At 51.8% G+C, this 142,308-nt stretch overlaps 2 protein-coding genes and 1 long non-coding RNA gene across 3 annotated transcripts; 1 reads left to right on the plus strand and 2 right to left on the minus strand.

The window, feature by feature from the left end:
• Nucleotides 1-55,574: 55,574 nt before the first annotated feature.
• On the minus strand, nt 55,575-65,671 carry LOC146764269 (uncharacterized). Its single transcript, XM_085565326.1, has 2 exons — nt 65,497-65,671; nt 55,575-56,964 (listed from the first exon to the last, which is right to left on the minus strand). The coding sequence occupies exon 2, from the start codon at nt 56,935-56,937 to the stop codon at nt 56,029-56,031; it is 909 nt and encodes a 302-aa protein (XP_085421452.1). The 5' UTR covers nt 56,938-56,964; nt 65,497-65,671; the 3' UTR covers nt 55,575-56,028.
• Nucleotides 65,672-81,285: 15,614 nt separating this feature from the next.
• Nucleotides 81,286-83,300, plus strand: LOC146764270 (uncharacterized). Its single transcript, XM_085565286.1, has one exon. It carries the CDS (start codon nt 81,630-81,632, stop codon nt 82,686-82,688), a length of 1,059 nt encoding a protein of 352 aa, XP_085421412.1. The 5' UTR covers nt 81,286-81,629; the 3' UTR covers nt 82,689-83,300.
• A 22,632-nt stretch (nt 83,301-105,932) lies between these two features.
• Nucleotides 105,933-110,405, minus strand: LOC146764271 (uncharacterized). The gene is made up of 3 exons (XR_014950935.1): nt 109,324-110,405; nt 108,522-108,687; nt 105,933-107,994 (listed from the first exon to the last, which is right to left on the minus strand). It is a non-coding gene; the product is annotated as an uncharacterized LOC146764271 (long non-coding RNA).
• Nucleotides 110,406-142,308: the final 31,903 nt, after the last annotated feature.

The following is a 142,308-nucleotide window of genomic DNA, read 5'->3' on the forward strand; positions in this document are numbered from 1 at the left end:
CCCACACAAACAAACTTCTCCGCGCCTCCCGCCACGGCTTTCCCGGCCCTGCGCCTCCCGTGCCTCCGCCTCTGCGGGAAGCCCAGGAGCCTCACTTCTCCTGCCCCTCGTTAGCGCATCAGTGCTTCGCTTTGATTTCCCCCAAAAAGGGAAACCTGCCCGAAGCCCTGTGGGTGGGTGGGGCAGGGGAGAGATTTCTGTCAGAAAACTCCAAAGACTCGGAGCAGGAGAAGGAGAAGTCAGTGCAGAGCCTTAAATGCCGCTTTCCCCACGCCTCCCTGCTCCCAGCTGCACCTCCTCCCCCGGCAGGGCAGGAGACAGGGAATGGGGCCATGCTCAGCTCATCCCCCGGGGCTTCTCCCTCTGCTCAGGGACAGGAGTCGTTCCCTGCTGCACCCTGCGCTCTCTCCCGGCCGAGACTTCTCCAGGAACTTCTCGGAGCGGAGTCCATCCCCTGGGCACAGCCCCCTCCGAGTGCTGCAGCGTGGGTCACTGTGCCACGGGCTCAGTCCTGCCAGGACAGGCTGCTCCAGCGGGGCCCCTCTGCCCGCGGGCTCACAGCTCCTCTCGGGCATCGCCGAGCTCCAGCCCGGCTCCTGCAGGGGCTGCAGGGGATCTCTGCATCCCCATGGACCTGCAGGGGATCTCTGCATCCCCATGGACCTGCATGGGGATCTCTGCATCCCCATGGACCTGCAGGGGATCTCTGCACCCCCACGGACCTGCAGGGGGATCTCTGCATCCCCATTGTAATATATGTTGTGGAATAATTCGTGCTTATGAAAAATATACATCAAGTCAGTTGTGCCTCTAGAAAAAGAATCTTCAAGTTTTAAATGACCAGTGGCTGCAGCCGGGGCTGGAGACACCACAGTTGGCAGAGAAAGAAAGACCTAATTTACAAATGAAAAAAGGTAGCTTGGTGCAGAGATGGGCCCTTTCCGGGGAAAATCCAGGAGAGTCCCAACGTTTAACCTCTGGTCTGCTGGGGAGCCACGAGAGTGTGTTCCATTCCCATCCTTTACATGCTTGGACCAATACATAAACTGCTTTCCTATTTCCTTTTTTATCTTTTTCAACACTTTCCCCTTGTCATCTCTTTGCCAACATCAGTTTGAGTAATTTAGTTTTCCACAAACTCCTCCTTTTTCTGCTAACAGATAACCTGATCCCATCTCCTGGTGAAATGTGTTCCTCATTTCAGTGGCTTGGTCGGCAGGAAGGTCAGGAGCTGGAGCTGTCTGGTTGGTTCTTATTCCGAGGACAGCTTGTAATCTAATGATGCCATTGAAATGATAAATGGTTTCTCTGTCTCCTGATAGGAATTTGTGAAAAATGCCGTTCATTTGGTTTTTAGAATTTTAAAAGTTTACTAATAATAAAATGGTGAAAAAAATAGGAATAGAATTAGACTGATAAAAATTTAGAGTTAGGACAATTACAAGACAATAAAAAGGAAAGAATATCTGAGGTCCAGATGCTCTCAGGCACTTAAGCCAAGAGGAATGTACCTTGTGAATGAAGGAATCACCCCTAAAACAATACACTGTTGCATATTCATATATCCTTTATGGTTATACATACATTCTATTTGAAACAAAAAACTCTGTCTCTTGTATGTCAACTGCTTTCTTTAATTCCCACGGGGTCTTCAAGTCTGAGCCAGGCATGAAGAAATCAGCTTCTTCTAATAAGAAAACCATAAATTGCTCTTCTCTGGATGATTTGCGTGTTCCTTGAAACGAGTATCTCATTCCTTAAACACCCCCCCCACACACACATACATAGTTTCTTTTTTAACTACTAAAGCTTCATTTTATCTACAAAGCTACATTTACCATACTGTTATATGCAGCAGATATAATTGGCTCCATTTCTAATATGATATATGTGATATTGAATATTTGTTAGATTTGTTAGAACACTCTAACACTCTACACGTTTGTATTAGGATTCCCCCCCTCCCTCGCAGGTGAGACCGGGTGTGTATTGGAAACTGATTTACAAGTAAGAAGGTGCGGCTCCCCAGGAGATGGGCCATGGCTGGGGAGATGCAGGAACCCCCGGTGCTGATCCTTGCCTGAAGGACCCGAGATGGATATCATGGAAATCCTTGGGCAGACACAGGTGAATGCAGCGTTCCCTCCCGTAAATTTCATCAAGGGATTCAACAAACTCCAGACACTGAATTGTTCTCCCTCATCACCAAAAAAGAAAATCTTATTAACATGTGGACTCTGAAGAGAAGACTGACTGCCGAAATCTTGGCCTCAGGCAGAATTTTCCCTATAAAAACTGCATGTGCCAGGATGGAGGTGTGTGGGCTTAGAGGAAAACCTCTGCTGAGGCTGACCTCTTTGTTGCACACCCAGGGCCGACCCCGGGCTCCACTCTGTTCTTTCCTTGTGGCTGGCCAGGTACAATTTGATTGCAAAATAAATATTTTATTTTTTCATATTAATTTGGCTGGACAAATTTTCATTTATAACAGTTGTAACACATAAAAGGAAGAATCCCCATTTATTCCACCATCCCATCCTCAATACATTACCCCACCAGTTAGTTTTTAACACTGTTTTCCCATTTTTGGATTGGTATCTGGGTTGTTTTTTTCTAGGATGACCTCCCCATTGTCATCTATTTTCAACAGTCTGATACATTAACCTTTCCACAGAAACCCCCTTCATTAGCCAATAAACAGTCTCAAGCCAGCCTATCCTGGTACACTGCAGTTTTTCCCCTTTTTGCCTGCAGGTACTCAATTTGGGTGGGTCTGTGGCTGTTGACATGGGTGTGTGTACCAAAAAGGAACTTTGGTTTCTTTCCATGTAATACTTTCTGTAGCATTTGTGACATGATCTTGCTGCTATCTCAGAAGGGAAAAGACAACAAATGGGAGACAGAAACAGGAATGACAGAGGTCTGGCATGGCTTATACCCCCACCTCCCCTGCCTGTGGGGTTGCTGCCCACAGCAGGTACGTGTGATCTTCTCACTGGTGAGTACAGTGCTCAATCCAGGCTTGCCCTCTGTTTCCCTTGTCACTCCTTTTTGCTGATTTTTCTATGCAAGTCCTTTTCAACACTCCTTTGGTGTGTTTTGGTGTTGTCCATTTTAGATGTGATAGTCCATTCCTCACGTTTCTTCACAAGTCCTCTGCCTCTGTTTCCCACTTTCTCTAACAACCTGAATACCACGTTCTTTCAACTACTCAAAAAGTCCTTTCTCTCAATATACCATTCAACACAATCCACCTGCCTCCAAGGAGATAAAGTAAAGCTCAGAATAAACAATCTACATTATATATACTTCCATTCATCTACATTTACTCACTTTTATTTTTCACTCACTTTCACATACAAGGTACCTTTTACTTTCAAACAGTCTACATTACATATCTACACCCTGAGTGCTCATGGAATGTTAATCCATCAACCCAGCAGGTTTAATCCTGGATGTCTCTCAACCCAGCAGAATTTTAGGTGTTACTGTTTTCCAACCCCAGATCCCCTTGGACATTTTTAACCTTCAGTCCAGCTGTGTTGTCCAACCCCAGATCCCCTTGGGCATAACCTCAACACGCAACCCTGAGTGCTCTTGGAATGCAAATCCCCCAAATCCTCCTCTGGAAGGAGCCCCCAGAAAACAAACCCCCACGGCTCCTCCCCACCCACCTGATTCGGGAAGAACTTTCTCTGAGAGAAGTGGAAAAGAACCTGTTTATTTAACTAACAAAACAATCCCCAGCACTAAAAAAAAATGAACAACACCAGATGACAAGAAAACTCTTTCACCACTCTGAAGAGATGACAAATCCAGGAAGTCTCTCCTGGGGGTGGTCGCCCGGGTCTGGGCGCTGGGGATTGCTCTGGGCACTGGGGATGGCTGCTGCAGATCACAGAGCGCAGGCTCCCAGTGCTCCTCAGGGTTCCCAGGTCCCAGTCCGGAGCAGGTTGGATGGTATTCAGAAGAAGGAAAGGGAAAGAAACAGTCCAGGGAAAAAATTGGACTGCCTAGTTAAACTAACTAACAGGAAAAAGCAAAGGCAAGAGCGGAAGCAAGAGCAAGCAAACAAAGCCAGCAAAAGCAAGCCAAGCCAGCCCACACAAGCCTCTTGTGGAGAACAGACCATGGGGGGAGGTGAGCCAGCTGATAACAAGACAAAACAAACCTTCACTTTCAGAGTCAGTTCTGAGAGCACAGAACAGAATATCAAACATGAACAGAACCTACAACTGGGGATACAAACACCAGAACCTCACCCTGGGACACCTGGGTTTCCACATCAGCAGGAGACAGTTCCTGACAGTCGAAGGGTCAGCGGCAGGGTCCTCATCACACCCGTTCCTTAAATGTTATCTGGCCATGCAGACGGTTTTAGCTACTTCCACAAGTACTTTAAATCAACATTGGCTGTTTCACAAATACCTCTGAGTTATTACTGTCAGTTAGTTACAAAAATAAAAGCATTAGTTATTATTTCACAACTACAGCTACTTCTGCAAAAGTTAACATTCTAATGCACAAACCATGGCATCCAGTTCAATATTTTGCAAAAGCCAAAAGTAGTATGTATGTTTTTCACACTGTGCACAAACTAAACTATCATCCAAGAATGATATTCTGAGGATATGAGCTACACAGGGGCCAGGGCATTGGCCACAAAAAGCTGACAAATTATATTACAGCAAAAGCAGTTAAAAGTGATTACAAACTATACTGCATCAAAATCGTTGTGACTAAGAATAAGTTGCAGAAGTCAAGACATAAGAGCAAAAGCCACCAACTACATAGTTCTCTATAACAAACCCAGGGCAGGTGTTTCCCTTGCAGGGAGCACTGGGGCCTTCCCCGGGCCCCTTCTGCCCTCTGGCAGAGCCGGTGGCATTTTCCAGCACACGCAGTTTGTAACCAAGAGTCGGGTGCAGCCCAGAAGGCTCCGAGCGCCTCCTCCCAGGCTGACTCTGCAGATCCGAGGCTGCTCTGGGCTCTGCCAGGGCTCTGCTGGGGCTCAGCTCTGGGCCAGGCTGGGCCCGCTCTCCCCTGACATTGCTCCGGGCAGCCGAGCCACAGAGGGAGGAGGAAGGGACACCTCAAGGGAGTTGAGGCTTAAGAGAGTTTTTATTCAAAAAACTGCCATACCAAACAGGCTGTCATAAGAACCATAACAAACAGGCTGTCCTAACTACCATAACCAACTAGCACTGCTAACTACCATCACTAACTAGTTGTCCTCACTAACTACTGTAACTAAAAGCTGTCCTCAAGTGCTTCATCTCCTCTGTTGCTGCCTCAGTTGCTTTGCTGCGGTGATCAGAGGGGTCAGGCTGGAGAGAGGCTTGGCTGATGATAAAAATGGGTGCTGCCCAAACGATAAAAAAGAAATGAACTGTTACTTTCCAGAGCAACTTCCTCACAGGCTCTGTTGCAACAGGACAAAGGGAAATGGTCTGAAACTCAGGAGAGGGAAGCAGTCTCAGGTTAGATCGCAGGCAGAATCTTTTTGCCAGGAGTGGGGAAACACTGACAGAAGGTGCCCAGAGATGTGGGAGGTGCCTCCTCCCTGGGAACATCCAAGCTCAGGCCAGGCAGGGCTCTGAGCACCTGAGCTGCCTGAAGATGGCCCTGCTCCTTGTGGGGCACCAGGGGCAGATGCCCTCGAAAGGACCCTGCCAAGCCAAACCCGGCGAGGATTCTGCTTGCTTTGCGTGTGGAACGCAGCGAGGCTGGAGACTATCGGAGGGGCCCCAGCAGAAAACCCCTCCCTGGCGCTGCTGCTTCCCCTCGGCCGCTCGGCATTCACCTGCAGCAGCTCCTAGGCAGACCAGCGCTGCTCCTCGTCCGGCTCCAGGCTGCACTCGAGGAAGTCCCGCAGCAGAGCCGACAGGCGCCGGGGCTCCTGCAGCTGCGGGCTCCCGTTGTGCCGGATCAGAGCGCGAGCCTGCAGGAAAAGCAAACTCAGCGCTCTGCCAGCTTCCTTCCCACCCACAGGTGCTCAAAGCGACCCCGGGTTCTCAGCCCCAGCTCCAGGGGCACTTTCCTCCCTGGCAGAGATGCTGCTCACAGCTCATTGTCCTGTGCTAACCAAAAAACCCAAACCCTGGTGCTGCCACAGCCATTGGAAAGAGCTGATGCGCTTGCTTCACATTTTCAGGTCTCCCTCAGAGCCAGAAGAGCTGGAACAGCATAAATCCCAAAGCAAATTGTTGCTGGAGACTGCAAAATATTTGTCTGTGTTGAGGCTCAAGTGCTCTGGGAATTCCCTTCCCCAGGTGCAGAAACCTCCAGCTGCTGCTCCCAGTGCAGGGTCACCCTGTGCTCACAGGGCTCTGCAGCCCCTGGAGAATTTGCCTCTTACCATGGCCCTCATTTCCTTGAAGTAAGGAGGTTCTCCTTCCACCATCTCGATGGTCACAATGCCAAAGGACCAGATGTCCACCTTGGGGCCATAAGGAGAACTGGTCACAACTTCTGGGGCCATCCAGTGAGCAGTGCCCACCATGGAGCTGCGCCGGTCCTGCTCAGAGCTGAGCTGAGCACAGAGGCCAAAATCAGCTGAGGACAGAAACAAACACTGTCAAAGGCAGCTGGAATGAGGAAACCAAGCACCAAGACTCCCCACTCTCAGTCTGAGAATGCAGTAGTGAAGTCAGCTGGAAAAGTGCTCAGGGCTGTAGCCAAGGGAAGGTGGAACTGGACCCTTAAAGAAACCCTCAGCTTTTGTACAGTGGCTTTTACTGATTCCCTTGAAGCTTTAGATTCCAACTCCTGCCCCTCTGGCAGGGCCATACCCAGAGCAAAGCCACCCCTGGCACCCTGCTGCTCTCCGGAGCTCTCTGCAGGGGCAGCCGCTCTCAGCTGGCAGCAGGGGCCGGGCAGTGCCCCCAGCAGCCCTTGTGGGGCTCTGGCTGGCACTGGGAAGCAGCCCCACAGCCGCACCCGGGAGCGCCGTGCCTGGCCAGGAACACCCACCCAGCTTGACAGAGCCGGCCATGCCCAGGAGGATGTTGGAGCTCTTCAGATCTCTGTGCATCACCCGGTTCGCATGGAGGAAATCCAGACCGTGCAGGCACTGAGAGAGAACAAGAAACACCAGGACAAAAACCAATGGCCAGAATCTATCACGCAAGAAAGGACAGGTCGGAATTTTGCCAGCAGCAGCTTTGCTGTGACAGGCCAGGAGTGCAGAGCAGACAGGCTCCAGGCAAACGGTTCAGGGCAAAGCTGAGAACAGCACATCAAATCCAGAACAGACAGAGAGTGCCACAACAGCAGGAAAGAGAGCAAGAACAGAGCAGAAGTGCAGCGATGCTGGCAGGCCGTTCACTGCAGAGGCTCTTTCTTCTCCAGCTCATAAAAACAACAGAGAAACAGAGCCCTGAGCATGGAGCCACTCCTGTTCTCACGCCTCTGTGGAAGGACCATCGTGTCCAAGCCGTGGCAGGCACAGGCAGGATCCCTCACCTCCCGACTGACAGCTGCCATCTCTCCTTCAGCCATGCGTGTCTGTCTGACAACGTCCTGCAAAGTTCCTCCATCCATGTATTCCATCACCAGCCAGAGATCTCCGTCAACAAGGAAGCTGGAAGAAAAAAGCAGTGACATGGAGACGAATGTGCAGTGCTCAATTCCCCCATGGAAAAGCCTGGAGTGTAGTTTTGTTTCCAGGTCACTTGTCCATGAGGACAGAATCTGATGGAGAGACATTCCTGCCAGGCTGCCGAGTCCTTGGAATCTGCACAGTCTAAAGGAGGAGACCCCTGTGAGAAAGGAGAGGCCTTAGATGGCAAGCAGGTGAAAAATGCAGTTTAGCAACAGCCCAGATCAGTGTGGAACCACAACACTGGCCCCCCAGCTGGTTCAGCTTCTGAGCTCATCAGTTCCACCATTCCCTGCAGAACAAGGCAACACAACTCCCAGGGTTATCCAGGGGAGGAGGCCATGCAGCACTTGGGACAAAAGCAATCAGAAACCTTTCAGAAAGTCCCTTCAGAAACAGGCAAGGCCAGTGAAAAATGGGCAAATGAGGCATTTCTGGAAACAAGGCCCTGGTTTTCCTGGCATCTGCAGCAATGGAAAAGGGCTGGGAAGAAGAAGCCAAGGGAAATAATTTCTGCTGTGGTTTATCAGCACTTGCTGTAAGACACAGAAAACGGGGTCAGCTTGAAGGAAAAACCAAACCAAAGCAACCAAAGCACACGGAGGGAGCGAACTGCCAGGCTGCTGTTTTGGGAAGATACGGCTGGGTCAGGCATTTTCAAAACAGGCTACAGACTATGGGTGCCAGGAAAGGTTAAGGCAGGGCCCGTGCACGGGGTGAGGCCTGGAGCACTCACCTGTCCAAAGAGTTGACAATGTTGGGGTTCTTCTTGTCCTTCAGGAGCAGGAGCTCATTCACAGCGCGTTCCCCGTTCTGCCCTCTGAGACTCATTTTCTTTATGGCCACCTGAGGGGACATTGCAGACCTTTAACTGGAGGAGTCTGTGGCAGGAGGCCACAGCCAACACGGGGCGAGGCTTTTTGGAGCGACGGAGCCGGGCTGTGCCAAACTGCCCTGGGATGGGCACCAGAGCTCAGCAAGGGCCACTCCCACAGCCCATTGCTCTGCTCGCTGGGGCTGCTTACAGGACACACGGCCAGAGACATTTGGCCTTGCAAGCTCTGCAGAAATGGCCCCTCAGCTGTCAGCCTCCCAGCTCTAACCACATTCTCTGCACCTACAGTCTTCTCAAATGGCCTCAACACTCTCATTATTATTCAAACACATTTTGCAAGCGGGAGGTAATTCTGGTTCTGTGAAAACAGAGCAAGACAGCCAGGAACCCTTTAGCAATTCCATGGGATTTGGTCATGATTTCAGATGCAGCTGCTTTGTTTGGGATTGCACAACAAAGCAAACACACACATCCATTGCTCAGGTGATCCCTGTCACAGGCTGTCACTGACCCCAGACCCAAACACAACTGCAGGGTTTAAGAGAGAGTTTTGCCCTGGACATCCATCTTCTCATTTCTCTCCCTCTCTCTCTGTGGACAGCTGAAGTGGAACTACAGCCCCAAATTGAGCCAAAGCAGGATCTCCCCCTAATTAATCCTTGAGGTACCCTTTGAAGATGAAAGGTAGGATAGAAAAACTGCTAAATAGTGTTCCTGTCTGCGGCTGGGGTGAAGATAAATTGGGCCTCAGTCTCCAGCCCTGATCCATTCACACTTTTAGATATGAAGAGCAAGCCAGCGTGTCCTGCTCTGACAGACACCGCTGCCCTCCTTGCATCCCTTTGGGCACTCCAAAAGGACCAAGTGTGTCCCAGCTGTGCTCTGCAGGCTGACACTGCTCTGCCTTCAGAGGAGCAGCCTGTGCAGGAAAGCTCTGTTGGCCCCCAGAACTGCAGCCACAGCTCCCAGCAGAGGGGAGAGCCCTGAAGAGCTGCCAGACGTGCTGGGCATGTTGGCACTGACCTCTCCTCCAGTGGCCCTGTCGAGTCCTTTGGAAACGGTTCCGAAAGCCCTGGAGACAAAACAGCAGAGAAGAAAGAAGCAGCGCTTGAGGCCCTGGGAGTGAAAGCCAGCCCAGACAGGAGATCTCTGCTGCCTGCAGCGCTCACAAACACCTGGGTGCATCGACCCTTGCAACAACAGCGCAGCAGCCACCAGCCCTCTGCCATGCCAGGTGTCCAAGGGAAAACTAAGACCCAACACGAAGGAATTGGGCTGGAGCAAATCCCAAATGTCCACACAGAATTGCTTTAGTTCAAAACCTGAAGTGAGCAATGGGTGTCTAAAGAACTGGAAAAGAATGCATTTCATCCTTTTCCATTTCCTGCCTAAGACCTGCAGGATCCACAAGGGCCCTGCCATCAGGCAGGTGATGCATTTTCCCCCAAAGTGCATCAGCTCTGTGTCTGTTGCTGAATGTATGGGGTCTACGAGCTGTGCTAGAATAGAGCACTCATTAGTTCATCTCTGGTTCCTGTTTCCAAACCATTAGGTTGTTAATGCTGACTGGAGGATATTTTTTGAAGCAAAATATTTGAAAGAAATCTCCTTGAGAACTGTTTTCTGACAGTCACCAGATGGTGAGTGGCTCTTTTAGGCAATCCAGTTCCAGACACAGAAGATCTCCCAGGTCCTGCTCCTTGCTGCAGGCAGGACACTGCCAGCCTCAGGGGCCTGTGACGGCTCCTTCTGACCACAGTTCTCAATTCTGATCAGGACTGAGAGACAGCAGGATGACACTCCAGTGTCTGAAGTTGTTTGGAGCTCTCCTGACTTCTCCCTTGATCCTGCACCAGCACAACCCCTGGGCTGCTTGTGCAGAAGTAGCTGCCGTGCACTTACCCTTGGCCAATCTGCTCCACTTCCAGGTATTTCTCGGCAGGATCCTCCACGCTCACGATGTTCCCTGAAAGAAACCACGTGGAAGAGGCTCCCTCCCAGAGCCAGACCCTGCCAGAGCAGAGCCAGAATGCAGCCCCACTCCCTGGGGCCGTGAGCCCCTTGGTCTCAGCTGGGGAAGGACAATAAATGCCCCTGTGACATTCAGCTGCAGAGCAACGCTGGCTGCAGCTGATGCCGAGACACACACACAGCCCCTGCTCTGAACACAGGAACAGAGCAGACGTACTCAGCTGCACCAGGCACCACTCCCCTCTCCCCTCTGGCTGCAGGGCTGTGCTGCTGTCAGAACCTTCAGCCCAGGATCCCACAGGGGAGGGAGATTCAGTGTCCTCTTCCCAAGCACAGGGAGGTTCAATGTCCTCTTCCCAAGCACAGGGAGAATCAGTGTCCTCTTTCCAACCACTGGGAGGTTCTCCATCCTCTTCCCAAGCACAGGGAGATTCTCCATCCTCTTCCCAAGCACAGGGAGGTTCTCCATCCTCTTCCCAAGCACAGGGAGATTCTCCATCCTCTTCCCAAAACGCTGCAGGTTTGCCATCATCTTTCCAAGCCACAGGACGTTCACTGTCCTCTTCCCATGCTGGGAGAAGTTCAGCCTCCTCTTCCCAAGGCACAGGATGTCCTCTGTCCTCATCCCACACCATGGGGGCTTGGCCATCCTCGTCCCGCACCAGGGGACATCCACCGCCCTCGTCCCACGCCGGGAGATGTCCACTGTCCTTGTCCCACGCCGCGGGAGCCTCGCCGCTGTATTCCCACAGCGCGGGATGTTCGCCCTCGTCTCCCAGAGCAGCGGGAAGTTCACTGTCTTCCCCCGGCACTGAGGGAAGTTCACCAGCGTCCCCCAGAACAGCGGGGAGCTCACTGCTGTCTTCCTCCTCTTTGGCCTCCTCTTTGGGAGCAGAGGGAGCCAGAGGAGGGGCTGGTGCTGCTTTTGTGCCCTGTGGACAGACGGCAGCGTGAGGGACAGGAAGTTCTATCTCAGTGATCACCTTATTTATCCTCAGCTGCACATCCAGCCGCACGAAGCAGAAATTGGGTTTGGAGCCCTTCAAACTAACAATGGGCTAAAGTCGACATTGCCACTTATTGTTGGGAATTCCATATTCCACCGTGGCTAAAGCCAGCAAGCAATCCTCTGCCTGCAAAACCAGACCTGCAGCCCTTCAAAAGCTCTGCAGCAGAAAAGGAGAAATCTGCTGGGGATCCCTTTGCTGCTGCTGCTGCTGCTGCAAAGACTCTGACAGGAACTTTCCTTCAGCCTCCCAGGCTGGCACTCGGCTGCCACATGCCGAGCTCACAGCTTGCTGCACAATTCCAAACACCAAAGGTTCCTTTCCCACTCACCGGAGGAGGAGCTGCTCGGAATCCACACATGAGGTGCCCTGCAACGGGAGAGGGAACATGAACCAGATGCTGTCAGGGAAAAACTGCCTGTGGTGGGAAATGCCACGGAGCAAGGCAACCCCGAGAGAGCATTTTGCTTTCCCAGCGTCCCTCCAGGAGCCACAGTCCCTTCCCACAGCAAGAGAACAGCACAAAATGCTGGGCTGGGTCAGTTCTTGGCTGGGCAGGGAGTTCCCGGCTCTGCTGCCACAGACTCCCCGCTGGAGGGAACAGAACCCCCCAGGGCTCATTGCAAATGCTGTGCACGCCCCGCTGGCTGCAGACACCCCCTTTTTCAGCTGCAGCTGCTGCCAGGAGCTCTCCCAAAGCAATGGTGCCTTCATGGCCATTTGGTTACAAAGTCAGCTCGGGTCCAGAGGAAGAACAGAAAGCACACAGCAAGCCCAAAGCCACAGCACCGAGGGAAAACCTCGACTTACGTGCCAAGTGGGTTAAAAAATAGCCCGAATAAGCCACAGAGTACAGCGTGCAAACTGCAGCAGCCACGTGCTGCATCATTTTGGCTGCGCTGCACACGCCTGCAGACTGCAGCCCTGCAAGCACACAAGGACACCCGTCAGGGCTGGGCTGGTGCTGAGAATGCCTCGGGCAGGAGGATCCTCCGGCAAGGAGCAGTGCCCAGAGCCACTGGGGACACTGAGGCCTCCGTGTCCCACAGCCACGGGAGCACCTCGGGGATGTGGCAGTGCTCCTGTGACATCACAGCAGCAGCTCACGCAGAAACCGCCCGGAAGGTTCTCCTGGGTCACAAAGGAGCACAAAGAACCCTCCCAGGGCACAGCCTATTGCCCAAAGGCTCCAGGAGGAGCTCTGAAAATGCAGCAAACAGGGACACCCCATAGCCCAGCCTGAACACTGAGGAGGAACAAGGACGGGAGCACAGCAGAGGAAACAGGACCTTTAGTCACTGCTACTTCTGACTGAAGCCAGCAAGCCGTGTTCCCGCGGGGATCTTTGTTCTCGCTCTAAAAACAAGCAAGGTGCTCCACTCTAAATATACAGAAGGCAGGAACTGGGCAGGAGGTGGGATTAGGAAGGAGGAGGAGGAGGGAGAGAGGAAAAGGAGGAGGAAGAGGAGGATCAGGAGCAGGAAAAGGAGGAAAAACAGGAGGTTCCAGTGCCCCCTGAGGCCGCAGCACCCTTGGCCCCGGGACCATCGCCCCCAGCTCATCCTGCAGGTGAGAGGGGAGGGGGAGCTCGCCCCAAATATATCGGGGGGTCCCTGAGAGGGTTTTTTATTGGGGTGTGTTGGGAGCTTGCAGACTGTGGAATTGAGCCTCAGATGTCGTCTGGGAGGCCCAAATAAACCCTGGGAGGATTTTTCTGTGTGTGTGTAGGTTTGGATCTTTCAGGACCCCAAAGCTGAGCCCCTTGCGGGATCTTTGGGAGTCCACGTGGCCATTGCCCAGTGTCACCAGGGGGAGGACATTGGTCCTGGGGACCCCCGGGGGAGGAGAGGAGGGGAACCCCTGGGACCCCCGGAGTGGGGAGAGCAGAGAGGGGCGATCCTGGATCTGAGGGTCCCCCGGCTGGCTGGAAAGGGGGGGAGTCTGGAGAGGAGGAACCCCTGGGACCCCTGGGATCTCAAAGTAGAGCATCAGGGGAAAAGGGACCCCCTGGAGCCCCAACAGCCCCTGGATCATCCCTAAGCAGGACACCTGAGAAGGGGGAACCCCTGGAGACATTGGACCTCCATCATCCCAAGGAAAGGAAACCTCTGGAACCCCAAAAGTGGAGAGATCAGAGATAGGGAACTCCTGGGAGAGTTGTTTTGGGCTGAACCTTGATACTGTGGAGATTTTCATGGACACAAGAGTCCTGCTGAGTTCTAGGGATGGACTTGGGTAGGAGGAGCCTCCAGTCCAAGGCGCTCCCACCTTGGTTTTCCCCAAACCAGGATTTTTCATTCCCAGGGCATGGCTGGATGGCAGAGGAGGAAAAGCCCCGGAGATGCTGCAGGAGGAGGAGCTGCAAACCCAGCCCAGGGAGCCAAGTGATTGGGATTTTTCACAATTCTGGTAGCACAGGATGGTTTCTAACACCTCTCTGCCGGGGCCTGAGGAGAGTCAGGGTGAGGAAGACGGGTCCTGCCCTATTTAGGCAGCCTCGCTCTGTTCCCCTGGGGTGTGACCACAGACACAGGTTATTATCCATGGGCAAAAGGAGACAATAAAACAAAGAACAGGGAAAGGATTCCCTAAAACCGCGGTAATTAGCCCCTGAGACTAAAGTGTACACGAAGAACCAAGACCCAAGGACAAAGGACAGGTGAGTATTTGTTGGGATGGGGCGGATAAGGGGGGAATGAATGTTTGTGACAGAGGCTGCTGGGTACCCCAGACTTGCCAAGTGATTGCTGCAGTCTCTCACGCTGCTTTTCGTCTTTTTCGTGGGAAAAGCGGCCAGTAAAGAGACCAAGGGAGTGATAAAAAAGAGAGAATCCCCCCCGGGGATACTGGGACTGGGTCTTAGGAAGAAGAGGAACCCCGTGGAGAGAAGAAGCCGAGGGTTTCCTGGCCACTGTTATAACCCATCCAAATTAAGTACCTGCAGGAAAAAGGGGGAAAATTATTAGATTGCAAAGAACTTCAGAAAAAATAGTAATACATAAAACATAGAATATCCAAAAGGAGAGAGATGCATTTGTTTTACATTTAATCTTAAAAACATAGTCCAAAATTCAGTAAAAAACAATTAGTAAACAAAAAAAAAGTAAAACCAACACAACGGTCTAACTCTGTATTAACCCCCAATTTTATACTAAATCATATTATAAAACTCCAAACAGTTATAAGGAAGATAACAAACAAAGATACTCAAACATTAGAATTAATATTAAGTCAGGAAATCCAAACAAAAACTACAGTGTATTAAAATATGTTAGCTTTAAACTATTTATTAGCTAAAAAAAAGAGTATACAAATTATTAAAAATAGATAGCAATAGGGAAGTCATCCTAGAAAAGAAAAAAAACCCCAAAACCAAAAGATATATTAAAAAAATTATGACCCAGGTATCAGTCCAAAAATGAGAAAATAATGTTAAAAACTAAGAAGTGGGTTACTGTATTGAGAATTAAATAGTAGAAAAAATTAAAATTCTTCCTTTTATGTGTTACAAGTGTTTTAATGTTTCTTCTTTGTTTAATCCCATGTTTTATTAGATTACCAATGGAGTCCAAAGAATACAAGTAAATAAAAAATATTGTTCAAGCCAAATGATTTATAAAATATAAGAAGAAAGATTGTGAAAAATGCATATTTTATGACTGGCTTTTCGTAAATATTATAATGAATATTATATGTGTAATGTTAGAAAGTTATTCTGTATTCATTCTCTTAAGTAGTGTGTTAAATAAACTAGTGGTGTAAGTTTTAGGTTCCAAAATAATATTAAAATAGAGACTATGTATGTGGTGGGAGTTTGTTTTTTTTTTTTAGAATGAGATACTCACTTTGAAGAACACCTAAATCTTTAAAAAAAAAAAAAAGAATTTATAGTTTTGTTATCAAAAGAAGCTAATTTCTTCAAGCTTTACTCAGAGTCGAAGACGCCTTAATAATTAAAAGAAAGTTGACATACAACAGACAGAGATCTTGTTTTAAATAGAATGTATGCATAACCATGGAAGATATATGAATATGCAACCAGCTATTGCTTTTAAAGCTATTCCTTTGCCCACAAAGAATGCTTTTGGTAACTTAGTGTGCAAGAGCATCCAGACGTCCGTAATTCTTTGCTTTTTATTGTCTTATAATTATCTTAACTCTAAACTTTATTAATCTAATTGTATTATTATTTTTATAACAATTTTATTATTAGGAAAGATTTAAAATTTTAATTCACAACGGGGATACCTGAGAGGAGCTGTGAGCCCGCGGGCAGAGGGGCCCCGCTGGAGCAGCCTGTCCTGGCAGGACTGAGCCCGTGGCACAGTGACCCACGCTGCAGCACTCGGAGGGGGCTGTGCCCAGGGGATGGACTCCGCTCCGAGAAGTTCCTGGAGAAGTCTCGGCCGGGAGAGAGCGCAGGGTGCAGCAGGGAACGACTCCTGTCCCTGAGCAGAGGGAGAAGCCCCGGGGGATGAGCTGAGCATGGCCCCATTCCCTGTCTCCTGCCCTGCCGGGGGAGGAGGTGCAGCTGGGAGCAGGGAGGCGTGGGGAAAGCGGCATTTAAGGCTCTGCACTGACTTCTCCTTCTCCTGCTCCGAGTCTTTGGAGTTTTCCGCCAGAAATCTCTCCCCTGCCCCACCCACCCACAGGGCTTCGGGCGGGTTTCCCTTTTTGGGGGAAATCAAAGTGAAGCACTGATGCGCTAACGAGGGGCAGGAGAAGTGAGGCTCCTGGGCTTCCCGCAGAGGCGGAGGCACGGAATGCGCAGGGCCGGGTGAAGAGAGCTTAACAGAGGAATGGTTGTACAACAGGGGACATGATACTGTAAAATTAATCTAAATAGGGAGGGCTACGTGACTGCTGCAAAGTTCGCATGACCATGAAGAGCAGATGGTGTGCAGAAAGCAGGATATTGAAACTGCTTGGTATGTAGAAATAGATAGAGAAGAACAAAGAAGTGCTAAGCTGTTCTAACTGCAAGGCCAGCTGGACAGGCGAGTATTATTCACAAAGATAGTTTTAAGATTATAGTATAAGTCACATAGCAACCAATCATGAGCTTGGCTTTTGCAATATGTATGAGCTAATTAACGAACATATATAAACTGTGTAAGCTGTCACAATAAACTGAGACTTGATGATCATGATATCATGAGTCTTGTCTCCCGTGGCATTCCCTCTAACAACTGGCGCCCGAAAGCAGGGACCTGATCCGAGCCTAAGGCGAGAGAGGTGCTGCGTTGGGGTTCAGGTCCTGCGGCTGGAAGGATGGCGAAAGAGCCGAAACGCTCTGCTCCGCGCCCTGAGTGACCGTAGAAGCGGGCTCAGCCGATACGTGCTGCCGAAGCCTGAAGGAGCCAGCAACGGTACCGACGTAATCATGGAAAGGCAAGCAGCATATGATTTATTTAGTGCTTCTCTTGGAAAAAGGCAGATTAGGGGGATTGACTTAGATAAGGATCTCCCCTCGCTATTGCATCATGCTGAATCTTACGGCTTTTTCATTAACCCGCACAGTGTTCATGAACTTTCAAAATGGAGAAGATTTGGGAATAAGTTGTGGGAATTAGTGTTAGATGATGACAAACCGGGCAAAAAAATGAGTAAACTTTGGAGAGTGGTTCATAATGAATTGTTAATGTGTCAGGCAGAAAAGAGGGCGGTGGAAGGGATACGGACAGCTCGGGAGAAAAATAAAGAATGTGAACCCTCGCTTCTCTCCAGTGAGCCAAACCCTCCGGTTCTCACAAATTTTCCCGTTCCCATCTCTGCTCCTGAAATGCCTATACCTCCCATAGATACTAGTAGCATTGAGGTGCTGGAAATTGAGGTCCAAATTGCTTTATGGCAACCGGACTGGGATCCCAAATTCACTTTTTGTGAACGGGAATCAGGTAGAACAGAGCAAAAGTCTCCAGACTCCAAATTGGGCCGTTCCCAACGGGAGGAAAAATACTTTTCGCGTTGTTGTTTGTTTGTGAGAGTCCGCTGGAGCATGAAGACCTCGGCGTTCACGAGGAACCCAAACGGCGGGTGTGGACGTGGCCGGGGCCGGGAGCTGGAGCGGGAGTGCTGCCTTGCCGAAGAAAAGTGAGCGCAGCAACCTGCGGAGGTTGGAGGTTGGCAGAACTAAGGCAGCGGGCTGCGGCGGTGAGCACCGGCCAGCCGCCCGGGCGGAGCGCAGGAGCGGCAGCGCGGAGCGGCGGGCGCGGGGCCAGACAGAGCGGGGCCGGCCAGCACCGAGCCGGAGGCGAGCCCGGGGCGGAGCGGACATCAGCCGAGAGACGGAAGGCTCCTTGTTGCCGAGCAGCAGCGCAAGGGGGGAGAGGGGCGTTCCTGGGGCTCAGCCGCGCTGGAGCCGGAGCAGGCGGGGCGCGGCCGTGGCGGGGGTGTCTCTTCTCCCATCCACAAGGTGACACAACAAGGACGGGAGCGAGGTGGCACCGCCCCTCATCGCCCCGCAGCGCCCAGCAATGGCGGCGGAGATGGCGGCACAGTCCTGGTTGCCATGGCAGCGACAACGCCGAGAGCAGCAGCGCCACCGGTGGCGGGATCGCAACACTACAGCAAAAATTTCAACAGCATCTTCCCAATTTCTTACAAGAGTCAGAGACGTAATGAAAAAGTACAGCAGTACCGAGTGTTTTCCAAGATACCAAGAAGGATGAACATTATGTGAATCAATGTTATTTCAAATATGATATGGATAAAAATCACTGTATAAAGATAGAAATGTTAGTAATGATTTAATTACCAAAAATGTCTCTGAAAACAAAGAGTTGATAAAATGTCATCTGATGGAATTTTAGTATTGAGTTTGTAATCTCTGTCTTTGGGTTTTTATAGATAATAATATAAGTAATAATGATTTTTAAGTTTTATAGATAATACAATAAATAGTGATTAAGTTTTTGTAGGTAATGATAAGTAGTGATTGTTACTAATGTTATATGAGTGCTTTAAAAGGATTGTCTTAAACTATTTTAAACATTTCTTGTTAATAGGTTGATCATAAAATGTGAGTTGTCTGATTTTTGTGATAAGAATTATTATTAAGGTATTAAGGTATTAAGGTGTTGTTATAGTATTTACAGTTAGTTTTCATATGTTTTATTGTCTCTTTAGGTGATTGATTACAAGATGTTTTTTCAGGATCCTGTGTTTTTGATTTTTTAACTACTCATGTGTTTTCTTTATCCAATCTTTTATGCAGCTGCAATTCATCTTCCTTTAAAAATTCATTGTCCAAATTTTAGTTCAAGATTTCAGACTTCAAATTTTCAGATTTCTAAAGAAAGGGTTTGTTATATTTAGAGAATTTTTATCTTAAAAGAGATTTTAGACAGGTTCAATTATTTGATAGTTTGATAAATTTTTAATAATAAGGTTTTTTACTTATAACTGTTATTTCTAGGACTTTTGTTTTATAATGTGTTAAAACATATCCTCCAATTAGAGTTTGAGCTCTGGCCAAGCTCTGGCTCTACGTGGATGGTGTGATTGACCCAAGTGTTTTCTGCATCAAAAAGTATTCAAGCCCTTTTGGCTTGACAATTTGACCATGTAGGGGAGCTGAGCCTCAAAAGGAGTTTTGGAGAAACATGATCCGGACATGTTTTATCCAAATCTCTGTTGTTTTAAGGTTTATCAGCTGCTGCAGACTCTGGGATGACAATTTGATAGTGTAGCACTTGGTAACTGTGATTTTATATGTAATATTAATTGTGTATTATCTGATTGATTTTTATTTGTTGTTAGTTTCTTTACTATATGCATTGTTTTGTTCTTGATGTTTTTTCATGTTTATAACAAAGATGTTTATATTTCCATTTCTTCATGCAAATTTTAAGAAACAGAATTGAGAGAGGACCCTCCAGTCCCTGTGGGGAGTGTTGAGTTTGTTTGTGTTTTAGCAGGTGCAGAATCTGGATAGATTTCAGTGAAGACTGTTAAACTTATCAATTTCAAGAGAACACTAATCTCTCCACAAGTAAATCAGAGGATGCACAGCAAAAGTGGATTGTACAAAGATTTGTGTTTCACCCACAGAAGATTGTAGGCTTTTAAGTTTTTTCATAAGTGTGTTTTTAATTATGTTATAGACTTTTTTGCTAAGTTTTAATGAGTTTTAGTAATGCCTGTGATTTTTCTGTTCATTTTGCCATTGCTTTTCAATGGCAAAAGAAAAAGAGGGACAATCAATTAGATAATCAAAAGCATAACATTAAGTTTATCATAAATATAGTTTGTATTTAGAATTAAGTTTGTTCCTTTCATGTTAAACAGAACAATCAAAAACATGAGAAATATGAAGTGGGGTGCACTTCTGTAATACTAACCTCATTTTTCACCCCACGAGTTACTTCAGTGCAAGCTCTCACACAATTGAAAATCCTAGCCTACTGGACAAAAAAATAAATTAGTATTCCATCTAAAATGTTGAGTGAGCTTGCCACAAATATAAGTAGTATCTGTCATGCAGTTCTGCAAAACAGAGCAGCTGCCACTAATTTACTTCTTCTAGCCCAAGGTCATGGTTGTGAAGAATTTGAAGGAATGTGCTGTATGAACTTATCTGATCACTCTACATCTATCCATAAGCAAATACGAAAATTGACCGAGCTAACTCAACAGTTAAAGGTAGAGGATAGATTAGGTTTAAAAAGATAGCTAAAAGGATTGGGGATCGGACCATAGTTAAGAGACATTATCAAATACGGCATAATAGTTCTAAGCATAATTGTGATACTTTTGCTTGTTTTGCCCTGTGTGTTTACTTGCTTGCAAGGCTTGATGCAGCAGCTTTTGCAGAAAATGCTGAATGCACACCTTCTTGTACAAAAAGAAAACGGGGGAGATGAAGAGAGCCTGACAGAGGAATGGTTGAACGACAAGGGACATGATACTGTAAAATTAATCCAAATAGGGAGGGCTACGTGACTGCTGCAAAGTTCGCATGGCCCTGAAGAGTAGATGGTGTGCAGAAAGCAGGATATTGAAACTGCTTGGTATGTAGAAGTAGATAGAGAAGAACAAAGGGGTACTAAGCTGTTCTAACTGCAAGGCCAGCCGGACAGGCATGTATCGATCATAAAGATACTTTTAAGATAATAGTACAAATCACATAGCAACCAATCATGAGCTTGGCTTTTGCAATATGTATGAGCTAATTAACGAACATACATAAACTGTGTAATCTGTCACAATAAACTGAGACTTGATGATCATGATATCATGAGTCTTGTCTCCCGCGGCATCCCTCCAACACCCGGATGTCCAAAATTCTTCATTTTTTATCATCTTGTGGTGTCCTGACCCTCATTGTCCACGTTTTTATTGCTCCGATTTTATTGTTATTATAATTATTATTTCATTACTAATTAACTTGTTTAGTTATTAATTTATTACTAACTTGTGTAATAATTAATTTATTACTAATTAACTTGTGTAATTAGTGATTAGTTTGTGATTTTACAGACCCGCAATCGGCGCTTTCATAGCTCGCGGCAAGCGGGAAACGTTACACGGGAACGAGCTTTGGATCGATTCCTGTGTGATACTGATCAATAATCAATAATCAATAACTAATGGTGGATCGATTCCTGTGTGACATTGATCAATAATCAATAACTAATGGTGGATCGATTCCTGTGTGACATTGATCAATAATCAATAATACTGGATCGATTCCTGTGTGACATTGATAAGTATTCAATAAACATAACTAATACTGGATCGATTCCTGTGTGATATTGATCAGTAATAAATAATCAATAACTAATGCTGGATCGATTCCTGTGTGATATTGATCAGTAATCAATAATCAATAACTAATGCTTGATCGATTTCTGTGTGATACTGATCAATAATCAATAATCAATAACTAATGCTGGATCGATTCCTGTGTGATGCCGATCAATAATCAATAACTAATTCTGGATCGATTCCTGTGTGATACTGATCAATAATCAATAATCAATAAGTAATTCTAGACTAATTCCTCTGTGATACTGATCAATAATCAATAATAACTAATACTGGATCGATTCCTGTGTGACATTGATCAATAATTAATAAGTAATACTGGAATGATTCATTTGTGATATTAATTAATAATAAATAATTGACATTGGATTGATTTCTCTGTAGTACATATTAATAATTAATAATGAAGAGTGGATAAAAATTTCTGTAATATCGAGTGATTAATAATAATTACTAATATCTGATAACATAGATTGATTCCTTTGGGATATTGATTAATAATTAATTAATAATTTATATTGTCTTATTTTTATTTGTAGCATTGATTAACAATATTGGATTGGTTACTTTGTAATGTCAATAATAAATAATTAATAATATAGGATTGATTTCCTTGTAATATTTGATTAATAATCAATAACTAATAACATAGTATTAATTTATTTGTAATATTGATTATTAATAACCAGTAATTAATAATTAAGATTTTATATATTTCTTTGTAATATTGATTAATTAATCCTTAATAATTAATAATAGATCAATTTCGGTTTAGTGTTGATTAATTAATAATCAATAATTGATATTGGGTCTATTTCTTTGCAATGCTGGCAATAATAAAGAATTAATAATTACTATTGGATTTATTTATCTGTTATATTGATTAATTAATAATCAATAATTGATGTCGGGTAAATTTCTTGGTAATGGTTATTAATTATCAATCAATTATCAATAATCAATAATCAATAATTAATATTGGATTTATTTAATTGTAATATTGTGAAAACTGCCAATTGAATTATGCTGGCTATTGATTATTGATAACTCCCTGCTATTGATCATTGATAACTTGCTATTGATTATTGATAATCTTCTATTGATTATTGATATCTCCCTGCTATTGATTATTGATAATCTGCTATTGATCATTGATAAAACACTGCTAGTGATTATTGATTATTCCCTGATACTGATTATTGACAATTCACTGCTATTGATTATTGACAATTCCCTGCTATTGCTCTTTGATAACTCCCTGCTATTGATTATTGATAACTCCCTGCTATTGATTGCTGATAACTCACTGATACTGATTATTGATAACTCCCTGCTATTAATTATTGATAACTCCCTGCTATTGATTATTGATAACTCACTGCTATTGAATTGGATGTGGAGAGATGAAGGAACAATGTGTGGGGAAATCTCCTTTTTTTTTCTCCTTTTTTCCCCCATTTTTTTCCTTTTTTCCCCCCTTTTTTGTCGCTTTTCCCCCCCTTTTTAATCTCCTTTTTTTGCCCCTCTCTCTCCCGTGACAAAAGCAAAGATTTGATGAAAAATTGATAAAATGGGAAACGGAACTTTTCTAAAATTGCTTTTTAAAAAAAATCCAATGAACAATTGGAGCTGGGTAATTGGTTCTTTAATGACTTTAAATTCGTGCTTTGGGTTTTTTAATCAATGCTTTAAAAAAGAACCTTAAAATCCAAACCGGAACAAACTCCCCAAGTGTCACCAACACCACCGGTGTCCTCAATGTCCCCAAATGTCCCCAAACCTCCCCAAATGTCCCCAAACTCCTCAAATGTCCCCAAGCCTCCCCAGATGTCCCCAAATGTCCCCAGTCCCCACTCAGGACACATCAGTTTTGGGGGGGTTATCACCCCCCCCCCCCATTTATTTTGGAAATAATTGGGGACATTTGGGACATTTGGTGACACTGGGGACATTTGGGGACATTGGGGAAGTTTGGGGAGCTTGGGGACATTTGTGGTTGGGGACATTTTGGGGGGGGTGGTTGGGACATTTTTGGGGGTTTGGGGACATTGGAGCTGTCACATGAAGAGCCCCCCTGGAGTGAGAGAGAACAGGAGGGGACACCTGGGGACACTGGGGACACCTGGGGACATTGGGGACACCTGGGACATGGGGACAGAGATGAAATGGGTCACTGGGGACATCGGGGACACCGGTGTCACCTCCCCGCCGAGGGCCACAGGCGCAGGCTGAGCCCCCCGATGACGAAGGCCACCAGGGCCATCCCCACCATGTCCTCCACGCTGGGCCCAGTGGCACCTGTGGGGACATTGGGGACGCGTCACCGACACCCCTGGGTGGCACCGACACCCCCCGGGTGGCACTGAGCCCGTCCTGGTGGCACCGGCCACCCCCCGATGTCCCCAGCTCTGCTCCTGATGTCCCTTAGGAGATCCCAGTCCTGTCCCCAGTGTCCCCAACCCCATCCCAGCTGTCCCCAACCCTGTCCCCAGTATCCCCAACCCCATCCCAGGTGCCCCCAACCCAGTCCCAAATATCCCCAACCTCTTCCCAGGTGTCCCCAACCCTGTCCTCAGTGTCCCCAACTCCATCCCAGGCGTCCCCAGCCCCATCCCAGGTGTCCCCAACCCTGTCCCCAGTATCCCCAACCCCATCCCAGGTGCCCCCAACCCAGTCCCAAATATCCCCAACCCCTTCCCAGGTGTCCCCAACCCTGTCCTCAGTGTCCCCAACTCCATCCCAGGCGTCCCCAGCCCCATCCCAGGTGTCCCCAACTCCATCCCTGTGTCCCCAGCCCTCTCCCCAGTGTCCCCAGGCATCCCTCGTGTCCCAAGACCCTCCAAACCCTGTTCTCAATGTCCCCAAGTGTCCCCAACCCCACTCCTGATGTCCCCAACCCCATCCCAGGTGTCCCCAGCCCCAGTCCTGGTGTCCAAGACCCTCCAAGCCCTGGTCCTGGTGTCCCCAGCCTTGCTCCTGTGTCCCCAACTCCATCCCAGGTGTCCCCAGCCCTATTCTTGGTGCCCCCAAGCTCATTCCTGATGTCCCTAAGCCCTTGCTCCATGTCCCCAGTGTCCCCAACCCCGTTCCTGGTGTCCCAAACTCCATCCCAGGTGTCCCCAGCCATGATGGCAGCAGGGACACCCGGGAGGGGCTGGGACACGGGACAGTGAGCTGAGGATACTGGGAGTGACTGGGGGGCACTGGGAGGAACTGGGAGAGACTGGGAGGGGACTGGGACATACTGGGAGGGAACTGGGAGGGACTGGGACATATTGGGATGAACTGGGACATACTGGGAGGGACTGGAAATGGATTGGGAGGGACTGGAGAGGAACTGGCACGGACTGGGAGGGAACTGGGAGAGAATGGGGAGAACTGGGAGGGACTGGGAGGAACTGGGAAGGACTGGGACATACTGGGAGGGACTGGGACATACTGGGAGCCCCTGGGAGCCCCGGCCCCGCCCATTCCCGGCGCTGACCAATCAGGCGCAGCCGCAGCACCTGCTGCACCTGCCCTGGGGCGCGCTCATGGAGCAGACGAAGGCGCCGTCGTCCGACCCCGAGAGCGGCGGCAGCTGCAGCGACACCTCCCTGGCGCCCCCCGGCGGCTGGGAGGACCGAGGAAACGTTCGGCCTCAGTGGCGCCCCCCAGCGGCTGGGAGGACCGTGGCTGTTCCGTGCCCAAGAACCCCCCCAAAAAAACCCCAAAAATGCTCCCCGAACCCACAAAAATCACCTGCTAAACCCTCCCAGAAACACTCCAAAAAAGTCCACAGAAATCACCCCGAAAACTCCCCCAAAACCACCCCCAGAACCCAAAAAATGCTTCCAACCCCCCCCCCCAAAACCCCCAAAAATCACCCACTGAACCCCCCCCAGGACCTCCCAAAAAGCCACAAAAAATGCTCCCAAAACCTTCCAAAAAACCATTCAATGCCCACAGCGCCCCCTAGTGGCCAGGAGGACCAAGGCTGTCCATTGGCGCACCCTAGTGGCCAGGAGGACTGAGGCCGCCCACTCCCAGCAGCGCCCCCTGGTGGCCGGGAGGACCTGACCCCCCCCCCCTCCCCGCTCGGTGGCGCCCCCCGCTGTCCCTGCAGGGCTCTGCAGCCCCTCCCCTCCCCTCCCCTGCGCGGTGCCGGGGGGGCTCCCGTGGCCCCCCAGGAACAGCAGCACCCCCGGCGCAGCCTCGGTGCGGCGGGCGGTGGCCGAGTCAAAGGCCAGCAGGCGCCGCGTGGCGCCGTGGCGGTGCCGCAGCTGCTGCAGCGTGAAGGGCCCGGCCGGGGGTGCGAAGGGGCAGTGCAGCCGCCCCGGCGCCCCCAGCAGCGCCCGCGTCTGCGGCATCCGTGTGGACACCAACAGGGACACTGCGGGGTGGGACAGGGCGTCATGGGGTGTGGGGATATCAGGGACCCTGGGGACATCGGGGATGTGGGGGGATATCAGGGACACTGCACGGCAGGACAGGGCGGTCATGGGGCGGGGGGGCATCGGTGACACTGGGGGGACATTGGGGATTTGGGGACCTCAGGGATGTGGGGGGACATTGGGGACACCAGAAACATTGGGAACAATGGGGATGTGGGGGGACATCAGGGATGTGGGGACATCAGGGACAATGGGGATGTGGAGGGACATTGGGGACATCGGGGATGTGGGGGATGTGGGGATAATGGGGACATCGGGGACAATGGGGGAACATCAGGGACATCAGGGACATGGGCACATCAGGGACATTGGGGATGTGAGGACAATGGGGACATCAGGAATGTGGGGACAACGGAGGGACATTGGGGACATGGGAACAGTGCGGGGGCATAGGAGACATTGGGGGACATGGGGACAATGTGGGACACTGGGGACAATGTGGGGACATTGGAGACATTGAGATATTTGGGCCAATGGGGGACATTGGGGACATCAGAGACATCGGGGACAATGGGCGAACACTGAGGACATGGGGACAATGCTGAAGCATCGGGGACAGTGGGGGGACATTGTGAGGACATTGGGGACATCAGAGACATCGGGGACATTGGGGACATTGGGACAGTGGGGGGACACTGGGCACAATGGGGATGTGGGGTGTCCTGGCTTGTAAGATAAGCATGTATTCTATTGCCATCTGTTGGAGGTTGGGCAGTATTCTTATCTCTTCCAAGAACAATGTCTCCCTCCGGGGAGATATCTTCAGTTCATGGACCATTGAATGACTCACTGCATGACCTGTAAAGTTACATCATCCCATTGTGAGATGCTCCACCCAAAGGGAGGAGCCAAGCATTCCTACCTGCATAAAATCAGCACTTTTTGAGACACTGGCAGCCACTTTGCTGGATTCCCAGAGAAGCAGCTTCTTCTCTCCTGGATCCCCAGAGGAAGACCAAGCCCAACTACTACCAGGCCTTCAGAAAAAACTCCACCCTTCTAGAGATCACCACTTCAGCAGCATTTCATCAGCCACCCCAGGAGGAGCATCCACCATTTTAACTGGACTACTACCAACACCCTGACTCCTCAGGGTGTCAGGTTTCTGTCTCCATTACTAGTTTTGTTTGTACTAAATACATTTTTGTAATTATTATTATTTTTATTTAGTTTTTTTCCTGGTAAAGAACTGTTATTCTCATTCCCATATCTTTGCTTGAAAGCCTTTTGTTAAATTGTGGTAATTCGGAGGGAGGGGGTTTACCTTTTCCAATTCACAGGAGGCTTTTGCCTTCCTTCACAGACTCCTGTCTTTTCAAACCTAGACATGGGCCTTGTTCATTTTTTGTCCCTTGTGTGTGTGTTGTGGGCTCGGGTCTGTCTCTAGATTTTCTTGTGGGCAGGGCCGGCCCTGTTGGCCGTGCGGAGCCCCTGTGGTTTTCTGGGCTTGTGCCAGTGGGAGTTGGGGTGTGTTGAAGGGCGCTGCTGAGGCCTGCCAGGTGTCCACGGCCATACCACTCTGATCTGATCGGTCTCGTCTGATCTCGGAAGCTGAGCAGGGTCAGGCCCTGCTGCTGCTGGGGACAGCGAGGACGACATCAAGGATGACAACCTCTTGCTCCACCTGACCACCGGCAGGCTGAAGATGGTGGACTTTGATTCTGACACCTCCTTCAAAGCCAGGTTCCACAGGGAGTTTGCAGATAAGTCCACACGCAGGGGGATGCTCCCAGATTTGGGCATTGCACAGCCTGGCTGGGAACCAAAGGTTCCCCCTTTGCTGGGGCGGATGCAGTTGATCCTTCAGTCGGCTGCCAGGCTGCTTTTGGCAGGGCTGGGGCATGGGCTGGGGTGGGTACGAAATGGGAGTGGGCTCCCGGCCCTGCCAACAGCCCCCAGCACCCACCGTGCCCCGGGCTGGGGCTGGGCTGGGGCAGCCAGCCCGACACAAACAAACCCCCATGGTGGGAGCAGAGGTGGGACTCCAGACCCTGTGCAGGGGCTGCTTTGCTTTGCAGGCAAGGAAGGGCTTGGGCTGCTCCACTGCCCTTGTTTGCTTTGGGATCATCATGGGGGCCGTGCAGGGGAAGGGAGAAAGCCTGGGATTCCCTCACCCATGGTGGGTTTTTCCCTGGCATGCAGGGGTTGGGCCTTCCTTAAGGCTCTGACAGAGATAAGATCTTTGACCTTTTTTCTTGTTCCCCTTTTTGACTGTAACCTATTTTCAATAATTTGATGTTTGTTTTTCTAGAGGAAGCGTTCCAGGTGGGGTCCAGTCTGGATCAGGATGTGCTTGGGAGCAGCTGTGGCGTGGATGGGCCGTGCCCTTGGAGAAGGCTGAGGGCATCATTTGGGAGCAGCTTTTCTTCCAGTGGGGGATGGTGTGAGGTGGGTCCTGTATGCTGGGGATGGTGGGATCGGAGCTCTGGGGAGATGGCAGCGAGCACAGGAGTGTCCTGCTCTGGGCAGCTGCTGAGGGCTGGAGGTGCCGTGGCTGGCTGCAGGCTGGGCACATGTCCTGCCCTCCTGCTCTGCTCCCAAAGGCAGCAGTGATGGGCAGCTCTGGGCACAGCTCTGGCATGGCCAGCATGGCCTGGGCACCGCGGGCGGCTGGGACAAGGGGACAGGAGCCTTCAGCTGACGGGGCTTTCTGGTTTCTCTCCTTGCAGCCGGGCTCTGCGGGTGCTGAGGCTGCTCTGGGCTCTGCCAGGGCCCTGCTGGAGCTCAGCACCGGGCTGCAATCAGCCAAAGGAGAAATGGGGTGACCTGCAGTACGGACTGGCTTGAGCATTTCAGCAACACAGCTCAAGTTTTCACAGTGTACACCTCCAAGGAAAAACACGCAGCCACCCAAATAAAAAAATTGTTCAATAACTTCTGAAATGAAATCAATCTGGGATGACCTCAAATCACATTTTGCAGCTTGCTCAAGCAGCAGCTCAGCCCTTCTCTGAACTGTTCTCTCCCCCACCCAACTTTTACTCCCCAACTGCTCCCTGTTTTCCCCCAGTGAGTTCCCAGCCCATTCCAGTCTCCAGCACACTGTTGCCTTCCCTGGTGCCCCTCACCATGAGGAAGGCCGAGCCCAAGGCTTAGGGACTCATCCTGTCACTGGCAGAGAAACACCAATGTCTCAGAGGTCCGGTGGGATTTTAGTGTCATTAAGAGCTGCTCTCCAGCCCCCAGCTCTCCTCACTGCTGAGTTCCCGCTCCCTTTTCCTCGACCTTGCAGCAGGATGAGATCTGTGAATCACCTGGAGCCTCCCCACTCTTCCCAGCCCACACACCCACCTCAGTTATGCTGAAGCTGCAGCTTCTGTGTCTCCTCTGGCACACCAGTGCAGTCCCCTGTGCGGGGAGCCCCAGCCCCAGAGCACAGCACTCAGCAGTGCAGTCGGGGCTGGAGCAGCTGCCCTGCAGCCCTGCCTTGGCTCTGTGAGGCAGGGAATGCTCCCTGTTTGCAGCTGTCCCTGCAGGATGGCCCCAGGGCAGAGCCCAGCCGGGCTCCCACTGCAGCCCCTGAAGCTTGGGGCAGACAGTGGTCCCAGAGCTGAGGTTCACGGGGAGCCCCCGGAGCTGTGCCTCGCACTCTGTTGCCGTGTCCCCGTGCAGGCTGGCTTGTACGGGGTGAATGTACCAGCCCTGCTTTGACTGACAGGGGCCGGGCCCATCACATCTCTCCCAAGGCTGCAGGCATTGCCCAGGCCAGAATCTGAAGGGGCACAGAGATCAGAGCAGTGAAATCATCCAGACTGGGTTTTCAAAGGCCCTTTAGAAGGAAGGGCTTGAGAATAAACATGCTCTGTTTGCCTCACGAACATCGGGGTGAGTGGTCTCTTTGGCTCCAACCCACTTTCCTCCCCGAGCCAACGTTACCCACTCCCTCACACATCCCCCCCGTGCCTTCCCACTGCCTTGTCCTGTCAGGGCTTCCGCAGCCCCTCATCCCTTCGTGGCCCCGTCCCCTCAGGGTCTCCCCAGCCCGGCCAACCTGCCCGGCAGCAGCGCCGCAGCCCCACAGGAGCTCCAGAGGAGCCCCACCAAGAGGCACCTGGGAGCCCTCAGCAATCCAGCCAGCAGCACACGGGCAGGAGGACACGGATGGCGCTTCCTGCCTGGGACAGGGCTTGTGGCCATCTACAGGCACCGCTCTCATAGAGATCCCCACAGCTCCAGCCCCTGCCCATCTGCTCTGTGGGCAGCACAAAGGCTTCCGCAGAGCCACCAAAGGCCAAGGGGCTTCTGGCCATTTTCCCTGCAACCCTGCATGCCTGGGCATCTTGCTGAGCCCAGGAACCCTTTTCTCCCTCTTCCCCTCGGCCCTGCAGAGCCTGGGCAGCCAAAGAAAGATCCTGGGAGTCTGTCTATAGCAACACATCCTATATTTATAAGCTAAAGAAAAAAAAAGAAAGAAAATAACAATCTTAAAGAAACTAAACATTCCTGCTGGCTCAGGTGGCCCAAGCAGACAGAGCCTCTGGGATCAGCTCTCTGCAGAGCTCCAGCAGCGCAGCCAGCCAAGCCCCGACAGATGAGGCCTTCTCCTCCATGCCCTGCAGAGCCAATCCTGCAGGTTGTCAAAGATGGAATATGGAGCTCTCTCTGCTTCCTGGAGGATGCACAATGTTTGTACTGCCAGGCTTGCGACGGCAACGCTGGTGTCATTTTCCATGGCTTCAAGGGCTGAAAGAGAGATGAACAGAGCCATGGTCAGTTCCTGCATCAGAGGGGACCCGAGGGGACTCTGTGCCAGGGCCATCCCAGCCGGCTCTGGCCATGGCCAGCAGGGAGCAGGGACCAGCTGGATCAGCCCGAAGCTGCTGGCCACGAATCCCCCAGGTGCCCTGAAAGCTCTGTGTGCTCTGCCCATGCCGGCCCTGGTCCGCACAGGGAGCAGAACCCTCCGCAGCCGGGGCAGGGCTCGCAGCTCCCCCGGCAGCCCCCGCTGGCAGCCCGCTGCCCTCACTCACCCTCAGAGAGGAGCTGGAGCTCTTCCTTCCTCCCCCTCAGGTGCCGCCCGGCCGTCCCTGGGAACACAGAGCCTGTCAGGCCCAGGGCACAGCTCCCTGCCAGCGGCGCCGCCAGCCCTGTGCCCACACGCCCTCCTGGCCCGGCTCGTGGCTCACCCATGAACCTGACGGCCGCCTCTCGCAGGGGCTCCTGTGGGCTCTGCAGGTAGGGCAGGGCCCGGCGCAGGTGCTCGGCCACGCTGCTGCTGTCCTCTGCCAGCTGCAGAGAGCGGCAGGAGGGAAGGGTTGGCCCCGCAGCCCCCCGGGCCGGGGCTCCATGAGCACCCGGCTGGGGCCGCAGGAGCCTGGAGCAGAGCCCGCGCGGCCTCGGGCTGCAGCAGCGGGCAGGGGCACAGCTGCCAGCCCGCACACCGAGCACCGCGCTCAGGGGCTGCTCCAGGCTGGGGCTGCGGCTTCCCGGCCCTCCTTACCAGGCACTCGGTGAACTTCCACAGCTTCTGGTTCTGCACCAGCTCTCCAAGATCCCTCCTCTTGAGGAACTCGGCTGCACAGAGCAGCGTTTCCTGAGAAGCCTGGAGAGCAGCAGAGACGCGGAGATGGCCCCACAGCCCAGGGCGCAGGACCCCGTCCCTGTGCCAAGGCCAGCAGGAGCTGCAGCCTGCGAGGCGCCAGGGCAGGGCCAGCCCAGCCCCCGCCAGGGGCCAGCGGCAGCTGCCGAGTCCTCACCTCTGCCACTCGCTGGTTCTCATCGTGGCAGTGCAAGGAGAGGGGCAGCAGGCTCTGGCGCACGTGTGCCTTCAGGACCTTTCTCTCCTCTTCCGGAAAAAAATCCAGCATCTCCCGGAAGATAAACATGGAGCACAACTGCACCTGGCTGTCCTCCTTTATGAAAGGAAGGAAGAAAGGCCTCAGCGTCAGCTGCTTCAGGCCCACCTGGGCACAGCCTGTGAGTGCACAGGGCACAAAGTGTGCGGGCAGCACCCGCTGGCCGTGGCTGGAGGCGCAGAGCCTTACGTTGTCAAAGAGTGGCAGGAGCGCCTCAGCCAGCTGCAGGGCGAGGGCGCTGGTTATTGGGGCACCATTGCACAGGAACAAACCCCTGAGGAGAACCGTGGTCATCCTGAGCATGGTGCTGTCATCTTCCTGCAGGAGCTCCACGAGCCTTTCATGCAGGCTCCACATCCTTATGGCCATCTACTTGTGGAACACAAGTGTGTGAAACACCATCCTGCTGCCACAGGGCCCAGGGACCCAAGGCCTGTGCCAAAGCCCTGGGGCAGCTGCAGCAGGAGGCAGGAGAGCTGGCAGCAGCTGCCCCAGTGCCCCAAGGCCAGCCAAGCCCCAGGGACTGCCTTCCCCAGCCCCACGCTGGCAGCACGGCTTCAGCCCCTGCGCTCTTCTCACCGAGACACTGGTGGTGCCGAGCGCCATGAGGCCTCGGAGTGCCAAGCGACGCCTCCCCCTGCACTCGCTCTGCAGGTGCTTGGACAGGAACTGCAGGACGCTGTCCCGGCACTCACTCAAGTTCAGGTGCTCCAGGACCTGAAAGGTACAGGCCGGTGACGGGGGAGCGGCCGGCGGGAGCCCAGAACCGCCCAGGGCCGGGCCCAGGCAGCAGCACAGGGCGCGGGCTCCGTCCCAGGCACTGCGGCCAAGAGAGTGCAGAGAGCCGGGAGGCAGCTCAGCGAGGCAGCGCCGGCCTTCAGGCTCACCTCCACCAGGAACACCAGGGCGGCCAAATCCCGGCACGGCGTGTCCTTGCTGAGCAGCCCGAGCAGGTGGAACGCAATCCTGGAACACGCAGCTTCGGATGCACGGTGCATTTCTCTGACAGGAGGAAACAGGAGCCAAAGCCCTGAGCCAGCGGGGCAAACCTCTCCCAGGACTGCCTCACAGAGCTCTGGCCTTTCTCCACCACCCTGCAAGGGGCAGCTGAGCCCTCTGGGTGGTTGCTGCTCTTGGGCACGCTCCTCTCCCAGCCTTTTGCAGCCTCCTTGGCCATCCCTTGGTGACAAGGCCTTCTGGCCCACGGCCACGGGGACTGTGTGGGGCCCCTCGGGCACAGGGCACACATGCCGGGGACAGCTGGGGAGCAGGGGGTCTCACCTGGCCAGCACGCCCACAGCACAGTGGTGGGTGTCAGCACACAGCAGTGTGTCCCAGCCACGCTTGTCTTCCACGGCCACCACCACATCCTCATAGTGCAGTCGGCAGAGCAGGGCCTTCAGGGTCTGCTCTGCAAAGCTGTGCACAGAGCAAAGCCCAGGTCACGCTGGGAGCACTGGCCCCTGCCCTGGGCACATGGCAGGGACAGGAGGACTGGCATGGAGCACCTGCTGGGGCTGGTGGCAAGGCCGTGTTGCTGCTGGCATCCCTTCCAGAAGGTATTGACCTCCTCTGGCACATCCAGAGTGCTGAAGAGCACTTGGAAGAGCAGATGCACAAAGAGGCCGGGGAAACACACGGTGACTACGTGTGGCACACAGGGCAGCTGGAGGATCTTCCACATCGCCATGGTTGCCTGCAAAGGACAGAGCAGCCTGAGACAGCGCTCAGTGCCGAGGTGTCCGTGTGGCAGGGCCCGAGCACGGGAGGGAGAGGCCCGGAGAGACGCAGGGGGAGCACCGGGCCTGGTGGCCCTGGAGCTGCCCCGAGGCCAGGTTTCAGCCCAGCGCCTGAGGCAGGGAGACGCCGTGGGGGAGGGAGGATGGAGAGCTGCTGGAGAGGTGGCCTTGGGGCCAGCAGAGTCAGAAACTCACAGCCAGGGCAAGGACAGCCGTGTGGTCCCCATCGGAGGTGCACGTGCTGTGCTCTGGCCAGCTCCCCAGCACATCCAGGAGTACGAGCATGGCCGGCTCTGCAGTCCTGGGCGAGCACATGATGTTCTTCCACATGGCCAGAGCAGCTCTGTGGGGTCAGAGCTCTGTCTCAGAGGAGTCTGGGACACAGCAGCGTGGCCTGGGCGGCAGCGGGGAGCTGAGCTGCTCTGCCAGCCCTGCCTCTGCCCACTGCCCCTCACCAGCAGCAGGCAGGCAGCCCAGCCCTGTGGGGACTGGCCCCTGAGGGGCAGGGGGGAAGCATGGCAGCACGCTGGGGGGCTGGCAGGGGCCAGGGCTGGCAAAGGGAGCAGCCAGAGGGCCCTGGAATTCTCTGTGTCAGACACCTGGGACAGGCTGCCCAGGGGGAAGGGCTGCTGAGCCCTGAGCCCTCCGGGCAGGTGGGCCCCGTACCTGTCACACAATGGGGCCACACGCAGAAGAGCCATCACCACGTCAGAGGGCTGTGCCTCTGTCAGATCCAGAAGGGGCCTGTACAGATTGTACTCAGGAAACTCATTGGCCACGAGCCACTGGTGGATGAACCTCACCATGGCGGGCACCTGGAGAAGGAAGGGGAGACTTGGAAAGCTGCCGGAGGAAGGAATGTGCCCAGCTGCCCCAGAGAAGTGCTTCCCTTGCCACCACACTGCCATGGCCTCAAAGGCTCCCAGGGAGCAGGCGTGGCTTGGGAGGCCAAGCAATTGCTGGGAGGAGAAAAGCCAGGCCACAGGCTGCTCACTTGCTCTGGGCTGGAAGGACCCTCCTCCACAAGCATATCCAGCAGGGCAGCGCTGGTCTTGGTTTTGAAGATGGGAGAGTACGCTCTGAGCACGGTGCCCATGGCGCTGCTCTCTTCCTCCCGAATCCTCTTCATGAATTTGCAAACCATCTGCAGCAGAAGGGCAAGAAGGCCGGGATGCTGCATGGAGTGCTCCGAGCACAGTGCTGGGCTGAGCAGTGCCAGCAGGCCCAGCCCAGGTGGGGATGGCTGCAGGTACCTGCGCTGTTCTGCGGAAGCGGCCACGGCTGCGTTCCTGCTCTCGTGTGCGCTGCACGGCTGCACCTGGCAAAGAGCGAGCGCAGCCCGAGCTGAGGGGCTGCGGGAGAGTCCGGAGAACACAGCCCAGCCCTGCGCTGCCCAGGCAGGGACAGCCCCGCGACGGCCCAGGGCACGGAGCACGGCTGTGGGGTGTCTGCCCGGCCCCTATTCCATCCTGTCCATGGGCATGGCCCCAGGGGATGGGATAGGATGGGATGGGATGGGATGGGATGGGATGGGATGGGATGGGATGGGATGGGATGGGATGGGGCCAAGCTGGCTGCAGGCACCATCCCTGTGGCCCAGCTCTGCCACTCACCCTTCTGCCGTGGCTGGAACTGCTCCACCTCTTCAGGCTGCTGTGCTGGGGCAGCTCCAGGGCCTTCTTTCTCCTCCTTGCCCCAGGCCAGCTTGGGCACGCTCGCAGGTCTGTGCTCTGCGTCACTGCCTGGATTCATGGCTACTTGCAGAAGGTGAAAAGGAAAAGGTCCGAGTCAGCAAGTGCTGCAGTCGTGCCTTGAGGGCACCTGCAAGAATGAAGTCTTGGCAAGGCTACAGGACAGCAAGTCCTGCACTCTGGTCCTGGGGGCTCCAGCCACAAGGACAGGAGACTCCTGTCAAGGATGGTGCAAAGCAAATGCCACGGTCTGCCCTCGAGGGTAGCTGCAGAAGAGATGTCTCGGGAAGGCCAGGGGTCACCAAGTGCTCTGGTCTGGCCACGAGCTCACCTGCAGGAGTAATACCTTGGGAAAGCTCTGGGTCAGCAAGGAACGAGTGGCTGTGCGAGGGCTCCTCACAGCACCGCTCTCTCCCGTCCCGTCTCGTCGTGTGCACTGAGCACTCTGGCGTGGCCTCGTCACTGCCAACACCTCTGCCAGAGCGTGTCACAAAGGGCCCTTGGAATCCCTGTCCCATTCCATTCCACGGTGACCATGCTGCACCGTGTCACCAAGGGCCCTTGGATCCCCTGTCCCGTTCCATTCCACGGTGACCATGCCTGCACCGTGTCACCAAGGGCCCTTGGATCCCCTGTCCCGTTCCATTCCACGGTGACCATGCTGCACCGTGTCACCAAGGGCCCTTGCACGCACTGCCACCTGCCCTGGGGCCACCCCCAGTCCCCCAGAGTGGCCCAGGTTGGAAGGAATGCCTTGCCCCAGGTGTGTCAGACAGCCCAACAGGATCTTTGGGAAGGGCTCAGCCCATCAGCAAACGCTGCCCTGCTCTGCGGGCTCAGAGCAGCAGGAGCCCCCGCAGCTGCCGACGCAGCCGCGGCGGGAAGGGCACGGGGCCTCCACAGAAGCTGGCACGGCCTCCTCGGGACACGTCCCACATGGTGGCCGTCCTAAGCACGGCCGTGGGACACAGACCAGGAACGTGTGGGCCAGGGCAGGAATGCTGCTCTGAGCCCTGGGGCCCGGGCAGCGCTGACAGCAGCAGGTGAGGCACAGTCCCCGCCCAAGCAGAGTTCCCCTGAGCCCTGGCAGCACCGGTGCCCGTCTCCTGCCCAGAAACCTGTGCCCCAAAAGGGCTTCTCTGCCCGAGGGCAGCCAAAGCTGGTGTGCACTGGGGGCTGTGCTCTGTCCTACAGGGGCTGTTGGGAGCAGCACCTGGAGCAACTGGGGGCAACACTTGGTGTGTGTCAGATGTTGTTGCTCCTTCCCAGAATGATTTTTTTCATGGAAGGGATTAGCAGCAGCACAGAAACACCAACAGCTACTGAACTTCACAGGACAAAGAGACTCCACCGAAACACTGCCATGTTTCCTTGTGCTTTTGCGTCTTTCTTGCACTCTGAAAGAAAAAGAATTGGCCCAAGCCCTGCTATTCAAATCTCCAGCTGCTGTGTGTCTTCCTGTGGCAGCTCTCTGCAAACAAAACTGGCTGCCTGCTCAGCTGGGCAATGGACGGCCACAAACAGGGAGGGCCCTGGTGAACATCTCTTTGGTCTCGTGGGGCAGCGAGGGCACAGGAGACAAAGACTGCTCCTCCCGAGTTCATGGGGCAACAGAGAGATTTTATTTCCCAAGCCCCCCCTTACACAGGGCATTTGAAAGACCAGGCCTGGAAGCTCTCATTGGTTTGAGCTCCACGCCCCTTCAGGTTCTGGCCCGTGAGGTGCCTGCAGTTTTGGGAGATATTTGATTGGTCAAGACCCCTGACAATCATGGGAACACCTCACCCTTCTTTTCTTTATAAAATTCTGTGTATTGTTCTCTGACACCCATCTGCAAGGGCCCTTTGCAAACATGGGGACAGAGGACAGCGTGCATCTAATTTACACTGGAGCTGCAGCATTCCCCTCCAGGAACTGTTAGGGGAGAACTCAGGCCACAGGCATAATGCTTCTTGGTTACAAATTGAACTTATCTCTAAGAGCAGAAAGCTATTTAACCCTGAGCCCATTTAGCCCTTAGAGAAAAACCCAATTTTAAAAAACAACCTTTAAGCAATTGATCCATTGGAGAAAAACTGAACTCCCAGAAAACAGTCTGTAAACAGAAAAACTGTTTGTAAACATGAGAAATAATTTGTAAACAAATCAAGTCCTTATATGAACTGTCCATGAGGCAGGTGGTCATTTGTAATGCTGTCTGTGGTTTCCAGTGTCCATATTTTAGGCAGCTGTATTGCTCTGTTGTAGGATTTATTGTAAAACATGAGAACAGACTCAGAGGGGAGGAGGGTGTACCCTCAATCCAACCCCTTTCCCATTTTTTCTTTGTATAAGAAATAATAATAGGAACAGAACATGGATTTTGAATAATATTAACTTATGCAGAGTTTCATCCAGGTTTACTGATAATATTTTTCTTTACCAGCCAGGTTCAGGGTGAAGAACTTGTTTGGGAGATGTTTTGATCAGGGCAAGGAACTCAGTTGGGAGACATTTTCTGTATTTATATTTTATCTAGTGCAAACCATATACTTTTTTCCCTTTGTTAGAAGTTAGAAATTTTGTCATTGACTTTAATAAAAGCTGAATTTTAACTTTTAAAATTATGACAAGTGGCAGAATTCAGTGAAAAAACTTTGCAATTGCAATTTGCTTATGATAAATCCATGTTCTATGTGTACCTCAGTGGATATTCTTTGAATCATACCAGTTTATCTTGAAGCAATGCAAGAATAATTACTTGAATATTAAGAAAAGACATGTTAATTCACATACTAGGACTTCTTTAAGACAATGATTTACTAAAATATGAATATCGATCTAATATCGATCTCCAACTGAGACAGACAAAAACTCTCTAAGAGTTTAAAGTCAGAAAGTGTATGTTTATTGAGAGAGCCGGGCATTACGTGGGATAATTCCCTAATGCACACTGAAAAATCACAGGTATTACAAAGCTTTTTTATTTACAGAAGTTTCGAATACACAAAATATGAATGCATATTCATATCCCTGTCACTTCCCCTGCTCCACTTCATATGCTAATTGGCAAAAAGGCAATTAAGCATGTGTAGTTCTGTTCCCTGAAATGAGTCGGGGGTCCATTTTGGGGAGGGGTCTCCAAAATGAAGAAGTAAAATAAGTCTTCCTTGTTCTGACCTTTCTGCCTTTCCCATGCACACGTGACAAATGAATCCTTGCTGTTTTCCCATGCTTAATGGATTCCTAAAGAATGGGAAGTCTGCAACTGTTTTTGTGTCCCTGAAATCTGTTGATCACATTCTGTTTCTCATGATAAGCACAGCTATCCAAACATAAAGCTGGCAAGCAATGAGTTAATAGATCCTGGATATCTTATCTAAGATCCAGCTACTGTTAACTATGAACAAAGCCGATTTATCTACTTCTGCTAAGTCAGCAACATCCAATTTAACTATCATCTTAACTTTCCTAAAATTCTTAATTCTTCAAAATTAATGTCTCATGTGAATGTGGACAGGGAATGGGAACAGGGACAGGGAATGGGGAATGGGAATGGAGACACGGACTGGGAGTGGTGACAGAGACAGGGAATGGGGACAGGGACCAGGAATGGGGACAGGGAATGGGAATGGGGACAGGGAATGGGAATAGGAATGGGAATGGAGACAGGGAATGGGGACAGGGACCAGGAATGGGGACAGGGAATGGGAATGGGGACAGGGAATGGGAATGGGAATGGAGACAGGGACTGGGAGTGGTGACAGAGACAGGGAATGGGGACAGGGACCAGGAATGGGGACAGGGCATAGGACTGGGAATGGGGACAGGGACAGGGAATACGGTGCAGGGATCAAGAATGGGGTCCGGATTGGGATGGGAGCAGGATGGGAACGGGACAGGGGGGACACGGGAACAGGCAGGGCCAGGGGAGTATGGAAGGGGAGTAAGGAATGGGGCAGCCGCTGCAGGGAACGAGGCGTTGGGATGGGGCACATGGGGACAGTTCCAGGGCAGGGGGTGCTTGACCAGCTGCCCAGAACCTCCACCAGGGTCTCCCAGGGCAACTGGAGCCGCTCAGCCTGGGGTGCCCAAAGCCCTGAGCAACCCCCAGGTCCCTCCCAGGGACCCTCAAGTCCCTCAAACCCAGCATCCCCCACATCCCCTGCAAGACCCCCCCCTCCATGTCCCCATCCTTGTCTTAGCTCAACATCTTTATTTTTACCTGCTTTTAAGAGTTTTGAAAGGGCAAAGAGAAATGAAAAGAAAATCCAGGCCACGGGGAGCCAGGAGGATGTGGAGCCCCCCAGCCAGGTGTCTTCCCAACATGGATCAGCAGCACCACGGGTCACCAGGGCTCTGCCCACCGGGGCTCACTGGGGATCATCCAGCACGGATCCTCCCGTGGGGGATGGAGCTGGAGTAGGGCACAGAGCTCTTCCCACACAGGGGCACTTGCAGGGCTGCCCTTCGTGGTGCCTCTGCTGGTTTTGGGTCAAGGCTGAGCTGTGTGATGAGCTCTTCCCACACCTGGGACACTCGTAGGGCCTGGGACATCACCAGGAACAGGGCTGGGATGTGTCCTGGTGCTTGGGACATCACCAGGAACAGGGCTGGGATGTGCCCTGGTACCTGGGACATCACCAGGAGCGGGGCTGGCTCTGATGCTCTCCGGTGCCTGGGACATGACAAGGGGCGGTGCTGGCTGGGGTTTGTTTGGTGCCTGTGCAATCCCAAGGGCAGTGTCACAGCGGGGCAGCTCTCAGTGTCCCCAGCAGGTCACAGTGTCCAGGGCAGCCCGTGCCAGCGGTCACTGCGCACACGGGGCAGGCTGGGCTGGACAGGGGACGGGGCAGAAACGCTGCCCCGGGACTGGGGTCTGCCCCTGCCTCTGGGGCCCAGCCCCTGCTGGGAGCACCTTGGGCAGGGCACGGGGCTGCTGCTGGGCCAGGGGGACAGGCCGTGCCCCCTGTCCCCTGCTGCTGGGCCAGGGGGACAGGCCGTGCCCCCTGTCCCCTGCTGCTGGGCCAGGGGTTATAGACAAATTCAATTGGGGAGGCTAATTATAGATAAATCAACAAGAATTTATTAAGAAAGCGGTATTAAGCAAAAGAACAGTGCTGGGTGGCCGGGGAGCCTCTGCTCTGCCACAGAGCACCTTCCCCCTTTGACCTTTTTGTTTTTATAATCCCTTTTTTTTTTTGGTTGACGTATTTTCTCTCAATGCACTCTGCGCCGGTGCAATTGGTTCCTGGGGGTATTTTGTTCTGCCCTTGGTGGTCATAGGAATGAAGGCTCCTCATCTTACTTGCAGATTGTCCTTGGCCTAAAACTAAACTTGTATATAATTAGTTACACAGTTTTCTATGCTACTCGCATTCCCTACTCAGTTCAAATTCTTAACTATTTTAACGCTCATTTTGATTAACAAAGACCTTTTTATTTATTACAACACCCCCTTTTTCTCTTTACCAATTTGTTCATTAAAACACTTTAACTCTTGGTAGCTTAAGACCAGGGTTTCATCTATTTCTAAGTCCCTGGGCAATGTTTCCTACCTATCTCTAATACATGTTAGATGAGCTGCCTCCAGTCTTCCTTTTACAATGTCTATGATTTTATTAAAAATGTAAGGTCTGAAAGTTAAACTTAGTAACAACAATACTATGGGACCTGCAATCCCCCTTATACAGAATTTCTCCTTGGGTGCCATACCCCGGAGTTTTGCACCCCTCAGGGTACCATGAGACCTTTAAAAATTTATCTGGATGGGTGACAGCCAAGGCAGTTGCTATGGTTTCACAGCCCCAATACCCACACAGATATTCCCCAGGATAATGACAATATCCCCTCCCAGGATTGGAACTAGGACACCAATAGGTAGCCTGGAGTTCAGGTTTACTCCATCCCCACATAGAGTTTACCAAGTCTTTGTTTGTAACAAAAAAAATGGGAGCTACAGTGGTGGCATTATGCTTAACAACTTTCCCTTGGTCTGTTTTGGTTAGAGTCCAATTAAATGGCTGGTGTGCATAGTCCCCTTGTACAGGCCAGGTACAACATATAACTAATATGCACAGGATTTGCCAGCAAGGGTGGAGTCCAAACCGCCCCAGGGTTTGATTATCATTATCTCCCCATTCCCAGTGTTTGTTTTGACATGTTATTGCTGGGCTCACCTTTACCCTTGGGAGATCAGTATCCTTGAGGCAGTTCTTGAAATACTTTGAATTGTCCCATTTGAGGGCTCTTTCCTCCACCGCTTCTCATCCCTCTGCCTCGCTCGCCGACTCGGTTGCTCCGGGCTGTGAGGCGCACCATCTTCTCGGAGCAAGGATATTCTTCAGGAGGACCCAAACTCTGTTTTTGTTGCCTCTTTTTGAATGATTCCCAGCTTTTATCCTTCACTTGTGGTGAGTCACACTGAATCCCAGGTAAAGTTTTCCGGCAATTCCCTTTGATAATTTGAACAATTAGGGGAATTGGTTCATTGGAGTGGAAACAATAATTTTCAGGCCTGGCCCCCTTAGTAAACACCTCTGTCTTGGTTTGACAAGACAGGAGTCTGTAAAAGAGGGCAAAGCCTCCTGTGCAATGGAGAACGGCAAACCCCCCTCCCTCTGAATTACCAGGATCTTTAAATTAAAAGGCTCTCAGGTAAAGATACGGGAGTGGGAGTAACAATTCTTTACTAGGAGAAAACTAGACAACAATTTAAAGAAAGGCAAATGCAATCGGTACAAACAAAACCAGTGAAAGAAAAAGTCCAGAACCTGAGGGATGCCAGTATCAGTTCTGCTGGGACAATTGCTTCCCTCGCAATAGTTGATGAGTTGCAGCTGCAGTGGTGATCTTTAGAAGGGTATAGTTTTCCTCTGAAGATCTGGTGGCAGTGGGGCCGGTCTTCCTCTGCGCCGGGGTTGCCTCTGAGCTCCGCCGCCGTCGGCTCAGCGCGCGCCGGCTGCTTCGCTGCGAGTGCCGCCGAAGAGAGAGCGAGAGAGAGCTGCTTCTCTGGGAATCCCGCGAAGAGAGAAGAGAGAGCTGCTTCTCTCGGAGTCCCGCCCAGAGAGCTGCCTCCTCTCCCCAAAAAGCTACCCCTTTAAACAACAATAGAGTGCTTGGCTTCCCCCCTATGGGTGGGACCCCTCACGGTGTTACATTTACCAGCCCTTCATTGAATCAGTCAATGGTGTATAAACAAACTATTGCCTCTACAGGGCAAAACCATTGTCTCTGAGAGAGATAACAAAAACCTGTCTAACCGGTTTTTCCTTCAACAGATGGCAAATGGAATACAAGCTTATCTTACAACCCAGGACATTATCCACCCGTTATTCTATTTCCATCTGCACACCATGAAATCTTACACCCAGTTCTCTCTTAAGACCAAGTTTCCCTGTGGTACACAGCGGGTCTCTCCATCTTCCTGCATTACCTACTGTTAGGAAAATAAGGCCTTTTTGTTCATATAGAGTCTCTCATATTCACAGAATAGAGTTTTAATTAGAGTTTTTACTTGTCTGAACATGTTCTCATCTTGTCAGGCATTCCAGTGTCTATCTCATGCATTCCAGTGACTATCTCTCAAGGACGACTTCGTTACAAACTTTTTAGGGAGTTAAAACTGTTTTGAAAAAGCTGCTGCTAGGCACCCAAACACCTAAGCAAATAGATATGTTTCAAGGATAGTTCCGTTACAGACTTGGCAAAACATGTAAACGTGCCTAGAGATAACATTTCTTGTTTTTGAGGGAATTTCCAGGTCGCAGAGACAACCTTAAAGAAGACCACTGGCGCCACCAAGAGGCAGAGAACGACCACCTAACAACAGGGTGCGCCTGCGCAGAAGAGACACCGGAGCGTCACCAGAGCGTCACACATCCGGAAGAGACAACCCAATAAGTGGGGGGGAAACGGAGAGCTAGGCGCGGTAGTTGAAACGACTGCCGCCCAGCGCGCGCTGGTTTGCTTTCGCTTTCTGCTATTAATAAATCCTTTTAATTGGATTTGACAGCCTATTGTGCTCGTTTATAACACCTACCAAGTGTAACTAGGTCCTTGAGCAAAGACAATCCCACGAATGGGTTGGTCTTTGCCTGAGGTGGGATTAATCCAAACAGTTTTCCCTAAAATACCTTTTATATGTACTACAGGGACCTTATCTTTATCTACTGCGTGTAAGGGTTCTGACTGAGCAGGGCCAGCTCGATTGACAGACCCCCGGGTGTTGACCATCCAGGTTGCTTTTGCCAGGTTAATTTCCCAGTTTCTAAATGTTCCCCCACTAAGTGCCTTCAGGGTAGTTTTAAGGAGTCCGTTGCACCGTTCAACTTTGCCGGCAGCTGGAGCATGATAGGGAATATGATATATCTATTCGATACCATGTTCTCTGGCCCAGGTGTTGATAAGGCTGTTCTTGAAATGGGTGCCGTTGTCAGACTCAATTCTCTCAGGGGTGCCGTGTCTCCACAGGACTTGCTTTTTCAAGCCTAAGATGGTGTTCCGGGCAGTGGCATGAGGTATAGGGAAAGTCTCTAGCCATCCAGTGGTGGCTTCCACCATGGTCAACACGTAGCGCTTGCCTTGGCGTGTCTGGGGCAGTGTGATGTAGTCAATCTGCCAGGCCTCCCCATACTTGTACTTGGACCACCGCCCACCATACCACAGGGGCTTCACTCTCTTGGCCTGTTTGATGGCAGCACACGTCTCACAGTCATGGATAACCTGGGAAACACTGTCCATGGTTAGATCCACCCCTCGGTCTCGTGCCCACTTGTAGGTGGCATCTCTGCCCTGATGACCTGAGGCATCATGAGCCCATCGAGCCAGGAACAACTCCCCCTTATGGTGCCAATCTAAGTCTATCTTTGACACCTCTATTTTTGCTGCCTGATCTACTTGCTCGTTGTTTTGGTGCTCTTCATTAGCCCGACTTTTGGGGACATGGGCATCTACATGACGGACTTTCACCGTCAGCCTTTCCACCCGAGAGGCAATGTCTTTCCATATATCAGCAGCCCAGATTGGCTTTCCTCTACGTTGCCAGTTGGCCTTCTTCTACCTTCCCAGCCAGCCCCACAGAGCATTGGCTACTATCCATGAATCAGTATAAAGGTAGAGCTTTGGCCACTTCTCCCTTTCAGCAATGTCTAGAGCCAGCTGGACGGCCTTGAGTTCGGCGAGTTGGCTCGATCCACCTTCTCCTTCGGTAGCTTGTGCAACTTGGCGTGTGGGGCTCCATACGGCTGCTTTCTACTTCCAGTTCATCCCTACGATGCGACAGGAACCGTCAGTGAAAAGAGCGTAGCAGGTCTCTTCTGCTGGTAGTTGGTTGTATGGTGGAGCTTCTTCAGCCCTTGCCACTTGTACCTGCTCCTCATCATCAGTGAGACTAAAGTTTTCACCTTCTGGCTAGTTCGTAATTATCTCCAAAATCCCAGGGCGATTCAGGTTTCCAATATGGGCGCGTTGAGTGATGAGGGCAATCCATTTGCTCTATGTGGCGTCAGTGGCATGGTGGGTAGTAGGAACCTTTCCTTTAAACATTCACCCCAGCACCGGTAGTCGGGGTGCCAGGAGGAGTTGTGTTTCTGTGCCAATTACCTCCGAGGCGGCTTGAACTCCTTCAAAGGCAGCCAAGATTTCCTTCTCTGTGGGAGTGTAGTTGGCTTCAGACTCTCTGTAACTTCGGCTCCAGAATCCCAGTGGTCGGCCTCGAGTCTCCCCAGGCACTTTCTGCCAAAGGTTCCAAGACAACCCATGGTTCCCGGCTGCAGAGTAGAGCACATTCTTGACCTCTGGTCCCGTTCTGACTGGGCCAAGGGCTACAGCATGAGCTATCTCTTGCTTGATCTGGGTGAAGGCTTGTTGCTGCTCAGGGCCCCAGTGGAAATCATTCTTCTTTCGGGTAACCAGATAAAGAGGGCTCACAATCTGGCTATATTCAGGAATGTGCATTCTCCAGAAACCTATGGCACCCAGGAAAGCTTGTGTTTCCTTTTTGCTGGTTGGTGGGGACATAGCTGTGATCTTGTTGATGACCTCAGTGGGAATCTGGCGCCGTCCATCTTGCCATTTCACTCCCAGGAACTGGATCTCTCGGGCAGGTCCCTTGACTTTGCTCTTTTTGATGGCAAAGCCAGCTTCTAGTAGTATCTGGATGATCTTCTCACCTTTCTCAAACACTTCTGCCGCTGTGCTCCCCCACACAATGATGTCATCAATGTATTGCAGGTGTTCTGGAGCCTCACCCTTTTTTAGTGCAGCCTGGATCAGTCCATGGCAGATGGTGGGGCTGTGTTTCCACCCCTGGGGCAGTCGGTTCCAGGTGTACTGCACGCCCCTCCAGGTGAAAGCGAACTGAGGCCTGCATTCTGCTGCCAGAGGAATGGAGAAAAACGCATTAGCAATATCAATGGTGGCATACCACTTTGCTGCCTTGGACTCCAGCTCGTACTGGAGTTCCAGCATGTCCAGCACAGTAGCGCTCAGCGGTGGAGTCACTTCATTTAAGCCACGATAGTCCACAGTCAATCTCCATTCTTTGTCAGATTTGTGCACAGGCCAGATGGGGCTGTTGAAGGGTGAGTGGGTTTTGCTGACCACCCCTTGGCTCTCCAGCTCCCGAATCATTTTGTGGATGGGGATCACGGCATCTCGATCCGTCCGATACTGCCGGCGGTGCACTGTCGAGGTCGCAATTGGCACGCGTTGTTCTTCCACCCTTAGGAGTCCTACTGTAGAGGGGTTTTCTGACAGTCCAGGCAAGGTGTTCAATTGCTTAATGTCTTCTGCCTCTACAGCGGCTATTCCAAAAGCCCACCTGAGTCCCTTTGGGTCTTTGTAATATCCGTTCTGGAGGAAGTCTATGCCTAGGATACACGGAGCATCTGGGTCAGTCACTATAGGGTGTTTCTTCCACTCCTTCCCAGTCAGGCTCACCTCAGCTTCTACCAGAGTCAATTGTTGTGATCCCCCTGTCACACCAGCAATGGAAACAGGCTCTGCCCCCACATGTCCCGATGGTATCAGAGTACACTGTGCACCAGTATTAACTAAAGCATCATATTTTTGTGGCTCTGATGTGCCAGGCCATCGGATCCACACTGTCCAGAAGATCCGGTTTTCCCGTGCCTCTCCCTGGCTAGAGACAGGGCCCCTCTAACACTGGTTATCATTCCTTCCCTGGGCATACATACTAGAGGTCCCTTCAAGGGGGTCTGACAGATCGTACCCACAAGCTTGGTCACGGGAGGTTGAGGCTACCTTCACTTTGGTGGAGCTCCCCCGGTTAGAGTTTCCCTCCTTGAGTTGACGGGCCCGTGCTGCCAGGACAGAAGTGGGTTTCCCATCCCACCTCCCCATGTCTTCCCCATGGTCACGCAGAAAGAACCACAGATTAGCCCTTGGGGTGTACCCTCTCTCTCTAGCTGGGGATTGTTGGGTGCTGATTCTGGGGCCTGTGACTCTCACGGGTGCTGTATTAACCTTCCTTATCTCCTCCCTCATCTCCTCTTTAAACTCCTTAATCACAGCTGAGATATGAGCCTGCATTGGGCCATTGATCATACTCTCATAATTCCTAAGTTTGTTGGCAACAGAACCTATTGTCTCCCGGTGGGTGTCAGCATTGATTGTTGCAATGAAGGTGGCGTATTGAGATGGCCCAAGATTTGCCAGACTCTACAGCATTTGTCCCGTACACCTGACCTTGTCAGGGTCATCATTGTGTCGTCTATCCCTCCCAAAGAGTACCTCCAATACTGCCACTTCCCTCAGCTGTTGGATCCTTTCCTCGAGGGTCTTCCAGCGCATTCTATGATGGTGCTCTTGCATTCTCTCTCTGTGGACAAACCTCTCCCTGACACTCATTAAGAGCCGCTCCCAGAGAGAAAGGGACCCTGGTTCCCTTACAAAAACCTGATTTATACCCGAGTCCTGGGTTAAGGGTCCCAAGTTCCTTGCCTCACTACCGTCCAGCTGCACGCCTGTACCCATAAGATCCTAAACCCGGAGTAGCCAGGTAGCATAAGCCTCACGCCCTCGTCGCACAATGTCTTTATGCAGATTGCGAAGACTTTCGTACGTCAGGGACTCGGTGATGATAGCAATCTCTGGCTCCCCTGTGGGTTGTGAGGTTCCTCCATTCCTGTCCCTATCTGCAGGGTGCTCTGCTTTCACCTTAGACTTCCTTGTTTCTACCGGGGCCACTGCTGCTGACCGTGACTGCCCTTGTGGTTCAGCTGGAACCTGGACAGTTGTAACATTAGTGGGTTCCACAGCTGTACTATTAGACTGTCCCTCCTCAAGGCAAAGGGCCGGTTTCTCACCAGCTGGGGAAATGTACTCCTTCAGCATCTCTCGTATCTCCTTAACCAGAACCCTTACCCAATCTGGGCGGTTCATTTCTGAGGTGGGCTGTGGGGCAGGGTCAGGCTCTGGAGCAGCAGCATCTCGAGTCCGTGGTGTAGGTGTGAGGGTAGTTATTCAGGTTAATCTTCCCTTATTTCTGAATGCTAAATATAACAGGACTATCAGCAACACCACCCATTGTATGGTATCATTAGCACTTATAAAGGATCTTAACCCTTTGAGAACTGGTGGAGCAGACCCAAAAAGATGGTTAAAAGGTTGAGAGAAAGTTTGCCCAGGTGCTATTTCCTCGCAGTAGGTACCGTTATTAAAGTAACCCCAAAAACATACACTTAACGTGTGGTAGCTATGAATCCATGTACCTGCCTTCGAGAGGAAATTAAAGATCCATGAATTCCTCACACAATTAACCCAGAAGCCAAACTTGATAACAGACACCGTAGCCTTAGTTATAGGACCCATTTTTAGATAAGGGTCTGCAAATGGGAAAAGTATAGCTACGATCACATGCCACCCAAACCAAGGTAAACTAGACCACATGGTGATGCTGAAGATGTTTTTACACACAACAAAAAACCAAATTACTTAAGAACTGTTAATCTTTTTTCCCTCTCAATGCCCTCGGGCCCCACGTTGGGCGCCAAATTCTGTCTTGGTTCGACAAGACAGGAGTCTGTAAAAGAGGGCAAAGCCTCCTGTGCAATGGAGAACGGCAAACCCCCCTCCCTCTGAATTACCAGGATCTTTAAATTAAAAGGCTCTCAGGTAAAGATATGGGAGTGGGAGTAACAATTCTTTACTAGGAGAAAACTAGACAACAATTTAAAGAAAGGCAAATGCAATCGGTACAAACAAAACCAGTGAAAGAAAAAGTCCAGAACCTGAGGGATGCCAGTATCAGTTCTGCTGGGACAATTGCTTCCCTTGCAATAGTTGATGAGTTGCAGCTGCAGTGGTGATCTTTAGAAGGGTATAGTTTTCCTCTGAAGATCTGGTGGCAGTGGGGCCGGTCTTCCTCTGCGCCGGGGTTGCCTCTGAGCTCCGCCGCCGTCGGCTCAGCGCGCGCCGGCTGCTTCGCTGCGAGTGCCGCCGAAGAGAGAGCGAGAGAGAGCTGCTTCTCTGGGAATCCCGCGAAGAGAGAAGAGAGAGCTGCTTCTCTCGGAGTCCCGCCCAGAGAGCTGCCTCCTCTCCCCAAAAAGCTACCCCTTTAAACAACAATAGAGTGCTTGGCTTCCCCCCTATGGGTGGGACCCCTCACGGTGTTACATTTACCAGCCCTTCATTGAATCAGTCAATGGTGTATAAACAAACCATTGCCTCTACAGGGCAAAACCATTGTCTCTGAGAGAGATAACAAAAACCTGTCCAACCGGTTTTTCCTTCAACAGATGGCAAATGGAATACAAGCTTATCTTACAACCCAGGACAACCTCCCACCACTCTTGGATTCCCTTGGTAGGGTCCCGTTCTCTTCTCCAATCCTTAGGACTGACTCTGTCAGTTCTCTTTCTAACTGATAACACCTTTACAAATACCCCTAGGAGGAGTGCCTCTGTAACTATGGACCCACCACCGTTCCTACAAATTTTACAAATATAGCATACAAAAGGGTAACAATCACAATCCTTATTTGTACAATATACTCTAAAATCATTAGTTATGGGATATCCATAGTCCAATATCTCACTCTACCAGCTGGTTCGTACAATTCTTACTGAGTCCATTCAGTCCATTTAAATGTGACCTTAAGGTCCCCGGGCTGGCTGGCTATTCTCCAGGGCTCTTGGGCAGCAGCAGGAATCGCTCCCTTTATTCGGCTCGCATGGGTCCACCCCTTCTCGGCGGTTCTGACTGCAGTTTCTGTAGTGAGTAAAACAACACAGGGGGCTTCCCAGTTTGGGGTTAGTGAGGTTTCTTTCTAGGTTTCTTATTAACACCTTATCACCTGGATTTATATTATGGATTGCTAGGTCTAAATGAGGTTGTTACACTAGTAACTCGGTTCTTCTAAGCCCTTCCCGAGCCTTCACAAGTTGCATGACAGATTGGCTAATTTGTTGATTACTTATTTCAGGGTGATCTATAGGAGAATCCATGTCATAAGGCATCCCATAAAGCATTTCAAATGGAGAAATTCCAATATCAGTTCTGGGCTGAGTTCTTATATTTAACAAAGCTAAAGGCAAACATTTTTACCCAAGATGATTCTGTTTTATACATCAATTTAGTTAGTTGTTTCTTAATTTTCCCATTTACCCTTTCCACTTTACCTGAGCTTTGTGGATGTCAGGGAGTATGATATTGCCACTTTGTTCCTAGAGCTGTAACTACTTCTTTAATTTATTTTGGAGGCAAAGAGTGGCCCTCTGTCTGAGTCTATTACTTCTGTTAGTCTGTAGCGGGGGATTATCTCTTCTAATAGTATTTTTAGTACTGTTTGTGTAGTTGCCCTGGAGGTAGGGAATGCCTCTACAAAGTGAGTCAAGTGATCTATTATCACCAATAAGTGTTTACACCTTCCTACTTTAGGCAAATCAGTAAAATTTATTTGAATGTGGGAAAACGGTCTATGTGCCAATTCCCGTCTCCCCCATTTCCCACACCACTCAGGATTTCTCACACCTGGGTCTACTCCTGGGTCTCTTCAGCCCCTCTAGAAATCTCATTCTAGAGAGACTGCAGACTGTATAGAGAAAATTACCAGATTAAACATCAGGAAGATGGTCTCTTTACCAATCAGGGGAAACGGAACATTCTCTAATAGGGAGCTTAGAGATTCAGAGGAGAAGAAGGAAAGCAACGGCTGAAAAGCCTCATCCCCTGCTTCCCCTCTAACAAACTGGCTGCACAACCATGACCATGAGCCATGCATTCCTGGAACAGACTTCAGCACCTTTATAAATCCCTGAAAGCCATTACACCCAAGCCCAACCCAATGGATATTCTGGTCAGTGCCCTTCTACTGCAAAAACTACGTATTAGGGACAATACCAGAGCTATTCCTGAATAAGAAAATAAACCTAGGGACCAGAGAGGGATTAAGATCTCAAAAAACCCTAGGGACCAGAAACACATACAGGCCTCCACTCTAAAAGACACTATGAATTCAAACAACATAGCCAGTAACTGCTCCATACTAACAGAAAGTAATTGGAACCAAAATATGATTAGAACGGGGTTTGTTTTTTCACTCTCTCCAGCCATGAGATGGGCAGCAAAATATTTGTCCTAGTTTAGGGCAAATTTGGGAGAAAAACCTCTGGAAGGAGCCCCCAGAAAACAAATCCCCACGGCCCCTCCCCACCCACCTGATTCAGGAAGAATTTTGTCTGAGAGAAGTGGAAAAGAACCTGTTTACTTAACAAACAAAACCCTTCCCAGCACTAAAAAAATGAACAACACCAGATGTCAACAAAACTCCTTTACCACTCTGAAGAGATGACAAATCCAGGAAGTCTCTCCTGGGGGTGGTCGCCCGGGTCTGGGCGCTGGGGATTGCTCTGGGCACTGGGGATGGCTGCTGCAGATCACAGAGCGCAGGCTCCCGGTGCTCCTTGGGGTTCCCAGGTCCCAGTCCAGAGCAGGTTGGATGGTATTCAGGAAAGGGAAAGGGAAAAGGAACAGTCCAGGGAAAGAACTGGACTGCTCAGCTAAACTAACTAGGAAGAAAAGGCAAAAGCAGAAGCAAGCCAAGCAAGCAAGCCAGCCAGCACTGGCCTCTTCTAGACAGCAGACCATGGGGGGAGGTGAACCGGCTGATAACAAGGCAAAACAAACCTTCACTTTCTGAATCAGTTCTGGGAGCACAGAACAGAATATCAAACATAAACAGAACACACGATTGGAGATACAAACACCATAATGTCACCCTTGGACATTCCACCCCTTATCTCTGTATCTTCAACATCATGTAAAAACTCCATCAAGTAAAAACTTCTTTCACTTACTCAAACCTTTGACACTTACACATTTCCTTCTATTTCACTTGCTCAAACCTTTGACACACATTTCCTTCTGTCTCATGTCTGTATGTTTTCATGTACAGACACTGGCAGCAACATCCAGCAAACAGTGATATTTGCCATGAGTCTCACCCCACAATCAGATCCCCCTGAGGTACACATCGTGTTGCTCCATCTCTCTGCATTATCCACCATGTACAACCTGGTCCCTGAGCAAAGACAATCCCACAAATGGGTTTGTCTGTACTTGAGGCAGAATTGCTCCACACTGATTTCCCTAACAAACCTCTGGCATGTGTCACTGGGACTTTATCTCCATCTACTATATTCAGGGGCTCAGACTGGGCAGGACCTGCTCAATTGGTGGAACCTCAGCTGTTAACTAACCAGGTGACCTTTGCTAAATGCTGCTCCCAATTTTTGAAAGATCCCCCACCCAATGCTTTTAAGGTGGTTTTTAACAGTCCATTGTGCCTCTCCACTCTGCCTGCAGCTGGGGCATGGTTTGGGATGTGGTACACTCACTCAATGCCATGTTCCCTAGCCCAGGTGTTGATAAGGCTGTTCTTGAAATGAGTCCCATGGTCTGACTCAATCCTCTCAGGGGTACCATGCCTCCAAAGGACCTGCTTCTCAAGGCCCAGGATGGTGTTACAGGCTGTAGCATGAGACACAGGGTAGCTTTCCAACCATCCAATGGTGGCTTTTACCATGGTGAGCACGTAGCGCTTGCCTTGGTGTGTCTGGGGCAGTGTGATGTGGTCAATCTGCCAGGCCTCCCCATACTTGTACTTGGACCACCGCCCACCATACCACAGGGGCTTCACCTGCTTGGCCTGTTTGATGGCAGCACAGGTCTCACAGTCATGGATCACCTGAGAAACACTGTCCATGGTTAGATCCACCCCTTGGTCTCGTGCCCACTTGTAGGTGGCATCTCTGCCCTGATGGCCTGAGGCATCACTGGCCCATTGTGCTCATAGCAACAGCCACTGGTTGAGGCTCACAGTCTGGTTTAGCTGCTGGCTCAGGCTCACAGTCTGGTTTAGCTGCTGGCTTAGGCTCCCTGTCTGGTTTAGCTGCTGGCTTAGGCTCACAGTCTGGTTTAGCTGCTGGCTCAGGCTCACAGTCTGGTTTAGCTGCTGGCTTAGGCTCACTGTCTGGTTTAGCTGCTGGCTTCCAGCCGGGGCTGTTGGCTGCAGCCTGAGTGACTGGGATCGCTGCTGATTTATCTCCCTGCCCCCCTTCCTCTGTCTGCTGCCCTACAGTATCTAGCAGGGTGTGATAAGCACATGCCAGGGCCCGGCTCACTGCAATGATCTTTTTCTCCTTAGACTTATCATGGCATTTATCTTTCAGGTACTTTGCCACCTCAGCTGGATTCTGAATTTGTTCACATGGGAAGTCCCAGGCTATAGGGTCAGAAAATTCCTTTAAGATTTGGCCCATATGCTCCCATTTCTTTCTTGAACTCCCTCACATCTCCTGAGTTGAGAGGTACCTCCACATAACCTATTCCCAGAATTTGGGTTGGTTGTCCCTGCTGACCAGCACTGGGGTTAGGGATCATTCCCAAAGCTACTTCCCTTCATGGATATAGAGCTTGCCCTTCCCTTTCTCTTTCCCCCCTTGTTAGACTACGAGTAACGCAGCGATTTTCCTCAGGGACCGGCTCTGGAATTTCTACCTCTTGGTTATCAAAATCTCTCCCTTGATCTAAATTGGGGTAGACTGTGGGTGGTGCTGGTGGGGGTGGAGGAGGAGGAGGTATGTATGGTAGAGGGGGTGCAGTTGGAACTTCCTCAGGCTTTTTATTTTTCTTTTTCCCTCCCTGGGTGCTTCAGGCAAAAAGTTTTGCTCTTGTTTCCCCCACTATCCAGACAGCAGCATACTTGCTCTCTTCCATATCAAAAGGTTCTCTAGAGTTTACATAAATGTTTAATGCCTGGAAAATCCAGTCCTTGAAGTTTCCAAACACTGGCCAAAATAAATTATCATTACAGATTTGTTTTCCTCCCCATACTTTTATACAATAATGTATCATTTTTGCTCTATCCTTTCCTTTCCTCGAAGGATATTCATCCCAAGATTTTATCATTAGACCTAACGGACTGTCAGGGGGGATCTGGGGAAGCGTTACCGGGTCCCCGTCCCCATGGAAGCAGAGGGCTTGCTTTTCCTCTGTCCCATCTCCCAGGACACCTTCAGGCACACACACACTCGCGGCCCCTGTTGGTGCCCAGCCCCTCACGGGCTCTGCAAACCGCACTACTCAGAGCTCTGCCCGTGCCTCGTCCTACAAGGACGTCTCACGCGTTATGTCCTGGGATCCCAGCCCAACCCAGCGGATCCCCACTTTTATACTCACGCTGTCCTGCGTCTTCGCCCGGCTTCGTGCACAAAGATTACGGGGTTACCGGTATCCCTTGTGCTCAATACCGAATTTGGGTTCGTCGGTAAGGGTCTGGGAAGGAAAAGCCTGCACCAGGGCCGCTGCAGAGGCAGCGGGGCGCCTCCCTGATTAGGAATTCCCACCCGGTCACCCTTATCCGAGTCACGGCACCAAATTTGTTATGGACAAATTCAACTGGGGAGGCTAATTATAGATAAATCAATTAACAAGAATTTATTAAGCAAGCAGTATTAAGCAAAAGAACAGCGCTGGGCGGCCGGGGAGCCTCTGCTCTGCCACGGAGCACCTTCCCCCTTTGACCTTTTTGTTTTTATAGTCCCTTTTTATTTCCAGTTGACGTATTTTCTCTCAATGCACTCTGCGCCGGTGCAATTGGTCGCTGGGGGTCTTTTTTTCTGCCCTTGGTGGTCATAGGAATGAACTCTCCTCATCTTCCTTGCAGATTGTACTTGGCCTAAAAGTTAACTTGTATATAATTAGTTACACAGTCTTCTATGCTAATTGCATTACCTACTCAGTTCAAATTATCTCCTTTAACACTCATTTTGATGAACAAAGACCATTTTATTTATTACACCCACACTCTCCCAGTGCCCCCCAGCGTTTCCATCTCTCTGCTGCCCTCGAGCTCCCGGCCCGGCCCCAGCCGCCTGCTCCCATCCAGCTGAGGTGGTTCCAGGGCCAGCAGGAGCTCTCTGTGGTGGCCACCGACGTGGTCCCCAACGGGGACTGGACCCACCAGCTCCTGGTCCTGCTGGAAACCCCAACCCGGGCCAGGGTCACCTCCACCTGCCAGGTGGAGCACGTCAGCCTGGAGCACCCCCTGAGCTGGCACTTGGGTACAGGGGAGGAATTGGGGGTGCTGTGACAGCCACTGGGATGTGCTGGGAGCAACTGGGAGGGAGTTGGAGAGAGTCTGGTTTCAACTGGGAGAGGAGGTTAGGGGTTTGGAAGGGCTAAGAAGGTGTTTGAAGGATACTGGAGAGGGTGGGAGTGGGTTCTGGGGGTCCTGGTGGGCACTGGCAGGGATTTTGGGGGCGCATGGTTTAAGTGGAAGGAAAAGAGTGAGCCTGAAGGAGTTGGATGGAGATTGGGGATGGAAAAGCAGAGATTGGGATGAGGTTGGTTGTGCCGGGAAGAGACTGGGAGGGGTCTGGGTGAATACTGGTGAGGCTGGGAAGGGACTGGGAGAGGTTTTCGGGGTCCTGGGGCAGAGGGGTCGGCTGGAAGGAGGCTGTGGGATCCTGAGAGGGACAGGAGGGGAGACTCCCAAGTTGGGCTTCGTCTTCCTGGCACTGGGAATCAGGTTCTACCTGTGCAAGAGAGTCTGGGGGGTCCCGGGGGGTCGTGTTCCCCCTCCCTCTGAATGTGAATGCTCCACCCAAGGCCCCCAGCCCGATGTCACCCCCCTTTCTCTGCCCACAGAGTTCCTGAACCGCCGGCGGCCGCAGCCGTTCCCCATGGCCCCTGGCCCGGCTGGGACCCCCGCTCCATCCCCACGCTGATTTTGGGGGGGTCCTGTGTCCCCCAGTCCTGCTGTCATTCTGTCCTTCCCCGCCTGCTCCCAGTGTTCCCAGTAAAGCTTCCCAGTTAAACCCAGCCCAGTTCATGGGGGCACTGGGGAGGGACTTGGGGGGACCCCACGGCGGGGCCGGCACTGGGCAGGGAGGGCGGGTCCAGGTGGGGAACACTGCCTGCTGCGGGTCTGCCCGGCAACTGGTGAGTCATCAGCCCCGCTCGCTCTCATTGGCTGACTCTTCTCCACCGCGTTCTCTCATTGGCTGAGGAGAGGCCCGGCAGTGCAGAGAAGGAACGGGAGAGATCCCGCCCCGAGCACCGGCACGGGGACAACAGACCCGGCCTGGGCACAGGGAGGGAATTTATTACCAACCAAACCACGGCAGCACCAGGAGAAGGGAAAGAAATCCCTCCAGCACCTTCCCCCACCCAACGGGGATCACCCACAACAGGGTTATCCAACATGGAGAGACGGGGACATCCGAGTTTAGAACAAAGCCAATTTTATTGAGTGTACCAGGTGTTTATACAGGGATTGACTTGTATGGTGCTTATAGAGGGCTCTGTTTTTGGTAACAATTTCCCATTGGTTACACATTCTTCGTGACATCCAGTAACCTGGGAACATTTATTTTATCACAAAGACTCACACCATGTTGCCTGGTCACTTCTTGCCCAGGGAGACTTCAAGTGTGTCTGTGTCTCCCACAGTTTCTGCTCAGTCAGGCCTCAGATATCGGGCCCCTTTATCAGCTCCATTGCTTTACTCTCTGTTTTATTCCCCATACAGGGGCACCAGGGCTCTGCCCAACGGGGGTCACTGGGGATCATCCAGCCCGGATCCTCCCATGGGGGATGGAGCTGCAGCAGCGCACCAAGCTCTTCCCTCACTCTCTTCCCTCACTTCAAGCTCTTCCCTCACTCAGGGCACTCATAGGGCTTCCTTTAGTGGTGCCTCCGTTGGTGTCGGGTCAAGGCTGAGCTCTGCATGAAGCCCTTCCCACACTCCCCACACTTGTAGGGCCTCTCCCCTGTGTGGAAGCGCCGGTGCACGGTGAGGTGGGAGTTTTCCTTGAAGCCCTTCCCACAGTCGGGGCAGCGGAAGGGCCTCTCCTCTGTGTGAATCCACTCATGACTTAGAACACTGGAGCTGGTCCGAAACCTCTTCCCACACTGGGGACACTCGTAGGGCCTCTCCCCAGTGTGGATGCGCTGGTGTTTTCTCAGGTATGAGCTCCACCCAAAGCTCTTCCCACATTCCAAGCACTCATAGGGCCGTTCCCCAGTGTGGATCACTTGGTGTTCGAGGAGGCTAGACCTGTCTTTGAAGTTCTTCCCACACTTCCCACACTCGTAGGGCCTCTCCCCAGTGTGGATTCGCCGGTGCATGGTGAGGGTGAAGTTGTGCTTGAAGGCCTTCCCACAGTCAGGGCAGCGGAAGGGCCTCTCCTCTGTGTGGATCATCTGGTGCTGGATCAGGTGGGATTTCTGTACGAAACCCTTCCCACACTCCCCACATTTGTAGGGCCTCTCCCCGGTGTGGATTCTCTGGTGCAGGATCATGGCTGAGCTGTTTCTGAAGCTTTTCCCACACTCCCCACACTCGTAGGGCCGTTCCCCAGTGTGGATCCTCTGGTGCTGGATCAGGCTGGATCTCCAGCTGAAACCCTTCCCACATTCCAAGCACTTGTGGGGCTTCTCCCTGCCATGAGGCTTCTCCACCAGCTCCGAGCTCCGCCTGGATCTCCGCCCGCCTTCCTGGCTCAGGGGGGCTCTTTCCTCCCTGCAGCTCCCTGGGCTGGGTTTGCAGCTCCTCCTCCTGCAGCATCTCCGGGGCTTTCCCTCCTCCTCCATCCAGCCATGCCCTGGCAATGATAAATCCTGATTTGAGGGAAAAACAAGAGGAGAGCACCTTAGACTGGAGGTTCCTCCTTGCCCAAATTCATCTCAGGAAGTCATTGGGAATCTTGTGTCTCTAACAACCTCCAAAACACCAAGATTTAGCCCAAAAATCCCACAAACTTCCAAGACACAGACCAAAATCTCCCCAAACATCACAGCTCAGCAAAAACCTCCTCCAAAACATAAAGATTTAGCTGCTACATAAAACCAAAGCACCAACATTTAGCCCAAGCAAGCTCAGAAACACCAAGATTCAACCCATGAAAATCGTGGATCACCCTCCACAGCCACCTGCTGCATGTGGGGGCAGCAGCGCTCCTGGGGCTGGGGGGAGGGTGGAACCTTCTGCTGCTTCCTCTTTCTGCTCCTCCTCCTCCTGAGTCTCTCCTCTTCCTCACACTCCTCTTGCTCCTGCTATTCCTCCTTCTCCTGCACAATCCCACCCTCTCCTGCCACCTTCATCGTCTGACTATTTTGTTCCTCAAGCCTCCTTTTCCTTCCCTTCTCCTCCTGCCCCCAGGCCCAGCACCCACTGCCGGCTCCCTCTTCCCCCCACACCCACAGCATCCCAGCGCAGGGGCAGGGATGGAGCTGGGGCAGGTCGGGCTGGGGCAGCGCTGGGCTCTCGGCCGCTCCCGCCCGCACTCGGTCCCCACTGCAGCCGCTCCCGCCAGGACAGCGCGGGGGGGCCCGGCCTTGGCGCTGCCCCACTCCCACCTCCCCAAATTCCCCTCGCGGGGCCATGGGGCCGAGGGGGGGCGCAGGTGGGTCCAGGTGGGGAACGCGGGGAGCTGCGAGTCTGCCTGGCAACTGGTGAGTCATCAGCGCCGCGGGCTCTGATTGGCTGAGCTCTGCCCGAGCCCTGGGGCTGCAGCACAGAGGGGACACCCTGCTCCAGGGGGGATGTCCCACAAACGGGGGACCCCATGGAAGGAACAACAGGAAAGTGTCTTTACAAACAGATGCTCTGAATATGCTCAGAGATAGGGCTAGAGAATTGTACATAAGGAAGTGACAGGAGAAGCCATCTGTTTCAGAAAATGTTATCAGTTGATGACACAAACTGCTATTCAGACAAGGTCCTGCTCAATTCATGAACCTCCAGAAGAACAAGACTTAACAGAGCCATGAATATCGTTTCAAATAAAAAAGTGGGGCGAATATGAAGGGGGTATATAGAAGGTGGATTGGGAAGTCTGTACCTCTCAAGTGCTTCAGCCAATGAGGAAAGCAGAGGGAGATGTGGCCAGGAGAATTAGGATGAAGAGGAGGCTGTGTCCTCCAACAGTTGGAGAGATCCCATGGGGAATGTCCCATGGCCTCTCCCATTTTTAGGAAAGAAATTACTTTTACAGTACTCCTGTCTGCTCTGTGGACAGAATCCTCTGGTGATGTCAATTTTCCTGCAAAACCTGGGGTTCATTCCGAATTCCTTCCACCCTCCGGGGCGGCGGGCAGGGAGTGCAGCTGAAGGTGCCTCACCCACTTTGGGTGATCGGCTCCCTTGGCTGGCAGCGGCACCGGGGATTGATTGGGGCCCGGGAATGACCAGGAGACAGACGAGTGACACATCAGGGGGTCTGTGAAGAGTCAGCAGGGAGAGAGCACTGAAAATCTCATCAGTGAGTGCCCGGGATCTTCGGGGAGTGAACATGGCAGGGCACCCATGGAGGGGAGAAAAGGGAAAGCCAGGGAGGGGTCCTGGCCAAAGGGATGATGATCCCAAAATGTCTCTGAAGGGTCCCTTGGGAGAATGCTGAGGTAGTTTGCATATTCTCCCAGAGGTAATTAAGGACATGGACACCCAGGGGGGCAAGAAGGGAAGTGGAGAAGGGATTTGGACAGTAGTCTATGGATGGCGTTGGTGTGCTGGGAAGGGATCGGGTGAAGGGGAGTGGGCAGCAATATGGTTCAGACAAGAAGCAGCAGGAAGAATCTATAAGGTAAGAAAAAGGAGGATGAAAAAGAGGAGGAAGAGAAATATATTTGGGATGTTATCCAGCAGGGTCTTTTCCAGAATTTGCCAGCTGATCCAGATGCTTTCCATCCCTGGTTTCCAGGAGAGTAAAAGCAGGAGGTCAGGATGCCAGGGGTTTCTCTGCGGTGGCAGCGGCAGCACCGGGCGCAGAGGTGCGGCACCGGGAGCACGGGCTGGGGCCTGTGGGGAGCTGCGGGGCCGGGCCGGGGCTGTGGGGCAGCCGGGGCTCAGCGCCGGGCGCTGCCTGACCCCACCAGCCCCGGGCAGGGCCGGCAGTGGCCCCCGGCCCCCAGGAGGCTGCGGGACGCCCCGGCCGCTGCCCGGCCCCGGGGAGCTGCCGGCCCTGCCCGCCGGGGGGGCCGCCTTTGGACACTGCGGCAGGACAGGCACCGGCTCTGCCACACGGGCTGGGCAGGGACCCTGAGCACAGGGGGGAAAACAAAGGAACAGCTGGGAAATGCAGAGTGCACATGGAAGGATCAGGATTTGCTGTTCAGGATTTGCTTTGGGTCCCTGCAGAAAGGAAAGGTTTTGCAGAAAGCTCAGCAGCTCTCAGAGGATGAGCACCCACAGGCAGTGACCGGGGCTGCAGGAGTGGCACAAGAAGGCCCTGCAGCACTTGGGCACAAAGGCACAGCAGCTGAAGGCAAGAAGGGATGAGCAAAAGGCCAAGCTGAAGGCAAAGGCCATGGCAGAGTTCCCACAGCCCCTGAGGGATCAACCCCAGGGCCCAAGGGGGCCCCAGCACCCAGGGCATGACGGGGTCGGCCACAAGCACCTGGCAGAGGCATTGCCCTCCTGGCCAGGGCAGAGCCCACCCAAACAGCCCCTGGGAAGGAGTCAGGGCTCCAGCTGCAGCCCACAAGGACACTGCAAGCACAGACAGCAGCACCCTCAGCAGGAGCAAGTCCACCCCTGCATGGACATGGATTGTCAGGGCTCTCTGAGCTCCCATCCCACCGGGGACCCACCACACTGGAGCCCTGCAGAACATTCAGGCTGGGTCTGCATCCAGAGGAGGCCTCTCCTGATGGACACAGGGGCCTCTCCATCCACTCGGAATCTTACACCTAAGGAGGGAAAATTGTAAAGGAATGTTTAATTATTAAGGGAATAAATGGGAAAGCCGAGCTGGTATCATTTGTTCAATTATTATTACAAGCTGTGGAGGATAGATTTGAAATAAACTAATTCATTTTTCTTCCTACTGTGATTGTAATTAACTAGGAAGGAATTTGATGGTGGCATTGGAATATTGTAAAAGGTGATACAGAGGCTATTGCTGCTGTACCTTTGTGTCAAATGTCTGGCAAGGCCTGTGCTGAAGGGAACCCAGAGGTGTGGGCAGCCCCATGGAAAGAGGGAAAATTTGATGTGGAGCCTCTCCAAATTACTTGGAAGCAACCAGGACAAGTGGTGTCTAAAAGCAACACCCTGTTCCAGGGGAGGGAAGGAAGGGCTCACAGCCTGGTATGGAGTCCCTGCTAAAGGCAGGGCCCTTGGAGCCAGGGATGTCTCCCTACAGCACTCCTATCCTGCCAGTCAGGGAATCCGATGGCTCCAATGAGGAGGACAAGAACAAGTGCTAGACAAAGCCCCTGTGAAATGGCTGAATTTCCTGGCAAAAAACATCTTTTGAGTATCTGGAAAAATAAAAAAGAAAAAGGCAAATTGAGAAGAAAATGGTTAAATATTTTGGAAATATTTGGACTGAAGATTCCTGGTGGATTTACCTAGAGAGGGTCTGGGCAATCTAAGAAGTAACATATCCCAGCACCAAAAAGGACCTGAAACAATTTTGAGGATTAATACAGAATTACACAGCCTGGATTGAGGATTCTCTGTTCCAGCCAGAACATTGTAGGACTTTTTGACCCCAGACAGCCTCCATGCTGTGGTATGGACAGGAGAAAGAGAGCAAAACTTCAGAAAATGAAAACCTAAAAATATTGATTCTGCAGCTGTGGCTCTTCCAGACTCAGAAAAGAAATTGGAATTGTAGGTGAATGTTCAACAGGGCCATGCCAAAGGAATTCTTGGGCCAAAATGTTTCGCCCAGTGGCCAAAGTGGCCTCATTGCCTGCAGAATTGTGCAGCCACAACTTCAACAGGAGCACAGGAGGATTCAGAACTGAGGACAGGGGAAGGGTTTAACCCAGCCTCCTGTTTGAACAGTCCACAGAGGGGCTGGGAAGAAACCCAGCACTGCATTCAAGTGACACAGCTCCAGACCCAGCCTGGGGGAGGTTCAGGAGACATTGCCTGGCCTCAGGCAGAAAATGTCTTTGTGGATGGCTCTTCAAGGGCAGCAGAAGGGAAAAGAGTTCCAAGACACGCTGTTATTGAGGAAAGGGAATCAGACAAAGTGCAGGTTACCCCCCATGGTCAGCTCAACTGGCACAGCTGTGTGTGCTTGTAAGAGCCTGGCACTGAAATGTCCTGAGCAGGAAGGCTTCAATATTTTCTGGTGACCCCATCTCACCTAACAGGGGGGCAAAAGCAATTCTGATTGCTCAGCAACCACTGGATCACTTACTAAGGCATTTCTAAAAGACATAATTCCAATAAAAGGGATTGTGGAAGCAACAGACTCAGGAAGCAGTACTCATTTTACAGGAAAGATCCTCCAGGGGGTTATGGCAGCTTTAGGAATACAATGGGACCTCCGTAACCTCTTGGCAACCCCAGAGCTCAGGCTGGGTACAAAGAATGAAAGGGGAAAGAAAGAAACACCTTTGGAAGCTGGGGATAGAGACCAAGATGCCATGGGTATGGTTTTTGCCATTGGCTTGGGCAAGAAGAAGAGCCAGACACAGGGCACATATTCAATTATTTCCCCTTGCAATTGATATCAGGAATTCCTTACCCTGGGAATTCTCCACCTAGTGCAGGGTGGAGATAAGGGATGCACATTTAAAGCAGTCTGTGGCCAGAATCCTGTCTCTGGTGCAATCTCTCCCCCAGGAAGCTGGGCTGGCACAGAGCCTGCCTTGGCACTTTGCTGCTGCCAACATCCAAGCAGGACATGGGCTCTGCCTAAGGAGTGCAAAGCAGCACCACTGGTGGCCAAGTGGCGTGGCCCATGCCAAGGGGCCCCGAGGCCAGAAACAGCCACCAGCACAGCTGAACACGGGGGGACCCCTCAGCCTGGGCTCCAGGTCTCTGCAGCCCCGGAGATTTGCACTTCCCGCCTGCAGCAGGAGGATGGGAGGCCCCCCTGAGCCTGCACTGAAGGCAGCGCAGCAGCAGCCAGGGCTCCACAGCGGGGCAAGGCCCTGGGCCTGCCCACACATCCTCTGCTGAAATCCTCGGCCTGGCCACCCTCCTTGGGCAGCTCCAGCCACCGGGGCCAGCCCTTGCTGCCACTGCTGCAGCTTCAGTGCTCTCTGGGCCTGCACTGCCACAGCTGCTGGGGAGACACCGGGACAATTCCACTCTGGCTCTCACTCACACTCACACACTGCCCTGCCTGCCAGTGCATCCATGGAAGATAGACCAGCTCATAGACTTGAGCATTGTTAACCTTTGATTTCTCTACTCAGGCTTGCTTTGCCTTGGCCTTGGGGAAAGAAATGTTAAAGGTTTTGTTAAGGGATGTTACACCACTCACTGGAGATGAGTTTAACATCTCAACACACTGGGAATGGCCCAAAAGACACCCACAAAGATAACGACCAGCAGCAAAACATCAACCCCAGCAGCAAACAGCAACCAACACCTACCCCAGACACTGCCCCCGGCAGGGCTGCAGACACCTGGTCTGCAAAAGGCTGAGAAGGAAATCCAGCACTTCCCACCTCATTAACAGCACAAGCAAAGAAATCTGGGTCCAAGAGGAAACCAAATACTAAAAACTGCACAACTTGAAACTACGGAACATTAAACCAGTGCATTTAGATTGCTTCAGCCTGCACAAGTTTGGGAAAAATCGAGTAAAAACCACATGTAATGGAACGATTTTCTCGGCACACCCAGGTTATGTGAGGATGGAATGATTTCTCTTACACATCCTGGCCAGAATCAAGGAATGCCTTGATTCTAACACTAAAAAGAATAGTGAAGTTTTTCTTTTTCCTAAAGTTTCAGTGCAAAGTTTATAGCATTAGAGTATTTTTTTAATACTCATCCTTCTACATAGCTGGTTATGTTTGGGTAAAGGAGGTAAGAATCAGTTTTTCTTCCGAGGGGAAGTAGAAAAAGCTGAATTACCTCGGGATTTTTTGTCTATGTTTGTGCGTAGCTGTAAAAGATACCAAAATTTTGATCTGGGTTTTTCGAAGTTCACCTTTAGGCTGCATCACTAGAAGAGATTTAAAGGTGACCCCTAAACTCTTAAGCAGGCAGCCAAGAGAGGAGCTTCAGAAATGCAAATTAACACTGCTGGGGCAAAGTGGGGACAATGTACCTGGCTCTTCTTGCCTGGGGCAGGAATTGGCTGATTCCCTCTGCCCCTCACCCCAAGCTCTGCCTGCTTGCACAGATGGAATCTGCACAGCTGAAGGCAGAGCCCATGCTGAGGGTCTCTGACTCTGAAACAGAAATGGCTGAAGCTGCAAAGGGAAACAGCAAATGGAGAATGTTGGGAAAACTGCACTAAAATAAGGGGGGGATCATCCCTCTGCCCACCCCAACATCTGCTGTCCCTGTCTGTGCTGTACAGGGTGTATCAGAGCACTGGGGGTTTTGCTATAACAAGTTCAGGGAAATCAGTTGGAATTCATGTATATGATGATGGAATAAGAAAAACGGGGTCAGTTGATGCAGCCCCAGCTTGAGGCAGAGCCCAAAAACTGGGAAAAGTTTAACAGCCACCAGAACAAATTCTACAACACCATGGACCAGCCACTGGGAACCCCAACAAATTTGTTAAAAATGCATATTATATGGCTCTACGCAGATAGTTACTATATGTCTTATGTCATATTGATTAGTTGTGCTGTATTAATATATTAATAGTATAATAAATGTAGCTTTGCAGATAAAATGAAGCTTTAGTAGTTAAAAGAGAAACTAAGTATGTGGAGGAGGGGTTTAAGGAATGAGATACTCATCTGCTGTCACTGTCTATTCTGTACAGGGTGTATCAGAGCACTGGGGGTTTTGCTAGAAGAAGTTCTGGGAAATCAGTTGGAATTCAAGTATTTCTGATGTAATTAGAAAAAAGCAGTCAATTGATGCAGCCCCGGCTGGAGGGAGCACCCAAAAATGGGCTAAAGAATTGAAGGGCCACCAGAACAAATCCTACAACACCATGGGCCAGGCCCTGGGACCCAAACCAATTCATATCAGGAGGCAGAGAACCCATTTATCATTTCTAAGGCATCATTAGATTACAAGCTGTCCTTGGAATAAGAACCAACCAGACAGCTCCAGCTCCTGACCTTCCTGCCGACCAAAACACTGAATTGAAAACCACAACATTTCACCACGGAATGGGATCAGATTATCTCTTAGGAGAAAAAACAGGAGTTTGTGGAAAACTCAGTGACTCAAACTGATGTTGGCAAAGAGATGACAAGAGAAAACTGCTAAAAAGCTAACAAAGCAAATAGGAGAGCAGTTTATGAATTGGTCCAAATATGGAAAGGATGGAAATGAAAGACGGTTCCCCGGCTCCCCAGCAGACCAGGGGTTAAACGAATGCTGCTTCTCCTCTTCTGTGCTGCAGCAACTCTCATCTTTTTACCATGCTCCCCACCTTGGCAGTGCAGTTCATCCAGCAGCTGAGCCAGGGCATGCAGGTGGCAGCCAGGCCTCCTGATCCACAAACGGCTACAAAAGGACAGGGAATGAGGGCACCGAGAATAATCCCAAAACCAAAGAGGACCCGGGAAGGACAAAACAGAGTCAAGGAGTGAATCTGCCTGGAGATAGGGCCGGGCACATGTAGATAAGGGGAGAAACCATCAGTCCCAATAAATGTTACAAATTGACCCAGACGGCTGTTCAAAGTCCAGCTCCATTCCTAAACTTCGAGGAGTAGAACAAAGACTTAACAGAGCCATGAATATCGGCTGTTCTACAAAAGGAGGGTGCACATTAACGAGGACAGGCTCCAGGCGCATCGGGAAGTCGGAACCTTCCAAGGAACTCAGCCGGTGGGCAAAGGCAGAGGGAGATGCGGCCGGGAAAATGAGGATAAAAAGGAGGCTGCGGGCTACAAGCACGGCAGAGAGCGCACGGCAAATGCCCCACGGCCTCTGCCCCTGCTCGGCAATAAAGTCACTTTGACAGGACTCCTCGCTCTCCCCCGGGCACACGAACCTCCGGCGACGGGAATTTCCCCGCCCGCTGCCGGCCGCGGGGCAGCCCCTCTGTCCTACCCACAGCAGCCGGGCCGAGCCAGCGCTGCTCCGGCAGTGGCTCCTGCCCGGCCCCGGCGGGAAGGAGACCGCGGGCAGCCGCTCCCGCAGCGCCCTCGGCCCGGGGCCGGCACGGGCCGGACACGGCACCGGCGAGCCGCCGGAGCCCCCTGCCGCCCCCTCCGCCCGCAGCCAGCCCCGAGCCCCCGCAGAGCCCAGCGCGGCTCCCACCTGCGCCGGGGCCGCCTCCGAGCTCCGCCGCCGCCGCCTCACCGCGCTCCGGCCGCTGCCGCCGCTGCCGGGCCCGCACAGCCGCTCGGCCAATGGCGGCGCTGCGCGGCCACGGCCGCCCTCAGCCCGCCGCCGGGGCCGCGCCGCGCCCCGCTCCCACCAATCAGCGCGCCGCAACCGCGACTGACGGCACCGGCGGCCAATGGCAGCGAGCTCGGGGCGGGCTCTGCGCACGGCCCCGCCTCGCCCCGCGCTCTCGGCGCCCCCGGGCTGCGTGAGGGGAAAGCCGGAGATGAGGAACAGCCCCGGCACGGGCCCGGGCCCGAGCCGGGATTGAGCTGCCCACACAAACAAACTTCTCCGCGCCTCCCGCCACGGCTTTCCCGGCCCTGCGCCTCCCGTGCCTCCGCCTCTGCGGGAAGCCCAGGAGCCTCACTTCTCCTGCCCCTCGTTAGCGCATCAGTGCTTCGCTTTGATTTCCCCCGAAAAGGGAAACCTGCCCCAAGCCCTGTGGGTGGGTGGGGCAGGGGAGAGATTTCTGTCAGAAAACTCCAAAGACTCGGAGCAGGAGGAGAAGTCAGTGCAGAGCCTTAAATGCAGCTTTCCCCACGCCTCCCTGCTCCCAGCTGCACCTCCTCCCCCGGCAGGGCAGGAGACAGGGAATGGGGCCATGCTCAGCTCATCCCCCGGGGCTTCTCCCTCTGCTCAGGGACAGGAGTCGTTCCCTGCTGCACCCTGCGCTCTCTCCCGGCCGAGACTTCTCCAGGAACTTCTCGGAGCGGAGTCCATCCCCTGGGCACAGCCCCCTCCGAGTGCTGCAGCGTGGGTCACTGTGCCACGGGCTCAGTCCTGCCAGGACAGGCTGCTCCAGCGGGGCCCCTCTGCCCGCGGGCTCACAGCCTCCTCTCAGGCATCGCCGAGCTCCAGCCCGGCTCCTGCAGGGGCTGCAGGGGATCTCTGCATCCCCATGGACCTGCAGGGGATCTCTGCATCCCCAGGGACCTGCAGGGGATCTCTGCATCCCCAGGGATCTGCAGGGGGATCTCTGCATCCCCATGGACCTGCAGGGGATCTCTGCATCCCCCTGGACCTGCAGGTGGGTCTCTGCATCCCCCCGGACCTGCAGGGGATCTCTGCATCCCCATGGACCTGCAGGGAGATTTCCGCAGCCCCATTGTAATATATGTTATGGAATAATTCGTGCTTATGTAAAATATGCATCAAGTCAGTTGTGCTTGTACAAAAAGATTCTTAAAGTTTTAAATGACCAGTGGCTGCAGCCGGGGCTGGAGAAACCACTGTTGGCAGAGAAAGAAAGACCTAATTTACAAATGAAAAAAGGTATCTCGGTGCAGAGATGGGCGCTTTCCGGGGACAATCCAGGAGACACCCAACGTTTAACCCCTGGTCTGCCGGGGAGCCAGAAAACCGTGTCTCATTCCCATCCTTTCCATGCTTGGACCCATACAGAAAGTGCTTTTCTATTTCCTTTATTATCTTTTTCAACACTTTCCCCTTGTCATCTCTTTGCCAGCAGCAGTTTGAGTCATTTAGTTTTCCTCAAACTGCTTTTTTTCCTGCTAACAGATAATCTGATCCCATCCCCTGGTGAAATGTTGTGTTCCTCATTTCAGTGGCTTGGTCGGCAGGAAGGTCAGGAGCTGGAGCTGTCTGGTTGGTTCTTATTCCGAGGACAGCTTTTAATCTAATGATGCCATTGAAATGATAAATGGGTTCTCTGTCTCCTGATAGGAATTTGTGAAAAATGCCAATCACTTGGTTTTTAGAATTTTAAAAGTTTAATAATAATAAAATGGTGAAAAAATAGGAATAGAATTAGACTGATAAAAATTTAGAGTTAAGACAATTACAAGACAATAAAAAAGAAAGAATATCTGAGGTCCAGATGCTCTCTGGTACTTAAGCCAAGAGGAATGTACCTTGTGAATAAAGGAATCACCCCTAAAACAATACACTGTTGCATATTCATATATCCTTCATGGTTATGCATACATTATATTTGAAACAAAAAACTCTGCCTGTTGTATGTCAACTGTTTTCTTTAATCCCCACGGGGTCTTCGAGTCTGAGCAAGGCGTGAAGAAATCAGCTTCTTCTAATAAGAAAACCATAAATTGCTCTTCTCTGGAGAATTTGCGTGTTCCTTGAAGCGAGTATCTCATTCCTTAAACCCCCCGCCCCCCACACACATACATAGTTTCTTTTTTAACTACTAAAGCTTCATTTTATCTACAAAGCTACATTTACCATACTGTTATATGTAGCAGATATAATTGGTGCCATTTCTAATATGATATATGTGATATTGAATATTTGTTAGATTTGTTAGAACACTCTAACACTCTACACGTTTGTATTAGGATTCCCCCTGACCCTCGCAGGTGAGACCGGGTGTATATTGGAAACTGATTTACAAGTAAGAAGGTGCGGCTCCCCAGGAGATGGGCCATGGCTGGGGAGATACAGGAACCCCCGGTGCTGATCCTTGCCTGAAGGACCCGAGATGGATATCATGGAAATCCTTGGGCAGACACAGGTGAATGCAGCGTTCCCTCCCGTAAATTTCATCAAGGGATTCAACAAACTCCAGACACTGAATTGTTCTCCCTCATCACCAAAGCAGAAAATCTTATTAACATGTGGACTCTGAAGAGAAGACTGACTGCCGAAATCTTGGCCTCAGGCAGAATTTTCCCTATAAAAACCGCTTGTGCCAGGATGGAGGTGTGTGGGCATAGAGGAAAACCTCTGATGAGGCTGACCTCTTTGTTGCACAACCAGGGCCGACCCCAGGCTCCACTCTGTTCTTTCCTTGTGGCTGGCTAGGTAGAATTTGATTGCAAAATAAATATTTTATTTTTTCATATTAATTTGTCTAGACAAACTTTCATTTATAACAGTTGTAATACATAAAAGGAAGAATCCCCATTTCTTCCACCATCCCATCCTCAATACATTACCCCACTAGTTAGTTTTTAACACTGTTTTCCCATTTTTGGATTGGTATCTGGGTTGTTTTTTTCTAGGATGACCTCCCCGTTGTCATCTATTTTCAACAATCTGATATATTAAACTTTCCACAAACACCCCTTCATTAGCCAATAAATGGTCTAAAGCCAACCTATTCTGGTACATTGCAGTTTTTGTTTGGCCTTTATGATTTGATATTAATTCCAGTGCCTGAGCAGCTTTGTTTGTTATCTCCTCTATAACAGCGTGGAGGCCTATAATATGATGCAGTATATAATTTGGAGTCAATACAGAGCTAGATTGCTGTGCTGGTTTCACCTTTTTGTTTATTAATTGTCTTTATACCAAATCTTGGACTATATCTCTAAGATCAAATGTAAAGCAAATCCATCTCTCTCCTTTCAGACATTCGATGCCCCATCTATTATCACATTTTCCTAATTTCCTTGTAATCCAATATTTTTCCCCATTTTGCCTGCAGGTACTCAATTTGGGTGAGTCTGTGGCTGTTGGCATGGGTGTGTGTAACAAAAAGGAACTTTGGTTTCTTTCCATGTAACACTTTCTGTAACATTTGTGACACGATCTTGCTGCTATCTCAGAAGGGAAAAGACAACAAATGAGAGACAGAAACAGGAATGACAGAGGTCTGGCATGGCTTATACCCCCACCTCCCCTGCCTGTGGGGTTGCTGCCCACAGCAGGTACGTGTGATCTTCTCGCTGGCGAGTACAGTGCTCAATCCAGGCTTACCCTCTGTTTCCCTTGTCACTCCTTTTTACTGATATTTTTAGGCAAGTCCTTTTTGACACTCCTTAACTGTGGTTTCACATTGTTCCTCAGGTATCTCTCAGTCAACAGGCACTAATAATTCCCATCCACAAAACAGAGTTATTACTTCAGTTGTTTTGAGTTCTATCTGTATTGGGAATTGATTCAGTACTGATACCTCTTGCAACAAGAACATAGATTTTGTGAGATACAACACCAATTATTCCCATAATTTGAACATTCACTTGTAACCCAGCTGGCGTGTCCAGTATTGGGATGAATCACATAAAGTATACAGTATAGCACTGATGGCAATTTCCTTTCTTCCCTGTACAAGTCACAGGCTAAGGCCAGACTATAAGAACTCTTTGACTCAAACACTCCCGATCCTCCTGTTTGAAGTGGCAGTGTTCCTCTGCCAAGGAGGTGTCGGAGGCGGCTCAGGGTTTATTCAGGCAGGGCTTAGAACCAGTGATGCAAGCTTTGCCTTATTTCTCAGTTAGGTGTTATTCTTTGTACCTGCCTTGGATCATGTGGGTCTTCCCAAACCATTTGCACCCAGTCCTGGTTGAAAGTCAATTTGGTGTCACCAGTTTAGATGTGATAGTCCATTCCTCACGTTTCTTCACAAGTCCTCTGCCTCTGTTTCCCACTTTCTCTAACAACCTGAATACCACCTTCTTTCAACTACTCAAAAAGTCCTTTCTCTCACAATGCCATTCAACACAATCCATCTCCCTCCAACGAGATAAAGCTCAAAATAAACAATCTACATTATATACACTTCCATTAATCTACATTTACTCACTTTTATTTTTCACTCACTCTCACATACAACAAGAAGATACCTTTCACTTTCAAACAGTCTACATTACATATCTACATCCTGAGTGCTCATGGAATGTTAATCCATCAACCCAGCATGTTTAATCCTGGATGTCTCTCAACCCAGCAGAATTTTAGGTGTTAATGTTACTGTTGTCCAACCCCAGATCCCCGTGGGCATATCCTCAATCTGGCAACCCTGGGTGCTCTTGGAATGCAAATCCCTCAACCCAGCAGGTTTAATCCTGGATGCTCTTGGGCACACTTATCCCTCAATCCAGCAGAATTTTTTGGGGCCCCTTCTTTTTTCTTTTTTTAAAATTTTTTTTCCCCTGTTTTTCCACTGCCAGGAAAACTCTTGGCTTCTCTCCACGAGGTTCCACTTCTTCCCTAAGACCCAGTCCCAGTTTCCCCGGGGTGGGGGGGATTCTCTCTTTTTTATCACTCCCTTGGTCTCTTTACTGGCTGCTTTTCTCACGAAAAAGACAAAACACAGCATGAGAGACTGCAGCAATCACTCATTCCCCCCTTATCCACCCCATCCCAACAAATACTCACCTGTCCTTTGTCCTTGGGTCTTGGTTCTTCGTGTACACTTTAGTCTCAGGGGCTAATTACCAAGGGTTTAGGGAATCCTTTCCCTTTTCTTTGTTTTATTGTCTCCTTTTGCCCATGGATCATAACTTGTGTCTGTGGTCACACACCAGGGGAACAGAGCGAGGCTGCCTAAATAGGGCAGGACCCGTCTTCCTCACCCTGACTCTCCTCAGGCCCCGGCAGAGAGGTGTTAGAAACCATCTTTGCCACCATAGTTGTGAAAAACGCCAATCACTTGGCCTTGAAAATTTTAATAATAATAACATAGTTATTAAAATACTAATACAATTAGAGTGATAAAAATTTAGAGTTAGGACAATTAAACACAATAAAAAACAAAGACTTAAGGATGTCTGGATGCTCTTGGGAACTTAAGCCACAACATGCATACTTTGTGAACAAAGGGATCACCCTTAAAATTACACTATTGCATATTCATATATCCTTCATGGTTATGCATACATTCTATTTAAAACAAGACACTCTGACTGTTATATGACAAGTGTTTCCTTTAATCTCCATGGCGTCTTTGAGTCTGAGCAAGGGGTGAAGAAATTTGCTTCTTCTGATAAGAAAGCCATAATTTCCTATTCACTGGAAGACTTAGGTGTTCTGTGATGGTTACCTCAAAGCGAGTATCTCATGCCTTAAAAGAAAAGCCACATAGATATTTTATGTTTTAACTACTAAAGCTTCATTTTAACTATGAAACTACATTTACCATGCTATTAAAATGTTAATACAGCACTACTAATTAAACTAACATATATGCATTTTTCATGTTGGGTGTCTGCTGGATTTTCCCCGGAAAGGACCCATCTCTGTACAAAGCCACCTTTTTTCATTTCTAAATTAAGTCCATCTTTCTCTGCCAACTGTGATTTCTCCACCCCGGCTGCAGCCACTGGTCATTTAAAACTTTAAGAATCTTTTTGTACAAGCACAACTGACTTGATGTATATTTTACATAAGAACGAATTATTCCACAACATATATTAGAATGGGGCTGCAGAGATCCACCTGCAGATCCATGGGGCTGCAGAGACCCACCTGCAGATCCATGGGGCTGCAGAGACCCACCTGCAGGTCCATGGGGATGCAGAGATCCCCCTGCAGGTCCATGGGGATGCAGAGATCCCCTGCAGCCCCTGCAGGAGCCGGGCTGGAGCTCGGCGATGCCTGAGAGGAGGCTGTGAGCCCGCGGGCAGAGGGGCCCCGCTGGAGCAGCCTGTCCTGGCAGGACTGAGCCCGTGGCACAGTGACCCACGCTGCAGCACTCGGAGGGGGCTGTGCCCAGGGGATGGACTCCGCTCCGAGAAGTTCCTGGAGAAGTCTCGGCCGGGAGAGAGCGCAGGGTGCAGCAGGGAACGACTCCTGTCCCTGAGCAGAGGGAGAAGCCCCGGGGGATGAGCTGAGCATGGCCCCATTCCCTGTCTCCTGCCCTGCCGGGGGAGGAGGTGCAGCTGGGAGCAGGGAGGCGTGGGGAAAGCTGCATTTAAGGCTCTGCACTGACTTCTCCTTCTCCTGCTCCCAGTCTTTGGAGTTTTCCGCCAGAAATCTCTCCCCTGCCCCACCCACCCACAGGGCTTGGGGCAGGTTTCCCTTTTTGGGGGAAATCAAAGCGAAGCACGGATGCGCTAACGAGGGGCAGGAGAAGTGAGGCTCCTGGGCTTCCCGCAGAGGCGGAGGCACGGGAGGCGCAGGGCCGGGAAAGCCGTGGCGGGAGGCGCGGAGAAGTTTGTTTGTGTGGGCAGCTCAATCCCGGCTCGGGCCCGGGCCCGTGCCGGGGCTGTTGCTCATCTCCGGCTTTCCCCTCACGCAGCCCGGGGGCGCCGAGAGCGCGGGGCGAGGCGGGGCCGTGCGCAGAGCCCGCCCCGAGCTCGCTGCCATTGGCCGCCGGTGCCGTCAGTCGCGGTTGCGGCGCGCTGATTGGTGGAGCGGGGCGCGGCGCGGCCCCGGCGGCGGGCTGAGGGCGGCCGTGGCCGCGCAGCGCCGCCATTGGCCGAGCGGCTGCGCGGGCCCGGCAGCGGCGGCAGCGGCCGGAGCGCGGTGAGGCGGCGGCGGCGGAGCTCGGAGGCGGCCCCGGCGCAGGTGGGAGCCGCGCTGGGCTCTGCGGGGGCTCGGGGCTGGCTGCGGGCGGAGGGGGCGGCAGGGGGCTCCGGCGGCTCGCCGGTGCCGTGTCCGGCCCGTGCCGGCCCCGGGCTGAGGGCGCTGCGGGAGCGGCTGCCCGCGGTCTCCTTCCCGCCGGGGCCGGGCAGGAGCCGCTGCCGGAGCAGCGCTGGCTCGGCCCGGCTGCTGTGGGTAGGACAGAGGGGCTGCCCCGCGGCCGGGAGCGGGCGGGGAAATTCCCGTCGCCGGAGGTTTGTGTGCCCGGGGGAGAGCGAGGAGTCCTGTCAAAGTGACTTTATTGCCGAGCAGGGGCAGAGGCCGTGGGGCATTTGCCGTGCGCTCTCTGCCGTGCTTGTAGCCCGCAGCCTCCTTTTTATCCTCATTTTCCCGGCCGCATTTCCCTCTGCCTTTGCCCACCGGCTGAGTTCCTTGGAAGGTTCCGACTTCCCGATGCACCCGGAGCCTGTCCTCGTTAATGTGCACCCTCCTTTTGTAGAACAGCCGATATTCATGGCTCTGTTAAGTCTTTGTTCTTCTCCTCGAAGTTCAGGAATGTAGCGGGACTTTGAGCAGCCGTCTGGGTCAATTTGTAACATTTATTGGGACTGATGGTTTCTCCCCTTATCTGCAAGTGCCCGGCCCTATCTCCAGGCAGATTCACTCCTTGACTCTGTTTTGTTCTTCCCGGGTCCTCTTTGGTTTTGGGATTATTCTTGGTGCCCTCATTCCCTGTCCTTTTGTAGCTTTTGGATCAGGAGGCCTGGCTGCCACCTGCATGCCCTGGCTCAGCTGCTGGATGAGCTGCACTGCCAAGGTGTGGAGCATGGTAAAAAGATGAGAGTTGCTGCAGCACAGAAGAGGAGAAGCAGCATTCCTTCAACCCTTGGTGTGCCTGGGAGCCACAAAAGCCTGCCCCATTCCCATCCTTTCCATGTTTGGACTGGTAAAGAAACTTCTCTCCTATTTCCTTTGTTATCTTTTTCAGCACTTTTCCCTTGTCATCTCTTTGCCAACGGCAGTTTGATTAATTTAGCTTTCCAGAAACTCCTCCTTTTTCTGCTAACAGATAATCTGATCCCATCCCCTGGTGAAATGTTGTGTTCCTCATTTCAGTGCCTTGGTCGGCAGGAAGGTCAGGAGCTGGAGCTGTCTGTTTGGTTCTTCTTTCAAGGACAGCTTGTAATCAAATGATGGCATTGAAATGATAAAAGCTTTCTCTGTCTCCTGATATGAATTGGTTTGGGTTCCCAGTGGCTGGTCCATGGTGTTGTAGGATTTGTTCTGGTGGCCATTCAATACTTTTCCCCATTTTTGGGTGCTCCCGCAAGCTAAGGTTGCATCAACTGAGTGTTTTTTTCTTATTCCATCTTCAAATACTTGAATTCCAGCTGACCTCCCTGAACTTGTTATAGGAAAAACCCCAGTGCTCTGATACAGCCTGTACAGCACAGACAGTGACAGCAGATGTTGGAGTGGGCAGAGGGATGATCACCCCCCCCTTATTTTAGTGAAGTTTTCCCAACATTCTCCATTTGCTGTTTCCCTTTGCAGCTTCAGCCGTTTCTGTTGCAGAGTCAGAGACCCTCAGCATGGGCTCTGCCTTCAGCTGTGCAGATTCCATCTGTGCAAGCAGGCAGAGCTTGGGGTGAGGGGCAGAGGGAATCAGCCAATTCCTGCCCAGGCAAGAAGAGCCAGGTACATTGTCCCCACTTTGCTCCAGCAGTGTTAATTTGCATTTCTAAAGCTCCTCTCTTGGCTGCCTGCTTAAGAGTTTAGGGGTCACCTTTAAATCTCTTCTAGTGATGCAGCCTAAAGGTGAACTTCGAAAAACCCAGATCAAAATTTTGGTATCTTTTACAGCTACGCACAAATATAGACAAAAAATCCCAAGGTAATTCAGCTTTTTCTACTTCCCCTTGGAAGAAAAACTGATTCTTACCTCCTTTACCCAAACATAACCAGCTATATAGAAGTATGAGTATTAAAAAAATACTCTAATGCTATAAACTTTGCACTGAAACTTTAGGAAAAAGAAAAACTTCACTATTCTTTTTAGTGTTAGAATCAAGGCATTCCTTGATTCTGGCCAGGATGTGTAACAGAAATCATTCCATCCTCACATAACCTGGGTGTGCAGAGAAAATCGTTCCATTATATGTGGGTTTTACTAGGTTTTTCACAAAGTAGTGCAGTCTCAAGCAATCTAAATAGATTGGTTTAATGTTCTGTAGTTTCAAGTTGTGCAGTTTTTAGTATTTGGTTTCCTCTTGGATCCGGATTTCTTTGCTTCTACTGTTAATGAGGTGGGAAGTGCTGGATTTCCTTCTCAGCCTTTTGCAGACCAGGTGTCTGCAGCCCTGCCGGGGGCAGTGTCTGGGGTAGGTGTTGGTTGCTGTTTGCTGCTGGGGTTGATGTTTTGCTGCTGGTCGTTATCTTTGTGGGTGTCTTTTGGGCCATTCCCAGTGTGTTGAGATGTTAAACTCATCTCCAGTGAGTGGTGTAACATCCCTTAACAAAACCTTTAACATTTCTTTCCCCAAGGCCAAGGCAAAGCAAGCCTGAGTAGAGAAATCAAAGGTTAACAATGTTCAAGTCTATGAGCTGGTCTATTTTCCATGGATGCACTGGCAGGCAGGGCAGCGTGTGAGTGTGAGTGAGAGCCAGAGTGGAATTGTCCCGGTGTCTCCCCAGCAGCTGTGGCAGTGCAGGCCCAGAGAGCACTGAAGCTGCAGCAGTGGCAGCAAGGGCTGGCCCCGGTGGCTGGAGCTGCCCAAGGAGGGTGGCCAGGCCGAGGATTTCAGCAGAGGATGTGTGGGCAGGCCCAGGGCCTTGCCCCGCTGTGGAGCCCTGGCTGCTGCTGCGCTGCCTTCAGTGCAGGCTCAGGGGGGCCTCCCATCCTCCTGCTGCAGGCGGGAAGTGCAAATCTCCGGGGCTGCAGAGACCTGGAGCCCAGGCTGAGGGGTCCCCCCGTGTTCAGCTGTGCTGGCGGCTGTTTCTGGCCTCGGGGCCCCTTGGCATGGCCCACGCCACTTGGCCACCAGTGGTGCTGCTTTGCATTCCTTAGGCAGAGCCCATGTCCTGCTTGGATGCTGGCAGCAGCAAAGTGCCAAGGCAGGCTCTGTGCCAGCCCAGCTTCCTGGGGGAGAGATTGCACCAGAGACAGGATTCTGGCCACAGACTGCTTTAAATGTGCATCCCTTATCTGCACCCTGCACTAGGTGGAGAATTCCCAGGGTAAGGAATTCCCGAGATCAATTCCAAGGGAAATAATTGAATATCTGCCCTGTGTCTGGCTCTTCTTCTTGCCCAAGCCAATGGCAAAAACCATACCCATGGCATCTTGGTCTCTATCCCCAGCTTCCAAAGGTGTTTCTTTCTTTCCCCTTTCATTCTTTGTACCCAGCCTGAGCTCTGGGGTTGCCAAGAGGTTACGGAGGTCCCATTGTATTCCTAAAGCTTCCATAAGCCCCTGGAGGATCTTTCCTGTAAAATGAGTTCTGCTTCCTGAGTCTGTTGCTTCCACAATCCCTTTTATTGGAATTATGTCTTTTAGAAATGCCTTAGTAAGTGATCCAGTGGTTGCTGAGCAATCAGAATTGCTTTTGCCCCCCTGTTAGGTGAGATGGTGTCACCAGAAGATATTGAAGCCTTCCTTTTAATAACCTTAAAGCCCTGAGTACTGCATATAATTCACAAGCTTGTGCAGACCAGGAGTTACTTAGTGGTCCGGATTCAATTACCTTTAAATCTTTTTATGGATTTGCAACTACTGGAAACCGGGCCAAAGTCCTCTTATTTATTTCTCTTAAATCGTGCACCAATCTGTAGGACCCATCTGACTTCTTTACAGGCAGGATGGGAGTATTGAAGGGAGACACACAGGGCTCTAAAAGCCCTTTTTCCAATAACCTATCTATTTCAGGTTTTAGTCCTAATTTTCCCTCCCTTGGGATAGGGTATTGTTTTATTCTTACGGGTTTGCCAGGATCACTTATTTCCACTGAGAAAGGCTTAATCTGCAATTTCCCCACCGTTTCTGGGGTATACCACACCTCAGGATTAATTTTCTTTTCATCCTCCACCCTTAAAGGGCAGAGCTTTATCTGTAATTCTTTATTTACAACTTCTAAATTAATACCCAATTCTATTATCAGATCTCTCCCTAATAAACTGTAATCTGCTTCAGGTACCAGTAGTAAAGAACCTATACCAAATTTGGAATCAGTTTCTACCATCACATCCTTGATAACAGATACCTCAAAGGGCTCTCCTTTTGCCCCAATTACATGTACAGTGTCAGATGACTTTTTACATCCAAGCGGCAAGGCTTGCACCGTGGATCTTTCAGCCCCGGTATCCACTAAAAATTCCATCTCTTGTTGTTGGGGTCCCACTTTAAGCTTTACCAAGGGCTCCTTATGATGTTTCTTCCCCAACAAATAGAGCCCTTGACACCCCTAATCTTCCTTAAAGGCCTTCTCATCCACTATCCGTTGTCTGCATCCCCTCTTCATATGTCCCTTCTTTCCACAGTAGAAGCAGACAATTTCACGACCTCTTTCTTTTCCTTCCCTAGAAATATAACTCTGCTCCCGATTCTCCCTTTGTTCTACATTCCTTGCACGGAAATTAGGGTTAGGCCCTTCCCGCACAACTACAGCCATCTCATCCTCCCTTCTCACAAAAACCTTCTGCGCTTCCCTCAAGAGCTCCTCTAATCCTCTAGTCTGCCATCCGTCCAACTTTTCTAGTTTCCTCCTAATATCTACCCATGCATTTGCCACAAACTGCATTTTCAACACCGCCTCTCCCTCCTGGGTATCAGGGTCTATCCCAGAATACAAGCGGAAGGCTTTCCTTAAGCGCTCTAACCATTCCATGGGATCCTCATCTTTTTTTTTTGTTGTAATCCAAAAGCCTTCTTCACATTCTGCCCCCGCGGAACTGATTGTTTTATTCCCTGAATGATGATGTTTCGCAAATCACCCATGTGAGTGCGATGCAAGGGATCCTGGTTATTCCACTGGGGATTTTGTAGGGGCCACTTTATATCTGCTAAGGGTCCTTCGTGGTGTTCGTCATCCCATATCCTCATACCCGTTTCCCTTATCATCCTCCTTTCCTGTGCCGTGAACAAAATCCTTAGTATTGACTGTAACTCCTCCCATGTGTACACACTGGGCCCCAAAAATTGGTCCAACCATTCTGCCACTCCTAGAGGATCGTCCAACAAATGTCCCATTTCCTTCTTAAAGTCCCTGACTTGCCCAGAGTCTAAAGGCACAGTTACATAGGCAACCCCTGCTATTTGGGGTGGCTGACCTTCCTGTCCCGCTTGGGGATTCGGGATCATACCAATGCTTTGTTCTCTTAGGGGAAACATCCCTAATTCCTGTTCCTTTTTCCTAGTCTGACTTCTAGTTACCCTAGGATTGTTTTCCCTTGTTCCTCCACTCTCTGCCTCATCATCAGAGTCTGAAGGAGCCGTGGGGACCCCGGGGCCAACCGGGTCCGCAGGCAGCTGGGGATATATATTTTGACTAGCAGGAGGTGGGAGTGGAGGAATATATGGAGGAGGAACGTAGGGGGGCATATTATCTTCCTCCTTGTTTTTCTTGTTCTTTTCCCTGGCTGATAAGGCAAATAGTTTTGTCCTTGTCTCCCCAACTGTCCACAGGGAAGCATATTCGCTCTCTTCTGAATCAAAGGCTTCCTTTGAGTTAACATATATATTTAGAGCCTGACAAATCCAATCTTCAAAGGACCCGAATACCGGCCAATACAAATGGTCTCCCCTAATTTGTTTCCCCCCCCACACTTCCATACAATAATGTGTCATTTTAACTTTGTCTTTCCCTTTTCTAGATGGGAAAGCATCCCAATTAATTATCATCAAACCCAAGGGGCTTGGGAATCTGGGGAAGCTTAGCATGGGTCCCCTCTCCCATGGGACCAGAGGGCTTGCTTTTCCTCTGTCCCATCTTCCGGAGTGCACTCAGTTTCTCACACACGTGCTCCCCTGGTTCGTGGCCCAGCCCCTCGTGGGGAATGGAAAACGCACTAATACAGAGTCTGCACTCACTTGGTCTCCACGAGACCTCTCACACACAGCACTCCGGGAAAACCACCCCAAACCGAGCGGGAAACCGGCCTATACTCACGCGTCCTGCGTCTTCGCTGGTTCTTCGTGCACAAAGATTACAGGGGTAACCGGTTCTCCTTTGCCCGTTACTCAATTTAGGTTCGTCGGTGGAGAGTGATCAGAAAGCCTGGGGCAGCCGGGCCGCCATAAGGGCAGGGCGCCTCCCGATCGTCCCGTAGCGACTGATCTACTTCTCCATCCGAGTCACGGCACCAAATTGTTATAAATTGTGACACGGCAATTTGAAGTGTCTTAATCCAATAAAGCAATTTTATTGAAAATAGCAAGCGAGTAAGGCAGGCAAAGCACAGCGCTGGGCGGCCGGGGAGTCTCCTGCTCCACCAACGCCGCGCAAAAATGTTCTGTCCCAACCTTCCTTTTATCCCCCCCCTTCTCCTTGCAGGCGTGACTCTCCAGATGTAGTCTGAGTCTGGTCGTTGTGATAGCTTCTAAGTCTCTTCTTTTGAGATACAGCAAGCAGACCAGATACACACACCCAGGATTCTAATCTCAACCTCCTTATCACCTTGTAAGCAAATAAGCATTTCAAAGACACACCAGTACATTCTTATGCAAACCAAGGTAATCGAGCATATCACAGTGAACAAATGATCTTCCACTTATCTCACTCAGCATGGGCTCTGCCTTCAGCTGTGCAGATTCCATCTGTGCAAGCAGGCAGAGCTTGGGGTGAGGGACAGAGGGAATCAGCCAATTCCTGCCCCAGGCAAGAAGAGCCAGGTACTTTGTCTCCACTTTGCCCTGACAGTGTTAATTTGCATTTCTAAAGCTCCTCTCTTGGCTGCCCGTTTATGAGTTTAGGGCTCACTTTTCAATCTCTTCTAGTTTTGCAAAATACAGCCAAGACATGAACATCAAGGAACCCAGACCAAAATTTTGGTTCCTCGAAGAGCATCGCAGAAACATACACAAAAAATTTCCAAGGCAATTCACATTTTTCTCCTTCTCAGAATAAAAACTCATTCTCACATCTCTGATCTGAATGTAACCACCAATATAGAATTGGGAGTAATACAAAAAATACTCTAATGCTCTAAACTTTGCATTGAAACTGCAGGAAAAAGAAAAACTCCACCCATATGTTTAAGGGACCCTTCAGAGACATTTTGAGATCATCATCCCTTTGGCCAGGACCCCTCCCTGGCTTTCCCTTTTCTCCCCTCCATGGGTGCCCTGCCATGTTCACTCCCCGAGGATCCCAGGGCACTCACTGATGAGATTTTCAGTGCTCTCTCCCTGCTGACTCTTCACAGACCCCCTGATGTGTCACTCGTCTGTCTCCTGGTCACTCCCGGGTCCCCAATCAATCCCCGGTGCCGCTGCCAGCCAAGGGAGCCGATCACCCAAAGTGGGTGAGGCACCTTCAGCTGCACTCCCTGCCCACCACCCTGGAGAGTGGAAGGAATTCGCGATGAGCCCCAGGGTGTGTGGAAAAATTGACATCAGCAGAGGATTCTGTCCACAAAGCAGACAGAGGAGTCCTGTGAAACTAATTTCATTCCTAAAAATGGGAGAGGCCAAGGGACATTCCCCATGGGATCTCTCCACTTGTTGGAGGACACAGCCTCCTTTTCATCCTAATTCTCCTGGCCACATCTCCCTCTGCTTTCCCCATTGGCTGAAGTACTTGAGAGCTGCAGACTTCCCAATCCACCTATTACATACCCACCGTAATATGCTCCCCACTTTTGTATAGCAAACGATTTTCATGGCTCTGTTAAGGCTTTGTTGTTCTTCTGGAAGTTCATTAATAGAGCAGGACCTTGGCTGAGCAGCAGTCTGTGTCATCAATTGATAGCATTTTCTGAAACAGATGGCTTCTCCTGTCACTTCCTTACATAAAAGTTGTCTGGCCCTATCTCCGAGCAGATTCAGAGCATCTGTTTGTAAAGACACTTTCCTGTGGTTCCTTCCATGGGGTCCCCCGTTTGTGGGACATCCCCCCTGGAGCAGGGTGTCCCCTCTGTGCTGCAGCCCCAGGGCTCGGGCAGAGCTCAGCCAATCAGAGCCCGCGGCGCTGATGACTCACCAGTTGCCAGGCAGACTCGCAGCTCCCCGCGTTCCCCACCTGGACCCACCTGCGCCCCCCCTCGGCCCCATGGCCCCGCGAGGGGAATTTGGGGAGGTGGGAGTGGGGCAGCGCCAAGGCCGGGCCCCCCCGCGCTGTCCTGGCGGGAGCGGCTGCAGTGGGGACCGAGTGCGGGCGGGAGCGGCCGAGAGCCCAGCGCTGCCCCAGCCCGACCTGCCCCAGCTCCATCCCTGCCCCTGCGCTGGGATGCTGTGGGTGTGGGGGGAAGAGGGAGCCGGCAGTGGGTGCTGGGCCTGGGGGCAGGAGGAGAAGGGAAGGAGAAGCAGGCTTGAGGAACAGAATGGTCAAACGATGTAGGTGGCAGGAGAGGGTGGGATTGTGCAGGAGAAGGAGGAATAGCAGGAGGAAGAGGAGTGTGAGGAAGAGGAGAGACTCAGGAGGAGGAGGAGCAGAAAGAGGAAGCAGCAGAAGGTTCCACCACTCCCTGTGTCTGCAGCCTCCCCCCCAGCCCCAGGAGTGCTGCTCCCCCCACATGCAGCAGGTGACTGTGGAGGGGGATCCACGATTTTCACAGGGTGAATCTTGGTGTTTCTGATCTTTCTTGGGCTAAATGTTGGTGCTTTGGTTTTATGTGGCAGCTGAATCTTTATGTTTTGGAGAAGGAGGTTTTTGCATAGTTGTGATGTTTGGGGAGTTTTTGATTTGTGTCTTGAAGTTTGTGGGATTTTTGGGTTGAATCTTGGTGTTTTGAAGGTTCTTACGGATACAAGATTCCCAATGATTTCCAGAGATGAACTTGTGCAAGGAGGAACCTCCAGTCCAAGGTGCTCTTCTCTTGTTTTTCCCTCAAACCAGGATTTTTCATTTCCAGGGCGTGGCTGGATGGAGGAGGAGGAAAAGCCCCGGAGATGCTGCAGGAGGAGGAGCTGCAAACCCAGCCCAGGGAGCTGCAGGGAGGAAAGAGCCCCCCTGAGCCAGGAAGGCGGGCGGAGATCCAGGCGGAGCTCGGAGCTGGTGCAGAAGCCTCATGGCAGGGAGAAGCCCCACAAGTGCTTGGAATGTGGGAAGGGTTTCAGCTGGAGATCCAGCCTGATCCAGCACCAGAGGATCCACACTGGGGAGAGGCCCTACAAGTGTGGGGAGTGTGGGAAGAGGTTTCAGAGAAGCTCCCATCTCCTCAGACATGAGCAGATTCACACAGAGGAGAGGCCCTTCCGCTGCCCCGACTGCGGGAAGGGCTTCAAGCACAACTCCAGCCTCACTGAGCACCGGCGCATCCACACTGGGGAGAGGCCCTACGAGTGTGGAAAGTGTCAGAAGAGCTTCATGCACATGTCTGGCCTGATCGTGCACCAGGTGATCCACACTGGGGAACGGCCCTACGAGTGCTTGGAATGTGGGAAGAGCTTTGGGTGGAGCTCTGCCCTGAGAATACACCAACGCATCCACACTGGGGAGAGGCCCTACGAGTGTCCCCAGTGTGGGAAGAGGTTTCAGACCACCTCCAATCTCCTCGTACATGAGCGAATTCACACAGAGGAGAGGCCCTACTGCTGCTCCGACTGCGGGAAGGGCTTCAAGGAAAACTCCCACCTCACCGTGCACCGGCGCATCCACACCGGGGAGAGGCCCTACGAGTGTGGGAAGTGTGGGAAGAGCTTCTCCATGAGCTCTCACTTGACCCAGCACCAACGGAGGCACCGGTAAGGGAAGCCCTGTGAGTGCCGTCAGTGAGGGAAGAGCTTGGAGTGAGGGAAGAGAGTGAGGGAAGAGCTTGGTGTGCTGCTGCAGCTCCATCCCCCATGGGAGGATTGGGCTGGATGATCCCCAGTGACCCCCGTTGGGCAGAGCCCTGGTGTCCCCGTATGGGGAATAAAACAGAGAGTAAAGCAATGGAGCTGATAAAGGGGCCCGATATCTGAGGCCTGACTGAGCAGAAACTGTGGGAGACACAGACACAGTTTCAGTCTCCCTGGGCAAGAAGTGACCAGGCAACATGGTGTGAGACTTTGTGATAAGATAAATGTTCCCAGGTTACTGGATGTCTTGAAGAATGTGTAACCAATGGGAAATTGTTACCAAAAACAGCCCTCTATAAGCCCCATACAAGTAAATCCCTGTATAAACACCTGGTACACTCAATAAAATTGGCTTTGGTCTAAACTGGGATGTCCCCGTCTCTCCATGGTGGATAACCCTGTTGTGGGTGATCCCCGTTGGGTGGGGGAAGGTGCTGGAGGGATTTCTTTCCCTTCTCCTGGTGCTGCCGTGGTTTGGTTGGTAATAAATTCCCTCCCTGTGCCCAGGCCGGGTCTGTTGTCCCCGTGCCGGTGCTCGGGGCGGGATCTCTCCCGTTCCTTCTCTGCACTGCCGGGCCTCTCCTCAGCCAATGAGAGAACGCGGTGGAGAAGAGTCAGCCAATGAGAGCGAGCGGGGCTGATGACTCACCAGTTGCCGGGCAGACCCGCAGCAGGCAGTGTTCCCCACCTGGACCCGCCCTCCCTGCCCAGTGCCGGCCCCGCCGTGGGGTCCCCCCAAGTCCCTCCCCAGTGCCCCCATGAACTGGGCTGGGTTTAACTGGGAAGCTTTACTGGGAACACTGGGAGCAGGGGGCAGGGGCAGAGTGACAGCAGGGCTGGGGGGACACTCAATCCCCCTTAAAATCACCGTGGAGTTGGAGTGGGGGTCCCGGCCAAGCTCAAGGCCACGGGGAGTGGCTGCGGCCGCCGGCGGCTCAGGAGCTCTGTGGGCAGAGAAAAGGGGGTGACACCGGGCGGGGGGGGCCCGTGGGCAGCACACACCCTGGGGGAAGGGGGGAGACGACTCCTGGGATCCCCCTGACCTTGCACAGGTAGAAGCCATGCCCAAGCGCCAGGAAGATGAAGCCCAACACTAAACCCTCAGTGTCTGACAGCATCTTGCTGCATGCAGCATGTCTGGGGGGTTCCGCAGGGATCAGATCCCCTAAAAGCTCTCACAAACACCCCAAGCCCCTCCAAGCACCTTCCCGATCGCTCCCACCCAGCCAGGACCCACTGAAACCTTTCCCCAATCCCTTCCCGGCCTTTCCAGGACCCACCAAAGCCATTCCCATCCTTCTCAGGATCCCACAACCCCCTTTCAGTTGCCCTCCACTGCCCCAGGACCCCCAAACCCTCTTCCAGTCCTTTCCCAGCCCCACCAGGACTCACCCAGACCTCTCCCAGTGTCTTCCCAGTACAGCCAACTTCATCCCAAGCTTCAGTAATCCATCCCCAATCTCCTTCCAGCCCCTCCAGGCTCTCTCCAATCTCTCCCGTCACACCCAGTACCCCCAGACTCCTCCCCAGTTCCCACCAGGACCCCCAGAACCCCATTCCTCCCTCCCCTGTATTCTTCAAACCCATTCTTAGCTCTTCCAAACCCACAACCTTCTCTGCCAGTTGAAACCAGGCTCTCTCCAACTCCCTCCCAGTTGCTCCCACCACATCCCAGTGGCTGTCCCAGCGCCCCCAATTCCTCCCCTGTACCCCAGTGGTGGCTCAGGGGGTGCTCCAGGCTGACGTGCTGCACCTGGCAGGTGGAGGTGACCCTGGCCCAGGCTGGGGTTTCCAGCAGTACCAGGAGCTGGTGGATCCAGTCCCTGTTGGGGACCACGTCGGTGGCCACCACAGAGAGCTCCTGCTGGCCCTGGAACCACCTCAGCTGGGTGTGGGCAGGGTAGAAATCCACCAAGGAGCAGAGGAGGCGGCCGGGGCCGGGCTGGGAACTCAAGGGCACCAGCGAGACGGACACGCTGGGTGGGGGGCACTGGGAGAGAGGAGGGAGGGTTGGTGTGGCCTTGGGGCAGTCTGGGAATTGACTGGGAGATACTGCGAATGGACTGGGAAGACTGGGGTGGCACCCAGAGAGAGGGGAGGGGATGGGGGGCACAGGGAGAGAGCGTGGAGATCTCGGAGTGAACTGGGGAGGAACTGGGAATGGGCTGGGAAGGAGTGGGAGGGACTGGGGCGGCACTGGGAGGAACTGGGAATGGGCTGGGAAGGAGTGGGAGGGACTGGGGCGGCACTGGGAGGAACTGGGAATGGGCTGGGAAGGAGTGGGAGGGACTGGGGCGGCACTGGGAGGAACTGGGAATGAAGCGCGCGGCACTGGGAGGCCGAGTCCAGTGCGGGGCACGCGGCGCTGCGGATCTGCCTGGCAACTGATGAGTCATCAGAGACTCGCGCTCTGATTGGCTGAGAGGCGGCAGCGCCACGCCAGGCTGAGATGGACAGCCGGGAGGCACTGGGAGAGACTGGGATGGACTGGGAGAGCCACGGGGTCAGTAATTAGTTGGTTGGTCCGTACTTGGGATGCTGCAGGCGAGGCTACAATTCTGGATGGCACTGAAGTGAGACATTTGGGATCCCTGTCACATGATCCTGTCATTGATCAAGGAATGATGAAGGGGGCTAACCCTCACAGCCTCTGGGCACGGGTTCTGGAAAGTGTAGCACAAAGATACCTGTGTGCAGATGATCTTTATATGCAGCAGACTCAGTGGAAGACTATAGAAAACAAGGGATCCAACGTCTGAGAGAAATGGCAGTGGCAGAGATTATCTTCTCAGATGAAATAACAACTAGGAATCCAGGCTTGGTACCATGTACATCTGTGATGTGGCGAAAACCTTTATGGCTTGGGCCACATGAATACACTTCTGCTTTAGCAATAATGAAGCAGGAGAAGAGGGATGAGACCGTGCTCAACATGGCAAGGAAACTCCAAGCATATGCAGATGCTGTACATGGCCCAACCCATGCCAGAATTGCAGCAGTGCAAACACGTCTGCAGAAATTAGACGATAAGATAGAGGAGAATCATAAAAGACTCGGAGGAGATTAAGGAGGACCTTTTCCAAATCTCAGCAGTACAGATCAGAGGTTCTGGTATGCAATGTAGATGTTCCTCAGATGGTGAGAGAAGGTACACCCCACAAGCTGAGCTGTGGTTCTTCCTGCGCAACTGCAGAGAAAACATGAGGAGATGGGACGGAAAATCTGCTGCTGCTCTGGCACAACGGGTGCATGAATTGAAGGAAGGCAAGACCCAGAGAGGAAGTGCCACCAAAAGGAGAGCAGCTCCAGTTGCCTGTAGCCAAACTGCCAGGCATGATGATGATGATGACATGTCCGATCCCCTTGAAGGAACCTCTAAGACATACGCCCAAGGCAAGAAGGATAGCCAGGCTTAGAGGGGCCCTGCCTCTAGCCAGGTAGAGGCGAGGGAAAACCGTGTTTTCTGGACTCTGTGGATTCGCTGGCCTGGCACATCAGAGCCACAAAGATAAAAGGCTTTGGTCGATACTGGTGCACAATGCACGTTAATTCCATCGAGACACGTAGGGGCAGAATCTGTCTCTATCGCTGGTGTGACAGGGGGATCACAGGACTTTACCTTGGTGGAAGCTGATGTAAGTCTGGCAGGAAAGGAGTGGAAGAAACACCCTATTGTGACTGGCCCAGAGGCCCCATGTATCTTGGGCATAGATTACCTTCGAAGGGGGTATTTTAAAGACCCAAAGGGACTCAGGTGGGCATTTGGGAGAGCAGCTGTAGCGACAGAGGGCATCCAGCAATTGAACACCTTGCCTGGACTGTCTGAGAATCCAACTACAGTAGGACTTCTGAAGGGAGAAGAACAAAAGGTACCAATTGCCACTTCAACAGTGCATCGTCGACAGTACAGAACAACTCGAGATGCTATGGTTCCCATCCATAGGATGATCCGAGAGCTGGAGAGCCAAGGGGTGGTCAGCAAAACCCACTTACCCTTCAATAGCCCCATCTGGCCTGTGCGCAAATCTGACAAAGAATGGAGATTGACTGTAGACTATCATACATTGAATGAAGTGACTCCACCACTGAGCACTGCTGTGCCGGACATGCTGGAACTCCAGTACGAGCTGGAGTCCAAGGCAGCAAAGTGGTATGCCACTATTGATATTGCCAATGCATTTTTCTCCATCCCTCTGGCAGCAGAATGCAGGCCTCAGTTCGCTTTCACCTGGAGGGGCGTGCAGTACACCTGGAACCGACTGCCCCAGGGGTGGAAACACAGCCCCACCATCTGCCATGGACTGATCCAGGCTGCACTAGAAAAGGGTGAGGCTCCAGAACATCTACAGTATATTGATGATATCATTGTGTGGGGGAGCACAGCGGCAGAAGTGTTTGAGAAAGGAGAGAAAATTATCCGAATCCTCCTGGAAGCTGGTTTTGCCATCAAGAAGAGCAAAGTCAAGGGACCTGCTCAAGAGATCCAGTTTTTGGGAGTGAAGTGGCAAGACGGACGGGGTCAGATTCCTACAGATGTCATCAACAAGATCATGGCGATGGCGCTACCAACCAACAGGAAGGAGACACAAGCTTTCCTAAGTGCCATAGGTTTCTGGAGAATGCAGATTCCTGAGTACAGTCAGATCATGAGCCCTCTTTACCTGGTTACCTGCAAGAAGAACAATTTCCCCTGGGGCCCTGAGCAGCAACAAGCCTTCACCCAGATCAAGCAGGAGATCGCTCATGCTGTAGCCCTTGGCCCAGTCAGGACAGGACCAGAGGTCAAGAATGTGCTCTGCTCTGCAGCCGGGAACCATGGGTTGTCCTGGAGCCTTTGGCAGAAAGTGCCTGGGGAGACTCAAGGCCGACCACTGGGATTCTGGAGTCGGAACTACAGAGGGTCCGGAGCCAACTACACTCCCACAGAGAAGGAAATCTTGGCCACCTACGAGGGAGTCCAGGCCACCTCAGAGGTGACTGGCACGGAAACACAACTCCTCCTGGCACCCCGACTGCCGGTGCTGGGGTGGATGTTCAGAGGAGAGGTTCCCTCCACCCACCATGCCACCAGAGCTGCATGGAGCAAGTGGATTGCTCTCATCATGCAGCGTGCCCATATGGGTAAACTGAATCACCCTGGGATTTTGGAAATAATTACAAATTGGCCTGAAGGTGAAAGTTTTGGTGTCACAGATGAAGAAGAAGAACCAGTGACATGGGCTGAAGAAGCTCCACCATACAACCAACTGCCAGGAGATGAAACACGCTACGCTCTCTTCACCGACAGTTCCTGTCACATCGTAGGGATGAACCGGAAGTGGAAAGCAGCCGTATGGAGTCCCACACGACGGGTTGCAGAGGCCACTGAAGGAGAATGTGGATCAAGCCAGCTTGCTGAACTCAAAGCTGTTCAACTGGCCCTGGAAATTGCAGAAAGGGAGAAGTGGCCAAAGCTCTACCTCTACACTGATTCATGGATGGCAGCCAATGCCCTATGGAGGTGGCTGGAGAAGTGGAAAGAGGCTAACTGGCAGTGTAGAGGAAAACCTATTTGGGCTGCTGAAGAGTGGAAAGATATTGCTACCTGGGTAGAGAAGCTACCTGTGAAGGTTCTCCATGTAGATGCCCATGTCCCCAGAAGTAGAGCTAATGAAGAGCAGCAAAACAAGCAGCAGGTAGATCAGACTGCAAAGATAGGGGTGTCAAAGACAGAGCTCGATTGGGAACACAAGGGAGAGTTGTTCCTAGCACGATAGGCCCATGATGCCCCAGGTCATCAGGGCAGAGATGCCACCTACAAGTGGGCACGAGACCAAGGGGTGGATCTAACCATGAACAGTATTTCTCAGGTGATCCATGACTGTGAGACCTGTGCTGCCATCAAACAGGCCAAGCGGGTGAAGTCCCTCTGGTATGGTAGGCAGTGGTCCAAGTACAAGTATGGGGAGGCCTGGCAGATTGACCACATCACACTGCCCCAGACACGCCAAGGCAAGCACTACGTGCTCACCATGGTGGAAGCCACCACAGGATGGTTGGAAAGCTACCCTGTGTCTCATGCTACAGCCTTATCAACACCATCCTGGGCCTTGAAAAGCAGGTCCTTTGGAGGCATGGCACCCCTGAGAGGATTGAGTCAGACCATGGGACTCATTTCAAGAACAGCCTTATCAACACCTGGGCAAGGGAACATGGCATTGAGTGGGTGTACCACATCCCAAACCATGCACCAGCTGCAGGCAGAGTGGAGAGGCACAATGGACTGTTAAAAACCACCTTAAAAGCATTGGGTGGGGGATCTTTCAAAAATTGGGAGCAACATTTAGCAAAGGCCACCTGGTTAGTTAACAGCCGAGGTTCCACCAATCGAGCAGGTCTTGCCCAGTCTGAGTCCCTGAATATAGTAGATGGAGATAAAGTCCCAGTGGTACATGTCAGAGGTTTGTTAGGGAAATCAGTGTGGATCAATTCTGCCTCGAGTACAGACAAACCCATTTGTGGGATTGTCTTTGCTCAGGGACCAGGTTGTACATGGTGGATAATGCAGAGAGATGGAGCAACACGATGTGTACCTCAGGGGGATCTGATTGTGGGGTGAGACTCATGGCAAATATCACTGTTTGCTGCATGTTACTGCCAGTGTCTGTACATGAAAACACACAGACATGAGACAGAAAGAAATGTGTACGTGTCAAAGGTTTGAGCAAGTGAAATAAAAGGAAATGTGTAAGTGTTGAAGGTTTGAGTAAGTGAAAGATGGAAGTTTTAACTTGATGGAGTTTTTACATGATGTTGAAGATATGGAGATAAGGGGTGGAATGTCCGAGGGTGACGTTATGGTGTTTGTATCTCCAATCGTGTGTTCTGTTTATGTTTGATATTCTGTTCTGTGCTTTCAGAACTAACTCAGAAAGTGAAGGTTTGTTTTGCCTTGTTATCAGCCGGCTCACCTCCCCCCATGGTCTGCTGTCTAGAAGAGGCCAGTGCTGGCTGGCTTGCTTTGCTTTGCTTGCTGGCTTTTCCTTGATTTGCTTTGCTTTTTTTCCTTGCTTCTGCTTTTGCCTTTGCTTTTTAAAATTAGTTAAGTTAAGCTGTCCAATTCTTTCCCTGCATTGTTCCTTTTCCCTTTCCCTTTCCTGAATACCATCCAACCTGCTCTGGACTGGGACCTGGGAACCCCGAGGAGCACCGGGAGCCTGCGCTCTGTGATCTGCAGCAGCCATCCCCAGTGCCCAGAGCAATCCCCAGCGCCCAGACCCGGGCGACCACCCCCAGGAGAGACTTTCTGGATTTGTCATCTCTTCAGAGTGGTGAAAGAGTTTTGTTGTCATCTGTTGTTGTTCATTTTTTTAGTGCTGGGAAGGGTTTTGTTTGTTAAGTAAACAGGTTCTTTTCCACTTCTCTCAGAGAAAATTCTTCCCAAATCAGGTGGGTGGGGAGGGGCCGTGGGGGTTTGTTTTCTGGGGGCTCCTTCCAGAGGTTTTTCTCCCAAATTTGCCCTAAACTAGGACAAATATTTTACTGCCCATTTCGTGTCTGGAGAGAGTGAAAAAAAAAAAACCCTGTTCTAATAATATTTTGGTTCCAATTACTTTGTGTTAGTATGGAGTAGTTACTGGCTTTGTTGTTTGAATTCATAGTGTCTTTTAGAGTAGAGACCTGTATGTGTTTCTGGTCCCTAGGGTTTTTTGAGATCTTAATCCCTCTATGGTCCCTAGGTTTATTTTCTTATCCAGGAATAGCTCTGGTATTGTCCCTAATATGTAGTTTTTGCAGTAGAAGGGCACTGACCAGAATAGCCATCGGGCTGTGCTAGGGTGTGATGGCTTCCAGGGGGTTTATGAAGGTGCTGAAGTCTGTTCCAGGAATGCATGGCTCATGGTCATGGTTGTGCAGCCAGTTTGTTAGAGGGGAAGCAGGGGATGAGGCTTTTCAGACGTTGCTTTCCTTCTCCTCTGAATCTCTCAGCTCCCTATTAGAGAATGTTCCGTTTCCCCTGACTGTTAAAGAGACCATCTTCCTGGTGTTTAATCTGGTAAACTTTCTCTCTACAATCTGCAGTCTCTCTAGAATGAGGGCTGAGATTTCTAGAGGGGCTGAAGAGACCCCTGACCCAGGAGTAGACCCAGGTGTGAGAAATCCTGAGTGGTGTGGGAAATGGGGGAGACGGGAATTGGCACATAGACCGTTTTCCCACATTCAAATTGATTTTACTGATATGCCTAAAGTAGGAAGGTATAAACACTTATTGGTGATAATAGATCACTTGACTCAGTTTGTAGAGGCTTTCCCTACCTTCAGGGCAACTACACAAACAGTAGTAAAAATACTATTAGAAGAGATAGTCCCCCGCTATGAACTAGCAGAAGTAATAGACTCAGACAGAGGGCCACACTTTGCCTCCAAAATAATTAAAGAAGTAGTTACAGCTCTAGGAACAAAGTGGCAATATCATACACCCTGGCATCCACAAAGCTTGGGTAAAGTGGAAAGGGTAAATGGGAAAATTAAGAAACAACTAACTAAATTGATGTATGAAACACAGTTATCTTGGGTAAAATGTTTACCTTTAGCCTTGTTAAATATAAGAATTCAGCCCAGAACCGATATTGGAATTTCTCCCTTTGAAATGCTTTATGGGATGCCTTATGACATGGATTCTCCTCTAGATCACCCTGAAATAAGTAATCAACAAATTAACCAATATGTCATGCAACTTTTGAAGGCTCGGGAAGGGCTTAGAAGAGCTGGGTTACTAGTGCAACAAGCTCCTTTAGACCTAGCAATCCACAATATAAATCCAGGTGATAAGGTGTTAATAAAAACCTAGAAAAAAACCTCACTAACCCCAAATTGGGAAGCCCCCTATGTTGTTTTACTCACTACAGAAACTGCAGTCAGAACTGCCGAGAAGGGGTGGACCCATGCGAGCCGAATAAAGGGAGCGATTCCTGCTGCTGCCGAAGAGCCCTGGAGAATAACCAGCCAGCCCGGGGACCTTAAGGTCACATTTGAATTGACTGAATGGACTCAGTAAGAATTGTACGAACCAGCTGGTAGAGTGGGATGTTGGACTATGGATATCCTATAACTAATGATTTTAGAGTATATTGTACAAAGAAGGATTGTGATTGTTACCCTTTTGTATGCTATATTTATAAAATTTGCCAGGAACGGTGGTGGGTCCATAGTTACAGAGGCACTCCTCCTAGGGGTATTTGTAAAGGTGTTATCAGTTAGAAAGAGAACTGACAGAGTCAGTCCTAAGGATTGGAGAAGAGAACGGGACCCTACCAAGGGAATCCCAAGAGTGGTGGGAGGTGTTTACTAAGGGGGCTAGGCCTGAAAATTGTTGTTTCCACTCCAATGAACCAATTCCCTTAATTGTTCAAATTATAAAAGGGAATTGCTAAAAAACTTTACCTGGGATTCGGTGTGACTCACCACAAGTGAAGGATAAAAACTGGAAATCATTCAAAAAGAGGCAACAAAAGCAGAGTTTGGGTCCTCCTGAAGAATATTCTTGCTCCGAGAAGATGGTGCGCCTCACAGCCCGGAGCAACCAAGTCGGCGAGCGAGGCAGAGGGATGAGAAGCGGTGGAGGAAAGAGCCCTCAAATGGGACAATTCAAAGTATTTCAAGAACTGCCTCAAGGATACTGATCTCCCAAGGGTAAAGGTGAGCCCAGCAATAACATGTCAAAACAAACACTGGGAATGGGGAGATAATGATAATCAAACCCTGGGGCAGTTTGGACTCCACCCTTGCTGGCAAATTCTGTGCCTATTAGTTATATGTTGTACCTGGCCTGTACAAGGGGACTATGCACACCAGCCAGTTTTCCCCAGCAGCAGCTGCAGGCAGTGACCCTAATTGAAAGGTAGGGATGGTGTTTCCTGGTTATAGAGGAACTGGTAGGGGTTGGTTGGACTCTGACCAAAATAGACCAAGGGAAAGTTGTTAAGCATAATGCCACCACTGTAGCTCCCATTTTTTTTGTTACTAATGAGGACTTGGTAAACTCTATGTGGAGATGGAGTAAACCTGAACTCCGGGCTAACTATTGGTGTCCTAGTTCCAATCGTGGGGGGCGGATATTGAAATTATCCTGGGGAATATCTGTGAGTATTAGGGCTGTAAAGCCATAGCAACCGCCTTGGCTGTCACCCATCCAGATAAATTTTTAAAGGTCTCATGGTACCCTGAGAGGTGCAAAATTCCAGAGTATGGCACTCAAGGATAAATTCTGTATAAGGGAGATTGCAGGTTATTGTTGCTACTAAGTTTAACTTTCAAACCTTGCATTTTTAATAAAATCATAGGCATTATAAAAGGAAGACTAGAGGCAGCTCATCTAATGCTTATTAGAGATGGGTACGAAGCATTGCCCAGAGATTCAAAAGCAGATAAAATCCTGGTCTTAAGCTACCAAAAGTTAAAGTGTTTTAATGAACAAATTGGTAAAGAGAAAAAGGAGGGATTGTAATAAATAAAAAGGTCTTTGTTCATCAAACGAGCATTGAAGGAGATAAGAATTTGAATGGAGGAGGGAATCTCAAGATGTGGGAGGAGAAGGAGAAAGATGGGGAAACAGCAAGTATTCTGCTTAAGAATTGTGCAGATGTAACTAGCATAGAAGACTGTGTAACAAATTATATACAAGTTAACTTTTAGGCCAAGGACCATCCGCAAGGAAGATGAGGAGCCTTCATTCTTATGACCACCAAGGGCAGAAAAAAAGACCCCCAGCAACCAATTGCACCGGTGAAGAGTACATCGAGAGAAAACACGTCAACCAGAAAAAAAAAAAGGGACTATAAAAACAAAAAGGTCAAAGGGGGAAGGTGCACCGTGGCAGAGCAGACACTCCCCGGCCACCCAGCGCTGTTCTTTTGCTTAATTCTGCTTGCTTAATAAATTCATGTTAATTGATTTATCTATAATTAGCCTCCCCAATTGAATTTGTCCATAACAAGCCTGACTAGAGAAATGAAAAAAAATTAAAGTTGGTATATTATCCAACACACATGTGCAGAGCAAGCCCCCAGCTGCTGAGTCTCAGGAGAAGGCTGAGGGAAATGCACCCACTACGACCCCTCTGCGACTCACTCCGCATCTGGTGCAGAAGTTTGGATGCCTGCAGGGGTTGCTTGTCTCCTCTGGGTGTGTTCTTCCTTCCCTCTGGGAGGGCCTTAATGGAAATTAGTTCCATTTCTCCTGCAGACCAGAGTGGCAGGGAGTCACTGCAGGCTGGTGATACTCTGATACAAGGAAACGGGTGTGCATACAAACCACGCTGTGAAAAGCCAGTGTCCATAAGGGAGCCAGAGGAGCCCTGCATCTTTATTTGAATAAAGGGAGAGAGTCCATGGGGTCATCTGCTGCTGGGGTTTTCTCTCTCAAAGTTTTGGAGGACACAGCTTCCTTTTAAACTCCTGGCCACATGCTGCCCTCTTCCTTTCCCCACTGGCTGGGGTACCAGGCCAGGGGACTGCAGGGACCTTTGTACCCTCTTTTCCTTTTGCAAGGTATTAGTTCTGGTCTCCATCCAAACTGTAATAGATAGAGAATAAGATGATTGGCTCTCACAATTAAGGGATGAATATTGTGTGTATCTTAAGAGAAGCTTTATTGATGTAGAGTTATGTTATTGTGATTTGTTGTTTAGATGTTCTCTGTTCTCCCCACAGTCCCCGTCCCCCCCACTCCCTATTGTTCCCATCTGGAACAGGTGGGCTTTCTAGGACAGGTAGAAAGAAGGCATGTGTGGTATTCACATATCCTTTGAACAGTGAGAGACACAGACTTTCCCAGGAAAATCCTGGGGAAGGCTGTGAGAAAGCTCAGAGAAAGGAAAACAATTATCTTCATTTGCTGCATCTGTTGTTTGGCACATGTGGAATGGAGATTGTTTACCAAAGAGGGGTTTCTTCATTGGACTCTGGTGATGGTGTTTTGATTTAATTTGACCAACTGGAGCCACTCTGTGTTGGACTGTCTCTAAGGGTCATGGGTTTTTCTTCAGGATAGCAGTAGTATAGTTTTTAGTATAGTGTAATATAGGACAGCTTAATAAATCTTTTGTTCAGCCTTCTGCAAACATAGAGTCAATGCACGTCATTCCCTGAGGTGGAGGTCCACCACAATAGGTGTCGACATATACCCCTTGCATGGGAGAGTTAGGAAAGGAAATGCTTGTTGCTGGGGGAACACGACGTGACAACACCTGACCTTCAAATGCAGCTACAAGAAATAAATTCTACCAATAAAGGGCAAAGAAGGGTTGACTGAGAGACTTTGGGAGGGGCCAGGGTGGCTGATGCACCCTCCAGGAATGTGAAAGGTGAAGCATCAATCTTGAATATGAGGCAGCCACCTGGCAGGCAGCCATGGGGCAGGGGCACTTCCCAGGCCTGTTCTTCCTTATTTATCCTTCTCTTATGTTTTTGTAAATGTTTAATAAACATTTTAAAATTTTTAAAGTGAACAGTTGTTTCTCACAAAACCCAGTCCTAAGGTGAGATGGTCGTGTGTCGTGGTTTGACACGGGAAAAGAATTTTCTTGGAAGGAAGAGGTCAGTCCAGTCAGGGGTCAGGTTTGGATACTGACACTTGGGGTGACCAATTGAAGGTGGACACGCCTCTGAGAACACAGAGGGGTTAAAAGCAGAACTCCCAGGAGAACTCGCTCTCTTTGGTTCCGGTCAGCGGAGAGTGCAAACCTCCCCTGCCCAGCCATGAGCTGGGTGGGGAAGGGGAAGCCATGTGGCCTGCAGAAGTAGGCCAGGGGGTGAAGGGTCTGGAACCGAGCTGGGCCAGTTCCTGTGGACGGAAGGGTGGAGAACGTCTGAGATGTCTTTGTTTCCCCCCCCCCCCCCCCCCCCAGCCTAGAGGAAAAGACATAGAGAGCCTGCAGACACCTGGGAGTTTGCTGGCAGAGGAGAAGGAGGAGGAGGGGGGAGATACCCAGCATGGGAACGGGAGACAGAGTCCTGGGCCGAGAGATTTCAGCTGTCCGGGGAGTCCGGGAATTTTAACCCTTTCCTGTGAAATGAAGGCTTTGTGAAATATTGCTCCTCTTCAATTTGAAGGAAAGAGAGACAGCCGGGGACCTCAGTTGTTAGGGAAAGAAGGTTGGGGGGAGATGATGGAGTGGCTGTTGGCTGGACTCTTCTTGTCAGCCATAGACTGAACCAACTTCTCCAAGAGAGACTGCATTTTAGGGGGATGCAATGGTGAGCCAAGAAACTCCTCCAGCAAATACCAGTTCAGGGATGAACAGAGGTCAGCGGAGGAGGGTGTGATGATGCTCTCCGTCTTCAGAGAAGAAGAGAAGGTGATCTCTGTTCTTGGACCCCTGGCCTCAGGGGAAAATGGGGGGAACTGTAGTCCCAAAATGAGACACTGGACTGTTGTTCCTGTTGGTCCTTGGCAAAGCATCCTTAAAGGGGCCCTATAAGCAGTCTCTGTCCATGCACGGTGGTGAGAGCACTGTGACATGGAGAGGAGAGTGTCAGACTGGCTTGGTGTGTTTGGGCGGTGCTATGTATGACATGGAAAGACAAGAGGTGGCATCTGTGTTTCCTGGGGGTCTATGGTGCAAGGGAGACTCCTCTCTCCCCTGATGGACTCAGTATTGATTATGTGGAAGGGTGAAGACTTGATTAAGGGTCCAATCGTGTCTCGCTGTGGTTTGTTGGAGGTGGGTGGTGGGAGGAGGAATGTTTTGAAAGGTTTTCATTTCAAATTTTGTGTGTGGTTTTTTTTCCCTCCCTTTTTTTTCCCTTTTATAGTAGTAGTAGTGTAATAAAGTTTTCCCCTTGTTATTAAGTTTGGCCTGCTTTGCTCTGTTCTCAATCGCATTTCACAGCATTCAATCGATAGGTTACATTTTCATGGGGGCACTGGCATTGTGCCAGTGTCAAACCATGACATCGTGTTACTCCTGACAGGAATGGGCTCCCTGCAGTTCGAGCTGTTCTGCAGCCGGTGCTTTTCCGTACCCTGCTTTGCTCTTCAGGTGGCAGATGCCTTGGGCAGGTTACTCCAGACACACGAGAGGGCCAGGGCAGGCCCAATCCCTAAAGCTCTCACAGAGCTGTGCTTGACTCCAAATTATGTAAGCATGAAACGGATTTTAAAGACTTGTCTTGGTTCGACAAGACAGGAATCTGCGAAGGAGGGCTAAAGCCTCCTGTGCAATGGAGAAGGCAAACCCCCTCCCTCTGAATTACTAGGAGTTTTAAATCAAAAGGCTCTCAGGCAAAGATATGGGAATGGGAGTAACAATTCTTTACTAGGAGAAAACTAGACAACAATTTAAAAAGGCAAATGCAATCGGTACAAACAAAACCAGTGAAAAAAGTCCAGAACCTGAGGATTCGGGGTGCCAGTAGCAGTCCTGCTGGGACGATTGCTCCCCTTGCAGTGATTGATGAATTGCAGCTGCAGTGGTGATCTTTTGAAGGGTATAGTTTTCCTCTGAAGATCTGGTGGCAGTGGGGCTGGTCTTCCTCTGCGCCGGGGTTGCCTCCAGGCTCCGCCGCCGTTGCCTCAGCGCGCTCTGGCTGCTTCTCTGCGAGTGCCGCCGAAGAGAGCTGCTTCTCTGGCAATCCCCCAAAGTAAAGAGCTGCTTCTCTCGGAGTCCCGCCCAGAGAGCTGCCTCCTCTCCCCAAAAGGCTACCCCTTTAAACAATAATAGAGTGCTTGGCTTCCCCCTCTGGGTGGGACCCCTCACGGTGTTACATTTACCAGCCCTGCATTGAATCAGTCAATGGCCCACTAACAAACCATTACCTCTTAGGAGCAAAACCGGTTCTTGGAAAAGATAACAAAACCTGTCCAACAGGTTTGCCTTCAACAGATGGCAAATAGAATACAAGCTTATCTTACAACCAAGGACATTATCCACCCCTTATTCTATTTCCATCTGCACACCATGAAATCTTACACCCAGTTCTCTCTTAAGACCTAGTTTCCCTGTGGTACACAGCAGGTCTCCCCATCTTTCTGCATTACCCACCAAGTGTAACCAGGTCCTTGAGCAAAGACAATCCCACAAATGGGTTGGTCTTTGCCTGAGGTGGGATTAATCCAAACAGTTTTCCCTAAAATACCTTTCATATGTACTACAGGGACCTTATCTCCATCTACTGCGTGTAAGGGTTCTGACTGGGCAGGGCCAGCTCGATTGACAGACCCTCGGGTGTTGACCATCCAGGTTGCTTTTGCCAGGTTAATTTCCCAGTTTCTAAATGTTCCCCCACCAAGTGCCTTTAGGGTAGTCTTAAGGAGTCCGTTGCACCGTTCAACTTTGCTGGCAGCTGGAGCATGATAGGGAATATGATATATCCATTCGATACCATGTTCACTGGCCCAGGTGTTGATAAGGCTGTTCTTGAAATGGGTGCCGTTGTCAGACTCAATTCTCTCAGGGGTGCCGTGTCTCCACAGGACTTGCTTTTCCAAGCCTAAGATGGTGTTCCGGGCAGTGGCATGAGGTACAGGGAAAGTCTCCAGCCATCCAGTGGTGGCTTCCACCATGGTCAGCACGTAGTGCTTGCCTTGGCGTGTCTGGGGCAGTGTGATATAGTCAATCTGCCAGGCCTCCCCATACTTGTACTTGGACCACCACCCACCATACCATAGAGGCTTCACTCTCTTGGCCTGTTTGATGGCAGCACACGTCTCACAGTCATGAATAACCTGGGAAACACTGTCCATGGTTAGATCCACCCCTCGGTCTCGTGCCCACTTGTAGGTGGCATCTCTGCCCTGATGACCTGAGGCATCATGAGCCCATTGAGCCAGGAACAACTCCCCCTTATGGTGCCAATCTAAGTCTATCTTTGACACCTCTATTTTTGCTGCCTGATCTACCTGCTCGTTGTTTCGGTGCTCCTCATTAGCCCGACTTTTGGGGACATGGGCATCTACATGACGGACTTTCACCGTCAGCTTTTCCACCCGAGAGGCAATGTCTTTCCATATATCAGCAGCCCAGATTGGCTTTCCTCTACGTTGCCAGTTGGCTTTCCTCCACCTTTCCAGCCAGCCCCACAGAGCATTGGCTACCATCCATGAATCAGTATAAAGGTAGAGCTTTGGCCACTTCTCCCTTTCAGCAATGTCCAGAGCCAGCTGAACGGCCTTGAGCTCAGCGAGCTGGCTTGATCCACCTTCTCCTTCGGTAGCTTGTGCAACTTGGCGTGTGGGGCTCCATACGGCTGCTTTCCACTTCCGGTTCATCCCTACGATGCGACAGGAACCGTCAGTGAAAAGAGCGTAGCAGGTCTCCTCTGCTGGTAGTTGGTTGTATGGTGGAGCTTCTTCAGCCCTTGCCACTTGTACCTGCTCCTCCACATCAGAGAGACCAAAGTTTTCACCTTCTGGCCAGTTCGTAATTATCTCCAAAATCCCAGGGCGATTCAGGTTTCCAATACGGGCGCGTTGAGTGATGAGGGCAATCCATTTGCTCCATGTGGCGTCAGTGGCATGGTGGGTAGTAGGAACCTTTCCTTTAAACATCCACCCCAGCACCGGTAGTCGGGGTGCCAGGAGGAGTTGTGTTTCTGTGTCAATTACCTCTGAGGCGGTGTTATGGTTTGACACTGGCACAATGCCAGTGCTCTTATGAAAATGTGATCTTTACTTTGAATGCTGTGAAGTGGAATTTAGAATAGAGCAAAGCAGGCTTAAGCTTAATAACAGGAAAAAAAACTTTATTAAACTACTATTATTAAAGAAAAGAGAAAACTAAAGAAGGGGGAAAAAAACCACATAAACATTAAATGAAAACTTTGCAAAATATTCCTCCCCCCACTACCCAACTCTAATAAACTACAGTGAGACACAATCTGGACCTTAATTAGGTTTCCACCCTCCAAGCAATTGATATTTAGTTTATTGAGGGAATAGAGTCTCTCTTGTGCCACAGACCCCCTAAGAAATACAGCTTTACATCTTGTGTTTCTATGTTACACATGGCACCGCCCGGAGAAAAGGTTTGCTATGGTGACCCTTCTCTTTTCTATGTACAGTGCTCTCACTACTAATGTATGGATGGTTACTGCCTTTAGGATTTTTCCTTTTAAGGATGCCCTGCCAAGAGGGGAGAAAACAATAGTTCAGTTTTTTATTGTTTGGGACCACAGTCCCCCCCCATTTTCCCCTGGGGCCGAGGGCTCAAGAACAGAGATCTTTTTCTCTTTTCTTTCTTTTCTAGGGCAAGGGGGCGCTACCACAAACCCCCTAACCTTTTTTCTGTTCACTCTACTTTTGTCTTTTTCTTAGCTGAAGTAGGTCTCTTGACTCACTGGCATCTTCTCAAAACACAGTCTCTCTTGACGGAGAAGATTTGGTTCAGGTTGTGGCTAACACGGAAAAGTCTAGCCAAAAGCTACTCTTTGTTTCCTTTTTATCTAGAATTTTTCCTTCTAACATCTCATCTTAGAGTCTAAGGTGTCTTTCTTATTCTCTTTCAAACTGAGGAGGGGAAAGGAAAATTCACAAAGCTTTCATTTTTTAAGAAAGGGTTAAAAGTTTGAATTTCTAGGATGGCTTGATGCTTAGACATCTAGCAACTCTCACACAACTGGGCACCTTGCAGCAGCTCCCCCCGCTCTTCCTTCTTTGCGGTTTTCTCTCTCCCTCTCGGGAGAGGAACTCTGGGGGGGGAAATGGAGACATCCCAGATTTCTTCTACCCTTCTATCTGCAGGGGCCAGCTCAGTTTCAGTCCTTTCACCACCTTTGGGGCTTGTGGCCTACCTTTTTCAGGCCATGGGGGCTTCCCCTCCCCTACCCAGCTCGTGGCTGGGCGGGGGAAGGTCTGCACTGCACGCTGACCGGAACTAAAGAGAGCGAGTTTCCCTGGGAATTCTGCTTCCAACCCCTCTGTGTTCTCAGAGGCGTGTCTATTTTTAATTGGTTAATATCTAAATTGACCTCTTCCTTCCGGGGAAAAATTATCTTTCCGTGTCAAACCACGACATTCTACCTTTTGCTTCTGAGAACACAGACTATAAAAAAATCATTATTAAAATTACATTTAACACATTTTATATAAAATAGCAACTTACACTAAATCTTTACTCTAATTTATTTTAAAATTTAACACATGCTTTGCTCTTATTTTTTTCTGATCTTATTTTATAGTATTCACCTTATTACTATTTTATCTTTTTTATTTGATCATATCTTATTTTTTCCCGGTCAGGGAACCAAATGTTATGGTTTGACACTGGCACAATGCCAGTGCTCTTATGAAAATGTGATCTTTACTTTGAATGCTGTGAAGTGGAATTTAGAATAGAGCAAAGCAGGCTTAAGCTTAATAACAGGAAAAAAAACTTTATTAAACTACTATTATTAAAGAAAAGAGAAAACTAAAGAAGGGGGAAAAAAAACACATAAAGATTAAATGAAAACTTTGCAAAACATTCCTCCCCCCACTACCCAACTCTAATAAACTACAGTGAGACACAATCTGGACCTTAATTAGGTTTCCACCCTCCAAGCAATTGATATTTAGTCTATTGAGGGAATAGAGTCTCTCTTGTGCCACAGACCCCCTAAGAAATACAGCTTTACATCTTGTGTTTCCATGTTACACATGGCACCGCCCGGAGAAAAGGTTTGCTATGGTGACCCTTCTCTTTTCTATGTACAGTGCTCTCACTACTAATGTATGGATGGTTACTGCCTTTAGGATTTTTCCTTTTAAGGATGCCCTGCCAAGAGGGGAGAAAACAATAGTTCAGTTTTTTATTGTTTGGGACCACAGTCCCCCCCCATTTTCCCCTGGGGCCGAGGGCTCAAGAACAGAGATCTTTTTCTCTTTTCTTTCTTTTCTAGGGCAAGGGGGCGCTACCACAAACCCCCTAACCTTTTCTCTGTTCACTCTACTTTTGTCTTTTTCTTAGCTGAAGTAAGTCTCTTGACTCACTGGCATCTTCTCAAAACACAGTCTCTCTTAACAGAGAAGATTTAGTTCAGGTTGTGGCTAACACAGAAAAGTCTAGCCAAAAGCTACTCTTTGTTTCCTTTTTATCTAAAATTTTTCCTTCTAACATCTCATCTTAGAGTCTAAGGTGTCTTTCTTCTTCTCTTTCAAACTGAAGAAGAAAAAGGAAAATTCACAAAGCTTTCATTTTTAAAGAAAGGGTTAAAAGTTTGAATTTCTAAGATGGCTTAATGCTTAGACATCTAGCAACTCTCACACAACTGGGCACCTTGCAGCAGCTCCCCCCGCTCTTCCTTCTTTGCGGTTTTCTCTCGCCCTCTCGGGAGAGGAACTCTGAGAGGAGAAATAGAAACATCCCAGATTTCTTCTACCCTTCTATCTGCAAGGGCCAGCTCAATTTCAGTCCTTTCACCACCTTTAGAGCTTTCAGCCTACCTTTTTCAGGCCATAGGGACTTCCCCTCCCCTACCCAGCTCGTAGCTAAGCGAGGGAAAGTCTGCACTGCACGCTAACCAGAACTAAAAAGAGCGAGTTTCCCTGGGAATTCTGCTTCCAACCCCTCTGTGTTCTCAGAGGCGTGTCTATTTTTAATTGATTAATATCTAAATTAACCTCTTCCTTCCAGGGAAAAATTATCTTTCCGTATCAAACCACGACAGGCGGCTTGAACTCCTTCAAAGGCAGCCAAGATTTCCTTCTCTGTGGGAGTGTAGTTGGCTTCAGACCCTCTGTAACTTCGGCTCCAGAATCCCAGTGGTCGGCCTCGAGTCTCCCCAGGCACTTTCTGCCAAAGGCTCCAGGACAACCCATGGTTCCCGGCTGCAGAGTAGAGCACATTCTTGACCTCTGGTCCTGTCCTGACTGGGCCAAGGGCTACAGCATGAGCGATCTCCTGCTTGATCTGGGTGAAGGCTTGTTGCTGCTCAGGGCCCCAGTGGAAATCATTCTTCTTTCGGGTAACCAGACAAAGAGGGCTCACAATCTGGCTATACTCAGGAATGTGCATTCTCCAGAAACCTATGGCACCCAGGAAAGCTTGTGTTTCCTTTTTGCTGGTTGGTGGGGACATAGCTGTGATCTTGTTGATGACCTCAGTGGGAATCTGGCGCCGTCCATCTTGCCATTTCACTCCCAAAAACTGGATCTCTCGGGCAGGTCCCTTGACTTTGCTCTTCTTGATGGTGAAGCCAGCTTCTAGTAGTATCTGGATGATCCTCTCACCTTCCTCAAACACTTCTGCCGCTGTGCTCCCCCACACAATGATGTCATCAATTATTGCAGGTGTTCTGGAGCCTCACCCTTTTCTAGTGCAGCCTGGATCAGTCCATGGCAGATGGTGGGGCTGTGTTTCCACCCCTGGGGCAGTCGGTTCCAGGTGTACTGCACGCCCCTCCAGGTGAAAGCAAACTGAGGCCTGCATTCTGCTGCCAGAGGAATGGAGAAAAACACATTAGCAATATCAATGGTGGCATACCACTTTGCTGCCTTGGACTCCAGCTCATACTGGAGTTCCAGCATGTCCGGCACAGCCGCGCTCAGCGGTGGAGTCACTTCATTTAAGCCATGATAGTCCACAGTCAATCTCCATTCTTTGTCAGATTTGCGCACAGGCCAGATGGGGCTGTTGAAGGGTGAGTGGGTTTTGCTGACCACCCCTTGGCTCTCCAGCTCCCGAATCATTTTGTGGATGGGGATCACAGCATCTCGATCCGTCCGATACTGCCGGCGGTGCACTATCGAGGTCGCAATTGGCACGCGTTGCTCTTCCACCCTTAGGAGTCCTACTGCAGAGGGGTTTTCTGACAGTCCAGGCAAGGCGTTCAATTGCCTAATGTCTTCTGCCTCTACAGCGGCTATTCCAAAAGCCCACCTGAGTCCCTTTGGGTCTTTGTAATATCCGTTCTGGAGGAAGTCTATGCCTAGGATACATGGAGCATCTGGGCCAGTCACTATAGGATGTTTCTTCCACTCCTTCCCAGTCAGGCTCACCTCGGCTTGCACCAGAGTCAATTGTTGTGATCCCCCTGTCACACCAGCAATGGAAACAGGCTCTGCCCCTACATGTCCCGATGGTATCAGAGTACACTGTGCACCAGTATCAACTAAAGCATCATATTTTTGTGGCTCTGATGTGCCAGGCCATCGGATCCACACTGTCCAGAAGATCCGGTTTTCCCGTGCCTCTCCCTGGCTAGAGACAGGGCCCCTCTAACACTGGTTATCATTCCTTCCCTGGGCATACATACTAGAGGTCCCTTCAAGGGGGTTTGACAGATCGTACCCACAAGCTTGGTCACGGGAGGTTGAGGCTACCTTCACTTTGGTTGAACTCCCCCGTTAGAGTTTCCCTCCTTAAGTTGACGGACCCGTGCTGCCAGGACAGAAGTGGGTTTCCCATCCCACCTCCCCATGTCTTTCCCATGGTCACGCAGGAAGAACCACAGATTAGCCCTTGGGGTGTACCCTCTCTCTCTAGCTGGGGATTGTTGGGTGCTGATTCTGGGGCCTGTGACTCTCACGGGTGCTGTATTAACCTTCCTTATCTCCTCCCTCATCTCCTCTTTAAACTCCTTAATCACGGCTGAGATATGAGCCTGCATTGGGCCATTAATCATACTCTCATAATTCCTAAGTTTGTTGGCAACAGAACCCACTGTCTCACGGTGAGCGTCAGCATTGATTGTTGCAATGAAGGTGGTGTATTGAGATGGCCCAAGATTTGCCAGACTCCACAGCATTTGTCCCGTACACCTGACCTTGTCGGGGTCATTATTGTGTCGTCCATCCCTCCCAAAGAGTACCTCTAATACTGCCACTTCCCTCAGCTGTTGGATCCCTTCCTCGAGGGTCTTCCAGCGCATTCTATGATGGTGCTCTTGCATTCTCTCTCTGTGGACAAACCTCTCCCTGACACTCATTAAGAGCCGCTCCCAGAGAGAAAGGGACTCTGGTTCCCTTACAAAAACCTGATTTATACCTGAGTCCTGGGTCAAGGGTCCCAAGTTCCTTGCCTCACCACCGTCCAGCTGCACGCCTGTACCCATAAGATCCCAAACCCGGAGTAGCCAGGTAGCATAAGCCTCACGCCCTCATCGCACAATGTCTTTATGCAGATTACGAAGACTTTTGTACATCAGGGACTCGGTGATGATAGCAATCTCTGGGTCCCCTGTGGGTTGTGAGGTTCCTCCATTCCTGTCCCTATCTGCAGGGTGCTCTGCTTTCACCTTAGACTTCCTTGTTTCTACCGGGGCAACTGCTGCTGACCGTGACTGCCTTTGTGGTTCAGCTGGAACCTGGACAGTTGTAACATCTGTGGGTTCCACAGCTGTACTATTAGACTGTCCCTCCTCAAGGCAAAGGGCCGGTTTCTCACCAGCTGGGGAAATGCACTCCTTCAGCATCCCTCGTATCTCCTTAACCAGAACCCTCACCCAATCTGTCTGGTTCATTTCTGAGGTGGGCTGTGGGGCAGTGTCAGGTTCTGCAGGAGCATCCCTAGCCTCTGGTGTAGGTGTGAGGGTAGTTATCCAGGTTAATCTTCCCTTATCTCTGAGTGCTAAATATAACAGGACTATCAGCAACACCACCCATTGTATGATATCATCAGCACTTAGAAAGGATCTTAACCCTTTGAGAACTGGTGGAGCAGACCCAAAAAGATGGTTAAAAGGTTGGGAGAAAGTTTGCCCAGGCACTATTTCCTCGCAGTAGGTACCGTTATTAAAGTAACCCCAAAAACATACAGTTAATGTGTGATAGCTATGAATCCATGTACCTGCCTTCCAGAGGAAATTAAAGATCCATGAATTCCTCACCCAATTAACCCAGAAGCCAAACTTGATAACAGACACCGTAGCCTTAGTTATAGGACCCATTTTTAGATAAGGGTCTGCAAATGGGAAAAGTATAGCTACGATCACATGCCACCCAAACCAAGGTAAACTAGACCACATGGTGATGCTGAAGATGTTTTTACACGCAACAAAAAACCAAATTACTTAAGAACTGTTAATCCTTTTTCCCTCTCAATGCCCTCGAGCCCTACATTGGGCGCCAAAATCTGTCTTGGTTCAACAAGACAGGAATCTGTGAAAGAGGGCAAAGCCTCCTGTGCAATGGAGAACGGCAAACCCCCTCCCTCTGAATTACTAGGAGTTTTAAATCAAAAGGCTCTCAGGCAAAGATATGGGAATGGGAGTAACAATTCTTTACTAGGAGAAAACTAGACAACAATTTAAAAAGGCAAATGCAATCGGTACAAACAAAACCAGTGAAAAAAGTCCAGAACCTGAGGATTCGGGGTGCCAGTAGCAGTCCTGCTGGGACGATTGCTCCCCTTGCAGTGATTGATGAATTGCAGCTGCAGTGGTGATCTTTTGAAGGGTATAGTTTTCCTCTGAAGATCTGGTGGCAGTGGGGCTGGTCTTCCTCTGCGCCGGGGTTGCCTCCAGGCTCCGCCGCCGTTGCCTCAGCGCGCTCTGGCTGCTTCTCTGCGAGTGCCGCCGAAGAGAGCTGCTTCCCTGGCAATCCCCCAAAGTAAAGAGCTGCTTCTCTCGGAGTCCCGCCCAGAGAGCTGCCTCCTCTCCCCAAAAAGCTACCCCTTTAAACAATAATAGAGTGCTTGGCTTCCCCCTCTGGGTGGGACCCCTCACGGTGTTACATTTACCAGCCCTGCATTGAATCAGTCAATGGCCCACTAACAAACCATTACCTCTTAGGAGCAAAACCGGTTCTTGGAAAAGATAACAAAACCTGTCCAACAGGTTTGCCTTCAACAGATGGCAAATAGAATACAAGCTTATCTTACAACCCAGGACAAGTCTGTAGCACATCTGCAGATTCAAGGGATAGTAAAGCCAGTGCTGCACTCTGAGAAGTAAGTCCACAGTCTGAGTCGTTAATGTCATTTAACTAATTTGCAGTTCATTGTGATGATGATGCTGATAGTATCATAGAACATTTCCTTTTTTTTTTCCTCCCCCAGATAAAATGGTGCCATTCAGCTTCTGGAGAAAAGAACTCTCAAAGGTGCAGTTTGGCAGTCATGGAGGCAGAGGTGGGGGAGAGACAGATATGCCCTGGAGGGATGCTCTGGTGGGCTCCAGCATTTAAACAAGCTACTTTGATACAAAGACTGGGCCATTTTCAATACTAAATGGCTGCATTAAATGGTTTTCCAAGCCTTATGCTGGCCAGAAAGATTTTAAAGCCCATGGGAGTTTAGCCTCCATGAGAAAGGCAGCATCAGTTCCTGTGCCAGGTGAGACATAGTGTTCAAAAGCTCAGCTTGCGTCTAGAGAAGCCACCAGCCTAATGTAAGCAAGGCCAGAAAGCTTCTCCAGTCCTGCTGAGCGGGTGTGGCAGAGCTGTTGTGTTTTACAGCAGCTCCATGGCAGAGCAGCAGCTGCAGGAGAGGGCTCAGGACAGGCTTGGGGGGAGCGGGGCGGCAGGAAGCTGAGCGAAATCTCCGCTCTATGACTGACCAACTTTGTGCAGAAGCAAACAAAGATGGTGACTTGTAGAGGTTCCTGCTGTGCTCAAAGTTTGCCTCTGAAGACTGAGAGGTGAGCTTGTCAGGAATCCCAGCAAACATCAGGGTAAAGGTTTTAGATTAGTTGTTGTGATTAGGCACAAGTGTCCAGTGAGAAAAGAGCCTCTGAAGCAGGCTGTGAGTCATAGGGTGTCTTAGGTTTTAGTAAAGCATAGATCACCAATTAAATACAATTTTAATTTTTATTCTAGAAATGTAAAAATATTCTAAGTTTTTCTGAATTCTAAAACTACTTTGAAAAATATAGAACTGCTGTGGGAAAAGGGACAAAATATTTGGAGAATTCTCTATGAAAAATATTCCTAAATCTTGCAAAACGAAAAATAAAGGCAGTAGCTGCTGGTCTCAGGAGCCCGAAGCCCAGCTGCTGCCTGCCCAGCACTGGCTGTGCCCAGACAAGCAGCTCCGCCAGTGCTGGTGGTAGCAGCCAGGGACCAGAGCTGAAGCCCAAAGATGCTGCTGGAGTCAGAGCATACACTGGCAGGAGGGCTGCACCTCCTGTCCTGGCTGGACACCAGGGCCAGCACCTTTGGGGACAGAGGGTTCTGTTATGGGTGGTGGCAGCATGTCCCCAGCAGTAAGTGGGTAATGCAGCTCTGGAAGGGCTGTTGGAAACTGGCTTGGGGACGGCTGATGACAGGCACAGGTCTCCGTGGCTGAAGTCTTTGTCTGGTCTTGTGAAGCTGCAGAGGCGCTGCTGTGGAGAGAGGAGTGGCTGAGGCCCCAGCTGCCAGTGGCACACAGGGACCCTCGTGCACAGCAGGGCCCAGAGCTGGCAGGGCTCCCCAGCATGGCTGGAGCGGCTGGCACACCTTGGCCCAGCTGCACAGCTGCCCCTCGAGGCCCCGGCGAGCAGGGGACGGCTCTAGGCAAGCTCCCTGGCCAGGAGCGGCCCCCGAGCCCCTCTGCCTTCCAGGGGCAATCTTGTCCCCGCTCCTTCTCCTGTCCACCTTGCTGTGCCTCTGCCCTGTGCCCCTGGGGCTGCTCCTGGCCAGGCAGCCCCAGGGGAAGCCAGCACTGGCTGCAGCCCCAGCGGCCCCCCAGGACAAGGCCCAGCAATGAAGAGGCCAAGGAAAGCACTGGGCATCAGCAGAACCCTCAGCAGAGTGCTTTGGGCAGCCATGGACTGGCCACAACTCCACTGCAGCCTGACTGTAAATGTTTCCCATCTACATTAGACTTTTAAAAGAAACTGTTTGAGGGAAAAATGATGAAAACACTCACTGTTTTCTCTTCCAGTAACACCAGATTCCAACACAGGGCAATATGAAGATAAGCTCCAAAAACAGCAGACCTGCAATTAACTGTAGCACACAGTGTGTTTCCCAATAGCAGCCACTTCTGAGGCTGTTCTGGGCATCGGGAACAGGTGTTGTGGGGCCGGCTGCATCTGTGGGAGCAATGGGGAGCGTGAGCCCGCGCTGTGCTGCACTGCTGAGCTGGCAGCACGGTGCATATGGCCAGGATGTTCTCTGTTTGCCCAGAGCTGGGGCCTGCAGGCACCTTGCCGCCCCTTGGCACAGGCTGTGCCTCCCAACACAGCCCAGCAGGCCGGGAGGAGAGCCCGGGGCCAGCGCAGCTGCTTGGGCCGTGGCTGCTTGGAGGGACAGGGGCCAAACCCATCCCTGAGCAGCCCCTGCCAGCCCTGGCCCTCCCTGCCCTGGGACAGCTCCCCCAGCCCCAGGGGACAGAGCCAGGCCCTGTCAGGACCCAGTGCAGCCCCTGCCCAGCCGGGAGCCAGGGCTGGCTCTGGCCCTGGGCTGGCAGCAGGGCTCCCGCTCGGGGCTGCTCCTGTGCCTGGGGCCTCTGGGCACTCAGGGCGGCTGCGGGAGCAGCTGCAGTGGGAGGGACGTTGGTGCAGAGTCCCGATTCCCCGGGGCTGCCAACGAGCTCCAGAGGCCTGGAAGCCCAGGCGCCTCCAGCTTTGGCTGCTGCCGGGCCGTGCAAGGGCAGGGCCTGGGGGAAGAGCTGCTGCCACACAGCCCCGCCGAGGGCTGAGCCCGGCTGAGCCTGGCACAGCAATCACCTCCTGTGCCTGTGCCCGTGCCTGGCATCGCCTTCCTTCCTGCAGCAGAGGCTGGCACTGAGCCACTCCTTCCTCCGGGTTGTACCGCCTTCTGCAGAGATGTTTGGTCCATTACTTGGAAAAGGAAGGGAGACAACTGGATCAGATGGAACCATCCATCATTAAGGGAAGTGGCACCTTCAGGGGGCAAAGGTTTTCAAAGTCATGGTTAAGGATCAGAAAAACATCTGGGAATTGGCACTGGGCCAGGGCCCTCCCTCCATCGAGCATCTGCCAGGCCTGAGCAGAAGTCATAAGGGGATGGCCCAGGGCGAGGGCACACACGTGCATGATTCTGTCCTGGCACCTGCATTGATGCCCCTCTGGCCGAGCTTTGGGCTCTGAGCTGGCAGCTCTCACAGGGGGAAAGGCCTTGACCTACCCTCAGCATCTCCCAGAGGCTCCATCCTGAACGTGGGTTGGGAAGCCAGATCACTTTCACTAGTAGGGTTATCTGCAAAGAAAGGCAGGACAGAACATCTCCTGTGATGACACTGTAGGAGATCCTCAGGTTGCAGCCAAGGCTCAGCCCCAGGGCCCAGCCCTGGGCTCGGCTCCTTCCCTCTCTGCTCTTCTCTGTGGCTGCACAGAGCACACGGAAGGACAAACTGGCATTGCACACAGGAAGAAAACTGACAGCTAAATGCTCCTTCCTCCCACTGACAGTGATCCTGTGGGATCACTCAGGGCTCTAGAAGGGAGCAGGTCAGGGCTTCCCAATCTCAACAACCTTCAGGCTCTTAAGGGAATGGCACATGATTGAGCTCTTGCAAAATGGACATTGATTGTTCCTTCAGGAAGAGGGACGATGAGAGTTTGCCTCCAAAATTCTCCAAGGATTTCAAACTGTCTTGTGCTAGGCCTCCCAGATAAGCCATGTCACGCTCCCAGTCTATACAGAAGCACAGATCAGAAGCATTTCCATGGTGTTCTGGGATCTCCCTCTGCCTTTGGGAAATGGGCACTGCAAGGGGGTCAGGTAAGGCAGTGGGAGCCAGATGTGAATGGCCACGGCCAAAGCTGCACAGGGGCCTGGAGAGCCCTGCACTGGCTCCTGGTCACTCTCCACCCTCTTTGCAGGCCCTGTGCAACATCCCTGGAGGGGTTGCTGAACCTGCCCGGGGCCCATGGTGGTTCTCTGACTCACGCAGAGGAAACCCTCACTAATTTCCTGAGGAAATGTGCAGCAGGCAGTGCCACAACTATTCCTTCCTGCCTATCTCTGCTCAGTCAGCTCAGACCGGCCAAGGAACAGTCAGACCCTCTCACACAGGTCAGGGCCTTGGAAAAGAGCTTCTGCCACACAGCCTCAGCAAGGGCTGAGGCCAGCACAGCAATTACCTCCTGTGCCTGTGCCCATGCCTGGAATTTCCTCCCTTCCTTCAGGAAATGCTGCCTTCCATAGAGCGTCTCTGTCCATCCCTTGAGAAAGGAAGAGGCACAGGTGAATCAGATGGAAGCATTCCACATCAGGGGGGTGGAAACTTCAGGAGGCAATCCTTGTCAAAGACATGGATAAGGATCAGGAAAAGGCCCAGGCTCCTGGGGCTGTGACAGGGCTCTCTCTTTTCTAAACTGCCAGCCCTCCTGATCTTCTGGGGACTGGGAAATTGCAGGGGACATCAGGGTGTGCGTGGCCCGTGGCGAAGTTGGGGCTCCCTGTCAGCTGGTGCCAAATGCCTTCCTGCAGAGGCTGGGGAGAAGCTGCAGCCAGGCCAGCCTGGGAAACAGCCCTGCAGGGCATGAGAGCAGCAGCAGGGCAGCGAGGCTGCCATGGATCCCTTCCCGCTGTGCCGGGCACGGTCTGTCCAGATGTGCAGGGAAAGCCCCCAGCTGCTGAGTCCCAGGGGATGGCCGAGGAAATGCACCCACCTTGTCCTGCCTGAAGCATTTCCTTCAGCATTTGCCTCATGTTTTTGGATGGCTCAAGGGGTTTCTTGCATCCTGTAGCTTTGTTCTTTCCTGTCGGAGGACCTTAGAGCAAAACAGTGCCATTTCCCAGGAATGGATCCCACAAAACCAGTGCCCAGCCCGTGGGATCAGCAGGGACACACTACTCACCCCTGCGATGGGAGCTGGGCTTGCGAGCAACATCCACCAAAGGACCCGGGAAAGTCCTCCCGGCAGCCACACCTGTAACTCAACAGCCACAGAAGCTTCTGTCATCTCTGCAGATCGGCACAGGCAGCACTGAGCTGCAGGAGCAGTGAGGGCATGGCCCAGGGCGAGGGCACACACGTGCATGATTCTGTCCTGGCACCTGCACTGATGCCCCTCTGGCCGAGCTTTGGGCTCTGAGCTGGCAGCTCTCACAGGGGGAAAGGCCTTGACCTACCCTCAGCATCTCCCAGAGGCTCCATCCTGAACGTGGGTTGGGAAGCCAGATCACTTTCACTAGCAGGGTTATCTGCAAAGAAAGGCAGGACAGAACATCTCCTGTGACACTGTAGGAGATCCTCAGGTTGCAGCCAAGGCTCAGCCCCAGGGCCCAGCCCTGGGCTCGGCTCCTTCCCTCTCTGCTCTTCTCTGTGGCTGCACAGAGCACACGGAAGGACAAACTGGCATTGCACACAGGAAGAAAACTGACAGCTAAATGCTCCTTCCTCCCACTGACAGTGATCCTGTGGGATCACTCAGGGCTCTAGAAGGGAGCAGGGCAGGGCTTCCCAATCTCAACAACCTTCAGGCTCTTAAGGGAATGGCACATGATTGAGCTCTTGCAAAATGGACATTGATTGTTCCTTCAGGAAGAGGGACGATGAGAGTTTGCCTCCAAAATTCTCCAAGGATTTCAAACTGTCTTGTGCTAGGCCTCCCAGATAAGCCATGTCACGCTCCCAGTCTATACAGAAGCACAGATCAGAAGCATTTCCATGGTGTTCTGGGATCTCCCTCTGCCTTTGGGAAATGGGCACTGCAAGGGGGTCAGGTAAGGCAGTGGGAGCCAGATGTGAATGGCCACGGCCAAAGCTGCACAGGGGCCTGGAGAGCCCTGCACTGGCTCCTGGTCACTCTCCACCCTCTTTGCAGGCCCTGTGCAACATCCCTGGAGGGGTTGCTGAACCTGCCCGGGGCCCATGGTGGTTCTCTGACTCACGCAGAGGAAACCCTCACTAATTTCCTGAGGAAATGTGCAGCAGGCAGTGCCACAACTATTCCTTCCTGCCTATCTCTGCTCAGTCAGCTCAGACCGGCCAAGGAACAGTCAGACCCTCTCACACAGGTCAGGGCCTTGGAAAAGAGCTTCTGCCACACAGCCTCAGCAAGGGCTGAGGCCAGCACAGCAATTACCTCCTGTGCCTGTGCCCATGCCTGGAATTTCCTCCCTTCCTTCAGGAAATGCTGCCTTCCATAGAGCGTCTCTGTCCATCCCTTGAGAAAGGAAGAGGCACAGGTGAATCAGATGGAAGCATTCCACATCAGGGGGGTGGAAACTTCAGGAGGCAATCCTTGTCAAAGACATGGATAAGGATCAGGAAAAGGCCCAGGCTCCTGGGGCTGTGACAGGGCTCTCTCTTTTCTAAACCGCCAGCCCTCCTGATCTTCTGGGGACTGGGAAATTGCAGGGGACATCAGGGTGTGCGTGGCCCGTGGCGAAGTTGGGGCTCCCTGTCAGCTGGTGCCAAATGCCTTCCTGCAGAGGCTGGGGAGAAGCTGCAGCCAGGCCAGCCTGGGAAACAGCCCTGCAGGGCATGAGAGCAGCAGCGGGGCAGCGAGGCTACCATGGATCCCTTCCCGCTGTGCCGGGCACGGTCTGTCCAGATGTGCAGGGAAAGCCCCCAGCTGCTGAGTCCCAGGGGATGGCTGAGGAAATGCACCCACCTTGTCCTGCCTGAAGCATTTCCTTCAGCATTTGCCTCATGTTTTTGGATGGCTCAAGGGGTTTCTTGCATCCTGTAGCTTTGTTCTTTCCTGTCGGAGGACCTTAGAGCAAAACAATGCCAATTCCCAGGAATGGATCCCACAAAACCAGTGCCCAGCCTGCGGGATCAGCAGGGACACACTACTCACCCCTGTGATGGGAGCTGGGCTTGCGAGCAACATCCACCAAAGGACCCGGGAAAGTCCTCCCGGCAGCCACACCTGTAACTCAACAGCCACAGAAGCTTCTGTCATCTCTGCAGATCGGCACGGGCAGCACTGAGCTGCAGGAGCAGTGAGGGCATGGCCCAGGGCGAGGGCACACACGTGCATGATTCTGTCCTGGCACCTACACTGATGCCCCTCTGGCCGAGCTTTGGGCTCTGAGCTGGCAGCTCTCACAGGGGGAAAGGCCTTGACCTACCCTCAGCATCTCCCAGAGGCTCCATCCTGAACGTGGGTTGGGAAGCCAGATCACTTTCACTAGTAGGGTTATCTGCAAAGAAAGGCAGGACAGAACATCTCCTGTGATGACACTGTAGGAGATCCTCAGGTTGCAGCCAAGGCTCAGCCCCAGGGCCCAGCCCTGGGCTCGGCTCCTTCCCTCTCTGCTCTTCTCTGTGGCTGCACAGAGCACACGGAAGGACAAACTGGCATTGCACACAGGAAGAAAACTGACAGCTAAATGCTCCTTCCTCCCACTGACAGTGATCCTGTGGGATCACTCAGGGCTCTAGAAGGGAGCAGGTCAGGGCTTCCCAATCTCAACAACCTTCAGGCTCTTAAGGGAATGGCACATGATTGAGCTCTTGCAAAATGGACATTGATTGTTCCTTCAGGAAGAGGGACGATGAGAGTTTGCCTCCAAAATTCTCCAAGGATTTCAAACTGTCTTGTGCTAGGCCTCCCAGATAAGCCATGTCACGCTCCCAGTCTATACAGAAGCACAGATCAGAAGCATTTCCATGGTGTTCTGGGATCTCCCTCTGCCTTTGGGAAATGGGCACTGCAAGGGGATCAGGTAAGGCAGTGGGAGCCAGATGTGAATGGCCACGGCCAAAGCTGCACAGGGGCCTGGAGAGCCCTGCACTGGCTCCTGGTCACTCTCCACCCTCTTTGCAGGCCCTGTGCAACATCCCTGGAGGGGTTGCTGAACCTGCCCGGGGCCCATGGTGGTTCTCTGACTCACACAGAGGAAACCCTCACTAATTTCCTGAGGAAATGTGCAGCAGGCAGTGCCACAACTATTCCTTCCTGCCTATCTCTGCTCAGTCAGCTCAGACCGGCCAAGGAACAGTCAGACCCTCTCACACAGGTCAGGGCCTTGGAAAAGAGCTTCTGCCACACAGCCTCAGCAAGGGCTGAGGCCAGCACAGCAATTACCTCCTGTGCCTGTGCCCATGCCTGGAATTTCCTCCCTTCCTTCAGGAAATGCTGCCTTCCATAGAGCGTCTCTGTCCATCCCTTGAGAAAGGAAGAGGCACAGGTGAATCAGATGGAAGCATTCCACATCAGGGGGGTGGAAACTTCAGGAGGCAATCCTTGTCAAAGACATGGATAAGGATCAGGAAAAGGCCCAGGCTCCTGGGGCTGTGACAGGGCTCTCTCTTTTCTAAACCGCCAGCCCTCCTGATCTTCTGGGGACTGGGAAGTTGCAGGGGACATCAGGGTGTGCGTGGCCCGTGGCGAAGTTGGGGCTCCCTGTCAGCTGGTGCCAAATGCCTTCCTGCAGAGGCTGGGGAGAAGCTGCAGCCAGGCCAGCCTGGGAAACAGCCCTGCAGGGCATGAGAGCAGCAGCGGGGCAGCGAGGCTACCATGGATCCCTTCCCGCTGTGCCGGGCACGGTCTGTCCAGATGTGCAGGGAAAGCCCCCAGCTGCTGAGTCCCAGGGGATGGCTGAGGAAATGCACCCACCTTGTCCTGCCTGAAGCATTTCCTTCAGCATTTGCCTCATGTTTTTGGATGGCTCAAGGGGTTTCTTGCATCCTGTAGCTTTGTTCTTTCCTGTCGGAGGACCTTAGAGCAAAACAATGCCAATTCCCAGGAATGGATCCCACAAAACCAGTGCCCAGCCTGCGGGATCAGCAGGGACACACTACTCACCCCTGTGATGGGAGCTGGGCTTGCGAGCAACATCCACCAAAGGACCCGGGAAAGTCCTCCCGGCAGCCACACCTGTAACTCAACAGCCACAGAAGCTTCTGTCATCTCTGCAGATCGGCACGGGCAGCACTGAGCCGCAGGAGCAGTGAGGGCATGGCCCAGGGCGAGGGCACACACGTGCATGATTCTGTCCTGGCACCTACACTGATGCCCCTCTGGCCAAGCTTTGGGCTCTGAGCTGGCAGCTCTCACAGGGGGAAAGGCCTTGACCTACCCTCAGCATCTCCCAGAGGCTCCATCGTGAACGTGGGTTGGGAAGCCAGATCACTTTCACTAGCAGGGTTATCTGCAAAGAAAGGCAGGACAGAACATCTCCTGTGACACTGTAGGAGATCCTCAGGTTGCAGCCAAGGCTCAGCCCCAGGGCCCAGCCCTGGGCTCGGCTCCTTCCCTCTCTGCTCTTCTCTGTGGCTGCACAGAGCACACGGAAGGACAAACTGGCATTGCACACAGGAAGAAAACTGACAGCTAAATGCTCCTTCCTCCCACTGACAGTGATCCTGTGGGATCACTCAGGGCTCTAGAAGGGAGCAGGGCAGGGCTTCCCAATCTCAACAACCTTCAGGCTCTTAAGGGAATGGCACATGATTGAGCTCTTGCAAAATGGACATTGATTGTTCCTTCAGGAAGAGGGACGATGAGAGTTTGCCTCCAAAATTCTCCAAGGATTTCAAACTGTCTTGTGCTAGGCCTCCCAGATAAGCCATGTCACGCTCCCAGTCTATACAGAAGCACAGATCAGAAGCATTTCCATGGTGTTCTGGGATCTCCCTCTGCCTTTGGGAAATGGGCACTGCAAGGGGGTCAGGTAAGGCAGTGGGAGCCAGATGTGAATGGCCACGGCCAAAGCTGCACAGGGGCCTGGAGAGCCCTGCACTGGCTCCTGGTCACTCTCCACCCTCTTTGCAGGCCCTGTGCAACATCCCTGGAGGGGTTGCTGAACCTGCCCGGGGCCCATGGTGGTTCTCTGACTCACACAGAGGAAACCCTCACTAATTTCCTGAGGAAATGTGCAGCAGGCAGTGCCACAACTATTCCTTCCTGCCTATCTCTGCTCAGTCAGCTCAGACCGGCCAAGGAACAGTCAGACCCTCTCACACAGGTCAGGGCCTTGGAAAAGAGCTTCTGCCACACAGCCTCAGCAAGGGCTGAGGCCAGCACAGCAATTACCTCCTGTGCCTGTGCCCATGCCTGGAATTTCCTCCCTTCCTTCAGGAAATGCTGCCTTCCATAGAGCGTCTCTGTCCATCCCTTGAGAAAGGAAGAGGCACAGGTGAATCAGATGGAAGCATTCCACATCAGGGGGGTGGAAACTTCAGGAGGCAATCCTTGTCAAAGACATGGATAAGGATCAGGAAAAGGCCCAGGCTCCTGGGGCTGTGACAGGGCTCTCTCTTTTCTAAACCGCCAGCCCTCCTGATCTTCTGGGGACTGGGAAGTTGCAGGGGACATCAGGGTGTGCGTGGCCCGTGGCGAAGTTGGGGCTCCCTGTCAGCTGGTGCCAAATGCCTTCCTGCAGAGGCTGGGGAGAAGCTGCAGCCAGGCCAGCCTGGGAAACAGCCCTGCAGGGCATGAGAGCAGCAGCGGGGCAGCGAGGCTACCATGGATCCCTTCCCGCTGTGCCGGGCACGGTCTGTCCAGATGTGCAGGGAAAGCCCCCAGCTGCTGAGTCCCAGGGGATGGCTGAGGAAATGCACCCACCTTGTCCTGCCTGAAGCATTTCCTTCAGCATTTGCCTCATGTTTTTGGATGGCTCAAGGGGTTTCTTGCATCCTGTAGCTTTGTTCTTTCCTGTCGGAGGACCTTAGAGCAAAACAATGCCATTTCCCAGGAATGGATCCCACAAAACCAGTGCCCAGCCCGTGGGATCAGCAGGGACACACTACTCACCCCTGCGATGGGAGCTGAGCTTGCGAGCAACATCCACCAAAGGACCCGGGAAAGTCCTCCCGGCAGCCACACCTGTAACTCAACAGCCACAGAAGCTTCTGTCATCTCTGCAGATCGGCACGGGCAGCACTGAGCCGCAGGAGCAGTGAGGGCATGGCCCAGGGCGAGGGCACACACGTGCATGATTCTGTCCTGGCACCTACACTGATGCCCCTCTGGCCAAGCTTTGGGCTCTGAGCTGGCAGCTCTCACAGGGGGAAAGGCCTTGACCTACCCTCAGCATCTCCCAGAGGCTCCATCCTGAACGTGGGTTGGGAAGCCAGATCACTTTCACTAGCAGGGTTATCTGCAAAGAAAGGCAGGACAGAACATCTCCTGTGATGACACTGTAGGAGATCCTCAGGTTGCAGCCAAGGCTCAGCCCCAGGGCCCAGCCCTGGGCTCGGCTCCTTCCCTCTCTGCTCTTCTCTGTGGCTGCACAGAGCACACGGAAGGACAAACTGGCATTGCACACAGGAAGAAAACTGACAGCTAAATGCTCCTTCCTCCCACTGACAGTGATCCTGTGGGATCACTCAGGGCTCTAGAAGGGAGCAGGGCAGGGCTTCCCAATCTCAACAACCTTCAGGCTCTTAAGGGAATGGCACATGATTGAGCTCTTGCAAAATGGACATTGATTGTTCCTTCAGGAAGAGGGACGATGAGAGTTTGCCTCCAAAATTCTCCAAGGATTTCAAACTGTCTTGTGCTAGGCCTCCCAGATAAGCCATGTCACGCTCCCAGTCTATACAGAAGCACAGATCAGAAGCATTTCCATGGTGTTCTGGGATCTCCCTCTGCCTTTGGGAAATGGGCACTGCAAGGGGGTCAGGTAAGGCAGTGGGAGCCAGATGTGAATGGCCACGGCCAAAGCTGCACAGGGGCCTGGAGAGCCCTGCACTGGCTCCTGGTCACTCTCCACCCTCTTTGCAGGCCCTGTGCAACATCCCTGGAGGGGTTGCTGAACCTGCCCGGGGCCCATGGTGGTTCTCTGACTCACACAGAGGAAACCCTCACTAATTTCCTGAGGAAATGTGCAGCAGGCAGTGCCACAACTATTCCTTCCTGCCTATCTCTGCTCAGTCAGCTCAGACCGGCCAAGGAACAGTCAGACCCTCTCACACAGGTCAGGGCCTTGGAAAAGAGCTTCTGCCACACAGTCTCAGCAAGGGCTGAGGCCAGCACAGCAATTACCTCCTGTGCCTGTGCCCATGCCTGGAATTTCCTCCCTTCCTTCAGGAAATGCTGCCTTCCATAGAGCGTCTCTGTCCATCCCTTGAGAAAGGAAGAGGCACAGGTGAATCAGATGGAAGCATTCCACATCAGGGGGGTGGAAACTTCAGGAGGCAATCCTTGTCAAAGACATGGATAAGGATCAGGAAAAGGCCCAGGCTCCTGGGGCTGTGACAGGGCTCTCTCTTTTCTAAACCGCCAGCCCTCCTGATCTTCTGGGGACTGGGAAGTTGCAGGGGACATCAGGGTGTGCGTGGCCCGTGGCGAAGTTGGGGCTCCCTGTCAGCTGGTGCCAAATGCCTTCCTGCAGAGGCTGGGGAGAAGCTGCAGCCAGGCCAGCCTGGGAAACAGCCCTGCAGGGCATGAGAGCAGCAGTGGGGCAGCGAGGCTGCCATGGATCCCTTCCCGCTGTGCCAGGCACGGCCTATCCAGATGTGCAGGGAAAGCCCCCGGCTGCTGAGTCCCAGGGGATGGCTGAGGAAATGCACCCACCTTGTCCTGCCTGAAGCATTTCCTTCAGCATTTGCCTCATGTTTTTGGATGGCTCAAGGGGTTTCTTGCGTCCTGTAGCTTTGTTCTTTCCTGTCGGAGGACCTTAGAGCAAAACAATGCCATTTCCCAGGAATGGATCCCACAATACCAGTGCCCAGCCTGCGGGATCAGCAGGGACACACTACTCACCCCTGCGATGGGAGCTGGGCTTGTGGGTAGTAATCAGCAAAGGACCCGGGAAAGTCCTCCCGGCAGCCACACCTGTAACTCAACAGCCACAGAAGCTTCTGTCATCTCTGCAGATCAGCACGGGCAGCACTGAGCAGCAGGAGCAGTGAGGGGATGGCCCAGGGCGAGGGCACACACGTGCATGATTCTGTCCTGGCACCTGCAGCGATGCCCCTCTGGCCGAGCTTTGGGCTCTGAGCTGGCAGCTCTCGCAGGGGGAAAGGCCTTGACCTACCCTCAGCATCTCCCAGAGGCTCAGTAATGCGTATGGGTGGGGAAGCTGCACCACCTTCACCAACAGGTTCAGCTGCAAAGAAAGGCAGGACAAAACATCTCCTGTGGCAATGTAGGAGATCCTCAGGCTGCACCAAGGCTCAGCCCCAGGGCCCAGCCCTGGGCTCTGCCCCTTCCCTCTCTGCTCTTCTCTGTGGCTGCGCAGAGCACATGGAAGGACACACTGGCATTGCACATGGGAGGAAGATGAACAGCTAAATGCTCCTTCCTCCCACTGACAGTGGTCCTGTGGGATCACTCAGGGCTCCAGAAGGGGAGCAGGGAAAAGTTTTCAGCATTCTTCAACTTTCAACAAAAATGGCATATGTGAGTTCTTGCCACCTTGATACTGATTATGCTGTCAGGAAAAAGGGAAATGCAGAACTTGCCTTCAGCATTTTCCAAGATCTTTAACGTGTCATTCACCAGCACTTGCAAATCATTCAAGTCGTGATCCAAATCTAGAGGGAAGCAGAGACCAGACCCATTTCCATTGTGCTGGGATCCCCTTTTGCCTCCGGGAACTGGGCACTTCAAGGGGATCAATAAGGTTGTGGAAGCCAGGTGGCAATGGGCAAGGCCAAAGATGCACAGGGGCCTGGGGAGCTCTGGGCTGGCTCCTGGTCACTCTCCACCCTCTTTCCCTGTCCTGTGTAACATCCCTGGAGAGGAAAATGGGGCTGCCCAGGGCCAATGGGGGGGTTCTCTCCCTCCTACAGAGGAAACCCTCCCGAAAGCCCACAGGAAAACCATCCCCAGCGCTTCCTGGGGAGCAGGGAGCGCTGTCCTGGGAAAGGGCAGCCAGGCTGCCGGCTCACCTGCTCCCCGCGCTTGCAGCGGAGCGGCCTGGGCAGCCCTGGCAGGCAGGGCCACGGCCAGGAGCAGCAGGAGGAGGAGGCGCAGAGCAAGGGCCATGGTGCCTTGCCCTGTGCCAGTCCCACCGCTCTCGCTGCCACCACTGTCCTGACACCGCTGTCCCAATGTCAGCACCGCTGCTGCCACCACCGTTGCTGCCGCAGCAGTTGTGCTCCAGGACTGCCTGCTCGGGCCTTGTGGTGCTGTGCAGCCACGGGGCTCTGGGACCTCTGTGACCTCAGAGCCCGCTGTGACCTCAGCCTGCTGTGACCCAGAGCCCGCTGTGACCTCGGCCTGCTGTGACCCAGAGCCCTCTGTGACCTCATGGTCTCAGCTGTACCCCCAGAGTGTACCCCCTTCTGTACAAATGGACTGCCCTGACTGTAAATGTTTTGCTTCATCCAAGGGTCATTGCTCAGAAAAACCTTCAGGGACACAGGGTTTTGTTTGGTTGGAGGCAGCATCTGCAGAGCAACAAGCTGGTAATGCAGCTGTGACAGGGACATCAGGCATGGGCATGGAGATGGGAAATGAGGGCAGATGTGTCCCTGACTGAGATGTTTGGCCGTTCTTGGAATTCTTTGCCCCATTCAGAGGAGCAGTTGCTGAGAGAAGAGGTAGCTGAGGCCCCAGTTGCAGCTGGGACACTGTCCCTGGGTGCCTTTATGATGCTTATATCCCCATTTGTCAGTTCAGCCCAGAAATAAGTTTTGCACCTTTAAAACTGGTTCCAAGAGTGAAGGGGGAGGCAAGAAGAAGTGCAGAGTTTATTGTCAGAAACTGCACTTGCTCCCCCACATCCTTCTCCTGGACTCTGCTGTCTGCAGACAGACAAGACAGCAGGATAGAGCTCTCCTTTGCTTTTTAGTTAGTATTTAGCTAGCTGAGGAAGGGAATTTCTCTGGACTGTGATTTTTCTTTTTTCATGGAACTGTTTAAACCTGCTCTGGACTGAACACCCAGAAGAGCCCCAGCAGCTCACACCTGTGGCCCACCAGGCTGGGCCTGGGCTGCGGCATTTCCAGGGCCAGAGGGACTGATAACAGAATGAGTTTGCAGAGCCACAGCCCACAGAGGGGACTTTCTGAGTTTGTAATTTCTTCTATGTGGCGAGAGGTTTTATTGTTTAATAATGTTCTTTTTTTTTTTCTTTTTTTTTTTTTTCCTGATGGTGAATGCTTTGCCTGTTAAATATAGAGGTTTTTTCCACTTTTCTCAAAAAAAATATTTTTCCCAAACTAGCTGGGGGCAGGGCTGCTGTTTTCTCAGGAACCCCTTTGGAGGTCATCTCCCAAATTTGCCCTAAACCAAGATAAAAAGAGGAGCCCTACCTGCACAGCAGGAGATTCCCACTGTGCTCAAAGTTTGCCTCTGAAGATTAAGAGGCGAGCTTGTCAGAAATCCTGGAAAACATCAGGGAAAAGGTTTTACATTAGTTGTTGTGGCTAGGTACAAATCTGCAGTGGGAAAAGAGCCTCTCCAGTAGGCTAGGTGCCATGGGTTGTCTCAGTTCTTCCCAGAGTAAATATGACCAATTAAATGTAATTCTAATTTTTACTCTAGAAGTGTAAAAATGTTCTAAGTTTTTCTAAATTTTAAAACCACTTTGAAAATTCTTAAAGTACTATGGAAAAACTTTCTAAAAATTTGTAATTTCTACAATGAAAAGCAAAGCCAAAACATGGTGTCCCAGGAGCCCCTGCCCAGCCGCTGCCTGCCCACCCCTGGCTGTGCCCAGACTAGCAGCTCCACCAGTGCTGGTGGTAGGACCACCTGAGCTGAAGCCCAAAGATGTTGCTCAAGCCCTTCCCTGGCAGGAGGGGCCTCCCTTCAGTCCTGGCCAGACACCAGGGCCAGCACCTTCGGGGACAGAGGGTCCTGTTCTGGGTGGTGTCACCATGCCCCAGACACAAGCTGATAATGCAGCTGTGGACGAGATCTTGGAACCTGGCTTGGGGATGGCTGATGGCAGGTACAGGTCTCTGCAAGTGAAGATTTTGTCCAATCTTGTGAGGCTGCACAGGCGCTGCTGTGGAGAGAGGAGGTGGCTGAGGCCCCAGCTGCCAGTGGCACACTGGGACCTATTGGTATTGCCAATAATGAGGATGGGACATGCCTTGGCTATTCTGGCCCCTTCGGCTGATCCAAATAGCGGCAACTGTGGTCTCTCACCCCAGAGACACTTTTGGCTAGCTGGATGTTTCAGCTGGGCACAAGGAGACAAATCCAGGCATGCCAGAGCTCCGGTGGCGGCGGGATGGAGCTTCCTCTCATAGAGGGTCCGCTCCCTCAGGATTCTATCTGCTGGAGAAGCTTTTGAAGTGAAAATGAAGGAAAAGAGTCAGTTCTGATGGAGGGTTTTAATCCAGAGCTTTTATTCTGGCCTGCGGGACTCTGAATCCAGCAACTGCTCCAACAGAACTCCCCGACTGAATGGTTGCTTATTGTAAATGCAGGTGAACCCAATGGGAAGAAATGACAATGTCTGACTCAATTCAGAAGGCTGACTGATTTCTTTATTATAACTGTGGCTAATATACATTAATATACTGCTATGTGTAGTAAACATGATTTGCGCCATTCCTTGAATGAAATGTGTAATATTGGATGCTTGTTAGATTATGCTCGTTTGTATTATCCCTGCCTCCACCCTCACAGGCGAGACAGGGTGTATATTGGAAACTGATTTACAAGTAAGAAGGTGCAGCTCGGCCAGGAGATGAGCCATGTCTGGAGAGATACGGGACCCCAGGTGCTGATCATCGCCTGAATGACCCGGGATGGATGTCATGGAAATCCTCGGGCACATACATGTGAATGCAGAGCTCCTGTAAATTTCATCAAGGGATTCAACAACTCTGGACGCTGAATTGTTCTTCCTCATCACTAAAAAAGAAAATCTTATTAACCTATGGACTCTGAATGGAAGAAAAGACTGATTGCTGAAATCTTGGCCTCAGGCGGAATTTTCCCCATAAAATCTGCTTGTACCAGGATGGAGGTGTGTGGGCATAGGGGAAAAACCTCTCCTGAGGCTAACTCCTTGTTGCACACCCAGGGTCGATACCTGGGCTCGGCACTGTGTTGTTTTGGGTTTTTTCCATGGCTGGCTAGATAGAATTTGACCGCTAATAAAATTATTTTTATTTTTAATTTGGATGAATAAATTTTCATTTATAACAATACCATATAAAAAGGAAGAGACTAAAACTACATACTCCTTTTCCTAACTCTAACACAACTTGTGACCCTCTCTCGAGAGTCCAGACACATGTGGACTGGATTGGATTGGATTGGATTGGATTGGATTGGATTGGATTGGATTTGCCATCAGGCTCAAACGATCCTCACCAGAATCCAATCAAGCACTCACTCCAGGTAAACAATTCTCCAAACACATTCCACATAGGAAAAACAAGGAGCAGAAATAGAAATTGTTTTCTCTTTCATTTCTCTCTGTGCACATCTATGAAAAATACTGAGAGGGAGAGAAATGTGCTTGCCACAGTTGCTGTCTCTTTTACCTGGGGGAGGGGAGGAGGGAAGGGGTAAGGGAGCCCAACAACCAGGAACGGGAGAGGAGGTCTCAGGGGACAAAGGACACCTGGATGGTCCAAAGTCCCAAGGGGTAGAGGACATCTTTTGAATCTGCCCAATCACTCAATGCCCTTCTGGAATTCCAGAAGTGACAGACAGTGCTTGGCAGGGGTCAGATTGGGGAAAGGAGGAGTGACTGACACACCTGGGAGGAAATGATCAGGGGAGAAACCCGGGGTTCAGGGTTAAACCATGAAATCACACTGCAACAGGGACCCTCGTGCACAGCAGGGCCCAGAGCTGGCAGGGCTCCCCAGCACGGCTGGAGCGGCTGGCACACCTTGGCCCAGCTGCACAGCTGCCCCTCGAGGCCCCGGCGAGCAGGGGACGGCTCTGGGCAGGCTCCCTGCCACCCAACACAGCCCAGCAGGCTGGCAGGAAAGCCCGGGGCCAGCGCAGCTGCTTGGGCCGTGGCTGCTGGAGGGACAGGGGCCAAACCCATCTGTCTAAGTTCGACAAGACAGGAATCTGCGAAGGAGGGCTAAAGCCTCCTGTGCAATGGAGAAGGTAAACCCCCTCCCTCTGAATTACTAGGAGTTTTAAATCAAAAGGCTCTCAGGCAAAGATATGGGAATGGGAGTAACAATTCTTTACTAGGAGAAAACTAGACAACAATTTAAAAAGGCAAATGCAATCGGTACAAACAAAACCAGTGAAAAAGTCCAGAACCTGAGGATTCGGGGTGTTGGTAGCAGTCCGGTTGAAATAACAGCTGCTCCTCTTGCAGTGGCTGATGAATTGCAGCTAAAGTGGTGATCTTTAGAAGGGTATAGTTTTCCTCTGAAGATCTGGTGGCAGTGGGGCCGGTCTTCCTCTGCGCCGGGGTTGCCTCCAAGCTCCGCCGCCGTCGCCTCAGCGCGCTCCGGCTGCTTCGCTGCGAGATCCCGCGAAGAAGAGAGAGAGCGAGCTGCTTCTCTGGGAATCCCGCGAAGAGAGAGAGCGAGCTGCTTCTCTCGGAGTCCCGCCCAGAGAGCTGCCTCCTCTCCCCAAAAAGCTACCCCTTTAAACAATAATAGAGTGCTTGGCTTCTCCCTCTGGGTGGGACCCCTCACGGTGTTACATTTACCAGCCCTGCATTGAATCAGTCAATGGCCCACTAACAAACCATTACCTCTTAGGAGCAAAACCGGTTCTTGGAAAAGATAACAAAACCTGTCCAACAGGTTTGCCTTCAACAGATGGCAAATAGAATACAAGCTTATCTTACAACCTAGGACACCATCCCTGAGCAGCCCCTGCCAGCCCTGGCCCTCTCTGCCCTGGGACAGCTCCCCCAGCCCCAGGGGACAGAGCCAGGCCCTGTCAGGACCCAGTGCAGCCCCTGCCCAGCCGGGAGCCAGGGCTGGCTCTGGCCCTGGGCTCGCAGCAGGGCTCCCGATCGGGGCTGCTCCTGTGCCTGGGGCCTCTGGGCACTCAGGGTGGCTGCGGGAGCAGCTGCAGCAGGAGGGACGTTGGTGCAGAGTCCCGATTCCCCGGGGCTGGCAATGAGCTCCAGAGGCCTGGAAGCCCAGGTGCCTCCAGCTTTGGCTGCTGCCGGGAGTATTTACAGTCTGCGCGGAGCAGAGCGTTTCGCCTCTTCTCTTTATTTTCGCCATCCTTCCAGCTGCAGGACCCGAACTCCAACGCAGCACCTCTCTCGCCTTTGACTCAGATGAGGTCCCTGTTCGGGCGCCAGTTGTTGGAGGGTGCCGCGGGAGACAAGACTCATGCTATCATGATCATCAAGTCTCAGTTTATTGTGACAGATTACACAGTTTATATATGTTTGTTAATTAGCTCATACATATTGCAAAAGCCGAGCTCATGATTGGTTGCTATGTGACTTGTACTATTATCTTAAAACTATCTTTGTGAATGATACTTGCCTGTCCAGCTGGCCTTGCAGTTAGAACAGCTTAGCACTTCTTTGTTCTTCTCTATCTATTTCTACATACCAAGCAGTTTCAATATCCTGCTTTCTGCACACCATCTACTCTGCAGGGTCATGCGAACTTTGCAGCAGTCACGTAGCCCTCCCTACTTGGATTAATTTTACAGTATCATGTCCCCTGTTGTACAACCATTCCTCTGTCAAGCTCTCTTCATTGTCCCTTCCTAGTCCTCTCTCTTTTCCCCTTCATCTCATGGAATAAACAGCTTGGACAACCACAGCAGGGGAATTGAAGCCTCTTTGGAATCTTTGCCCAACTCCTGACGCGCCTTCCCTCAAGGCCCCTGTATATCTGGGCCAGCCTGGTGATATGGGGGCTGTGAGGGTTAGGCGCGTCAAGAATGTACAACAGAAATTATTTCAACTACACATAGCATGGGTAGGCTGAGAAAATCATCCCATGACACCTGAGTTTTACAAGATTTTGCCCAAACCTTTTACAGTCCAAAACCAACAGAAGGCCATTTGTTTAATGTTCATTGGTCTCCATTTGCAAAGTTCTTAGTATTTTTTTCCCACTGGACCTGGATTTCTTCACCTCTGATGTTAATAAAGGCCATACTCCTTGATTTCCTTCTCAGGCTTTTCCAGTCCAGGTGTCTCCAACTATGCCAGGGGGCAGTGTCTGGGGTTGACGTTCCTTGCTGTTTGCGGATGATGGTCATAGATTTTTCTCGATGGTCATGATATTTTTGGGTACCTTTTGGGTTATTCCCAGTTTATTGAGATGTTAAGCTCATTTCCCTTGAGTGGTGTAACATCCCTTTAAAAACCCATTAGAATTCCTTTCCCCGAGGCAAAGGCAAACCAAGCCTGACTAGGGAAATGAAAAAAAATTAAACTTGGTGTATTATCCAACACACATGTGCAGAGCAAGCCCCCGGCTGCTGAGTCTCAGGAGAAGGCTGAGGGAAATGCACCCACTACGACCCCTCTGCGACTCACTCCGCATCTGGTGCAGAAGTTTGGATGCCTGCAGGGGTTGCTTGTCTCCTCTGGGTGTGTTCTTCCTTCCCTCTGGGAGGGCCTTAATGGAAATTAGTTCCATTTCTCCTGCAGACCAGAGTGGCAGGGAGTCACTGCAGGCTGGTGATACTCTGATACAAGGAAACGGGTGTGCATACAAACCACGCTGTGAAAAGCCAGTGTCCATAAGGGAGCCAGAGGAGCCCTGAATCTTTATTTGAATAAAGGGAGAGAGTCCATGGGGTCATCTGCTGCTGGGGTTTTCTCTCTCAAAGTTTTGGAGGACACAGCTTCCTTCTAAACTCCTGGCCACATGCTGCCCTCTTCCTTTCCCCACTGGCTGGGGTACCAGGCCAGGGGACTGCAGGGACCTTTGTACCCTCTTTTCCTTTTGCAAGGTATTAGTTCTGGTCTCCATCCAAACTGTAATAGATAATGAGATGATTGGCTCTCGCAATTAAGGGATGAATATTGTGTGTATCTTAAGAGAAGCTTTATTGATGTAGAGTTATGTTATTGTGATTTGTTGTTTAGATCTTCTCTGTTCTCCCCACAGTCCCCTTTCCCCTTTTATAAATGAAAATTAGTCCAGCCAAATTAAAAATGAAATAATATAAAATTTATTTAGGAATGAATTCTCTCTGAGCCAGCCACAAGGAAAAGGACAGCGCTGAGCCCGGGTTTGGCGCTGGGTGCGTGACAGGAAGGAGCCTCTTGGCAGAGGTTCCCCTGGACACACACATCACCCTCCTGGGCCCTGCAGTTCTTATAGGAAATTTTCTGCCCGAGGCCAGGATTTCAGTCATCTGCCTTTTCTTTCTATTCAGAGTCCCACATCTTCATAAAGTTCTTTTCTCTGAGCCAGGGTTGAACAATCCAGGTGCAGGTGTGGACAGTTTTTCCTGATGAGGTTATGGGAACCGTGGCATTCAGATGTATCAGCCTGGAGGACTCCAGCGATCCCAATCTTGGGTCGCTACCAGCATGATCAGCTCCCAGGTGTTCCAGTATCGCCTTTTGGGACAGCCCATCTGCAGACCAGCCACATGTATTGGATTGTAAATGAGGCATTGGCCAAAAAAAACCTGGCTCTGGTGGAACTGAATATGTGGAGGGCGGCAGCTCACAGTGCTGGTGTGTATATTTTGTAATAACTAAATATTTTGTGGAACTCTGGAATTTTGGGCATTTTATTGGATTTTTGGGGGATTTAATGGCATTCTTTGGGGATTTGGTTTTTGGTTTTGTTTGTTTTTTTTTGTGGTGGGATTTTGGGGGATTTTGTGGGGTTTTGGGGTGTTGCAAGGATTTCTTTGGGTGTTGGGGGGATTTTCTTGTGGTTTTGGGTACATTTTTGGGGGGGATTTGTGGGGTTTATTTGGGATTTTGTGGGCTTTTATTGGAATTCTGGGGTGTTCTAATGAGGTTTTTGTGAGATTTAATTGGGATTTTGTGAGTTTTACTGGGACTTTCAGGGGTTTAAAGGAGATTTTGGTGCCTCTCAGCCCTTCCCCACACCCTGGGACAACTGCAAAGCCACCCCAAAATTCTTCTTAAACACCAAAAAATCCCAATAAAACTCTCCAAAACCACAAAGAATCCAACAAAATCCCAGTGAAACCCACCACAATTCAAAAAAACTCTCAAAAACTTCAATAAAGCCTCCAAAAAACAACATCCCCAAATCCCTAAAAAAACCCCTCAAAATCCAATGTCCCCAAAGCCACAAAACCCCGAAACATCCTGTAACTGCCACAAAACCCAGTAATTCTCTCCAAAAACCCAATAATTCTCCCTAAACTCCCAACAAACTCCTCCAAAGCCCAAAAACGCCATCAAAATCCCCCCAAACCCCCCCAGAGCCCGCCAGACTCACTGGGGGCTGTCCTGGGTCAGGGGCACCGCCCGGTGGAACAGGAGCCACTTCAGGGGCCCTCGGAGCTTTTTGGGGAGGGGGCACCATGGGAGACCCCCAAAATCGGGGCAGGGGGAACCCCTGTTGTGCTCCTCCCCCAAACCCCCAGACCCCGGCTCAGGGTGGGCCTGGGACCCCCCGGGACCCCCAAATCCCCCCAGGACCCCCTCCAGGAACTGAAAACCCAGCCAGAGACCCCCAAGGTTGGCCCAGGACCCCCTGAGAGCCCCCAGACCCCAATCGAGCCCAGCCCAGGATGTCCCCTGAGACCCCCGCAGACCCTTCCAAAGACCCCACCCAGGACCCTTCCAGGACCCCCCCAGACCCCTCCCCAAAACCTCTGAGGACCCACCCCAGACCTCATAAGACCCCTCCAAGACCCCTCCCCCAGGATCCCCAAGACCCCTCCCAAAACCCCTCCAGGACCCCCCAGACCCCTCCCGAAACTCCCCCCGGATCCCTCCCCCAAGGCCCCGATCCCCCCAGCCCCAGCCCCAGCCCCTGTGCGGACCCCCCTCCCCAGCGGCGCCGCCCCAGCCGCTCCCGCAGCTCCCGCCTCTCCCAGCGCCTCCCCCGCTCTGGCAGCGCCGCCCGCAGGGCCCGCCCGAGCCCGCTCCCGGCTCCCTCTGATTGGCTGCCGCGGCGCGGGGAGGCGGGCGCTGCTGAGGGGAGCCGCGCGATGATTGGTCGATTCGGCACGGGGCGCGCCGCTATTGGCTGGGGAGCCCGCGCGCGTGGCGGAGGCGGGAAACTGTGAGGAGAGCGCGGCTGAGGAGGGGCTGAGGGGGGGCCGGGGGGAGCTGGGGGGGTTTGGGGCGGGTCTGGGGAGAAATTGGGGATTTTGGGGGGGATTGACGGGAAATAGGGGGTGTGCGGTGGGTTTGGGGGCAATGCGGGGGTCTGAGGGGGCTTTGGTGGGTCTGAGGGGGTTTAGGGAGCTTAGGAGGGAGCTTGAGAGGGTCTGGAGCGTTCTCAGGTGGGTTTAGGAAGATCTGAGGGGCATTGGAGGGTCTGGGGGTATTTTGGGGGGGGTTGTGAGAGGAACTGGGGGGTTCTGAGGGGATCTGAGGGAATTTGGGGGGTCTGAGGGGATTTCATAGGGTTTAGGTAGGATTCAGGGGTGTAAAGGGGATTTGGGGGGGTCCAATAGGATTTGGGCGGTCTCAGGTGGGTCTGGGGTCAATTTGGGGTAAAGTGGGAGGATCTGAGGGTACCTGGGGGGTTTAGGTGGGTCTGGGTGGATTTGGGGCTCTGGGGGCACCTAAAGGGGTGCCAGGGGGTGAAGGGGTCGCAGCCCCCAGACGCCCCTGAAGCCCCCCTGTCCCCACAGAGGGGTCCCGGCCCTGGCGGTGCAGGACCCCCGGCCCCAGCCCAGCATCTCCATCAACCACCTGAACCGGGACACCAAGGAGGACGGGGATGGCTGGGGGGTCCTGGGGGCTCTGAGAGTGTCCGTGCCTGTCCCCAGGGGCTCAGGCTGTCCCCTGGGTGTCCCCGAGCTGGAGAAGTCCCTCTGCGCCGTTTCCTCGCCGTTTGGGCAGATTTTGGACATTTTGGTGTGGCGCAGTCTCGGCCTGCGGGGCCAGGCCTTCCTCACCTTCAGGGAGATGAGCAGCGCCACCAACGCCCTGCGCTCCCTGCAGGGCTTCCCCTCCTGCGGCCAACCCGTGGGGAGACAGCGACTGGGGGAGTTCTGGCACTGGGGAAAGAACTGCAATGCTGGGGAAAAACCGCCAAACTCTGGCCTCAGATACCCCCAAAATCCAGCTTGGAATCCCTCCAAATGCCCCCTGAACACCCCAAAGCTTCCCCTTCTATGACAAGCCCGTGGTGAGACAGAAATGCTGGGGGAAAATCCTGGAATTCTCAGGGGAAAAAAACCAAAATCCTGAGGGAAAAATACCAAACCCAACCAGGATTCCCCCCAAAATCCCATCAAGAATCCTTGAAATCGAATTGGGAACACCCCCTAAATCCAACCAGGAACCTCCTAAAGCTTCCCCTCCTATGAGAAGTCCATGGTGAGATCCAAATCCCTGGGAAAATCCTGACATTTTGGGAAAAAATCCTGAAATTCTGGGAGAAATCCTGAATTCCTGGGAGAAAAACTCAAAATGCAGCCTCAAATATCCCCATAGTCCAACCAGGAGCCCTCCAAACCTTCCCCTTCTACCACAAGCCCATGGTGAGAGAGAAATCTGAGTAGAAGTCCTGCAATTTTGGGAACAATCCTGAATTTCTGGGAAAAACTCCAAAATCCTTGGGAAAAAACCCAAATCCAGCCTCAATTATCCCTAAAATCCACCCTAAAACTCCCCAAAGCTTCCCCTTCTGGGACAAACCCGTGGTAACAGCAGAATCTTCAGAAAAATACCCAAATTTTGGGAACAATCCTGAAATTCTGGGAAAAAAAGCACAACATTCAATTGGGAACCCACCCAAATTCACGTGGGAAACACCGAAATCCAGCCAGGAACCCCCCAGAATTCACCCTGAATCTCCCAAGCCTTCCCCTTCTACCCCACAGTGAGATCCAAATCCAGGGGAAAATCCACAGATCCTTGGGAAAACAGGAAATTTTGGGGAAAAGCCTGAAATCCGGGGAAGAAACAGAAATCCAGCCAGAAATCCACTCCCAATCCCCTGGGAATGACCCCAGACCCCTGTTGGAACCTCCCAAATTCCTCTAAATTCCCCCAAAATCCTGCTGAAATCCCCCAAATTCCTTCTAGGACTTGCCAAAATCTCTCAAAAACGTCCCTGATTACTCTTGGAACTGCCCCAGATCCCTTCTGGAGCCTCCCCAAATCCCTCAGAACTCTTGAAAATCCCTTGGAAAACCCCAAAATCCCTCTTGGAACTGCCCCAAATCCCTGGGAATTCCCCCAGACCCCTCAGAAAGCCCCAAATCCTCCTCAGATCCCCTCTGAATTCCCCCAGACCCCTCAGAAAGCCCCAGATCCCCTCTGGAACCTCTCCCAGATGCCCCCAAAATCCTCGGGAACAACCCCAAACCCCCCGAGCCGTCCCCAGCTCCCCCCGGAGTGATCCCAAATCCCCCCGGAGCCAGCCCAGGTCCCCTCTGGAAGCTCCCCGAGTCCCTCGGGAAGCCGCAGATCCCCGGGAGCCGCCGGGCAGCGCCGGGAAAGCCCAAAGCCCCGCGGCAGTGCCGCATCCCGGCCGGAGCTGCCCCGGGAGCCCCGCGGGGCCGGGGCCGGGGCCGGGATGCGCCGTCCCAGCGGATCCAGCGCGCCCGGCCGGGCTCGGCCAGCGCGGCCCAGGGCAGGGAGCGCTGGTGGGGCGGGAGCGGGAGCGGAGCGCGAACGGGACCAGCGCAGAGCCAAGGGGGGAGAGGCCCCGGCCCCACAGAGAGCGGGGCCGGAGCGCGGGGCCGGGCGGGGATGGCTCGGCGATTGTTCCGGGCGATTCGGGCACTCGCAGCGATCTCTGCGGGATTCTTGGGCTGCTCCTGGGAGGTTTGGCTGGGATTTTGAGGGAAGTTTCTGTGGGGATTTTTTGGGTGGATTTCCTCGGGCTTTGGGTGGGATGTGAAGGGACTTGGGGGCATTTTTGGGGGGATTTGAGAGGGGTTTGGTGGGATTGTGGTACGGATTTTTGGAGTGGATTTGGAGTGGATTTTGGGGGGGTTTTGGGGAAATTTCGGTGGGATATTTGGGGTGATTTGGTGGGATTTTTTGTGTGGATTCTGTGTGATTGGGGCATTTTTGGGGACATTTTTGAACAGTGTTTTCTTTGTGGATTCTGTGGGATTTTCATGGGAATTTAGTGGGACCTTTTGAGGGATTTTTCTGTGGCATTTAGGGGGATTTTGAGGGATTTCTGTAAGCCTTAGGGTGATTTTTGGGATGAGTTTTGTGGGCTTTTGGGTGGAATTTTTGTGAAGATTTACCTGGGATTTTGTGTGGATTTTCTGGCATTTTCAGGGATTCTATGGTGGAATTTTTATGGGACTTTAATGGTATTTTGGTGGGATTTTTTGTGAGGATTTTGAGAGTTTTTTGTTGGATTTGGGGTGCTTATTTGGGGATTTTTGTTAGATTTTGGTGATGTTTTTGTGGGGGATTTGGGGGCATTTTTGGGAGTTTATTATTATTATTATTTTGGTGGGGTATTTTGTGGTTTTTCTCAGGATTTTGGTGGGATTTTGGTGTTTTCTCTTGGGATTTTGGGCAGATTTTGTGTTGCGTATCCAGAGTGACTTTGGGCAGCTCTGGGGCAGCTTTTGGGCTTTGTCTCCCGTGTCCCCCAGCTGTGGCAAAGCCCCGAAGCACATCCTGTTCCTGCCCAGCTCCCTGAGCAGCCCCAGGAGCTGATGCTCCCCTGCTCCTCAGCCAGGGAGATCTGGGGCAATCCCGGCATTCCGGCATTCCGGCCGGGCTTTGGGGCACTGCAGGATTTTGGGGCTTGGGGGTGAGAGGCTGAGGGGGCTTGGGGCTGGATTTTTTGGGAAAATATCGGGATTTTGGGGGTGAAGGTCTGGGATTTTAGGGGGAATTTCTGGATCTTTGGAGGAAAATACCAGGACTGGGGGGGGGAGGATATTCTGGATTGTTAGGGAGGAAATTTCTGGATTTTTGGTAGTGAATGTCTGAATTTTTAGGGGGGGAATTTATGAATTTTTGGGTGAGGATTTACGGATTTCTGGATGTTCTTTAGGGGGAATGTTTCTGGATTTTTGGAGGAATGTTCTGGATTTGGGGGGGGTTCTGGATTTTTGGGAACGCTTCTGTATTTTTGGGGAATGTTTCTGGATGAGGAATGGGGTTGGTTTGGGATTTTTTGGGGAGGAATATTTCTGGATTTTCTGAGGAACAGAAATTCCTAATTTTGGGAATGTTCCAGGATTTTCTGGGGGGAATATTTCTGGATTTCTTTGGAGAACATTTCTGAAATTCTGGGGGAATGTTTCAGGACATTTTTTTGAAGAGCATTTCTGAATTTGGGGAGAACATTCCCAGGTTTTTTGGGGAGCATTCAGGGTTTTTTTGGGGAACATTCCTGGGTTTCTGGGATAAGATTCCCAGGTTTCTGGGGAACATTCCTGGGTGTCTGGGGAAGGTTCCCGGGTGTTCCGGGCTCTCCTGGCCCCGTTCCCATCCCAGGTTCCCGGGGTTCCAGGAGCTGCGCTGGTGCCCGGGCGCCGCGACATCGCCTCGCTGCAGTTGGACACCGAGGTGCAGGCGGGTGCCGCCCGCGAGGCCCTGCAGGGCTCCAGCATCACCCAGAGCCACCCATGGAGATCTCCTTCACCAAAAAGTGACCCAGAACACCCCAAACCCCACCAAAATAACCCCAACCCCCCAAAAAACGGGCCTGAAATACCCCAAAATCCCTAAAAAGCTGCCTCAAACCCACCCCTAAATAACCAAAATGTGCCCCAAACACTCCAAATCCCTCCAAACCACCCCAAAATTCTTCAAAGCTGCACCAGAATACCCTAAAGCTGCCCCAAAACACCTCAAATGCCTTCAAGCTGCCCCAAAATCCCATGGAAACACCCTGCAGTCCCTCCAGACCACATAAAAATCCCATAGAAATACCCTGAAATCCCTCAAAGTGCTCCAAAATCCTGTAGAAACCCCTGAAATCCCATAAAAGTGCTCCCTAATCCCATAGGAACACCCGAAAATCCCTCAAAACCACCCCTAAACACCCTAAATCCCATAAAACTGCACCCAAATCCCATAGACCTCCTGCCAAATCCCAAGAAAATACTCCAAAATCCCAGAAAACTGCCCCAAAAATGGTCCTGACCCTGCCCCAAACCTCCTGCACGCCCCCACTCCCCCAGGTAAATTCAGCTCAGCCTAGCCCAAATCCTCCCTTTTTAATCCTAAATCCTTTTTTTGTCCTACATCCTCCTTTTCTATCCCAAATCCTCATTTTTTATTCCAAATCCCTCCTTTTTTTTAACCCCCAAATCACTTTTAATCCCTAATGTCTTTTTGACCCCAAATCCTTCTTTTCCCAACCTAAATCCTCCTTTTCCCATGACAAATTCTCCTTTTTTCTCCCCACATCCTTTGTCTGTCCCCAAATCCCTTTTCCAATACCAAAATCTCCCTTTTCCACCCCAATTCCCCGCCTCGTTCCCCTTTCCACATCCCAAATCCCCTTTTCCCATCCAGGATCTTTCCCCATCCTGAATCCCCCAATTCCCACCCATTCCCCTTTTTTCCCCAGTGTTGTACCCAGGGTCTTTCTGCAGACATTGCACCTGGAGCTGCCCCAAATAACCCCAAACAAACCCCAAATAAGTCCAAACAAACCCCAAATAACCCCAAACAAACCCCAAATGACCCCAAACAAACCCCACTGTGTCCCCCAGGGCTGGAGTGGATTTGGGGGGGTCATGACCCCAAACTTTGGGGACTGGGAGGATTGATCCTAAAATTTGGGGTTTAGGGGGGTTTGACACCTCGGGGTTTGGGAGTTTTTGACCCCAAACTTTGGGAACTGGGCGAGTTTGACACCTCAGGGTTTGGGATTTTGGGTTTTTTTTTTTCCCTATGATTTGGGGATCAGGGAGTTTCACCTCCAAACGTTGGGATCAGGGTGGTTGGACGACCCAGGTGCTTCAACCCCCAGGATTTGGGCTTTGGGGTTTAGACCCAAAAATTTGGAAACTGGGGACATGGACAAACTGATTTTGGGGGATTTAACCCCACAGTGGGGGAGATCAGGGGGATTTGACACCCCAGGGTTTGGGATTGGGGGGGGGGGTTGACCTCAAAGTTTGGGAATTGAGGGGTTTGACCCCAAACTTTGGAGAGGAGGAGGGTTGGACAACCCAGGTATTTCAAACTCCAGGAGTCGGGGATTGGGGGTTTTAACCCCAAACTTTGGGGGCTGGGGGTGTTTGACACCTCAGGATTTGGGATTTGGGGGTATTTGACCCCAGACTTTGGGAATTGGGGGTGTTGGACACCCCAAATATTTCGAACCCCAGGATTTCGTGTCAGGAGGGTTTAACACCAACGTTTGGAATTTGGGGAGTGTTTGACACCCCAGGATCTGGGATTTGGGGGGTTTGATCCTAAAATTTGTGGTTCGGGGCAGGGGGGAGGTTGACATCCCAGAGTTTGGGTTTGGGGGTGTTTGACCTCTCCCCTCCCAGTATTGGGATTTGGGGTGTTTGACCCCAGTGTTTGACCCCCCGGGTTTGGGGTCGGGGTTGGGATAGGAGCCATTCCCTGGAAACAGCGGTGGGATCGGGATCGAGAACAGGAACGGGAATGGGATCGGGATCCGGAGTGGGAGTGTAATGGGGTTGGGAATGAGATCGGGATCGGGAACTGGCCCGGGAACGGGAACAGAAATGGGATTGGGATCGGGAACAGGATCAGGGAACGGGATTGGGATCGGGAAGCGGAGAGAGCCTGACTCAATAATGGAGCCCACCCCCAGGGAGCGATCCTGCCCCAGTCCAGGAATGGACCCATCCCCTCAATCCTGGACCCCTCCCCAATCCCAGCCCCTCCGCAGCCGCTGACCGGACCCTCCCTCAATCCCAGCCCGCCCCAATCCGGATCGGAGCCATTCCCGGACCGGACCCTTCAATCCCTTCTTGGGGCGGCTCCTGCCGCTTCCAGCCCATTTTTGGGGCTTCCAAGCGGCTCCGGGGACCCTCCCCATTTTGGGGTGTTGGGGTGGCCCCAAGGCCGCCCCGGGGGCCGAGGGGGGATGGAAACCCCCAAACCCGGGGGGCTCCTGGGGGTCCCCAGTTCCTCCCGGCCCCGCCCCGAAGCAGATCCTGGCCAATCAGAGCGCGCGGCGTTGATGACGATTCAGTTCCCAGGCAGAAACTCGGCGCTGGTCCCGCCTGGCGATTTTCAGCCAATCAGCGCCCGGGACGGCTCTGACTCATCAGTTGTCAGGCAGAGCCCGGCGCCTCTCGCAGCACCGGCCAATCTAAACATACAATCGAACACACCTGAGTAAAACAATTCATACTACAAATATACTAAACACGAAACCAAACACCACTATAATGTCTCATACAATTTAACCAAACAATTAAATTTTAAAAACACCCTTAAACACTCTAAAAAAATTAAAATTGTTTTAACAAATGTAATTGCAGATGGGTGGTTCTATATGAATATTGGTTTTTGGATTGTTTGGGCCAGCTGATTTAAAAAATATATATTTTTATAGGAATTTAATCATCTGAGAAGGAGCCACTCTACAAACATAACTGACTGAAAATGAAGGGGACAAAAATCAGTAACTCTGAAAGTTTTCTTTGCTATCAAACACATCCCACCACTCCAAACTGGGATCCCACTTCTCCCAATCTCCTCCCAACCCCATCTCACCCTGGCAGCTGTGGAATCAAGTGAGCTTTGTGTGGGATTGAGTTTTTTCGCGGTCAGAACATGAAATTTGAAGTGGGATTGTGCCTTTATAGGTTAAAATTCAGTTGTTTTTAGTGGGATTGAGTGGTTTTGTGGTGACAAATTCATCCCTCTTGGCTTTTGGAGTGCAAAGAGATGGAGAATACTACCCAAAATTCCCCCAGAACCCACAAATCCTCCAGAAGTTGAGTTCATGGTGTCCAGGGAGAGTGCAGCTGCAAGTGTCAGGAACAAACGAGACGGGGCTTGGTTTCACAAAGCTCCAGAATCCATTTCTTACCCCCAAAAGAAAGGGCAAAGGCAGGGCTGTGGGGTTTTTAGAGAACTTGGCAGAGGGGCAGGGCAAGGGAGAAGTCTGTGAAGAGCAGGTTTGGCATCCACCTGGACCTGCAGAGACCAACCCAAGCACCTGCAGCAGCGTGTGTTACTCCCCTTTGGACAGAGGGGTGAGCAGAACCATCTCTGTCCATCTGTGAGCCCCAAAGCTCTCTGTGGGAGCTGTGAATTAAAAGGCCTTTACACACTCACTTTTCACATCTTCCCTGTCTGCTGTGTTTCAACTCTTGGTAAGATTTGCCTCCTGCTTGCTGGGAGCTGCTGTGGCCCAGGGCCAGCACAGAGCTGGGCTGGGTGGGCCAGGCAGTGTGGTGGAGAGTCTTGGCTGATCTTGGTGTGTGCCTGGCCTCAGAAAAGGCTTGGAAGGTTTGCCTGCCAAGGTGTCCTGCTCCTTGGCTCTCCCTGTGCATCTTGGAGAGCACAAGGGAGGCATTTCTGGCAGCTGGGCATCAGCAGGCCTTCCAATGGGGGCGTGTTGTGGAGCGAGCCCAGCTGAGGTACCCTGAGAGGAGCCCAGGGCTCCTTGCTCCTCTCTGCTGGCCCGTGAGCGTCTGTCTGCTCTCGGGATGGCCCTGGCTGTGTCAGGGCTGCTGCATGGACAGGAGACAGCCGGTCCTGTCCCGCTGGGTCCCAGCAGTGCCTGGCAGCCGTCCTGCATCCACGTCAGGATGCTGGCCAAGAGAGGCCCTGGAAGCTGAGGCAGCTGATTTGAAGCTTTTGCAGGTGCCAACAGGTCAAGACCAACAGTGTTCCCTCAGGATACAGCATTCCTGAGGGGCTTCCCCAGAGCTGCCTGGTGCCACCCACTCCTTGTGGCACCAGTTGCTTTCCTGTGGAAGGTTCTACCTTCCCCAAGAGCACAGAGGGAGCTGGAGAAAGAGCTTGCCAGGCTGCTCTCCATCCTTTACCAGCAGCCCTGGGTGAGCGGAGTAGTCCCAGCTGAGCGCAGATGTGCCAATGGAAGAGCCATGCCAATGGAAGGCTCGGTGGGAAGGATGATCCAGAATCCATAGGCCTGGCAGCCTGAGCTTGCTGCCGGGGAAGGCCTTGGAGCAGATCCTCCTGAGTGCCATCCCATGGCATGTCAGGGAACCAGAGCATCTGTGGGAGGGTGGGACAGGGACAGGGACAGGGACAGGGACAGGGACAGGGACAGGGACAGGGACAGGGACAGGGACAGGGACAGGGTCAGAGACAGGGACAGGGACAGGGACAGCTGGGGCTCCTGGCAGGATATTGAGGGCTTCTGTGCAGTGTTTTCAGATTGTTGGTGTTGGAGGTGTGTTGGGGAAGGAGTTGTCTGGGAGGTGAGAGGTCTAGGCTGGAATTTGAGTCTGTTTGAAGGCAGCATCTGTGATTTGGCACAGCTTTGCTTATGGGGTGCAGAAAGAATATCTGTGACTGCTTCTGTTCATGGTCCTGATTCTGCTGCAGGGAGCAAGAGGGGAGAGCTGTACTCTATTGGCCACTTAGATCTCTATACCGGGGCAGGGTTAATCATTTTGCCATCTACTCATTGTTGCCATCAGTTGCTCCAAGTGTTCCTGCCAACAGCCCCTGCAGGCAGGAGCACAGCCCCCAGTGCACCTGGGCTTTGGCTTACTCTGGCACAGAAGCCCCCGGGGGCACAGGTCTCTGGGGCAGGAGATCGCACCAGCCCTGCCAGGGCTCGGGGGGTGGCAGGTCTGCTTGGGCAGGGACTCTGCCTCACCTGCTGGTGCCAGCGCTCCCCGGGCCCCAGGGCTCAGAGCAGCATTCCTGCCCTGGCCCACAGTTCCTTGTCCGTGTCACACTCGCGGGTTTGGGATGGCCATGAGCTGGGACGTGTCCCGAGGACGCTGTGCCAACTTCTGTGGAAGGCCCTGTGCCCTTCCCGCCGCGGCTGCGTCGGCAGCCCTGGGGGCTCCTTCTGCTGCCCTGAGCCCGCAGAGCAGGGCAGCGTTTGCTGATGGTCTGAGCCGTTCCTAAAGATCCTGTTGGGCTGTCTCAGACACTTGAGGCCAGGGATTCCTTCCAACCTGGGCCACTTTGGGTGGGCAGGGGGCAGCCCCAGGGCAGGTGGCAGTGTTTCCAAGGGCCCTTTGTGACACATGCAGCATGGAATGGAGCCCGGTGTCCAAGGGCCCTTGCTGACACGGTGCAGCATGGAACGGATCCAGTTGTCCAAGAACCCTTTGTGACACGTGCTGACATAGGAGCTGGAAGTGGCAAGAGCACGCCACAGTGCTCGGAGCAGGTGACAGGACAGGATGGGACAGAGCGGTGCCGTGAGGAGCCCCCACACAGCGCGCTCGTTCCTGTCTGACCCGGAGCTTTTCTGAGGCATTATTCCTGCAGCTGACCTCGAGGCCAGACCACAGGACTCGGTGACCTGTGGCCTTCTGAGGCTTCAATTCTGCAGGTGCCCTTGAGGGCAGAGCATGGACTTGATACCCCAGAGTTTTCCAAGTTATCTCTCCTGAGGGTAGCCAGAAATCCGGTCAGTGACATGGGGCAGGGAGCCCTGAGAGTGCCCAAGCTGACCTGGATGGAGGAGAAAGAAGGCGGCCCTGCAGCTGCCCCAGCACAGGAGACTGAAGAGGTGGTGCTGTTCCACCCACCACAGGAGAGTGAGTGGCAGAGCCAGGCTGCAGGGCTGGTGCCTTCAGCCAGCTGGGTCCCATCCCATCCCATCCCATCCCATCCCATCCCATCCCATCCCATCCCATCCCATCCCATCCCATCCCATCCCCTGGGGCCCTGCCCATGGACAGGATGGAATAGGGGCCGGGCAGACACCCCAGAGCCGTGCTCCATGCCCTGGGCCGTCACGGGGCTGTCCCTGCCTGGGCAGTGCAGGGCTGGGCTGTGTTCTCCGGCCTCTCCCGCAGCCCCTCAGCTCGGGCTGCGCTCGCTCTTTGCCAGGTGCAGCCGTGCAGCGCACACGAGAGCAGGAACGCACCCGTGGCCGCTTCCGCAGAACAGCGCAGGTACCTGCAGCCATCCCCACCTGGGCTGGGCCTGCTGTCACTGCTCAGCCCAGCAGCACGCCTGCAGCACTCCATGGCTTCCTGCCCTTCTCCTACAGCTCATTTGCAAATTCATCAAAAGAATTTGGCAGGAAGAGACCAGCACCATGGGCCCTGGGCTCAGAGCATACTCAGAGTTCCTTGGACATGAGACCAGTGCCGCCCTGCTGGATTTGCTTGTGCAGAGGGGTGTTTCCAGAGCAGAGCAAGTAGGCAGCTGTGGCCAGGCTTCAATTCCCCCATGAGTCACACGGCTTCCCAAGCAACAGTGCTGGCCCTTGTGAGCCTTTGAGGCCATCGCAGTGCGGTGGGAAGGGAAGCACTTCTCTGGGGACACTGGGAACACTGCTCCCTCTGGCAGCTTTCCAAGTCTCCCTGTGCCTTCTCCAGGTGCCCGCCATGGTGAGATACATCCACCAGTGGCTCATGGCCAATGATTCTGTTGAGCACAGGCTGGACAACGCCCTGCTGTATCTCACAGAAGTGCAGCCAAATGACTCAGTAATGACACTCCTGCATGTAGCCCCATCCTGTGACAGGTACGGGGCCCACCTGCCCAGAGGGCTCAGGGCTCACCCCAACCCTTCGCCCTGTACAGCCTCTGCCAGGTGTCTGACCAACAGAGAGTCCCAGGACCCTCTAGCTGCTCCCTTTCCCAGCCCTGGCACGTCAGCCCTTGAGCCTGCTGCCATGCTCCCTCGCAGCCCCTCAGGGGCCAGTCCCCACAGGGCTGGGCTGCCTGCCTGCTGCTGGAGAGGGGCAGTGGGCAAAGGCAGAGCCTGCAGTCAACCCCGGCCCCTAGAGATGCCCAGGCCACGGTGCTGTGTCTGAAATCCCCTGAGACGGACCTCTAACCCCACAGAGCTGCCATGGCCATGTGGAAGAGCATCATGTGCACGCCCTGGACTGCAGAGCTGGCACAGCAGATACTCCTGGATGTGCTGGGGAGCTGGCCAGAGCACAGCACGTGCACCTCCAATGGGGACCACACGGCTGTCCTTGCCCTAGCTGTGAGTTTCTGCCTTTGCTGGCCCCAAGGCCACCTGTCCAGCAGCTCTCCATCCTCCCTCCCCCACGGCGTCTCCCTGCCTCAGGCACTGGGCTGAAACCTGGCCTCGGGGCAGCTCCAGGGCCACCAGGCCCGGTGGTCCCCCTGCGTCTCTCCGGGCCTCTCCCTCCCGTGCTCGGGCCCTGCCACACGGACACCTCGGCACTGAGCGCTGTCTCGGGCTGCTCTGTCCTTTGCAGGCTGCCCTGTGTCCCAGATATAGTGATAGAGCATTTCCCGCAGTTATTTGTGCATCTGCTCTTCTTTCAGCACCAAAGAGATGCCAGAGGCGGTTGGTACCTTCTGGAAGGGATGCCAGGAAGAACATGGCCTTACCACCAGCCCCAACAGGTGCTCCATCCCAGTCCTTCTGTCCCTGCCACACGGCCAGGGCAGGAGCCAGTGTTCCCAGTGTGACCCGGGCTTTGCTCTGCACTCAGGTTTGCAGTGAGGACCCTGAAGTCCCTGCTGTGCCAAATGGACTATGAGGATGTGGTGTTGTCAATGGAGCGCAAGCGTGGCTGGGACACGCTGCTCTGTGCTGACACCCACATTTATGCCGTGGGTCTGCTGGCCAGGTGAGACCCCCTTCTCCCCATTGCTCCCAGCATTTGTGCTCTGTGTCTGGGGTATTCCACTCATTCCCTGTGGCTGTGGGCCAGAGGGATGAGGGATGGCCAAGCAGACTGGAAAAGGCTGGGAGAGGAGGGTGCCCAGCAGCAGCCACATCTCAA

The sequence above is a fragment of the Lonchura striata genome, chromosome 35 (genome assembly GCF_050655825.1).
Source record: "Lonchura striata isolate lonStrDom1 chromosome 35, ASM5065582v1, whole genome shotgun sequence".
Classification (NCBI taxonomy): Eukaryota; Metazoa; Chordata; class Aves; order Passeriformes; family Estrildidae; genus Lonchura; species Lonchura striata.

Excerpts from the sequence above, each read along its gene's own strand:
- LOC146764269 (XM_085565326.1), bottom strand. The coding sequence starts at position 56,937 with ATGGAGGAGGAGGGAAAGCCCCGGAGATGCTGCAGGAGGAGGAGCTGC.
- LOC146764270 (XM_085565286.1), top strand. The coding sequence starts at position 81,630 with ATGTTTTGGAGAAGGAGGTTTTTGCATAGTTGTGATGTTTGGGGAGTT.